Source organism: Diabrotica undecimpunctata, chromosome 3, assembly GCF_040954645.1.
Source record: "Diabrotica undecimpunctata isolate CICGRU chromosome 3, icDiaUnde3, whole genome shotgun sequence".
Lineage (NCBI taxonomy): Eukaryota > Metazoa > Arthropoda > Insecta > Coleoptera > Chrysomelidae > Diabrotica > Diabrotica undecimpunctata.
In genome coordinates, this window is record NC_092805.1 from 65,626,548 (window position 1) to 65,770,726 (window position 144,179).

Here is a 144,179-nt window from a genome sequence, read left to right on the forward strand (position 1 = left end):
ATATTTAACAGCGGCAGTGTTTTGATATTTCGTTTGACTATTATGCAGATCGGCTATATATAAGCTCTCTGCCATGCCCGATAGACCACTTATTTTTCTAAACTAAACTCAGGGCTCTTGTATCAAAGCTGCATCGAACCTTCTCATAGCAACAGTGAGTTCTGCCGAAACTGATTTATTATGCTTGAAGTACGCCTGCAGAATGTTGGTTAAAACCACCGATGCGTCTGATTGTTTCGAAGGATACCTTTCCAAATCTGTAATGCGTCTTAAAATAAGTATCTATCACTTAATGCTTTATATGAGCTCTCGTCGATCGTGAAGACTAGGATTTACGCGTCCTCCCCGATCTTCTGACTTTTTAACAATCAAAGGTCCTGATTTTGTTTCATTAGACGAGTCCTGATAATTGCTTCATCTCGTTTGTTGCGGGTGAGGACCATGGGGTACTTTGGCATATAATCATTTATGTTTAAATTTGCTCCCTTCAACAGGCCCTCAATAGTCTTCACCACATCAGTAGTCCACTTTTTGTACTTGTTAGCACAGTCCACTCATAGGGTCCCTGCGACAACTCCTTGTTGTGGGAGAGAATAATGGTATTCTCCCGAGGAATCTTTTACCGTAGAGTTTTGGCGGTACTCCCGCTTTGATTTGCTGTGTTCTATGTTCTAGCAGCCATTGTTGCCTCTCTCTTCATACTTCTTTATTGAGCTCCAGTTTTTTTATACTTTGCGTAGTCTGTTCCTCTTGAAATATCTTCTTACTTGGTTTTTGTCACAGATAGAGTTTACGACTTGAGTCGTCTCTCTGATCATTCCCGTTGTGCATATAGTTATGAGTCAGAATAGTGATTCATTTTTGAGTCCTCTTCTGAGCTTTGACCTCTGTTTTGTTTTTTTTTTCTTCCTCGTTGTTAATATTGTTTCCACATTACCGCTCTAAGGCTATAATCGCCCAGAATTCGCCATCTCTCTGGAGCATCGCTTAAGGCAATACTTTCTCTCCTGTGATTTGCCTATTGACCATGATGCGTGTTAGTCTGTATATTATGTGTATGTGTGTCTGTTTGTGTGTGTGTATGTATTTGTATCATCTTCAATTGGCAAATCTTTAGTGACGAAATAGATACAGCACCCATGCCATATTCTCAGTTGATCCACGTGTTTTTATTTGGTTATACCTTATTCACACCTATCCTATTTTTATATAGGCTTTCCCTTATCAGCTATTGGGATGTGCCTTATCGCAGTTGGGGACGTTCCCGTGTATCGGCACATATACACATTGCGATGTGATGAGAGTAATTATTGAGATTTTTATATGTATTAGAAATATTAATTAATATTAAATACAGCAAATTTTTAATATTTAACTGGGCCAAGATTGTATATGTTGTGTAAATATCGAATAATTGTTTAATTATTTTGTAACTTAAACTCGAAATGTGAGGTGTCCTAATTCTTGAAGCCCGAGCTGCTGAGCTTGCAAATTGTGTGATTGCAAGAAAACATTTTTACATTTATTTAAAGAACTACAATAAAATGGGTCTCTGTTTAGTAAAGATGTGTTCTTTTGTTCTTCCCTAGCTACTTAACATTGAAGCAGCTTTATGCCACGTATGTACCATGTAAGCAACATTACATGGCAATTCTGCGGTCTTTTGGTAAGTAGTTATTGTAGATAGTTAGGTGTGTAGTTAAGTAGTTAACTAGCTAGTTAGTTAAACAATTAATGATGGAATAGGTAAATTAGAAAAAGTTAAATAAATTTGAAGAAAATTAAAGTCTAATAGAAAATGGGAGCGGCAAAATCGATAACAAAAATTAATAGATGCCAAAGAAGAAATAGTTGACATTGTAGAATATTTTCAATTGAAAAAATTAGAAAAACTAATAAAGAATTTGAAACAGAACGTAACAATCACGTAACGTTGTGATTTAATGAAACATTTTAATAAAAAATTTAGTTATATTTATAACGACGGACATCAGTAACTTTAAAAATGAAATACGTAAAGGGACAGTGTAAGTGAGATAAATTTGTAATTTTTTGTAAAAACTTAAGTACTTTACTGTTATACATGTAGTTTTGTTTTAATGATAAGATAGTATAAGGTCATTTTATAAATTTGTATAAATTTTTGTGACAGAATTTTTCATCATTCATAAATTGCATACTTCTAATTGAATCAAATCTCGTTTGAACGAATTAATATATTAATTTCGCATATTTTAACTCATAACTTAATTTTTTTTTGCATAAGATATTAATATCAGAATTTCGCAGCAAAATCACGAAAAAGCCTAAATAATTTTACAAATGAAAGATATTACATTGACAAATAAATGCAATTTTCACTAAAACTTTACTATACTTACTAGGTCGTGAAGTATTCACGCTGTCCTGTTGTAGAGCTGTGTATAAAAGTTTAAGTTAGGATGTGTTCTCTTCATTAAGATACGAGATGCAGAGAATCTGGAAGCAATTATAATTTATTCTTACAGCCTACAAAAATGATTGTCAAAGCGATTGAAAATTGGAAAGCGAAGTCTTGAGATTTATTAAGGAAAGAGCTACAATTTTAGATCATACTAATTCGAGATAATATCACGGTTATGAGTGTATAAATAATGTATGTACACTCTTGTATTTCCAAGGTCATTGCAAATTGTCGGGTTATCAACTAGTGGCAATGTAAACAAAATAAACAGAAAAATCTGTTTGTGATAAATTAGTTGAATTAGACAGTACGTTATAATAAATGTAAGTTTTAGACACCACCAGCAATATCGAGAGGTCTCCATTAGTAAGAAAAACTCTTTTTATAAAAAACACTGTTGATGTGAAATATCTAATGCGGCGGGTTAAATCTGTTGCTACAGTAGCGACGGTTCTAATGTCGCACGAGCAGGTAACTCCTTGATTCTCTGGTTCAGCTCCCTCTCACTGTACTAAGCGTGTACAGGTACCTAACTTACATCATATGCAATGTTAAAGTACAACAAATGTTTATTGAACGTACTTTCTTACCTGGGGAAAGATGAAAAACGACCGACCAATTAATTTTTAGGGGAGCCGTCTAATGGGACCATTTATAAATAAGGGAAGAAATTTTGCGACGGAGAATTGCTTTACATTCGTAAAGTTGGCAAAAGAATTACGAAAGAAGGCTACCAGCATTGTTGAAACAATAAACCGAGCAAGAAAGGATATTCCGCCGTCAATAAAAAACGAAAAGGTATAATTGTACAAAACAAAAACAAACACAAAGACTTGACGCTTACGGTATACCAGGAAAAACGAACAAAATTAAATGTTCCAGTGCTGAGTTGTCTATATTAAAGTAAGCACAGATGAAAAGAAGAAACCAGAAACCATTACCTACTCCAACCACACAAAATACGAAATAGACGTTGTAGATCAGATGTCCAGACAGTATTCAACTAAATCAGCTTCAGGAAGATGGTCGTTACAAGTTTTTTTTTTATTATTTTAGATACGCCAGGAATAAATGTTTGGATTTTATATAAAGAATTTACTTTATATTTATATGGCAGTCAAATATCTAGACAAAATTCCCTACTTCAGTTAGCAGAAGAATTGCGACAAGATCATATGACTAAGGGCAGAACAACATCAATGGATACAAATCCAAGCGGTACAACAAAAATTTATGTGTAGGTCTTGTACAAGCAATATTGAAAGAATTTGCGATTGCATAAATTAAGTTATTAATTAAGACACACCGTCGGTGCGTTGATGATGCGTTCCGCTGCTTTCTTTGGCATGATAGGTAGTCCAGGTCTCTCTGGTATTCCTAGTATAGTAAGGTACTTCCTACAGACTCTAACATAGTCTGCAATTTGTTAATACTCTAAAAGTTCTTTCCCTTTATACCCTGGTACGCATAATTTCCATGGATTGTTAAATTCTGGGTCTGCTAAATTTCGGCTACTTCAAACATGTTTATACAGTCTGCCGTCTAATATTTGTAAATCTGGAAATCTGTCTGGGTTTCGGATGACCTCTCTGTATAAATTATCGTACCATTTGCACGATTCTAGTACTGATGCTAATAATTACAGCTCTCGTTCTTGCCGTTTGGTGGTCTGAGATGACCTTAAAATTGTATCCTTCTATGTATGGCCTCATTTGCTTTATTCCGTATATGATGGATAGGCATTATTTTTCGGTTGTGGAGTATTTTGTCTCAGACGATGTGAGAGTTCGACTGGCATATGCGATCACTTTATCTTGTCCGTCATACTTCTGCGTTAATGCAACACCAAGTCCACAGTTTGGCGCATCTATTTGCAGGTAAAATGTTTTTGAAATATCTGCGCATGCTAACACTGGAGCTGATATGTTTCGATTTAAGCTCTTTAAAAGCTTGTTCCTGTTTATCGGTCCATTTGCCATTTAGTCTCGTTTTCAGAAGCATGTTTAGTGGTCTTGCTATTGTCGAATAGTTATCTATGAATCGGCGGTACCATGAAGATATTCCCAGAAAACGGCGGAGTTGACACACATTTTTCGGTGGCGTAAGTTTGGTTATAGTGTTGGTTTTCTCCGGATCGGTTTTTATTCCTTATGTCCCAACAACGTGTCCCAAGTATTTGATTTAGCCTCTGTCAGTCTTCGGAAGATTTCTTGTAGGTGATTTAAATGTTCTTGGAGCATTTTAATTTAAATCTTCCATATTACTTCGGTATCATCTAAGTAGTCGAATGCAAACTCTATATCGGGAGATATTACTTTATGTAGTAGACGTTGGAAAGTTGCTTCAGCGGAGTGCAGGCCAAATGGAGTAGTCCTAAATTGAAAGTGGTTGTTTTCGAGTACGCTAAATGCTGTTACTGGGCTGCTTGTCTCTTCCAGAGGTATTTGAAATTATACTTGTTTTCGATCAAGGGTAGAAATAAAATTTGCCTCTTTAAGTTAATTAAGAATATCCGATATTCTGGATAACGATATATCTGATAGCTCGTTGACCTTTTGAAAGTCGATACATAATATACTGTACGAGTACATACTGTACGAGTTGCCTTTTTTTCTAACTAGTAACAGTGAACATCAACCGCTTGTGGAGGGTTCGATAGTTCCTTCCTTTTACATCTTGTCCACTTCTTAGTTGATGATTTCTAACATTGCGGGGTTGTGCCGTTTATACAGCTGCTTGACGGGGTCGCATCTCTTTGTCAACTTTACCCCGTAGTTTATTAAGTTGGTGGGTCCTGTTACTTTCTCAAATTAACTTAATTCTTTTCTTAGGGATCCTTCTAGCTCCGTATTTTCAGTAGTGTCCTTCAAAGCGCTACAGGTTTCTTCTCGTAGTTGCGTATTTTGTCTGCTCATATCTATTCTGTATCTGCTCATATAAATTTTGCCAGAGATAATAACAATTTTACTTATCCTGATGAACATAGGGTTGAATGGAAATATTTAAGTATAGTCTGAAACAGACGGTAAAAGAGAAAAATCAAAGAAGTGGCTGTAATTGTGTTTAATGAAACCAATTGCATCTGAAATGTTTGTATGACAGCTAGTGTAGAACGAGAAGCATTCGATTCAGATTCTTCGCTAAATACGTTTATCGATGAATTTGGACTTTGCTGAATACGTTTAAAAACTTGCGTTTCTGAGACACTTGCCACGGAAGATTTTCGTCTGCCTATCTTATTTCGATGTGACCATTTTATAGTGTGTAAGATAATAGACTTGCTCTGCGAAAAATATTAAAAACTTTAAACTTTAAAAAAAATTTTAAACTTTAGGGTCTATTTTAAAAGAATGTGTGTGCAAGAGACAAAAATGGAAATCGTTAGAAGTAGAAACGCTCTTGTTGCCAGTCGATTGAATTTGGGATGAATGTGTGTAAATAGTGATATACGATAGAAATTTAAAAGATACCGAAGTGGCCGGGTGATTAAGACTACCTCTAAGATTTAAGTGACATTTTCTTTGATTTTAATTTTCGGTGACTCTCTGTATCTTTTTGAGAATTTGTTTTAAATTTCTTAAGGTCGGAGATTGTCGAGTCAATAAACACTTATGAGTTTTAAAAATTCCTTAATCACCGCGATGCATTTATTTCATCTCTCAAGCTGAAAAATGTTATGAAATAATACAATTTTACGACTAATACCTGTCTTCGCTTAGTCATTATTTTTGGTTGTGGGAAGTATAATAATGTTAATATTAGTATTAGTTTGTTAGTATTGTGTGTAGTAGTTGTAGTTTAGTTTGTGTACCACCAAACGACAAGTCACTTGTGCATTTTTATAGAAAGTCACTTGTGTATTTTTGTAGAAAGTAATTTTTATTTAATTGAAATTTATTTTCTATTATTTTTGTACCAGGGATTTCCTCGGAAGGTAACGGCGAAACTTCCCAAAACGTAACACCGTGGGAAACTTTCGGTAAACTTTTAAACATAGCGTATTGGAATTCTTGATCGAGCTAATACTACTCAACGTCCAAAGTATTAGTATTGAAAAAGCTTGTGAAATTACTTTAGATAATAAAAACATTAAGAATATAAATATTTTATTTGACAGAATTGTGGGAGACAATTAACTCGGTAAATTATGTTTACCTCAAAGGTTATATTATATCACGATACACAGACTACACAGTATCACGATATCACGATACACAGATTTAGTCTGTGTATCGTGATATTATATTGAGGCGTAGGGATATGGATTAGAGATGGAATCAAAGCAAACGAAATCAATGTTCAGGAGTTTTGTGTTAGTAAACATTCAGAATTTTGTTGCATTTCTTCTACACACAAATTAAATAACGGAGTTATAATTAATCAAACTGTTACAGATCCCTATCCGGAATATTATTCCTTTTTTAGAAAATCTTGAATCCGTTTAAATTTCGTTTTTAAATCTAACACCTATATTATTATTATATGCGGCGATTTTAATATTGATACAAGATGTCCAAATTCTGATGTTATCAAACTAAAAAATGTCATTTGTTCTTTTAATGTAAACTTTAATCTCGTAAAATAACCCAGTATGGTCACGGATACTAGCATTACGACTACTGATGATATTTTTGTAAATTTTTCAAACTCTACGGTTACTTGTGTAAATGACAATAGTGTTTCCAAACATCGAACAGTACTGATTGAGTTGGATTTTGGGACAGATCAGTCAAAATTTTAACCACATTACTATTAATAAATTTATACATTTTAGACATGGATATTGCTTTTAATACTTTTTAAAATATTTTTATGTATCATTTTGACATTAACTTTCCTATTATAAATAAAAAGTCTAAACCAAATAGTAAAGGGGTTAATAATAAGGTGAGACAATTAAGTTATGAACTGAAACATTTTTATGCATTATCTAGAGCATTTCCTGAGTTGAGGTGATTATTATAAACATAAAAAAAGAGATCATCAAAAGCTTCTTAATTCATCCAAAAAAATTCAACTACCAAAATATAATAAACACATCTGATAATCCTTCTAAAAATGCTTGGAAAATTATATCTGAATTTTCAAAATGTAATAAAATGAAAGTAACATAACGCTATCAAACGGGGGTAACATAATTACAGATTATACATTTGAAATAGCCAAACTTTTAACCTGTTTGTTAAAAATGCTCCATTAGAAGCAATTCCTCATCATCATCTTTGGCTCGAAAATACTCTGTGGATCCTGGCCTGCTCTAAGATAAGTCGCCATTCTGTTTGGTTTCTGGCATCTTATTGCCATCTTCTGATCTCTAGTACATGCCTAAGTCGGTCTCAACTTCATCTAACCACCTAATTCGCGGTCGGCTTCCGCTTCTGCTTCCTATAGGTCTTCCTGTCGTTACCTTTTTAGCAATCATGTTGTCAGGCATTCGTATTATATATCCGGCCCATCTAACTCGCTGTGTTTTAATAAACGTTACGACATCTGGTTCATTAAAGAGTTGGTATAATTCGAATTTAAATCTTTTGCGCCACTGCCCTTGCTCGTTAATAGCTCCAAATATTTTACGGAGTATCTTACGCTCGAATATTCCCAGAAGTCTTTCATCCTTTTATGCTAGAGTCCATGTTTCCGCCCCGTATGTGGGAACCGGCCTCAATAGTGTTTTGTATATAATAGTTTTGAATATTTCTTGAGTGGAATTGTTTTTGGGGTCCATAGTATGCTCTGTTACCGATTAAAAAAGGGAACAGCTGATTGTTGCAAATTAAAAGGGAAAAGCCTGAGATGGTGAAGCCAATATTAGAAATTATGTAAGATTTATGGTTAAATAAAATGTAAAATTAATTAATTATTATTTAATAAGGTTAAATAACAGGGAATGTGACCAATACAAAAGAAAATATAAAATTTACTTGAAGTACTACAATAGAATAGGCTTAGCTCAAGAGAAGGAGAGTAGTGCTCAGAGAGGAGGTTGGCACGTTTGCTTGCCTGTAGTAACCTAAGGTTAGATAAATCCTAAGATGATCTTGAGATGGGCGCCAGGGTGAATTTGGAATATCACTCCAATTTGGGATATATGTAATTATATACTAACTGAAAAATAAATGATAGGAAACAAATAAAAATCAGAAATGCTTTATACACTATATTCCAATCTTATGTACTATCCCAACCCTATACTTATATACATATATATATTGTTGTGAATTTATTAAAAGGTTCAATATTTATAACACTTACGGATTTAATTTATTTCTTTATTTATTTTAACTTATCTGACAAATTTATATATATCCGTACGTTACAAATTCGCGAGCGCGAGTTCAGAATTAACTGTTCCTTCCAAATCAAATGTCCTTTATATATGCCATTGCCTTTACGCTAGAATCATCGAACAGCCTTCTCGATTTGCGGCGAAATTATAACGGTAAGGCAAACGGGTATTTTTTTACATCGGCTCGACCGTTTCTGGAAGGTCCATTCAGGTAAATTTCTGCCGGCTAATAGAATACTCTCGTAAAATCTAAAAACAGAACACATTAGTCATAATATTTACGGTTATTTTAGGCCAGGATAATTATCGTAACATTGCCCCCCTCTTAAAAGATGGTTCCTCCTGGAACCTTGTCGAGACTGAAACCGGAACTGTATGCTGGTATCGGCAACTGGACCCTCTTTTACAACTTCCAGTTGTATAAAAATGACAAGGGACGGTTTTCTCTCCGCACCAGTAACTATGCGGATTGCAACAGACTAACACCTGGACTTCGGTGTCTTTAAAGATCTCCTCCACCATATTTCGGATAACCCTCCAATCTAATTGGCGGCACTCCAACTTTGGCATGGCTAACTTTTGCACGTCGGACTCTAGTACGTGCTCTCTCAATTGAAGTAAGGCTTCCCACACATCTCGGTAGGTAGGTTGGTCACGGGCAGTGTCTTTTGTTACCAGGTAGAAAAGGTAACGTGATGCATCTTGGAGTTTCAAGGTTTTACCGGGAGCTGGCACCTGGCATTGAAGTTCTGCAACTCGACCAAACTTCCTTCGAAAGACGGATGCCAACCCTGGTGCGTCTTTGATACTGGCCGGGATGGTAAGGGCCAGCGAGTAGTCATCGGGGAGCGCGAGTAGATCTTGCTTTTCTTCAGTGGTAACACCATGTCTTGCTTTACCGGTACCTCCATAGGCACCCATGAATTCCTCAAACGTGAGGTCAGACACGTCTTGGACTTGGTTTACTTCCACTTCTTCATCTACGTCGTGGTCACCTTCGAAAGACGCCAGCCGGTTATGGTGTACTATCATCGGCTTTCCCCTCGGAATCTTGCTTATTCGGTAGATGACATCGTTGATCTTCTCCATGATGAGGTATGGACCTTCCCAAAACTGCTGCAATTTGGGAGAACAACCTTTTCGCTTCTTGGGATTATACAGCCATACTTTGTCGTTCTTCTTAAAGCAACCCTTTTCGGCTTGTGTATCGTACCGTTTCTTCATTCGGTCGCTAGCGATCTGAAGGTGGGAACGGACCAACTCATGTACATCGTCCATTCTTCTTCGTAATTCGATCACATAATCTTCACCTGCTACATCTTCTCCAGGTCGACACCCAAATTCTAGATCACAAGGTAGTCGCATTTCGCGTCCGAATAGGACTCTGGCTGGTGTCTGGCCCGTTGATTCGTTAACAGCAGATCTGTAGGCCATTGTGAAGAACGGAAGGTATTGGTCCCAGTCTCGCTGATGATCGGACACCATCTTTGTCAAATACTTGCCAACTGTCCTATTCATTCGTTCTACCATACCATCCGATTGCGGATGATACGCGGTAGTTCTTGTTTTCTTCATGCCTAGTCTATCACATATTCCTTGGAATAGATCACTTTCAAAGTTCCTGCCTTGGTCACTATGGATCTCCAAAGGCACTCCAAATCGGCTGATATATTCTTGGATCAACTTATCTGCAACGGTGGCGGCCTTCTGGTCTGGAAGTGCATAAATCTCGACCCACTTAGTGAAGTAATCCATTACTACCAACATGTACTTGCCCCCATTTTCACTTTCTGGAAATGGCCCTGCAATGTCCAAAGCTATTCTTTCAAACGGGCTTCCAACATTATATTGTCTCATAGGAGCTCTCCTTTTCCGGTGAGGCCCGTTACTCGTAGCACAAATAGTACATTTCTTACACCAGTCTTTTACGTCGTCGGAACTGTTCATCCAATAAAACCGTTCCCGAATTCGCTGAAGGGTTTTCCTTACACCAAAATGCCCTCCCGATGGACTGTCGTGTAACTGACGAAGTACTTCCGCTATTCTGCTCTTTGGGATCACCAACTGTCTTCTTTTCTCTGAACCGTCATCATTTTCCAGGACTCGTTTGAGCAAGCCATCTTCGATGATAAATGAGTCCCACTGGGCCCAATACGTCTTAACTACTGAGCATAGGTTTGATATTTCCTGCCAAGGTGGTCGACGGTTTTCCTCTTTCCATTTTCGGATTTTCTGTATAACTGGATCTCTCTCTTGTTCTTCCCTTATCTTAGTAGGCGTCCAGTCGTCGTTGACAATCGTCGTTCTTAGCACTGCTGCTTCCTTGGATTCCGTTTTGTTGCAGTGAGGACACTCTGCTGGGCATGGCCTTCTGGAAAGAGAATCAGCGTTTCTGTGGCTAACTCCGGCTCGGTGCTCAATCTTAAAATCGTATTCTTGGAGTCGTTCGATCCACCTGGCTATCTGACCCTCTGGATTCTTAAACTGCATCAACCACTTAAGGGCGGCATGGTCGGTTCGGATTAAAAACTTCCTTCCATAGAGGTATTGATAGAAGTGCTCTACTGATTTCACTACTGCCAGAAGTTCTCTTCTCGTGACGCAATAATTCCGCTCAGGTTTTGAAAGGACTTTACTAAAATATCCGAGGACTCGTTCCTGTCCTCCTTGAATCTGAGACAGCACTCCTCCAATTCCCACGTTACTTGCATCCGTATCTAAGATGAACTCTCCTTCTGGCAGTGGATACCCCAAAATTGGTGCTGTTATTAAATGCTTTTTCAACGTTTCAAAGGCATTTTGGCAGTCTATATCCCAGCGGTATTCTCTTGCTTCCTCTGTAAGTCGCGTTAATGGCTTAGCGATATCTGCAAACTTCTTAATAAACCTCCGGTAGTAAGTACATAGTCCAAGAAAACTTCTCACTTGATGTTTGTCAGTTGGTTTTGGCCATTCCTTAATGGAATCGATTTTTCCCTTATCCACGGCCACTCCTTCTTTACTGACTATATGACCCAGATAATTGACTTTACCTTGAAATAGCTGGCACTTTTTGGGGTTTAGCATCAATTGGGCAGCTTTAAGTCGATTAAAAACGTTTTCTAAATTCCTCAAATGATCTTCGAATGTCTCCCCCAAGACGATTATGTCATCTAAATAAACCAGGCATGTTTTCCAAGATAACCCTCTCAACACATTTTCCATAAGCCTCTCAAATGTCGCAGGAGCATTACAAAGTCCAAATGGCATAACGTTGAATTGCCACAATCCAGATCCTGTGGTGAAGGCTGTCTTTTCTTTATCGACTGGGTCCATTTCTACCTGCCAGTATCCAGACTTCAAATCTAAAGTAGAAAACAATTTACTTCCAGCCAATGTGTCCAATGTGTCATCGATCCGAGGCAGAGGATAACTATCTTTCTTGGTAACGTTGTTCAGCAAACGGTAATCCACACAGAACCTCGTCGTTCCGTCTTTCTTCTTAACCAGGACCACCGGAGAGACCCATGGACTCGTAGAAGGTTCTATCACCCCGTCTTTCTTCATTTCCTGAACAATCGTTTCAGCTTCCTCTCTCTTCGCCTGTGGTAATCGTCGAGCTGTTTGACGAATTGGCTTAGCATTACCAGTATCAATTTTATGCTTAACAACGGTAGTTCTTCCCGTCTTTCCTCCTTTCGGTACGAAAATATCACGATACTGCCGAAGAAATTCCCTTAATTTCCTTTTCTCCATCTGATTTAGAGACTGTCCTGCAACTGCAACCATTTGGTCGAATTTGTCGTTGGAATTATCAGATGTTGTCGCCTGACGAATTATGGATGTCACAGGTACACAAGTTCCTACTTTTGTCTCTTTCTTTATGGTCACTGGGTAGTCGTTGACATTGATAAGTCTCACAGGAATTTCTTTAGCCGAAGTCACCAATTCCTTTCCAATTATGATTCCACGGCCAACCTCATCGTCGTGGTTCCAAGGCTCCATCATAACAGGTCTCCCTTCGTCTACAATTCCCTGTAGTCGCGCTACTATGATCGTTTCGCTTCTCGCAGGCACGACTGTATCTTCTGTAATGGCTGCTTGCACAGTGTTGTCATTATGTGGATGGAGAAATACCTCCTCGTTGCCAACTTTGATTACCTTATTCTTAAAATCCAATTGGAATCCATGCATATTCATTACGTCCATTCCTAATATAACATCCTCTTCGATGTCAGCAACTATAACAGTATGGACAAACTTTTCTGCCCCAATTCCCAATTGTACCTGGATTTCTCCATGAATGTTGGCATTTTCACCTGTAGCGGTCCGAAGTCGTAACCTCGTTGGTAACAGTTTCTTTCGGCTGTTTATAACTGTCGGGCGTATAATGGTTCTGGTCGCTCCGGTATCCACCAACAACGTATGTCTTTTACCATTTATTTCTCCATCTACATATACACTATCTTCACGACATTTCAAAGAAGCTATTAGTATAAGAGGGTCTTTGGAAAAGTTCCGGGTCGAAGCTGCTCCCCTAAAGCCGACTCGTTCTGGTTTTTCCGATGGTGAGTTTCTTGATTTTATGGTCTTCGTTTTCTTGCATGTCATGCTTTTTATCAAATTAAAGAGCTGGTCAAGTTTATCTTCATCTCCTTCCTCTTTTACAGTCCTAACTTTACTGTACCCGCCAGAGGCCTGCGTAGCTGACTCGTATTCGAGGGCGGCGGATAAGACATCAACCAGCGTCTTGTGACGAGCTAATCGTAGTGTTCTCTGCATTTCATGATCACGAAGACCATCAATAAACGTTTGAACGGCCAATTTTTCCATCATGTCTTCGGGAGCTGTTGGATAAGCATATCGTACTAATCTGGCAATATCTACCTCATATTCTTGAAGAGCCTCATCTTTCTTCTGTCTACGATTTTTAAGCTGTGACTGATATACATGCTCCAAATGTTCGTGGCCATATCGCATATTTAACCTCTTCTTCAGTTGTTCGAAATCATCGGTCTCCTCTACGGCTATGGTCTGAAGCACATCTAAGGCATCTCCTCGAAGAGCGATAGTCAGGTTTACAGCCTTTTCTTTTTCAGACCATCCATTTGCTCTTGCGGCTGATTCGAACTGTTTCATGTAGTTGTTCCATGATGATTTTCCGTCGAAAGTTGGGACTTTAACATGAATAGAACCTCCACTTCCTTCAAATTTCGGCCGTGTCTCCAACTTAAATTTCGTCTCGTCTTCTTTTATCTCCACTGTAATCGGATTGTTACCTCTCTCTGCTGTCCCTGTTTCTTCCATCTTCCTTTCCATCTCTTTAATCTTTTCTTCGAAGGCCAACTTATCGGCAGCAACTTGGTTTTTTAGCGAAGACACTCTATCGTCAAGAGCAGATATTTCAGAAGTGACTTTAGAGATGTTAGCAGAAACTTTGCTTTCCAGAGAAGAAATCTCGTTAGAAACTTTGCTTTCTAAAGAAGCGATGTCGCCGGATACTTTGTTCTCCAATGATGCGATGTCGCCGGAAACTTTGGCTACATCAGAAGACACTTTCGAAATATCGTCGGAAACTTTGTTCTCTAATGATGCGATGTCGCCGGAAACTTTCGAAATCGACGAGAGGACAGCATCTTCAAATATATAAGTCTCTGGATCTAGTCCTTCTTCTAGCAAAGCGTTCTTTAGTCGTTGGACTAACTCAGCCTTTTTTCCGGTAGAAGCTAATTCTCTGTCTTCAAGATGTCTTCTTAAATTAGTCACTGTCAGCTCATAAATCGTAGCCATTTTCACAATTTATTTTATATTCACTTGTATTATTATTATAAGTCTAATTTATGTTCGATCTCACTCTGACACCATTTGTTGTGAATTTATTAAAAGGTTCAATATTTATAACACTTACGGATTTAATTTATTTCTTTATTTATTTTAACTTATCTGACAAATTTATATATATCCGTACGTTACAAATTCGCGAGCGCGAGTTCAGAATTAACTGTTCCTTCCAAATCAAATGTCCTTTATATATGCCATTGCCTTTACGCTAGAATCATCGAACAGCCTTCTCGATTTGCGGCGAAATTATAACGGTAAGGCAAACGGGTATTTTTTTACATCGGCTCGACCGTTTCTGGAAGGTCCATTCAGGTAAATTTCTGCCGGCTAATAGAATACTCTCGTAAAATCTAAAAACAGAACACATTAGTCATAATATTTACGGTTATTTTAGGCCAGGATAATTATCGTAACAATATATATATATATATATATATATATATATATATATATATATATATATATATATATATATATATATACTTTAGCTCTCCAGGCCTAGAAGGCCCATGGCTTGGGTTACTATTCTTTTCCATTCTTTTCTGTTTGTTGCTTTATTTTTCCAGTTTGGTATTTTAAGTTTTTCTATGTCTTTTTCAACATCCTTCTTCCACCTGGTTTTCGATCTGCCTTTCTTCCTTTTCCCTCCTATTCCTCCCATTAGCATTCTTTTTGGCAGTCTCGTGTTTTCCATCCTTTGGATGTGTCCCAACCATCTCAGTCTTTGTGACTTTATGATCCCTACGATATTCGGCTCTCCATACATCTCCTCTAATTCCATATTTGGTCTTTTTATCCATTTACCATTCCATAATTTACCTCCAAATATTTTCCTGAGGACTTTTCTTTCCCAGACTTGCAGCAAGACTTGCTCGGATTTGTTCATTGTCCATGTTTCACTGGCATATAATACAATAGGTCTTATTACTGTCTTATATATTCTTATCTTAGCCCTTCTAGATATGTTTTTGCTTCTTAATAAATTGTTTAGTGCAAAAATACAACGGTTACCGGCCATAATTCTCGCTTGGATTTCTTTCTTCATATTTGGTCTTCTCGTGAATGTCGCTCCTAAATACTGGAATATTTCTACTTCTTCGAATTTATATGTTTTTTCATCTGTTATTACTGTCAGATATTGTTCTTGTAGGTAATCTCTTTCTGTCCATTCCATATATTTGGTCTTTTCTTCATTTATGTACATCCCTTTCTTTCTCGCTTTCATTTCTAATCTTTTTATTATTTCTTTTAATTCTTGCTTACTTCTGGCTATCAGTACAATGTCGTCAGCGAATGCTAAGCATTGGTGTTTTCTTTGATATATAAGTCCTGACCTGTTGATTCCAGCTTCTCTGATGGTAACTTCGAGGACGATACTGAACAACAGCGATGACAGTGGGTCTCCTTGTCGCACCCCCTCACTAACCTCAAACTTATCTGTTTCTTCGCCATTTATTTTAACCCTATTCTCTGTTTTTCGGAGTGTCATTTTTACCCTTCTTATCAGTTTTTCACTAATTCCCATTTCACGTAGTGCTTTGTATATTTCTTTGCGCTTTATCCTATCGAACGCTTGTTTAAAGTCGATGAATAGGGCCATTGTATCTTTCCCATATTCGTAGCTTTCTGCTTGTATTTCGCGCAGTAGGAAAATTTGATCCACTGTGCTGCGCCCTCTTCTGAATCCACATTGATATTCCCCTATGTCATTATCTATATTTTGAGATAGCTTGTCTTTTATATATACTGCAAGTATTTTATATGCAACATTTAGTAGGGCTATTCCCCTGTAATTGTGGCATAGACTTTTGTCGCCTTTTTTGTGAAAAGGGCACAGTGTCGCTTCGGTCCATTCCTTCGGTAATTTTTCTTGTTCCCATATGTCTTTTAGCAACTTTTCCAAATGCTTAATTAGTACTGGTCCTCCATATTTAAACATTTCAGCTGTTACTTCATCTCTTCCTGGGCTCTTATTATTCTTTAGTTTCGCTATTATTTCTTTTATTTCTTTTTCTTTAGGTGGTCTTTCCTCTATTCGTTCTTGATTGACATTTTCATACACTTCTTCTTCCTCTTCATATTCTGTTGTGGGAATTTCATTTAAAAGTTCTTCAAAGTATTCTTTCCATCTGCTCAATATTTCTTCGTCACTTACTAAATTTCTTCTATTTTTGTTTTTGTAGTGTACAGGTTTTCCTTGGTACCCCTTTTTCTCATTTTTCACCCCTTGATATAAGTTTCTAATTTCTCTATTTTTATAGCTCTGTTCTATACATTTTAATTTATCTTCATTGTATTTTCTTTTCTTAGATCTTATTATTCTTTTGGCTCTTTTCCTTTGTTCATTGTATTTTCTCTCTATCTCTGTTGTTTTTTCTTGCATCATTTTCATTCTTAATTTATTTCGTTCATCTAGTTCCATTTTACATTCATCGTCGAACCATTCTTTGTATTCGTGTTTTATATTTCTATTACTGGCCTGAGCTGCTTTGGTCATACATACTTTTATTTGCATCCATGTTTGTTCAATATCCCCACTTTCTGCAATATTATCTAATCCTCTACTGATTATTCTTTCATATTTATTTTGTTCCTCTTCTGTCAGTAGTCTCACAGGTTTAGTTGCTTTATACTTTTTCTTCCGCTGGTTTCTAAGCACTGGAATAAGTTGTTTCATTTGTATTCCAACTATAAAGTGATCTGAATCTGCATCTGGACCTCTGTATGTTCTTATGTTCTTTATACATTTTTGCATATCTTTTTCGACAAGCACATGATCAATTTGGTTTATGGTTTTCCCATCCGGTGATCTCCACGTTCCTTGGTGTATTCTTTTGTGTTGGAAGTATGTGCTCATAATGATCATATTTCTTTCTTTCGCGAAATCAATTAAGAAGTGACCATTTTCGTTCGTTGTTTCATGCAAGCTGTATTTTCCTATGGTGGGTACATATATTTCTTCTTTTCCTATTTTTGCATTACTATCACCTAGCACTATTTTTACATCGTATTTGGGGATATTTTCGAATACTGTATCTATTTGATTATAAAAGTCTTCTTTTATTTCTATACTTTTGTCTTCAGTCGGTGCATGTATATTTATAAATGTTATTTTTTGGTATTTTCCTCTTATTCTTAATACACATATTCACTCTGAAATTGGTTTGAAGTCAACGATTAGATCTTTCAGCTTTTTATTTACCACAAAGCCTGTGCCTAACATTCTATTTTCTCCCCCGCTGTTGAAAAATAAATAGTCGTTTATTTCCATTGAGTTTTGCCCTAATTGTTTTGTTTCTTGTAGTGCTACTATTTCGAACTTGTATTTTTTGCGTTCGTCGATTATGTGTTTTAGTTTTCCTTCCTCGTACGTTCCTCTTACATTCCATGTCCCTACTAATATGCATTCGTTTATTACTTTGTTTCCAGTAATGATCTCTACATTTTGTTCATCTCTTGTACCTTTATCTTGCCAAGTCGTCTTCGTTATTTTAGCCTGTTTAAATTTTGCTGTTAGTTTTTTGGTTTTACATTTTTATCTTTTACTAATTGTCGTTGGCTGTTATTCCATGTCCATATTTCTCCATCTATGATTAGCTTCTGGAATCCTATTTTTACATTTTTTCCATTATATCTCTCTGCCATAGCCTTACTTCTAATTTCTTTCTGGATAATTCTTTCCTCCTTTGACATATCATCATTTATGTAGATTCGCTCGTCTGTTTTGTTTTTTAGTTTATTTTTATTTTTCATTACTTCAATTTTGTTCTTCACGCTGTTAAGTTCTACTAAGGTAGTATTTTCTCCTATTTTTCTCGCTCCATTTACATCTACTGACACTTGTAGTTCTTTTTCTAGAAAGTTCTCTACGGCCTCTCGCAATAGTTTTTGATCATTTGTGTCAATGTTTAGTCCTTGTATTACTACATTTTTCCTCTTTTTTTCTCTCTCCAGTTTCTCTATTTTTTCGTTTGCTGCAGTAATTTCTTTCTCTAATTGGCCCATTTGTTTAATAGCTTTTTCGTTTGTTTCTCGCATCTTTCTTATTTCATCTTTGTAGTCGCTTTGTTGATCTTTTAGTTCTGTAATTTCCCTCTTTAGTTGCGTAATTTCGTCTCGTGATCTATATTGTTCTTTTTTTATGTCTTTTACATCCATTGCTAATTCTTTCATCATTTTCATCATTTGGTCGATTCCACTTGTGTTTTCTTCTTCTCTTTTTTGTGGGGTTCTAGGTGTTTTTTTTGATCTCCTGGAGTAATATTCATCATCTTCTCTCCTCCTTTTTCCTTCATCAGTTAACTCCTCATCTGAATTCATTGTTCTTTATTTATAGTAATTTTCTGTGCTAGGGTTATTAGTCACTGCGTCACGGGTGCAGTTGTGCGAAAACTCTACTCAATTCAAATTTCCGCCCACACCCGCGCTGGCTGCGTCCAATACTCCAACACTTTTATTCCTAAAACTCAGAAGCCGGCCCTGACTATATGTTTATATTGTTTGTATCAAAGCTACTATTATTACTATTAAAACTAAAATTCTGCTTACTTACGATATCCTGTTGTATTATTTACTTAATTATCTGGCTAATGATCTTAAAAACCAACCGATAAATATTTCTTATCTTTTTGTCACTTTGCCGAAACCTAATTTATTTATCAATGCTACTTTCACTATTTTAATTAAATTACGTTTTTTTTTTCAATGTAGACGAATCGAAAGTTCTTTTTTATAAACACTTATTATCTATATTTTACTTTAATCACTTGTATTTATTATTTGACTTCCGACACCGTGAAAAGGTCCGATATGCGAATTTATTTTCGTCGATGTCGTTGTCTGCACGTGTGTTCGCTTTGGCTGCTAAACCCATACTCCCATACTTATATACACTAAGCAATTATTAAAATATATCCCCAAAATATATATTTACAAAAAAAAACAGTTACCTAAAAATATGACCCAAAATATAATTATATACAAAAATTGGTCTACCCAGTTCTCTAACAATGAGATAAAATGATCTGGGATTACTGTTTAGGATAACTCACTTGGAGTAAATAGTAATTAAAATATTAGAAAATAATTAAATACTTATATAAGTTACAAAAAGGGCAGTTTTAAAAATCTGAGACTAGTCAGTTAAGACACTAGAACAATACATACATCAATTTGATATATGAGGGTATATACAAATTACCATAAAATTGGATAATATATCCTGACAACCTATTAAGGGCAATATAAAATATTAATAAATAGATAAATTTAAAGTAAATAAGGAATAACAAAATTAAAGCAATTGAAAGGATTCAAAGAGTTGAGGGTACTAACCAGGGATTGTGCACAAATCTGTTTCGTAACCCACTTAGGCTGAAGGCCTAAGTATCCGAGGATATAATATGTAATATAAAAAAATTTAAATTTGAATTATTAACAGCTTTAACTAGAAAGTAAATGTCCTTAGCAACCCTTTTCCTGGAAAGGCAGTTCCCTAATCCGCTGTCCAGGGTCCAGGTAGTGGATGGACTCTAGGATGGATCAGCCTATGTTCTTTCTATCTGCCAAGGACGGTAGACCAACCAGAAAATCAAACTAAAATTCTTCCCAAGATAAAGTCTTCTTCCCCAAATCCAAAATTAAAAATATTCTTCTTCCAAAAAAATTACAAAGATAGGTCCAATGAATGGAGCCGGCAGGCTATAAAAGAACAGAAAAAAAAATCTTTTTATTCTGTCTTCATATACTTATAGTTTTTGTTCACATGACAAAAACTGGAATATATTGGTCATGACCTTGACTGAAATATTTAATATTTACATACTGGAATTTACTTATATATGTATATAAAAAAATAAGAATGATTTTTGGATAGGTCTAATAAGGTGAGAAGATTTAAATGATTGTGAACTGACAAGTTTAAATGGAAGATGTACGTGTATTGAAAGTACTTACCAGAACCTCGGAGTGATTTTCCCATAAAACAACGTAATTTTCTAAATAAAACGATACATAAACTAAATACTTATTCAAACTCAAATTTCACATTTCCAAAAACCCATAAATAACTAAAAAATTATTCCAATCTCTCGTAAGTTCTGCCTGCCGTGATAACTTAACTCATTACTTCTTAAAGTTCTGTTCTAAAATGAACATGGCCCCTGGCCAGTATTCGTTGTCCCTTTAATGACAAGGAAATCGATACTATTGTAAATCGATAAATTGTATTACAAATTTCCTACTTTTACGGCGGCGAATTAGTAGCTATGTAGGGATTCGGTTTCATTATTTGAGAGATTTTGCTAACGTTCGAAGTGTTAGACTATTAACGATCGTATCGTTACAGCTCTATTTGTAAGGTTTATTTGTCTTTTAATTTCTTCGTTTGTTTTATTGGTAGTTTTGTCCCTAGCGAGTCAAGGTATGTGAAGCTGTCAACCCGTTCAAAGATATGACTTCCAAATGCTATTTCCCGTTCCTCATCTACTATAGCATCCTTAGTGTTCACGCCACTATCTATTTTAAGTTTATTTCATTATTTTAAGTTTTAAATGCAAACTTACAATATTCTCGAAATTTATATTAGAGTTAAATGATAAAATTACTAGGGGCGAAACGGTTTCAGATTTAAAAGTTTTACAGGCTATAGAAATGGTAAATAATATTGAACATTTACAGGGCGAATTCGATTAGGTTCAAGGTCAAATAGAAAATACGGTTCAATTTGAATTATTAGAGGATGAATATACGGAGCGCGAAGAATTCTACAACAAATATTATTCACAATTAGCGGTAGCGCGAAAAATCATTCGCGATAATCAACAAGTAGCGTATATAAAGTACATTCATTTAGCAAATTCCCATCCGTAAATATTAGCACGTGTTGATATTCGCCGTCTCATTCGTCAAGAGGCTATTAAATATAATTTATTACCTTAAGCCAGACAGACTATATTCATCACAGGGAACTTTAAACAAAGCGGATAATACACAGTGTTGCCCTATTTGTAAAAGGGAACACACCATTTATCAATACGGCGAATTTTTAAAACTTTGATCTAGGGACAGGTTTGATAAAGTAAGACAGGTCAATCTTTGCACGAATTGTCTTAAACCTGGACATTTCTATAAGCGGTGTAGACAATCAACATGCAAGAAATGCGCGTCAAACCACCATACGTTATTGCATCCAGATAGATCAAGCGAACAGAACGCAGCTTTAGTTCATCAACCGGTAGAAAACGCGAGCGATATACGATCTGCAGATAATATACAAGGTATTTTAAACACTACCAATTTGTTAGTTTCGGCAGTTAGCGCTACAGACCAAACTATACTGTCCACAGTATTAGTTAATATTTTTGACGGCCAAGGCAAGGCATACATAGTGCGAGCTTTGTTAGATTGCGGTTCACAAAGCTCATTCATAACCGAAAATTTATGCGATAAACTTAGAGTAAAAACGACAATCGCGAATATATCAGTCATGGGCATAAATGATATTGTATCTCCCGTTCAATACAAATGCGAAATAAATATACAATCGCGTACCGATATAAGTTTTCATACTAATTTAAATTACTTCGTAATACCAGAAATTACGTGGTGCGTACCTGCATCTGAAATAAACATTAGCGATTTGCAGATACCTAAACATCTAAAATTAGCGGATAATCATTTTTATAAACCACAAAAAATTGAATTGCTGATAGGAAGTGATCTACTTTGGCAAATACTTGGGGCAAAGAGAATTAGTTTAGGTAAAAATAAACCATTCATGTAAGAAACAATATTTGGCTGGATCATAGCAGGGCCGTATACCAGCCAAAACATCGCATCAAAAGGGCGAATAACTAAGTGTAATTTTACAAACACTATTGAAGTTACAGAACAGCTAAGTAAGTTCTGGGAACTTGAAGAGGTTTTCAATGAAAAACCTTCAGTCTCGGGCAAAGAAATTGTATGCGAAAAACATTTCGAGGATACGGTAAAACACGACGCGACAGGTAAAAATTCATAGTGTCATTGCCATTCAAGGAACCGATAATTTCACTCGGTGATTCATTTTGTCAAGCAAAAAATAGGTTTTTAAATCTCGAGCGTAAGTTGAATAAACATGCCAATCTTAAAACTCTTTCTAGCGAATTCATCCAGGAATATAAAGAGTTAGGACATATGAAAAGTTTGTGCAGAATTACAGAAGCGGCAACAGACTTTAGTGGAAATACTACATTTTATTTCATGCCATATCATCCAGTATTAAAAGAAAGCTCTTTGACGACACGCTTGCGCGTTGTGTTCGATTATAGTGCGCCAACTACAAACGGCATTTCATTATAATAAATAGTATTCAAATGGCCGGACCAACTTTACAGAATGATTTACAGAACAGAACAGTTAGAACACACTTATATGTAGTTAGTGCGGATATAGAAAATATGTATCGTCAGGTATCGGTTGCAGATGATCAAAAATCCTTACAATGTATCTTATGGTGAAATAATCCGGAAGAACCGATTGAAATATTTTAGTTGCAAACAGTTACATACCGTATGAAATGCTCTTCTTACTTAGCGATAAAATAATGTCTAATGACATTAGCGGAAGAGCAAGAAGCTAAAAATCCCAACATTGCTAGCATTATTAAATCTGATTTTTATGTGGACGACCTTTTGACAGGTTTTAATTAAAAACAGAAAGCGCGCGAAGCTTGTAAACAACTTTTTGAGGTCCTCAAAGGCGGAGGATTTACATTGCTTACATTTTATTCAAATGACCCTGAAATATTAAGAGATATACCGGATAATTCAACTACGGGTTCAGTTATTCAATTCGGTGAAAACTAGAAGGCAAAAACTTTGGGATTATTGTACTCACCGCAATTAGATAATCTGTTTTATAGCATAAATTCATCTCTAGACCATATAATTACAAAGCGAACTTTATTATCGGACATAGCTCACATTTTTGACCCCTTGGGTCTATCAAGTGCGTGTACCATCATAGCGAAAATTATGTTACAAAAACTATGGCTAGAGCGTCTTACATGGGATGATCCCATACCTGAGCACTTAGCGAATAATTATTTACTGTTTAGGAATAAATTAGAAAGCTTAGACAATTTAAAAATACCTCGGCATATTATATGTTATCGTGAGCTCAGATTAGAACTTCATGGATTTTGCGACTCTTCAGAAAAAGCGTACGGTGCTTGCATATTCATCAAATCTACCGATTCGTTAGGTAAATCGTATTCATTCTTATTATGTGCGAAAAGCAAGGTTGCGCCCCCAAAGCCAGTTACCTTGCCGCGTTTAGAGTTCTGTGGAGCAGTAATTTTATCGCGTTTGACCAATAAGGTCAAAAATTCATTAAATGTGCAATTTAATACGTGTTACCTTTGGACAGATTCCACGATAGTACTTAGTTGGTTGAAAACATCAGCCAATCTATTGAAGACGTTTGTTAGTAACCGCGTAGCAGAGATCAAGGAAACCACTTCGTTTGCGCAGTGGCGTCATGTGCCAGGCAAGGATAATCCTGCAGATCTAGTGTCCAGAGGCCGTAGGACCAGATAAAATAATGGAATGCAACTTATGGTGGCATGTACCGGAGTGGCTCATGTAAGATTCAGATAAATGGCCAAATTTACAAGTTGCTCCTTTTGAAACAAGCGAAACGAGAAAAAACATAAAGGTTTTAACTAATAAACTTGATGAAACACAGAATACGGAGGTATTTTCATTTGAGCACTTTTCTAATATTTTATGTTTAAAAAGAACCGCTGCATATGTGTTCAGATTCATTCGTATGTGTAAAAATAAGGAAAGAACTTCTGAACCCCTTTCTTTGGATGAAATACATTCTGCATTTAACCGTATTCTAAAACTGTGTCAATTCCAGTCATTTTTTAATGAAATAATGCGTTTGAATCAAAGGGGATCTCTAGATAAAAACAGCAAACTCATAAATTTATCTCCATTTCTTGATGATCACGGCATCATGAGAGTAGGCGGGCGTTTAAAGCATTCCGAGTTTGCGTATGACAAAAAACATCCCATCATTTTAGCGGCAGATCATATAGTTACATCTTTAATATTTAATCATTTTCACAAGGATCTGATGCATGCTGGTCCTCAGCTTTTACTTGCAACGATAAGAGAAACTTTCTGGCTGTTATCAGGAAGAAATTTAGCGCGACGTACCGTACACAAATGTGTAAAATGTTTTCGATTAAAATCTAAATCCATTCATTCAGCTAATCATGGGAGACCTTCTTGCTCGGCGTCTCGCAGGTGGGCCACCGTTTATTGTAACAGGTGTAGATTATGCGGGCCCTTTCTTAATTCGCGATAGAAAGGGTCGAGGTTGTAAACTAATAAAGAGTTACATGTGTCTTTTCATTTGTTTTTCTACGAAGGCCATACATTTAGAATTAGTTACGGAACTGTCTAAGGAATCATTTCTGTTGGCCTTTAAAAGATTTATTGCACGAAGAGGCAAGCCCTAAAAGATGGTTTCCGATAATGGAACCAACTTTATAGCAGCTAGTTCGGAGTTAAAAGCGTTAAGAGAATTTTTAGAGCAGCACACTCCCGCGATAGGAGAATCCTTGCTAAAGGATAATATTTCGTGGTCTTTCATACCTCCATTTTCTTCACCTTTTGGCGGACTGTGGGAAAGCGGAGTGAGAACAGTTAAGCATCATTTACATAGAGTTATGGGAAACGCGCACTTAACGTTCGAGGAATTTTATTCGTTGCTTGTGCAGATTGAAGCTATAATAAATTCCCGACCGATTCATCCTTTATTCTTTGATTCAAATGATCTCTCCCCATTAACTCCTGTACATTTTCTCATCGGAAGACCACTTATTCCAGCATATTCAGAAGCTTTCTCAGCATATATGGGAACGATGGAACAAAGAATACATCTCAGAACTACAAAAACGTACCAAGTGGACTACTACTAACGGTGAAGTTGCAGAAAACACGTTAGTGCTCATAAAAAAGGACAATTTATCTCCATTAAGGTGGAAGTTAGGTCGCGTGATCGAACTTATACGCGACTGATAGTTTCTGCCCTTCAGGGACGATTTTTAAAAAATAATTATTTAATTTACAAATGCGAGAAAACTTTATTGCGTTCTTAAAAGTTACAATATTAAAATCAGACTTCACTGTACAAGGTTTCAAATCAGACTGAATAATAATTAATTAAAATAAAATACATTACACATTGGAAAATAGAACAATAATTCGCAAGTTGCACTTTTATATTCAGGTCGATCATAGTTCAGGTGCTGACGCATCGGATTTAGGGTATTGGCTTATGGGGTCAACGACTATAACTCGCGGCAGTGATGGTGTAGCCAGAGTTTTTAAGATAAAGACAGGCAATGGTATCATAACTCGTTCTTTTTCCAAGGTGTGTCCGCTGCCCGTTTCGGACTAAGTGTATTTGAAACATTTGAACATTTAGCGTTAGCAGACGATTTTGTTGGCAGTGTTTGCCAAGGCGGGGGCCATGTTCACGCCACTATTTATTTTAAGTTTATTTCATGAATTTTCCGATCCGACAACATATCAGTCTATGCGTATGCAGATATTAGGCCATATGTGAAGATAAGGAGAGTCTCTAAAAGCACCCCAAGACGACACTCAAATTCGGGTCAAGATCGGTGATACAGAATTCAGAGCGAGCGGACATAATACTTATAAGCGTTCATATATTCCTGTATTGTGTAATTCAAAATAAAGTCAGTTTTTCGCACGGAGTTTGATTATTTACCAGCGGCACACGCGAAGTGCAAATCAAGTCATTTACACTTAGTAACCAACATGTACTTGGTTTTGTCTTCGTTGATGACTAGACCGACCTGTTTCGCCGCCGTTTCCAATTCTAGGAAATATTGCTCAACATCTCGCTTGCAACACCCTATTATGTCAATGTTATCAGCGTATGCTAAGATTTGTATCGATCTATTGTAAATGGTACCGCCATCTCTAATTCGTGTCTCGGACTATCTTTTCCAAAGCAATATTAAATAGGATGCAAGCCAGGGCATCCCCTTGTCTGAGTCCCTCCTTTATCTCAAAGGATCGGGAATTTTCTCCCTGTATTCTAACGCTGGCTTTTAAGTTAGACATTGTCATTCTCGTTAATCGGATAAGTTTTTTGGTATACTAAACTCACGATTGGATGAAAAGTGCTCAAGATAGAGCACAATGAACACAAATGAGGGAGGCTTATGTCCAGCAGTAGACGCAAAGGGCTGGGTAATGATGATAATGAAACTCATGCATTTATTGGTATAGTACTGTTCTCTTGACACTGTCGTATGCAGCCTTGAAGTCGACAAATAGGTGATGGGTTTCAATGTTAAATTCTAATGTTTTTTTCGAGAATATATCTTATTGAATGAATCTGGTCAATTGTTGATTTCTCTGGAGTAAATTCGGCCTGGTATTTTCCAACTATGCCAACTGTGTAAACTTTTAGTCTTTCGTAGAGAATATTTGCTAGTATTTTGTAAGCAGTTGTTAACAGGGTTATAGCTCTGTAGTTGTTACACTGGAGCTGATCGCCTTTTTTATGTAACAGGCATATCATACCTTGAGACCATTCACAGGGTACATTTTGCCAGACAAGAAGTAAAAGTTTCTGCAGTGCTTGTAGCAGGACGTCTCCACCATTCTTGTAGAGCTCACTACAAATTTCATCAGTTCCTGGTGCTTTATTATTTTTAAGCTTTTTAATGGCTTAGGCAACCTCTTCAGTGATAGGTCGTCTTTCGTTTGGGTTGAATATATTCCAATTATTTCGATCTGCTACGGTGTTATCTGCTTCTTCGATATAATGGCCGCTAAATTTTGCATCGAAAAATTCAACCCGTCGGTTTAAAATTAAGGCCGTATCACTTAGGATATTTCCTTCTCCATCCTTACAGCTCTTGATTCTTGGCTTAAACTCTTTACTAATTTTGTTTATATTTCTGTAGAACTTTCGACTTTCGTTTTGATTTTTTAACCATTCTATGTTTTCTTACTACTTTTCTTCAAATTGCCTGTTTTTCTTCTATATAATCTTTTTTCTTCCCTTCTTTTAGAAGCAATTACTACCACCTCAAAAAAGCTGATTGTAGGTATATACATTTGCAATAACACTGTTTTGGATGGCCAACTTCTTCTTCATCCGTACACTACATTAGAATTAAACGTATTATTAATCCACAAATCTCAAGGCTTTGATGAAATCCCTGGGGTTTTACTAAAAAAGGTTTTTTCTTTTATAATATCACCATTAACATATTTGGTTAATTTATCAATTTCAACTGGCGACTTTCCAGATTATATAAAAACTGGAAAGGAGTGAGAGAGAAAGAAGTGAAAACCGTCCAATAACAATGTCTACAGGTATTTACAAAGACTTAATTCATTTTTACAGATAAATAAATTTAGTGACCAACATATTTAAAAATTCAAAATACTGCATCTGGCCTGTCTTTATATATCGGAGACTTGTATATTTAAATACTAGATATAAAGATATCTTACGTGTCCCAATATGCAGGGGAAATATATATTTCAGGTCTCCTAGTATAATGGGACAAAGAATTTTTAAAAGATTACCGATGCGTTATAACAAACTTTAAAATAAATTTAAAGAAATTTTTGGCTGCGCACATTTTCTAACCAATTGAAGAATTTCTTCAATTTTAAATGTTACTCTTTTTGTTGTTAGTTTGTTTAGTGTGTTTGTTTACTTGCTTGTTTTTATTTAAATAACTAACCAATTCGACACAAACTAGGTTTGTCTAAAAGGAAATAAAATATTTATTTAATTATTAGTACAAAAAAATCGACCTTTTTCGTCAAAAAACCCGTCTATTAGGATTTCCACCATTTTTGTCACTTTTAGAGTAATTCATCATAATGTAGATATTGCAGTCCATAGGTAAGAGTTTATATTTTTTTATTTTATCGTAACAACAATTGTATATACATTTAAATTCTTAACTTAAGGAAAATTTAAGAACTTTTAAAACAAAGCCTCTTCTGACGGCATTATCTAATCTGTAACAAAAAAGGTTCATAAATTACATATGTAAATTAATTTTGAGGGTCGAGAGCTACTCTGCATCTAGGTGTGTTCTGTATCATTAAGTGTACACGAATATACAGGACCTACAGTTTAACGTCAACTTCGAACGAACGACTAATCTTTTCAGGGCCTTATCAGGTATTAAAACAAATTATTATTGGATATTTCGAAAATGATCTTCGGTTTGACTACTGTGGATGTACGCACAGTACTGGACACTTGATACTAGTATAGTTTCAATAAATTTAGTCTTGAATTGATAGAAAAGTTTACACATGAATTGGATATTCTCTCGATTTACGTCAATTCAGTTATACTTATCAAAACAATTAGACAATTTGGAAAATATCCAGTACTATCTCAAATATATCTTCTGAGATCAGAAGTACCAAATTTAGCACTACATAACTTTTGAATTTGAATTGAATAAAATTAGCAAATATTCGGTTAATTAAATTTTGATCAATGCTCGTCATATGTTAAAATAGTATGGATTGGCACTACTGTGGCCAATAGTCTACAAGCTATTAGTGAAGGTATCTAGCAAAGTTTCCGAGGATCGAATTGTAAAGGGCAACATCTTTGTTGTTACCTATATATTTGAAGTGGTAGCGGCTTTAAGAAAGAGAATAGCCTATTTTCGTATAAAAAAGTAGCCATTTTCCGGCGGACATCAATGCGGATAACTTCAAAGAGTGGTTTGAATATGAGCTGCAATATATTAAAGACAATTGTAGTACTGCTTCAGATAATGCAACTTATCATAGCCGCCAAATTCTCAATTCAAACAGCCTAAATGCCGCGTATGAAATGTCACTCAATATACCTCCTAATTTTATTAATCAAAGAAAGCTTTTTTCTTTTACTCTTTCACTCTTACAAAAACCGATTCGAGGTGTACACACATACACACACACACACACACACACAGACACTCGCGCACACACACACACACACCCGCACCCGCACAAACCCGCACACACACACCCCCGCACCCGCACACACCCGCATACACACCCGCATACACACGCACACACACATACACACACACACACACACACACACACACACACACAAAACTTTTAACGAAGACTTGTGTCGTGCATTAGTATCTTCTAATATACCGCTTTCAAATATCTAATGAAAACTTTAGTTCTTTTTTAAAAAAATATTGCAAACAAAACATTCCCAGTGAACGAACTCTAAAGAGAAATAATGTCAATTTGTTATACTGCTCAGTTATTCACAACATAAAAGCCAAAATAGGTAATAATTACTTTTACATATGTGTGAACGAGACCACTGACTTGTCAGGAAGATACATTGTGCACTTATTGATTGGTGTACTTAGCGACGAAACCTTTCCAAAATCGTATTTAATTTCCAGTAAGCAAGTGGAAAAAACCAATGCTCTAACAATATGTGGTTTCTACAAGAAGCATTAGCAAACTATTTTCTTCCTGCTGCTGTGCCTAATGATAAATTATTGCTTATTTTATCTGATGCCGCACCATATATGGTGAAAGCAGGACAAAATTTAAAAATATTTTATCCAAACTTAATACATGTCACTTGTTTAGCGCATGGAATTAACAGAGTTGCGGAGAAAGTAGGAGAAATTTCTATGCTAATCATTTTGTTGAAAAAAAAAACAATAATTAACCTTTTAACGGATGATAGTTGCCAATCTTTGTTGGAAGTTAAGCAAGCCTTCCAAAATAACATCCTCCAACAGCAACTGTCATTCATAAAATCAAATTATAGTTTTGTCCAGAACACTATAACTCAATTAGAATCCTCCCAATTTTCATTGTTATAGAGTACATTTTTAATAAAAGAATTTCAGTTGTAACGCTATGCTGAACGTCCTACAGCAACAGCGTTCAACAGTTCGAACCGTGGGAGTGTCGATAATCACGCATCTATTTCCACGACAAGACGACGAGGTGAGGTCCGGAGCGGCTATTTAAAGCGAGCGGCTGGCGGAGTTAAAGGAGTCTTGTGGCTAACGCTCTAGGCTCCCTGGCTTGCTAGTGCATTGAATCTGCGAGCCAATCCGGACAGAAAGACTTTCGCAGTGAGGATTATGCTCTGTCCTTAATCAAGCAGAAGTCGTGGGTATATTGGATTGAACGTTACCATCAACTCTGACTCAGATTATAACCTAGATCTGCACAATCGAATATTTTAATTGCGAGAGCGTTTGGCGCTTCCCCTGGACTGAGGTCGAAGCGAGTATAAGTCTGCGTGCGATCGAATTCGCGTATTTCATTTTCTGTTAGTAATAATAATTTTTCTTTTACAGACGTCCGCCGGGGAATTCACTCTCGCGGGATCCAGGCGGGGATATAGAATATATTTTATTTTTATTTTTGTACATACGTTAGAATTAATAGATTTATTTTTATTTCAACCTGTGTTTTACTGAGTCTGTCGCCTCGAAAGAGCTACCTGTCACAAACTGGCGCCCGAGTAAAATTTAGGAAGTGCTAAGAGAGACCGAAAATTAATAACATGTCGACATATAAAGACACCGACTCAGTAACAGGTACGTCGTGGATAAACCGCCTTTGCAAAGAGGAATTGCAGCGCGAAGCCGAAAAATGCTGCTTAAATCCCAAGGGAACCGTCGACGAATTGAGAATACGACTCAGAACCTATTTTAAAGATCGCAAGGAAGCGATAGGAACAATTCTAAAAGATAAAACTTCCAAGGGAGCAGAATCCGACACACTGACCCAGGAAATTTCGGTCATCCGAAGACAATTACAGGAATTAACAATACCGAAACAATTAGGGCAATCAGAATTGCTAAATTAAGTACGAAAGTGGAACACACAATTCGACAAGAAACATTCGGATGCAATAGAATTCTTAGAGAGGATATATGAAGTAAGCTTGGCTTACGAGATCGATAAACAAGATCTACTAAGGGCACTACCAGAATTGTTAGGAGACCACGCATTGTTATGGTACCGAAATAATAACAAAAATTGGAAGTCGTGGACAGATTTCAGCGAAGATTTAAAAAAAGCTTTCTATCCCAGAGGATATTTACTATAACTAGAGGAGCAAATCCGAAACAGAAAACAGAGACAAAACGAACCAGTGGATAGATATATCACGGAGATTAAAACATTAATCAGACGAGAAGGATCTTTTTCCAGAAACCAAGAACTCGAAAGGATATACAAAAATTTGTTACGAGAATATAAGGTTTATGCTCGCCGCCGGGATTTCGAAAACTTAACCTAATTACAAGATTTAGCCCAAGAATACGAAGCTTTAGAAAAAGACCCGAGCAAATCAGATTTGTCGTGGAAACTAAAGACGTACGGACCAAGCAGAGTGCGATGCCAAAACGACATGCTTTAGATGCAAGATGCCAGGTCACAGCCGTAAAAACTGCAAAAACCCATGGAAAAAGTTTTGTTCGCGTTGCGGCAGAGAAGGGGTTTACAGCAGCGACTGCTGTTTCAGGCGTTAGGGAAACGAATTACAGACTGGAGAAACAAGGAGTCGTCCCAGTCTGTAAGGAAAGATTTGACTCCATTCGTTTTCGCCGTTACACGGCCAGAAAGCAATGACGTTCGACTGTTCGCACCGCTGAAAATAGGGCAAAGAACATACAGAGCGCTCATTGACACAGAAACCACTAAAAATTACGTCGGGGATAGAATAGCTCAGATATACAAGGACAAGGACTATACAAGACTAGCAAATGGATCGTCAATGGAGCTTAACCAGAAGTTGACAATTGACTGCGAGATCGATAAGTTACAAACCCGACAAACATTCATAGTAATGCCAGGGTTAACGGAAGACGCCTTACTAGAAGTGGAATTCCTCAGGAACTGTTCTATCGAACTTAAATTCGATAAACATATGACCAAACAATACATACAACATCAAGAAGAGACATGTAACACTTTAAAAGACTCCACTCAAAATACGGAGTTAGAAAGATTGATAAGAAAAGAACTAAGGGAGTTTGAGAACCTAACAGGACCCACCAACTTAATAAAACACGATATAAAATTGAAGAAAATGTGCGATTCAGTCAAACAGCCTTATAGGCGGCACAATCCCGCAATGCTACAGATCATCAACCAAGAAGTGGACAAGATGTTAAAAGAATGAACTATCGAACCCTCCACAAGTGACTGGAGTTCACCGATTGTACTAGTTAGGAAAAAGGATAACTCGTACAGATTTTGCATTGACTTTAGAAGAGTCAACGAACTATCAGATAAGGACGCATATCCGTTACCCAGAATATCGGAAATTCTGGATAGACTTAAGGAAGCAAATTTTATCTCAACCCTCGATTTGAAACAGGGATATTTTCAAATACCCCTAGAAGAAGCAAGCCGCCCTGACAGCATTCAGCTTACCCGGAAAAGGCAATTTTCGGTTCAAAACCACCCAATTTGGACTGCATTCCGCAGGAGCAACTTTTCAACGCCTACTGGATAAGGTAATACCTCCCGATATGGAATTCGCGTTTGCCTACTTGGATGATATCGTAGTAATATCTAAGACGCTCCAAGAGCATTTAAATCACCTACATGAAGTCTTCCGAAGACTGAAAGAGGCCAGATTACAGCTGAACTTCGAGAAATGCACATTTTGCCAGTCAGAACTCAGATACTTAGGACACGTGGTTGGAGCAGAAGGAATAAAAACTGACCCGGAGAAAACCAACGCTATAACTGAACTTGCAGCACCGAGAAATGTGCGTTAACTCCGCCGGTTCCTAGGAATAACATCATGGTATCGCTGATTCATAGAGAACTATTCGACAATAGCACGACCGCTAAACATGCTTCTGAAGAAGAAGATGAGATGGAAATAGACCAATAAGCAGGAAAACGCGTTTGAAGAGCTTAAATCAAAACTTACATCGGCCCCAGTATTAGCATGCCCCGATTTTTCGAAAACATTTTACGTGCAAACAGATGCGTCCAACTGCGGACTTGGGGTTGCACTAACACAGAAATACGACGGCCAGGATAAAGTAATCGCATATGCTAGTCGAACCCTCACACCGGCCGAGACAAAATATTCCAAAACGGAAAAAGAATGTCTATCCATTGTGTACGGGATAAAGCAAATGAGACCATATATAAGGATACAATTTTAAGGTCATATCAGACCACCAGTCCCTCAAATGACTGAAGAACCTTAAAAATCCGTCAGGTCGATTAGCCAGGTGGTGTTTAGAACTGCAACAGTACGATTTCGAGGTAATGTATAGAAAGGGAGTCCTCAACAAGGTAGCATATGCTTTAGCTTTGTCACAACAACCACAAGAAAACCAGAACGAAGAACCAGAGTTGTAATTATTAGCATCAGAGCTGGAATCATGCAGTTGGTACGATAATTTATATAGGAATGTACTCCAGAACCCAGACGATTGCCCGGATTTACAAATATCAAACAAGAAATTATATAAACACGTTTGGAGCAGCCGTAATTTAGCCGACCCAGAGTTTAATAATCCATGGAAATCATGCGTACCAAGATATAAAAGGAAAGATATTTTGGAGGGAAATCATGACTCGACACAGCAGGCCATTTAGGAATTGCAAAAACAATTTGCCGAATAGCGCAGAAGTACTATTGGCCTAAAATGTTCAAACAAATTGCAGACTACGTTAAAGCCTGTACGAAGTGGCTTCAATATAAACCGTCTCAAATGTAACCAGCCGGGAAAATGCAACCACCCACTGTAGAAAAGCCTTGGCATACTGTCTCAGTTGATTTAATAGGACCATTCCCAAGATCTGCAAAAGGGAACATTTTCTTGATAATCATGCAAGACCGGTTTACCAAATGGGTCGTCGCCCAGCCAATAAGAGCAGCATCTACGAACTCCATCATCGACACTCTACGATAAAAGGTAGCTATGCAGTTCGGTATCCCGAAGAAAATCATCTCGGACAACGGCGCGCAGTTCACAAGCGGCAATTTTAAGGCGTTCCTAAAGTCCTATAACATAAATCACATTCTAACACCGCCGTACTCACCTCAATGTAATCCAGTAGAACGAATGAACAAAGTACTGAAAACGATGATAGCTACTTACGTGGAGGATAACCATAAAGACTGGGACAAATTCATACCAGAATTCTGCTACGCCATAAATTCGTCAAGACACGATTCAACAGGATTTTCACCAGCGCTTCTTAATTTCGGAAGAGAATTAGACACAACAGAGGCGACAAACGGCCAAGGTATACAGGGGTATGCAGAGAACTTAAACAAGTTAGAAGCGTAAAGAGAATTAGCGAAAGTGCACATGGAACACGCTTTCGAGGACCAAAAGAAGCATTACGATCTAAGACGAAGAGACTGGCGACCACATCCAGGAGATCGAGTCATGAAAAAGGAACACCATCTATCATCGGCTAGTGCAGCTTTCACCAGCAAACTAGCGCCAAAGTACTCAGGACCATACATAGTAACATCAGTGATATCACCAGTAATAGTAAAACTGAAATTGGCCGATAGTAGTAGCCGCAAGCAGATTACGGCACATGTAAAAGATTTAAAACCATGGGAGGGGGAAAATGTTACTACAGAGTCATTGTGTCAAAACGTTAAAGGTACTATTGGAAAGGAAATTTTTAAAAGATTTAAAGTAATCATGGGAAAAAGTAGTGGTTACCAGGTTTTTTCTGAAGTGGTGCAAGTACTAGCTGGGACATTTCCCGAACCACTTAATTTAAAACCATCTATTACAGTAAATTTGAAAAAAAGCCCCAGTTACATTAGTTGATGTCGAAAGAAGTTTTTATATTTACAAATATATGTATTCAGATAGAAACCATAAGTTTTTATTAGAAAATTTTGAACATCATTTGATAATCTATTGTTACCACAATTCAAAATAATATTTCTATGTTAAAATAATTGTATATGTTATATATTTATAATATTGTAAGTATTTTTGTAAATAAAAAAATATTGTAAATATTTTTTATTACATGCACATTTTCTAGATAAATATATAGTAGTCGCTAGAATAGTGGATTTTAAGACAAAAATGTTCCCTAGAGTTTTTTCGAAAAGTTAATATTTTTGGAGTTATTCGTGACTGAATTTTCACAAACTACACGTCAAAAAAACTTGATTTTAAAGGTTTTTTCACGAATAACTCCAAAAGTTCAGATTTTGCCAGAAAAACTGTTTGGATATACAATAAAGCTCATAAAACAAAGAGATTATTTTTTTATTATTACCATTAACTTAATATTAACAAAGTTATGGCTGTTCGAAAATTGACTTTCTGAAGGTTGAATAAGTGATTAACAGTAAGGTTTTTATGGAAAACTTATAGAAACTTTTTTAAAGATCTTAAAAATACCTTTAAAATGACTAGCAACGTGATGTGCATGAAAATTAAGGTAAGTTATAATTGAAATAAAGTCCACTTATATTTTTTGTGTTGTAACAAACTCACCCCTGCCAAAACCACTCTAGTTGAAACTATTCGTTTTTTATTTACAATTTAATTCATTTTTATACAAACATTGTAGAAGTTAAAATGGTTTAGAAGGTTTTGTTTTGAAAAAATATGAGTTTAAAATGAAGACACTATTTTAGGAATTTCTTAAAAAATCCCCATTTTTTCAAAATAACTCAACAACTAAAAAAGATAAAAGAACACAAAAGAACTTTTTTTACTGAATATTTCGATTTTTTCTTGTATTTTTATAAACTAAAAATTAAACGAGATATGATTATTTAAAGGTTACGTTTTGCTCCATCTAAAAGCATTTTCAGCGCAACTCTTTTTAAAACAAAGGACTTAAAAATTAATATGCACTGCTTTGTAGTTTATAAAGCGGTTATAATAATTTTTTTCAAGCTTTTTGTTATAAAAAGGTTTGCGCTGAAAAGGCCTGAAGATAGTGCTAGTAAAGGCAGGCTAATACAACGTTTAAAAATAATCATATCTCGTTTAATTTTTGGTCTGTAGAAATAAAAGAAAAATTTAAGTCGTCAGTAAAAAAAAGTCGGTTTTGTGTTCTCAAATTTTTTCTATTGTTTCTAGTTCTTGAGTTATTTTGAAAAAAACTATGATTCTTTAAGATATTCAAAAAATGGTGAACTCGGATTCTTTCGTTTTGATGGTTTCAACTAAAGTGGCTTTGAAAGGGTTTAAAGTTTATCGAAGGAAACTTATTTAAGGGTTAAATCGATGCATAAAAAAAGAATGTTCAGCACAAAACCGTCAGATACTGGACTTTAAATTTAATTTCACTGTATAATTAAATAATTTTAAATTGTTTGAATTTATAATTATATAATTTTTTTCTAGTAGGGTTAGTTTTTACCCCTAAAAAATAAAAAGCAACCAACAGCACAAGTCCAATTTTGAAGTGGGGTGAAGTATAACCTAAACCCAAATTTCCATGCAAATCAGTGGAGACAAGGTATTATGACATTTTTTCATTTTAACTAATCGAAGAGGTGATATTTAAGGGTTAAACTGTGATCAAATCCTAAATTACGTTGTTTAATGTTAATTGACATTAATTCATTTCATTAAAAGATAATTTGAATCAATTACTTGCTCTTATTATTAATAATTATACGATTTTTTTCTAATTGGGGTAGTTTTCACCCGTAAAAAATAAAAAGCAACCCACGGCACAAATCCAAAAGTGATAGTGGGTGTAAGTAGAACCTAAATTCAAATTTTTATGCAATTCAGTCTACTGAATCGAATTCAGTCGACTTCGTCGACTAATCACTGCACACGACTCGTGTTACATTTCATTTCATTATTCCTTTGATAGACATAAGTAGGTACAACTCTACTTTAGATTTATTTTAGTTGTTGGAAGTTAATGTTAAACTGTAGTATATGTATCTGTGTATATAAACTTACACGCAGAGTAGCTGCTTACACCCAACATTGGGCATCTATCGCACATATTTATTACTAAATCGACTAATGAGAGTAATAATAATGTAATAATTGTTTTCAGAAAGTTTTATTAGATGATTGCAGAAAATTATGACAATAATGTTCGCGAACAAAACTTAATTAATAATATATCACTTTTCACTCGAAATAATAAACACCCATTCTTACTTACCGTGTTTTTCTTAGGCTACAGGCTTTTTTAAGTAGGCTCTTCTATAGAAGTCCGAAAATAATACCAACATGAAGAAGTTTTGAGGTACAAAGAACATGCTTAAAAGTTTTGGATATCCACATTGGACGAACAGCTGCCTTCCAAAGATGAATATAAAAAATGAAAATTGTACCTGGATAATAAAAAGTAGATTATTAAATATTTAAAGAAAACCATTAGTCTATTAGAATATAGTGTAATATTAACATTAAGAGTTGATTACAAATAATTTAACAATAAAAGTCTAATTTTGTATAATTTTTGTCCATTGCTTAGGCGTACATTTTATTCTACAGAGTAAGTCATGAGGGGCTGTTCATACTCCTACCTCGTATTAAGGTCACTATGAGAATACCAAATGACCATTAAAAAGTGTATGCTTCCATTGTTTAATAATGTACAGGGTTAGATGTAAGTTTTGACGGAAATTTCTATTCGTCATAACTTTTGAACGGTAAGTTTGATGTGTCTCATATTTTGATTAAATATTACACTACTAACACTTAGTCAACTAATTTATTCAAACTAGCAAAAATTTCACCCTGTCAGTTTTTCTAAATGTAAGTAAAAAACTGCAAAGAACTGAAGTATAAAAACTGTGTATAAAAATCATAGTACTTTTCCAACATGGAGCATAAACAGAATTCCAAAAACACTGATACTGTTAATTGATTTAAGATAAATAGGTTTAATATTTAACTTAAGGTAACATTATTTGACCACGTTGGCAGCAGCCAAGCGAACACTTCAATAGTTCTAACGATAAAGTGGCCTGAAAACAGTTATTAATTTCAACATGCGTACATAGCAACATCCGATTAGACCCGAATCAATAATGACAGCGATAATTTCAAAAAAGTTAACATACGAGGGTGTTACTACTGTCACTGTGAGTTAAAATCATCAATGAAGTAAGCAACGCTTCAAACATCTTTATCATTAATATTGATCACAGCAAAACAATAATCAGTGAGGACACAATTTGTGCTATCATGATGCAGGAAAGATTCAATAACATAAACCCTAGCAATTAATCTGAGGTTCACTTCTTATTTTTCTAGTGCCGATTCTATTAATGAAGGTTGGCTATAACCATTTCAAATTCATCTCTATCTTCTGCGTTTCTTAAAAGCATTTGTGTTTAACCCTATCTAGTCGCAAATGTTTTTCGGTCAGGATATTTGTCATCTACCAGGAACCCTTTTTTCTTCGATTTCATAATGAGCTGCAAGAACTTGTACTTATTATTTCTAATGTCCCAAATATGCTTTTATTCCCCTTTTAACGGTGGTCAAAAATTCTCTGTCTCTTCCCATTCTGTGCCACAATGGAAAATGGAAACTTTGGAAAATGATTAGAGTTCCGAGATTCCTTTCAGTCAATAATCTTTGATAATTTAAATATAAATCCTATTTAGAACGTCCACTACCTGAAATCCTCTCTGAGCCGGGTTGTCGAAAAGGTCATTAGTAGTTTGCTAGTGTCCTCGGATAATTTTTCAGTCAATGATATGTGAAAAATTTGCAAACAAAGACTTATTAATATATACAATGACACCAAGCGTCTTTTTTCTCTCCCAAAAATAATAGAGCCATCTGTATCAAATAACAGACAACGCAGGAGTTGCACACAAATATCGTGCTCTCCTGGATGGTGCTTCATAATCAAATTATATTGTACCTAACTTTTTTGATAAATTGGGAATAGAAAAAAATTACTTTAATGTATCAGTGTTTGGTTTTAGTCAAATTTCTTTAAATTTAAAATACAATTGTAATTTAATAATTGAATCGTGCTACTCATCTTTTAAAACACCAATTAGTTGTCTAATTACTAACTCTGCATGTGATTAGTTTCCTAGTTGTAATGTTGATGTATTTTCCTTGCTCATTTCTTCTAATCTTCAGTTATCTAACTCCAAAACTTTCATATTAACTCACCAGTAGATCTCTTAATTGAAGCAGGCCTATTTTATAACTTGCTGTATGTAGTACAAATAAAATTAAATGGCGTTGGGGTCTAATTATTTAAAATAACTGGACAATATGTAATGTTTCTAGTTTGTCTGAAGTAAAGGATCTATCTCACTTTTGGGATATAGAGAAAGTGTCTACTTCTGTCCCGCGGTCGTAGAAGGGACAAAAATGGCAGGTTCATCGTAACAATTCCCTTTAAGGAGGAGGAATGTAAAGCTAGTTTGCGTCCGTAGTAGAACACTACACGTGCACCCTGGATAATGCTAAATGAACTAGCGCAATAGGCAGCCAGACAATCTAGAATCTCTGGATCTCCTGGCAGGAAGACATTACGAATATAAGATGTGCCTCCAACCAACAATTTAAATGGAACTTCTCAGGACCAAGTGACAAAAGGACTCGGACCAAGCATCCGATTAGGCCATTTAAATATAGAAGGTATTAGTAGAAGTAAATGCGAGTATATTCAAAGGTACTCATTGAAATTAATATCGACGTGGTCGCAATTCAGGAAACCGATGTAAAAAACGAAGAACAAATTCTCGGTAGAGGAAGAATTCATGCCTATGATTTATTAGGTGCAACTTTCTATCCCTTTACAGCGAAGAAAACTATACCTAGAGGATATCGTAAAAAGTATGTCCCAGGATGGGATTAAAAAAGGTGAGAAATTGTATCAAGAATACAACGAAAGCCAAGACAGAGAAATTGCGGACGAACTACAGCACAGTTTGGATGCAGCCAGACGACAAAAATATATGGAAATTGTGGAAAAAATAGACTTTAGTAAATCAAGCAGAAAAGCATGGTCTTTACTTAGAAAACTTGGTAGTAGTAGACTTCCAACTAGAGACAAAGTACCAATAGCTCCCAACAGAGTAGCCTCTCCACATTGTAGCGACCACAAGAGCACCTAGAGATCGTGACTACACCACCAAAGTAAAACAAGAACTAAAAATACCAAAGTCTGCATGCCCGCCTACATCTGAATACTCTGACGAGTTTACTCCAGAAGAAATTATTTCAGCAATATCAGAACTTAAGTCTAGAAAGGCACCCCGCTCCGATAAAATTCATTCAGAATTTTTATTCCACTGTGGCAAATATGCTAGGAAATGGCTGGCTGATTTCTATACAGATATGTTAAAATCAGGAGAAATCCCCCATTGACTAAAAAAGGCCTCCATTATAGCCATATTAAAGCCAGGAAAGGCAAATGATCAGCCCCAAAACTACCGACCGATTGCACTGCTGAGCTGTGTCTATAAACTGCTGGAACGCTTAATCTACAACAGAATTAGTGGAAACTTATTTGAATTGATACCTATTGAGCAAGCAGGGTTCAGACCTAACCGCAACTGCACAGACTAAATCCTATCCGTAACAACACATATTGAACCAGGTTTTCAAAGAAAGCAAAAAACATCAGTTGCTTTCATTGACCTATCAGCTGCATACGATACTGTCTGGAGACAAGGACTAAGCTTCAAACTAATACGTTCAATATGTAATACGTGCCTTCCCGTGTCAAAAGGTAACTAAACTCATTGATAGCATGCTCACCGACAGACCTTTTCAAGTCACAATGGGCAATTTTAAAAGTGTCCAAATGAAAATCAGCAATGGACTGCCACAGGGATATGTTTTGGCACCGTTACTGTTTAATCGAGGACCTACCTAGGACAACTTCTAAGAAATTTGGCTACACTGATGATTGGGCCATTGCAGCAAGATATAATAACACGGATATTACAGAAACAATACTAACGGATGACCCTGCCGTTATGGGAGAATACTTTCGCAAATGGAGGTTACGGCTCAATGCAATGAAAACCGAAGTATGCTGTTTCCATCTGAATAATGCCCAAGCCAACAAAAAACTCTCCGTTAACTTTGAAAACAGAGTGCTCACTCATAACTCAACACCAAAATATCTTGGAGTGACTCTGGACAGAACATTAAGTTTTAAAGAACACCTACAAAAAACGGCAGCAAAATTAAAAACGAGAAGTAATATCGTCCAAAAGCTATGTGGCACTACATGGGGGTCCTCAGAATCCTTACTTAGATCATCCCCTCTCGGACTTGTATAGTCGGTGGCTGAATATGCTTCCCCGATATGGCTCAATAGCAAACACACGAAGATTATTGAGACCCAATTAAACCAGACAATGCGAATGATTTCAGGTACAATTAGACACACACCGAAGTATTGGCTTCCCATTCTGAGTCTCATTGCACCGCCGAAACTGCGAAGAAGTCATTCTCTTCTCAAAGAATATTAAAAAATCGAGGCTAACCATCAGCTACCCATCCACCCTGATAGGCTTGATACAGAAATAAACAGACTGCGCTCCAGATATCCTCCATTGCTAAGAGCCAACTCCTTATATCGGGAACAGTTCAACCTCACCAACGCTTGGAGAATACAATGGGAGATCGACTCACCACAGGAAGCACACCAAATGGTCTGTATCGATCAGAAACCGCCAGGCTTTGAACTGACCCGCAATACATGGACAACGCTAAACAGAATAAGAACAAGCAGCGGTAGATGTGCTGACAGCTTATATATATGGGGAAAAACCCTTACTCCTGAATATGACTGTGGTGCGCAACGACAGACTGGCCGTCACATTGTTGAAGAATGCCCCCGAAGGCGATTCCCTGGAGTTTTCGATGAGTTTCTGAATGCAACCGAAAATGTTTTACATTATATTAATAATACATTAGATGTTAGTTTGTAATCCTCAATGTAACGTTTTATATTGATTTTTAATTTTGTGTTCTTATTGTATGTCATACGATAAATAAATAAATAAATTCCTTTAAGGACTTTCTTGATTGACTAAGTGAGGCAAAACGTATCTACGGGTCACATGTCTCCATGTAATGAGCAGTCTGCATTTTTTTTCATAGCCTATTTAATAAACTTCGAGTTGTATTAATAGTTCGTCCCCCAGTACATCTGGAGTTACTTTGAATAACTTACACATGGTAGGTCTAATAGCTCAAAATGATTTAATTACTATAATTCTCAGATTTGAACAACATTTTTATGTGGTATCCGCTGATATTGCAAAAATGTACCATTAAGTTTTTATAGATCTATCTCAAAGAATCCTTTAGCAAATACTTTGACGATTGATTTTTAATGTCTATGTAGATGACTTGATAATTGGTTTTAATTCCATTTCCGAACTTATTTTGCATTGTAACCAAATTGTAACCATTTTAGACAAATATTGTTTTTCTCTAACAGCTAATATTACACTGAAACATACAAAACACCTGTTTTCGGTGACATATGGTAGACGGAAATGCGCACTGGTATATATATACTTACGGGTTAAATTATTTGTCTAAAACTAAAACTTTAGTATTTTCAAAGACACCAATAAACGTACAGGTGTATGCCAAGGGTCAAATAATAGAACAGATAAATTCCATAAAATATTTGGGAGCAAATATCAATAGTCAGTGTAATCCAAAAAAAGAAATCCTATCAAAAATCGAGCAAGCAAGGAAAACATTCATGAGCATGAAAACATTTTTTACAAGATCAGACCTTAGTCTACAGCTTAGAATCCGAATGATCAGATGGTACGTTTTTTCTGTCTTACTGTATGACTGTGAAAGTTAGACAATGGACTCTGAAATAAAAAAAAAGAATAGATGCCTTTGAGATGTATATATATAGACGAATGTTGAGAATTCCATGGGTATAAAGAATTACTAATGTTGAGGTACTTCGTCGCATGTGTAAGCAAAAAGAATTACTAAGAATAATCAAAGAGAGGAAAATGCAATACTTGGGTCATGTGTTGAGAGGCGAAAGATATGAGTTACTTCAAGTTATATTGAAAGGAAAAATACAGGACAAAAGATTAGTAGGAAGACGCCAGAACTCGTGGCTGAAAGATCTGCGGAGATGGTTCGACCGCTCATCCGCAGAAATCTTTCGCGCAGCAGTTTCCAGAACTACAATTTCCATTTGGATCGCCAACTTTCAAAAGGAAACGGCGTCATGAGAAGAAGGTTAAATTATCATATCTGATTTTTGCGCGTATTATTTGTTGACGTGGTATGCAGTCTTAACAGAGATACACAAAAGATCAAGTGAAGTGCGTAACGCTCAATTTCGCATGACTGTCGTTCCAAAATAAACTTAAACTTGTATGGTAGCTGTTGCTACCACTACTACTTAAAGGGTTAAATAAAGGCAATATTACTTTTCTAGCCTCTTTAAATAGTTACAGATTTCAGATTCTCACTTAAGTACCCGATTTCAATTTTCCGCAATGAGCAATTATTCACGATAAAATTTTAAACCATCGGGGTCTTTACGTTTGATTTTTCGTTCTAAATTTTTCCTAAATTTTTCAAAACTTATTTAGTTAGAACATATTTAAATTCTAGTTATAAACGCCTTTTCGAGACTTTTTACAAAAATCTAAGGACCGAATCACTATAACTAGCTATGCTATATTAGTGAACGTATCTGCGGGACTTTATCTTTATCTTGAACATGAATGAATGAAACAATAATTTTAGGTTTTCCTACTTCGCAATGTTACAAGATCTTAATTCATTATTAAAATTATTAGAACATATTTTTCATATTTTGACAATACTCTAATTTCTTTTTAAACTTTTACGCTTCTGGTAATATTGTACAAATTTATGGTGGTTATAAATCACTGTTATATTTTGTATATTATTTATGCTTATCAACCATCGGGTCTAAGTTCTTTAAGCTCTTGTTCATGATTCCAAATCAAACATATGCGTTCACTATAAATAAGACTATATAATTAAATGTTACTTACCAACTGTATTTGGGTTATAAATTTTTTAAATGTTACATTTTGCTTCCATTTTTCATCCAAAGAGGATAAGAAATAGTACGTATACATTATGGTATGTACTGCTGAATTAATCAATCCTACCCAAGTGTTGTAGCCTCCAGCAACGAATCTTACTGTTATCCAGATTATCAAGAACATGCCAAAATGATGGTAGACGTGTAAGAATGTAATTTGTCTCTGGCGTTTTCTTAGTACAAAGAATACCTGAGAAAGAATAAAATTATAAACAAAATATTATAACCAAAAAATAATTGTGAGAAACCCAAATCAAACCAAAATCATGCTAAAGTTTTAGACACAATTCTTATACAGACATTATAGTAGAAAACATTACATAAGTTTTCCATAACGCTATGGCCACAATTCAACTCTATGAAAAAGCAAGATTAAGAATAAAAGCAGAAAAGAAGCTATCTGCTAATAAACCATATAATATTGCATATTTTCTGTAATGGCCAAAAGGTATGTTAATAAAGTATTATATAATCTAAATATTTAATATATGACTATAAATGGAAGTTCTAAAACTAACTATTTTTTATTTTTATTATTTGTTAAATATTTATACAATTATTATTGCATGCCATAAAATATAGCTGGTTGATCTGCACCCCCCAAAAGACAATCTCCAAATTCAAAAAATTTGACAAGGTATATGTGATGTATTTTGACAACTTTTAAGCAAACTTCATGTTTTCGTTTTTGAAAAAACTCAAAACAATTACTTTTTTCCAAGTATAAAGCGGGAAAACCAAACATAGGATTTTGTTAATTTTTTTACAGCATCAAGATATAATTATAAGAAATACTTATGAATTTTTTGAAAATTTTTGTATTTACAGTTTTGTCCCAATAGGAAAAAATAATATGTTTCGGCTTATAATAAAGTTACCGCGGTAAGAAACCTAAAATTTTTTTAATAACAACATATATAAAACTGTAAAAGTGGAAAATATTTGCAATAAAACGTTAAATATTTTTTCCTAAACATATGAAAAATCTCGTTAAACAAGAATTATGCCTTGAACTGCCGCCTTCAAATTGTAATGTAGGGAGATGGCTCCATCTGAAACAATGGTAGTATTTATCATCGATATTACGTTCGGCTTCGAAACGCTTCAAACGAAACGTCATACTAACAGGGTTGCCATATCAATTACTTTGTACAACACTTTGGCAGATTATAATAAAATTTAATATAAATGTTATCGGTTTGAATTTTGAACCGATCATGCTAAAACTTACAGAGTTACACAATAGTAGTAAAAAAGAAAACAAAACTATGTTAGAAAATTATAGACCAATTACCGTACCAACTGTCTTGTGTAAGGTTATTGAAAAATGCATTCATAAAAGGATGTTGTCATTTCGTAGTAAATATAACATAATAAGTTCATATCATTTTTCCAGGTAAATCAACCGAGAGTGCATCAACAACATTTTTTAAATTCATTTATAGTTCATTAGATCAAAAGAAATTTGTTGGAGCCCTCTTTTTTGATTTAACTAAAGCTTTTGACTCTATAAATTTAAATGTAGCAATTTGTAAACTAAACGGACTTGGATTTCGAGGTAATTTTTTAAAATGGTTACAATCCTATCTAGAATATCGACAGATGTATGTCAAATTCGGTCATTATCAATCAGATTTGTATGACGTTGATCTTGGCGTTCCACAAGGACCAATACTGGGTCCTTTGTTATATCAATGATATGCCTAAATATATGAGTACGCAAAATATTTTTTTGTATGTTGATGACACGACTTTGGTGGCATCTGCAGAAAATGCTGAGGAATTGAGGTTAAAACTCAATACCTTAGCCCACGAGTTTACGTCTTGGTGCGAAAAAAACTCCTTAATAGTAAATTCGAGTAAAACAGTATGTATGCAATTTTATATAAAAACTCCAATAAAGGAAAATTTCTCTGTCAAAGTCGACAATGATTTTATCACTTTATCTGACACTACAAAGTTTTTAGGACTCCATCTAAACAGTAATATGAGCTGGGAGGTACATATTAACCATGTATGTTCGAAAATTAATTCTGGATACTATGCTCTTTGGCAACTCAAATACTTATTTACAACGGAACAGATACTTAATGTTTATTACGCTATCATCTATTCACATTTGTCATATAATATTGTTCTATGGGGCAGTGCAACAAATGTCTCGAAAGTTTTTACAGCCCAAAAGCGCATAATTCGCTTGATTTTTAATTTACCATATAGACATACGTGTAGAGAGCATTTTAGAAAATATCAAATACTCACTGTTCCCTCAATTTTTATATACAGCAGTATTCTGTATACAAAAGCTAATATCAATAGATTGAAATCAAATTCAGATGTACACAATTATAGTACCAGAAAAAAATATTTCTTTAGGACTCCTAAACATTACACTTCTATGTTTGAAAAAAACCCTGATTATAGCGGCGTAAGGTTTTTTAATCAGCTTCCATCCAAATTAAAAAGTGAAGCAGATGATGATAGGGCATTTAAGAATAAATTGAAGACTTATCTCATCGAGTCATGTTTTTATAGTGTCTCGGAATTTATGTCTTAGATATGTTGTATGTTGTTTCTATATTTATGTGTATGTTTATATTGTATAGGTAGTCTTTAACGTTTCCTTTTACTTTGACATGTCCTATATTATGTAAATGATCTACAAGGATGAATAAAGTTTTATTTTATTTTTATTATTTTATATTCGCGTTTAGAACGAGATCTAAATAATGGCTCTCGATTCTCGGAATGGAGTTCATATGATCCCTGACGTCGCCTGTGACAGTACAGTTGTTGTTCGTTTTCACAACAGTTCTGATGGTTTTCTCGGAAAAATCTAGGGTATTCATGAAGAATATTTTGCATACTCTCTTACGTTCAGTTAGTTCAGTACCTAAAGACAAATGTATGCTTTGTTAAAATTTTTGCGTTTACTGTCAACGCGTATAATATAGATAACGATACTTTGACTTTTTATTAGATATCAGAGCTGGGAACAAATTAATTACAATTAAAAATTGAGTATGCACTTTACTTAAAAGTAAATGTGATTAATTTCCGTCTGTAGCTATAATGTGATCGTTATATTTTCTTTTTCGAGATAAAAATGTGATTACTTTTCACTATGGTATTGACAGAATTTATGACATAATAGTATCTTCCAACGAGGGAAGAGAATATTGAGTGCAGGGAAATTAATATTGATAACGAAGAATGTTTTCTACAAATTAGGATCGAACAGGTATTAAGAGGCCTAAACAAAATTAAAATAAAAATACAGTCAGTCCCATTAAAAATAACTGATACGAAAAGCGAATCAAAAAGGATTTTTTGTTTACGGACTGTAAATTTAAGTAAAGATTCTTTGTAAAATTCAAGTAAAATTGCTTGCTATTTCTATTATGAAATAATTTGATGAAGTGGAAGACATAGTAAAATGTATTAATCAATAAAGACTGAGATACTATAAATATTACATAATATTTTTTTTTATACCAGATCATTTAATTTTTAACTATCAACAAAAATGTAATATAATATGATGCACCAATTTAATGGTAATATGATATTCACAGATATGCCGCAATAATTTCGTTGTCGATAAAATTGTTTAGATAATTATTATATTTCGACTGACACAGCAGAGCAGTAAAGTATTATACATAAAGATGGTGTTAAAGATATCTTTGCTTACTTGGTCTACTAGTATTATAAGTTATAGCGTAGGTATTTGATAAAATTACTGTTTACACAACTTGGCAACTCAGCCAATTGATATAATGATAGAAAACTGCAATTTATGTTAGGGTTTGAAAATATTACAGAGTCATCATGTAGAAATCTACGATTAAGTTAAAAAAATTACCACAGTAGTATGACGCAGTAGAGCCATCTCTAGGATCAGAAACAAATTAATCGAGGGTGAAGACAGGTCTGGTTTTCAACATTAGACTAGGGATGTAGGTAAGATGCTGTAGAAAACACCGTTCAAAATATACACGAAAGACATATTCTATTACAGGCATTTACCGATAAATATTCTGTCAGTGTAGAATAAACGGTAATATCGACAAGTGTAAATGCATCACGTATTAAAGTACGTGTCTTCTAGTTGCATTATATGGAAACCTATACATTGGTTTATAGTTCAGCTCTTACAGTAGAGATCCTGGCCTGTACAAAAAAATATGCAGGTTTGGGATAATGCTGCACTTTGGTGGCACTAATGGTATGTTGGCAGGACATGAGGGTGATAGAAAAGGCTGGCGATCATGTCAATTGCAGAGGAGGCTTCAGACAGAAAGAATTCCAGATAACGACCAATAAATTTTGAAAAGTATGTAACATCATAAAATCGTCGAAAATCTTCACTCCTTGAAGAACATCTTTTATCATACTAATGCTATATGTTTTATTGTATATATTTGCAGTTTAGTGTATTTTGAGTGCCTTAAAAAATTCATATAGAACAAAAAATTAAATGGTGTTAAGTTTCGTGTGATGATTTCTTTATGATTTACGACAATCTGATTCCGTCGCTGGTTTAAATTAACTTAAAATATATATTTTATCCGTGAATATTTATTTTGTGTTGTCCTAATTATACTTTAATATCCTACTTTAATATTAGTCGAAGATTTTCTTGGGTTTCTGTTTTAAATTTCCAGGATAATGAGATCTTCCTTTTAATATCCGGTAAATAATAATAGTTCGGTTTATTAAAGATGTTTGTTTGTTTCTGACAGATTAAAGGATTTGTTACAATGTCCCTTCCTTTTCATCTTAAAAAATAATAATGAGTGTCTATTATTGTTGCTAGTTCAAATTTGTCCAAGTATATTGTACTTAATGTCAAGAGTTATGTTCTTGATTTATTGAAACTAGATAATTTACTGCCTTCGTTTACTTAATTTTAGGTTGCATACTGGAAAACAAATTTGGCTAGGGTCCAATTAAAGAATAATTAAAATAAATATTAACTAATTATTTAAATAAATTACGACAGAAACGTAAAAAAGTTATCCAATAACTGACAATAAAATATATTAATACAATTCCAATTATTGTTAGTACTGCTCAAGCTGAGCTGGAAAGGAATTAATCCCAGGGGACGAGTTTTGCACGCAGAGTGTTAGGACTTTGCACCTCCCTAAACCATCACAAGACTACTGGATGCTCTCAACAATGATTGGATGCATGTAATCTTTGATTGTACTCTTCTCGAGATGACCCTATTAAAACTGAATCCAGTGTATCTTGACTAAAGGTAGTCGATAAACAATCCACAAGTCAAGCCGTAAGATACAGTGGTTTATCACTGTGTGGCTATACGGGAACTAGGGTAAAAGTGTCACATGGAGCATCAGGTCGCACCCAATAGTATTTAGACCTTACCCTCGTAATCATGGCTCTGTGAGAGGTAGACTATCTTTCCCTAGGTACTCGTAGAACCAATATGGCGAACAAGGAAGGAAAAAACCTATATGGACAAACGGAAAAAAGAAAAAGGAAACACTCAGAGCAAAAGGATTTCAGAGGCAAAACGGCCAGGGAATTTTAAAGGCAAAACCGTAGTTCCTTAAGCCGGAAGGCAGGGAACTTCTAAAGAAAACCTGAACGCCAAAAGACCAGGAAGTTCTAAACAAATCTCCTAAGCTAAAAGGCAAGGAATCACAAAGTCTATCGGAGTAACAGCGTGGGAAGACGTTGATCTCATGATAGACAAAGATAATAATATTTCTGGCATCTCTAAAGCCAAAATCAATAAGCTGGTTAAACAAGGTCAGGATTACATACAAACCAAATGGACTTTAATCAAGGCTAATTTTATCAAGGCTGCTAATAGGGCAAAATAGATATTGTCATAGTCATTTGATGTCATGACAAAACAAAGACAAACTCAGAAGATCAAACGTCCAAAAATGCTAAGGTCGGACGTAAGCATTCCACCGAAAGCCAACATAAAAATAAAAGCTCAAGAACCGAGGATATAACTTTCAGCGAACCTGACGCTTCTGTTAATGTTGCGGCAATATTAACAGGAGTTCCAGAAGCCAAGATGGATGTGGATAAGTTTAGGTAGTCCAAAAGGCCATGTTGGTGTCTTGCTAGCTTAAAAAAAGCCAGTAGAATTCGCTTCAGCAAAACAGGGGAAACTTCCCTACATATGAAGGTTCAGGAAGAGGATAACCAAAGGATAAGTGAGAAGATTGCTGGCTTATCAACTAAACAAGGTAAGGATGTATATACACCTAAAGCTATAATGCCAAAATCATGTATAATACACAGTAATATAGTAGATTGTACACTAACCTCGGTGCTCTGCACCGATGATATTGTTACAGATATTCTAATTATAACGTAGTAGAGGAGATGAAGCTGGTGGTGTGTTCAGCCTATTTTTCAGGTGTTAAAGTTCCAGGATCACCAAGCATTATAAGCGATATAGTTGCATATTGCTTGCGAAAAGGATTACAGCTCATTATAGGATGTGATGTTAATCCACGCCACACCATATGAATCGGCACAAACAATAACGAAAGAGGAGAAATCATTCTAAATTTCATCTTATCTGAAGGTTTTATTATATCCAGCATAGGAAATATAGAAGGGCAAAGAAGTGTTCGATTTAAAACTCTGAACAAGCAAGATAAGTGAGGTATTAACAAAGTGGAATGTATCTGATGAACCCTCATGTTTGGATCGCAAACATGAGGGTTCCAACAAAATAGAAAGCTACTATATCCTTGGGCAGATGTTGAAGAATGTGCGATAATAATTGGGGGCTCAACTTTAAAATGACCCTATGGTTATGCACAAGAGTTATTAGACCAATGATACAGCAAATGGGAACAATAAGGCTGTTAAGTATTACACAAAGGCTAATATGCTGGTGTATTACGGGGACCATAAAAATAACTCCTGCAGTGGCGTTGGAATTCCTGTTGAATCTACGAACACTTCACATATTTTTACATGGTGAAGTCAAATCTGTGATGCACATATCAATACATAGTCAGCAACACAAAAACCAGGCACATAGTGCTAACAATAAATAGCTAATCGAGGAGCTAAAAGCATATATTGTAATGAGGCAACCCGTTGATGCAACAGCTACGAGATATATCTTTGAGAACACATTCAAAATTAATATGCATGGTACGGGAGACCCAGGTAAGAAAGGGGTCCAAACGGAAGCTACTTGGTATACTGATTGCTCAAACCGGAGGGTGTAGGAGCCGGTATAGTAGGGACAAAGCAAACGAGACATTTTCCGGTAAGTCTAAGGATGTCACAATTTTTCAGGCGGAAATAACGGCAATCCATTACTGCGTGGAAGAAATAGAAAGGCAGAAAAGAATGTACTGTTCAATTGCCATCTTCACAAACAGCCACGCAGCGCTTAAGGCACTCAATTCTGTAGAGGTCAATTATAAGCTAGCATGGGATTATGGGTAACCTAAATAAATCAACTAGAAGACCGTAGCAAGACCGAGTGTAATCTAGGGTTGGAGAAGCACAATAGATCTAAAAAGGTCGCAGTAGAATAGGTCTATAGAATAAGTGGAATAGGAATAGGCCGCAATATCATTTGTTTGAGAAATTTGAAGATACAATAAATATATTTTTAATGGTAAATAGTTTGTGTATATTTCTTAAAGATTAAATAGTAGCGTAGTATAATCGGATTAAGAAGAATGATAAACAAAAAATTACTTACCGTTTCCAACAAATCAGCAAGTTTAGTCATAAGGAACAGATGATACATTTTTAAAATGTATATCGAATGGGGATCACGGCCATAGCCTATTTTTTCGCAATGCCAATTTATGTTAAACCATACTTCTTTAAATGCCTAAAAGCACACATTTATTTAATAAATACATTACTGTAATAAAGAATTATCCACATAACAACAATTACTAAATATATTATATTCTTAACAGTGCTATTTTACGTTTGTTATATAAATGCAAAATAAAATAAATATATAAATAAAAAAATATAAATATATATAAATAGATATATATATATATATATATATATATATATATATATATATATATAAATATATATAAATAGATGTATATATAATATATATATATATATATATATATATATATATATATATCTATTTATATATATTCATATATATATATATATATATATATATATATCTATTTATATATATTTATATTTTTATATATATATATATATATATATATATATATATATACAGTATAGGTAAAAGTTTATGGTCGGTATGGGCCTTACTTGAGATGGAGTGAGAAACACCTGTTTAAAAAGAGAGAGGTATATTAGGTCCGCCCTTTAAATTGCCGAACTTGCATGAGTGGAAATAATAAAAAAGGGGAAATTCAACGTTGCCAAACTTATTGGTTTTATTTGACGTGTTGTCTGTTTAGCATTTGAACAATGTTCTACGATAATCAAGTTTGGGCGAAATAGATTTAAATGGCAGCTTACTGTTTTTTATTGGGAATATGCCACAATTTTACTTTACAATAAGTGTAATATAACATTTTGATTTCCACTTCGGAAATCGTTTTATATAAATAAAATTAATAATGATTCGTATTTTAAGTACGATTTCCGAATTTAAAATCTAAACATCAAAATAAGCTTATTTTAAAGTCACATTGTGCCTTATTTCCAATAAAAATAATAAAATGCATGTAACTCCACAATAAATAAACCTTTATACCAAATTATTTGGCAACGTCTCATGTCGCGTAGTCAAAGCACCGAATCAAAGTAGGGACACATGTAACGAACGAGTAGAGGTGGGTCTTCTTTTTTTTTCGAATCCTGAGAAAACTAATAAATATTTTAGAAAAATTTAAACGCAGAATGAAAGAATACATTATTACCGAGGGCCAAAAGTCTCTGAAAACTTCTATAATGTTTATTTTAATAAGTTACAGGGGTGAAAAAAGAGAAAATTTAGTGTGATTTTGAATTTTAAGTATCTCATTCAAAGAAACTTTTTGTTTATTCTAAGGGTTAATTCTAAGTTTAAATTTTTCAAAACTATTTGTTAGTTTTCTTAGGATTCGAAAAAAAATGAATACATTTAAAAAGCATTGGCCCGAAATTGTGCGCCTACGCTCTTAACGCAACTAAACCGATTTTCGTAAACAATAACTATGATTGTTTAACAGTAGTTTCAAGTAAGAGAGTACCTACATAAACAAACATAATGGCTATTATCGTTTATGTGTATATTTATTGAAGTGAAAGAAACTAATGGAGGATATATTTATTATAACTTGAAAAATAAACTAAACAATACAAATAGTAAATCGTACTTACATTTACATTACATGTTATTATTAAATTGCGAATTGTCTAAATTGACATTTAAAAAGTTTTTCTACTTACTTCTTGTTAACTGTGTTCTTCTTTTATTTAAAATTAAACCAGATTTTGAACATGTGTTCACATTTACAATACTTTATGAATATAGTGGTTAAGTTAGGATATACATGGCAATGGTTTTTCCACCATTGTAATGGACTCTCGATACAGGTGTACGTTTAGATGAGTCATGTCCAATTAATTGTTCAAAAATACACCATGGACTTAAATCATCTTTATCGGTTTCCTTTTCTTGTACTGGTTGATTTTCAATAGTACAATCTTCTTTTTCTTTTTTTGATAGAAGTAACCAGCTTCTTAACTCTTTCTTTTGTTTTTTTACCTGCATTTTTATCAGAAAATCCCTGCACTTTAAATCGTGAATGCATAAATGTACATAATGACAATGTTCCACTCTGTTCTATCCCTCTAAATCTTTTTGCTAAACCCGATATTAGTAATTGCTCCACGTCGGATACTATGGATGTAAGGTTACCGTTTGCTAAAATTTTATTGCAAGATTCTTGCAGGCAGCGTACCATAACAATCACTGAACTACCCTTCAAGTATTTTTGGCCACTCATTGTACTTGTTATTTCTTTAAAAGGCCGTAAAATTTGGGAAAGTTGAGAACAAATAATCCAGTCTTCACTATTTAGATTTGGTCCAAGTCTAAGTCTGTATTAACTAATACAAATGTGGAACGGATTGCCTCTTCTTCTAGCTCGGTCATTCTTTTTAACATGTAATAGGTAAAGTTCTACCTAGTTTCCACGTCTTGGATTGGCCTTTTGGAAACTTTGTTATGTTGTAATTGATACTTTAAAAGCCTTTCTAAAGATAAGGTACTTTTTTTGAAATGTGTTTTTTTAGAAACTGAAATTTGAAATTAGTGAAATAATTTCACTAATTTCAAAAGCGATCTTTTCTGAATTATGGTAAATTACTCTTTAAATGGGAATAAGCCACAATTAAAGGTTAAAATACTTTTATTGACGTTTCAATTTCCACTTCGGAAATCGTTCTCAAAATACAAACATTAGTAAATTAAACAAATTTTGTTTTTTGTACTTAGTGAAAAATTTTTCTAATAATTTAATTTTATCTGACTCATCTATATTGACAATTCAGACATACATTATACATTTTAAAGTAGACGACTTTAAAATGATATTGCCAATATTGTTGAGTTGCGTTCCTGGGACGACTTTACTTATAAGATAGTTCATTTGATTACATGAAATCAACTTTACCTTGAGAATATCCGTCAGAAAAGATCATAACATGTATTTCTTCTTTAAAAAGACAAATACATGCCATGATGACAGTAAAATTCTCCTGTTAGTGATTCCATAGCAAATTATGAGGGAAAAACCAGGAAAAAATCTCATAATACTATCCCGACATGGTAAGTATTTGATCGTGCATTTATTTTACCTTCAATAAACACCAAATTCCGATTTTATATGTTTGTTATTTAAAAAACATAAATGATGTATTCTCTATATGTTACTGACTTACCAATACTGGTATTTTCCTTTTAATAACTTCCTCTTTCAATATGGTAATAATATAATATAATGAATAATAAAAATATAGGGTTATATGAACATAGGGTTCAATGGACTGATTCAAATATAGTCCTAAAAGAAACGGATGGTAAAAAGAGAAAAATCAAAGAAGCGGCTCTAATTATGCTAAATAAGACCAATTGTGTCGCGAATTCCTCGGCAGAATTTAGTAGGATCTGGTTGGATATGTGGAAAGAGGAAGTTATTAAAAGGAAAATACCAGTATTGGTAAGTCAATAACATATAGACAATACATCATTTATGTTTTTTAAATAACAAACATATAAAATCGGAATTTGCTGTTTATTGAAGGTAAAATAAATGCACGATCAAATACTTACCATGTCGGGATAGTATTATGAGGTTTTTTTCCTGGTTTTTCCCTCATAATTTACTATGGAATCACTAGCAGAAGAATTTTACTGTCATCATGGCATGTATTTGTCTTTTTAAAGACGAATTACATGTTATGATCTTTTCTGACGGATATTCTCAAGTTTAAGTTGATTTCATGTAATCGCATGAACTATCTTATAAGTAAAGTCGTCCCAGGAACGCAACTCAACAATATTGGCAATATCATTTTAAAGTCGTCTACTTTAAAATGTATAATGTATGTCTGAATTGTCAATATAGATGAGTCAGAAAAAATTAAATTATTAGAAGAATTTTTCACTAAGTAATAAAAAACAAAATTTGTTTAATTTACTAATGTTTGTATTTTGAGAACGATTTCCGAAGTGGAAATTGAAACGTCAATAAAAGTATTTTAACCTTTAATTGTGGCTTATTCCCATTTAAATATTTAAATAGTAATTAATTTAAAATGCCACAAGAAAATAGCTTCAGAACGATATGAATTATGGTTTCCAGAAAAATGGCAGCAGCCTAATAAAACCGTTTTAAATTCTAAATTTTCGGTTAAATATTGTCCTGTTAATGCGATGCAACTTTCAGTTACTCCATATGTCCAGAGGTCAGTAGTAATACAGATATTTTCTACTTAGTTAACAACTTGTGATCTAATAATTTGCTTAGTTTTGATATAACATTCCTGAAGTAATGAACCTGACGTAATGAACAAGTTTTTATTGTTGGTGGTTTATATCCAGGAATCCACCCTGCAAACTTTCAAAAAGCTCGGCCTTCAACGATGGAAAACGGATGAAATGAGTCTTTGCATAGGTTTAGTAAATCCATATCTATTATTTGTTTCTTTTGTTTTAAACTAATATTTTTATTAATGGAAGTATCCATCACCTTTTGACGCTTGGGTGGCGGTGGCAGTATGTCAGTACTTGTAGTAGAAGTAGTCGAAACGGACAGAAATGCGCCAGGAGAAGTTTCAATCATTGCAATATTCAAAAAGTGGACCATAAAAGCTGTATCTTCTACAAATGCGCATTTTTTGAAAATAAAATTATTATTCTTGTACTAGGTCAATAAATTCACTCCCTGCCTCTCGACGCGTTAGTGTTCTGAGCTGTTGGACGTGAATCCCTGTCCTGGCATTTGGTTTTCACCTCTGGCTGCGTTGAGTAGTTGAGTTACTGTGACCAAATGCCCATCTTGGTAGTTTGTATTCGCCTCTGGTTGCGTTGAGTATTGCGTATTGCGTTTTGTTCTCCTGAAGAAGCTACATACAATTGTAGCGAAACGTCGAGATGAACCCACTTTTGGGTCACTCACAAATGACACGGTCCAAACCCGGAAGACGAATAAACTATAATTCTGACTCTGGCCGTGGAAGCCTACGATTTCAATAAATAAATCCTTTGACGAACTATCAATAAAGATTTGAAATCGAAAATGCAGATCAATCGTAAATCGAAACTCATTTATTAATCAGAATACCTAGTTATAAAAAACAAAAGAAAGAGTTAAGAAGCTGGTTACTTCTATAAAAAGAAAAAAGAAGATTGTACTATTGAAAATCAACCAGTACAAGAAAAAGAAAATGAAAAAGATGACTTAAGTCCATGGTGTATTTTGATGAATTAATTGGACATGACTCAACTAAACATACACCTGTATCGAGAGATATAAAAGAAGTCGACATGTATTTGTCTGATGATATATTACCCACAAAAAATTTCGAACGAAGATTGAAACTGTCCATTGGTGGAAAAACCATCGCCAGGTATATCCTAACTTAACCACTATATTCATAAAATATTGTAGTATTGTAACAAAATCTGTTCCTTGTGAACACATGTTCAAAATCTGGTTTAATTTTAAATAAAAGAAGAACACGGTTAACAAGAAAAGTGTAATAATGTGTAATGTAATTGTAAGTACTTTTTGTATTGTTTAATTTATTTGTCAAGTTATAATAAATATATCCTTCGTTAGCTTCTTTCACTTCAATACTTATACACATAAACGATAATAGCCAATATGTTTGTGTACTGGCTTATTTAAAACTACTGATAAGCGATTAACTAGTTACAGTTTACGAAAAACGGTTCCGATAAAAATGTCAACGACCCACCTCTAATTTCTTAGCTATATTAGGATCGGAACCAGAAATGTAAAATATCTCTGATCGGAACTAATCATCTCACTAATGGGCAATGGGTGTCAATGAGAAATAGGGAGGGGAGAACAAGGGAAAATATGATTGTTATCTTTGTTTTTTCGCTGAAAATATGATTTTATATCTGTGTTAGATATACTGTTAAACTTTACCATAACTACCATAAACTTTTACCTACACTTTATATATATATATATATATATATATATATATATATATATATATATATATATATATATTGAAAAAGTTGTATTTTATTAATTTTATTTTTATTTATAATAAATGTTGTAATTTTTAAAATCTGTGGTTCGTTGTTTAATTTAATATATACCTCAGCTAGCTCAATTATGTGTTCTAAGCAATCTGTCACTGTGTGACGTCGACTCTGCAGTCTCCTTTGATAAATTAACCCAAATGAAGCACGTTATTTATTAATATTGAACAAATTTAATATAAACAATAAAATTCGTCTGCAACTTGGGTTGCCTTTAAAAATTTACAAAAATAGGAATCGTATAAATCTTAATGTGGTTTAGAGTCGTGACAATAAAAATTTATTACAAAATGTGGAGACTCTATACAAGTACCTAAAAACTAAATAAATATTGCAACTTTATAAAGTGTTTAAATGAACTATAAAGAAAAGAAAATGAACACTTTATTCCGCTGACTTTTAACTTGCATTCAAATATAATCAAAATTTCAAATGATCCCCAAAATTATTATCCAACCTTACTTTAAAACAGTTCTGATTTATTTAAAGAAAACTAACTACTCGCAAAATAATTGGTGAAACTGGAATATCAATCCTCTCTTCGGAAGTTAAGGTACGTACTATTCTATTTTTAATTTAATGATCATTAATATTTCAATTTTTTTAAGGCCTATCGCAATTATGTTAATTCATGAATTTTAATTTTCTCAATTTAAATGATATTTCTGTACTCCAATAATAATTTATAAGTTAAATTGTTTCTCTTACTCTCTGGAACAAATTCTGGATATCTCTGCTGTGGAAACTGTGGAAAAACTAAAATTCTAATTAGACGAGTTAAAAAACACTCCCGACCTATTCCACAATTTCAGGACTCTCCTTTCAAAATTTCTTGTCGGCCTCTCCAAAATCTATTATTCGTTGCTAACAGCAACCAACGTTCTTTTTTCTTTCCGTCTTCTATTTTTTTTTAAACCATAAAACTGTCCTGTTCTGACACATTTGTCAATCCACATTCATTTCTCATAATCACTTTAATCACATCTAATTTGGGAATTTATAAAAAAAAATGTTCAGATATAAAACTTATTCTATTACAATGCTAATACAATTTATTCTTTTCATCTCCACATCATTGTAATTTCTTATTTAACAAAACCCCTATTAATTTAGCTCCCATAGACTTGCTTGACAGTTTATTTTCTGACGTTTTCAAAATTTCTATGTTTAAATATTTTTTAAGAATTCTTCTTTTTTTGTTCTTTTTAAGGTTTAGACGATTCACCTATACACTAGGCAACTATACTATTCAGAAATTATTAACACTATACCAGGTAAGTCAAAATTAATTTATTTCACAATTTACTAATCTTTTTCTCTCTTTTATTTCAGAGTCGAACCCACATTGTGATGGCTTCATGAAATTCATGAACAACAAACTCATATAAAAATCCATTTAAGTTGTATCCTTTTTAACATATTGAAATCATTTCAACTTCCCCCCAATTTGGATTTTGTTCAGTGCTAACTATCAGCACTAACTAAATCTAAATTCTTACCGGTAAACTTAAATATTTTATTAATATTAACATAACAATAAACTGACTTTTATTAATAAGCATATCTCTTGAATATTTTTTTTTTATAATTTACTCTATGACAAATACAGAATTCTCCAAACAAAATCTACAAATCTTTCACTAATTATATCAACTTCAGAATCAAATTTCCATGTACTTTTCCAATTTCTTTACTTCTTTTCCTGTACTATTTATTTCTTGTACTATTTTCGTAGGTTCCCCTATATACTATTTCATATACTATTTCAGTATCTTTATTCATTGCCGCATTATTATTTATTCTTTTTATATCCGCATATAATATTCATTTCATCATCTCTACATATAACTCTCTATATTTCATATTTCAATATTTCTTATAATTTTATTTTTCATCTTATTTCCGCATATACTATTTATCATTATAATATTCCCTATTTCCCAATTTCTACAAAATATCGATTTGTCCATAGTACTTTGCTCATTTATTTATACTTGTAACTCCTATAAATCTACTTGAAAATAAATCAACCTTTTTTGTTTATATAAATTCATCATTATTCTGTACATCTGTTCCTAATAAATTATTTAATTATCAAATTTATCTCAAGATATGCTTATTTATTAATTATCCTTCTATTTACAAAACTTATATCTTATAATACCAAATTCGTGTCATAATATTGCCTACCCTTGTATGTTTATTCATAATACTTATAAATTCCCTCTATATTAAATATCCCTCTAATTTTATTAGTTTCTGGATGTCTTAGTTCATAACTGTTTACCCCATGTTCAGTAAATTCTGAACCTGTATCTAATAATAACTTGTATACTGAATCTTGTATGTACCCTTCAATAAACTTTAAAGTATTAGTGTTATTATTTTTATTTAATTCCCCAGTATCTCTAATAAACTCCCTTGGATGTTCATACTTTGATAAGTAGACAATATTATGCACATAGGAGCGGTCTAAACAAAATTTCTCCCTTCTGCATCAACACTTGCTTCCCCCCTATTCTCCTCTGTTCTAACTACATTCACCTGTCTTCTCTCCTCATTTTCCCCCCTATTATATCTTGGATTCCCTTCTCTGTAAACTTCCCTATTTCTCGTCTCCTGTGGATAATTTCCCTGGTTCTGTCTCCAATTATTGCCTCTGTCATTTCCTTGTCTCCAGTTATTCCCTCTATCATTGTTTGGATTCCCTTGTCTACGTTCCCAGTTATATCTTCCGATATCTCTCCTGGCATTGTTCATATTCTCTCCCCTATTTGTAAAATCCCTGCTTCTATTTTGTCTCTCAAATTCTCTTTCCCTATAATTATTCCCTCGATTCACATATCCCTGTCTATTTGCTGTGTTATTCCTATATGTCCCTTGCTCTTGTCCATTTCGATTCTGTGTCCCTACACTCCTCTCAATCCTCTGAAGATATCCTGTCAGACTTTCCATCGTCTTTATATTGTGAAGAGCTATTGTTTCCGCCATGTTATGGTTATATTGCCTGGCGATGTATAGGACAATCTCCTCTTCTCGCATAGCCGGTTCTAAGTATTGTGCTGTCTGGAATAACTGCATTGCGTACAGATTGTAGTTGGTACTTTTTTCATAATTGAATTTCCCAAAATACAACCGTTCCCTGAAACTAGCCTGTTGGTTTTCTCCCCAAAAATAGTTAATAAACTTGGCCTTAAATTCCTGCACATTATTTATGGAATTTTCATTATTGCAAAACCATAATAATGGCATGCCCACTAACATGTTTCGAATATTCAATTTCATTTCTATCGGATCCCTTACATTCTTTACCTTATTTTTGATGATATCTACAAATATTCTAGGATGTAAGTGATTCAGGTTTCCGTCAAACTTAATTCCTCCATCATTATAACTCGGCATCACAGTACTCACTCCCCTTGTTTGTCCTAGATTTGATTCCAAACGCTGAATCTCCTCACTTGCATTTTTAAATTTCTCTTTCAATTCCTCAACTTGTCCCTGTAATACTCTATCTCCCTTTTCCGCCTGATTTGCATGCCTACCAATTTCCAGTTCCAAATTCTGCAATCCCATCTTTATATTGTTTTTGATAATGGTAAGTTTTTCCTCATGATCCTGAGTTTGCCTTTTAACACTTTCTATCTCCCTAACAATCTCTTTATTCTGCTTATTAACTTCTTTGTTTATTTCCCTTGGTAAATTCTCTTGAATGGATGTTCCCAACTCTACAAATCTGCTCCCAATTTCCTGTCCTATTTCCGCTCTAATTATGGCCTTTTCTCTGGATATCTCCTCCTGTACATTCCTCTTAAAATCCTCACTTTCTCCTCTAATCTGTTCTACTTTCTCTTCTAAACCTTGGGTAATGTGTAGCATCTCTTCCCTGACTATCTTCACTTCTTCTCTGATTTCTTCCCTCATTTTAATTAACTCTCCCCTAAGTTCTCCTTTAATATTATTTTCCATTTTGTTCATATCCCCCCTAATATTGTTAATATTACTATCCATTTTGTGCATATCCCCCCTAATATTATGATCCATCTGTTGTAGCATCCGCATTATTTGCCTCATATCCATCTGTGTCATCCCTGACTCTCCAACATCTCCTTCCCTGCGTCTCTCCTCCTGCACTCTACTTTCATCCTCACTTTCATCACGTCTATCTCTCACTGTCTCATCCAACTCCTCTCTCAAACTATCTGTTAGACTTCCCTCTCTATCACCTTGTCCTGCTTCTTGTATGCATTGCTCTAAATATACTACAACTTCTCCTGACCTTCCTCTGCTTTCTTCATCTACCTGTATATCCTGTTCCTGTTCTAATACCTGTTCTCCTTTACTCTCTTTCGGTACGACTTCTTTTCCATTTCTTAAAGTCATTCGGTCTGCCATTTTATCCTAATATCTATTTATTCTCAAATTTAACTTTAACTGCCCCAGAATCTCTGCAACACTAATCACACCAATTTATTTTTACTCTAATCTGTGTAATATTAATAACTCTGCTTAAAAACACCCTTATTTCTGTTTTCCGAGAGGCCCCACGTTGTTAGCGTCAATTGATAAAGTTGTATTTTATTAATTTTATTTTTATTTATAATAAATGTTGTAATTTTTAAAATCTGTGGTTCGTTGTTTAATTTAATATATACCTCAGCTAGCTCAATTATGTGTTCTAAGCAATCTGTCACTGTGTGACGTCGACTCTGTAGTCTCCTGGTAGAGTTCAAAAAGAAATTAAACCAAAATTTACTTTAGACCTTTGATAAATATATAAAAATATATAGAAAATTGGCCGGGATGTTAATGAAACACTCTTTTGACTTTTTGTCTAGCTTTCGGAATGGTTTTATTCCTTTTTCAAGACATACTTAGTCGTTGAGATTAGTTATAAAAGCATTGACACTCAACATTAATGACACACATATAAAATATAAAATAATGGACAAAATACATTCTAAAATGTTAAAAATTTAGGTAAAGATAGTAAAACTTAGTTTATGGCATTTATATGTGTCACCGCGGTGACAATTGAAAACTCGACGTTTCGGCACCCATTTTGGAGTCGTTATCAAGAGTGATACGGTCCCGTTCGAGTTCGGGTTCTTAATCTGCCTACTCCCCTCACTCGTGACGTACCAATATCTTGTTCTGTATAAATACAAGAACCGTCAAACGGCACTGAGGTCTCAATCTGCCTATCAGTGTCGAGTGACGATCGGTCTTACCCTGTGTGGCTGCTTTTACACCTTCAGTATGCGCGGGAACGGTATGCACTGACAGGGTGACGTGACGGGGACTAAGCTGACGTGGTCTGAGCGGTGTGGGCAGGAGGTCGCTGAAGAATATATATATATATATATATATATATATATATATATATATATATATATATATATATATATATATATATATATATATATACACAACGCAAAAGTCTAAGGATATTTTAATAATTTGACAATACCAATGACAGAAATTTCATGACCATATAAATTTGCTTGTACTGTAATTTTTGATAAAGACACTCACTTTTTATTAAAAATAAATTGTAAAACTGATAGCAATACGTGTTTTAGAATGTTTTTTATAAGGGACAAAAAAATCGACATTTTTATGTTTTGTTTATTTTTAATTTTAGTCACTTTATTCCATTCTTGCTTAATAGGTGAGTTAAAGATATTGTCTTTTTACCATGCAACGACAACATTTAACGTTGGACGAGATGAATAGAGCCGCGGGCTTCCTTCAAGCTGGTATGCAACAACTTGGACTGACCAGCTGGGTGTCTCCCAAAGCGTCGTAAGTCGTTTGTGGCGTCAGTTTAGAGACACTGGGAGTCCAGCCAAGCAACATCCAGGACGTAGTCGCTCGCCAGAAGGCGGCCAACAATCACAGCACCCATTACAGCTTGCACATAATGTAACAATTAGCAGCAGTACTGTGAGGAATCGTCTCCATGAAGCCAATCTTCGTAGTCGGCTACCACTGAGATGTCCACCTCTATCTAGAGGCAATCGCGCTGCAAGATTAACCTGGTGTCAAGAGTTTTAGAATTGGACTGACAATGACTGGATCACAGTTTTGTTTAGTGACGAGTCTAGATATGGATTTCATCCAGATACTCGTCGGACTAGAGTTTGGAGACGACCCGGAAATGGAGAACGATTACGACATCTTCAAGAAGTGTATGCATACAGAGGTGGTATATTAATGCTATGGGGCGGAATCATAATTAACGGAAGAACTGACCTTATTTTCCCAGGTGGCTTTCTCACAAGTCAGCAATATTTGGACACTATTCTTGAACCTGTTGGACGTTTGCTGCTGCTGTTGGAGAAAATTTTTACATGTTGCGCATATTGTAACAAACTGGTTGGATAACGAGGGTATTGATATATTGCCGTGGCCAGCACAATCACCGGACTTGAATCCCATTGAGCATGTATGGGACATGCTCAAACGAAGAATTAATCCATATATGGGCAATATCTACAATGAGTTTTAATTAAAAGAGCTTCTAAGAGAACAATGGACACAACTACCTCAGACATTAACAATGTGATTCGGAGCAGGAACAGTAGATGTGGAGCTGTGATAAACCAACGTGGTGGCCATACTTTATTTTAAGTTTATATTTCGTATTTTTTGACATTTAATGGTGGTGTGTAAAACATGGGTGATTTGCAATATATTTTTTTTGCTCCAATTTTCTGTTTTTTGCAATTTATGGTTTTTGACATATTAAACAACAATTTAAACTACAAATTTTGTATTACTTTTTTTAAGTTGATTACAGATAAACAAAATACGTCTATTTATGAAAATATCCCTAGACTTTTGCGTTGTATATATATATATATATATATATATATATATATATATATATATATATATATATATATATATATATATATATATATATATATATATATATATATATATATATATTATAGGTTATATATAACCTAACCTAAGGTCTTAAAGGTCGTGACATATTATCATGCACGTTGCGTTTCCAGGGACGTAGCGTTTAGTTTCCGAAAAATTTAGTTTAAATGGTTTTAAATATGATCAACTCACATTGTCCGGAACGTATCGTATCAGATACCTTACGTTTCCGTTCACTATATTTGAAAAAAATAATTTACTAATGCCGACGGCTACGGAACGAGTCGAAACCTGTTGGTACGGATAATATGAATTAGTGGTCCGTCGTTTTCTCCTCGTTGTTTATTTAGGTATTTGTTTGATTTTGATATTTAAAAAAATAATTTTCGAGGCTATTTTGTCATTTATACATTTTTATATTTATATGTTTTTATTGCTTTGTGACAATTAATCACGAAAGTGATAAATAATTAGCAGTTTTGCATGGAAGTGATACCTCTTCTTTTTTAAAAATATTCTTTGGTTTGATATGTATGGCTTCGTTAAATATAGTATTTTGTTTTTTAACTAAAGGTGTAATTAAATTTAAAATTATATTCAAACTGAATGAATTCCCATTCATTCTAAAATATCCATAATATATTTCATCGTCATCAATTAATTCTTTGTATAAAGTTCAGTATTCACTTTCCTTTTTCCTTTCGCTTAGCATTGGATGTACGTCAAACCTTCTCGTTACTACAGTTTTTCTTTCTTCATCGTTAAGTAGAAGAGCAATCGCACATAATTTTTGTCGAGAAAAGCGAGATCATATCTTTACCGAACCAAACTGAAGCGTTCTATGTATGAAAATGTGAACGTGCAGTCCGATTGCCGGAAACTATACGTGCATGGTAATGTGCCGCGACCTTAACCGGGACTTCCCCATGTAAGTGTTTTTATTAACACATATCGACGAATTAGTGAAATTGGTGTTGTTAACAATCCTGTTTCCGATATTAATCCTGGACGTTACGGTCCTGGTGTAGACGCCCAAATTTTGCAAACTGTTACGAATGATCCTACCACAAGCGTCAGAAAGGTTGCTCGATAGTTAAATGTCTCGCAATGGAAGGTCTGGTCGGTAGTGCACAACGATGGATGCTATCCTTATCATTACACGCCAGTACAAGGTCTTTTTCACGGTCACTTTTTGTTAGATGAAGACATCAACAATGGTAATTTTCTTAAAAGTATTTTATGGACTGATAAATCCAGTTTTAATAGAGAAGGAATAACAAATTTTCACAACCTGCATTACTGGGTACATGACAATCCCCATCTACCGAAAGCAACATCTTTTTAGCCAAAATTTCGTGTCAACTTTTGGGTAAGAGTTATTGGACGAGCGTTAATAGGACCTTACTTTTTGCCAGGCAGGTTAAATAGTCAAGTGTACTTAGACTTTCTAGAAAATTAATTACTACCACTCTTAGAAGATTTACCCCTCGCTCTCAGACGAAGAATGGTGTGCCAGCATGATGGATGCCCTGCACATTGTGCACGTGCTGTTACGGCTTGGTTCAACAATCACTATCCCAATAGGTGGATCGGACGAACTGGACCGATTTTGTGGCCTGCTAAATCGCCCGATTTAACACCGTGTGACTACCACATCTGGGGCAGATTCCAAGAATTTATTTATCAAGTTCCAATCCGAACTAGAGCTCATTTAATGGAAAGGATTATCAAAGCAGCTGACATTATAAGGGCAGAACTGAGGTTAAAAGTAACTACATCAGAAATACGACGCAGGGCAAGAGCATGCATTAGGAATGGTGGTTCTCATTTTGAACAACAATGGCTGTTTTCTGAAGTTTATGTACATACTTAATAAGGCATAATAAATGTTGCAAAAAGCATGATGTATCGTTGTTGTGTTTTACCTTTCTTACCCGTTTCATTAATGAAGGTTATTTTAACAATGCATTAAGATTCAACGAAGGGTTTTTGTAATCTGAGCAAGTAATACGTAAGGCATTTTGTATGTCAGGGAAGTATCTCGCTTAGATAATTATTTTTAAAAATAAAATAGACTAGCGTATTTTCGAATATTGACAAATTTAACTTTATTTCGGAAACCTTAACAGTTTGGGCGATACATTATTAGCAACAAATTTTACAAATGGCTTCCCCTATTATCCCTTAAAAAGTTTCCATCGACCTATCAAACACCTTGTATATATACATATATAAATATATATATATATATATATATATATATATATATATATATATATATATATATACAGGGTGGTCCTTAAGTAAGTGTACCAGCAAAAACCGTAGACCTGCACTTTAAAATATTATGATTTAAGCCAAATTGCTTTAATAAAATGTTGATATTAAGAAAGATAAAGGGTGTTAGAGTGGAAATTTAAAATTTTATTTTTCGCTATATCATTTAGGTTTGTAAACATTTTTGAACAAAATTTTATAATTGGATGCTTTTAAGACGGATAATTTTATACATACTTTAATGTAACTGATAGAGGGCGCCACATATGCCACATGTGTGGCATATATTTGCGCTTAACTTTTTGCTCTTTAAGTTAGCTCTATTTGTGTTAAAAAATATTAAAGATACATTATTTTTACAAAGAAAAGATATACTTGTTAGTAACCTCAAAATTTAACTGTTTTCGAGATAATCGCATTTTATAAGTCAGCTGCATAATAATTCTTAGTTGTGATATTTGGGCGGTCATCATATTTACAATTTGCATTTTCTATCGCTTCTTAAGTTTCTGTACCTACTGGCGTTGTATTACTTTTTTCCTATTGTAAAATGCTGAAAACCCAAAATATGTGGTTTATGTAAGATGGTACACCACCACATTCTAGAGAGAAGGCAGTGAGAATATACTTATATATAACTTTTCTGAACGTTGGATTGGTCGTGGCAGTCATATCCCTTGGCAATGTGGTGAGATATTGATAGAATTATTTCATTTATAAAAAATCCAAAAAGAATACTTATTATTCATTACGTAAATTGTTTATCCATTTTTATTAGAACAATTAGAAACTAAAGCACAGGTATTGAATAACACATATGTGTCTTGTTTCATAATACTTTTGCTACAAATCTAACCTTAAAGACTCAGCATTTTTAGAAAAAACATCATCGTTGGCCTAATAACCAATATTTTTATAAATATAGTAAATACACAGGCAATTTAGTTGAGCATATCATTAGTTCGTTAGTTAATCATAATAGTCCATTTGTGTAAGATGTAATTATAGTATCTCGTAAGCTGTAACGTAATCATATAAATAAGTATTGTCATCGATAGATTATTCCGTGTGTATATAAGTAACCAATGAATGAGATACATCATAGTTTAATACATTATTTAACCTCTGCAACAAATAAGATATAGTTTCATAATATACCATAAGATTTGGATAAGTATCCAAACGAACATATTCATCCATTATACATTAAAGCCACCACGTAGCCCAGAATTTAATCCGCTTGATTTTGGTGTATGAGAGGTATTAAAACAACGTGTATATAAGAATCCCATAAGCCTTCGCAACCAACTAGGGGAAGAAATAAATACTGCAGCAGTTTATTTAGAACCAATGATGCTATTTAATATGAGACGATCTTTTATGGAATATATTGACAAATAAATTAAAGAAAATGGTGGATATATCGAACACTTACTTTGACAAAAAGTTATGATATTTAGTATAACTGTTTCTTAATTTGGTTTGTAAACAAAATGTTTTGATTATGACTTTAATTTAACATAAAACGTAAAATGTTTGATGTAAAATCCTATTATTCTGTTTTTTCTCAAATTCTATTATTAATTATCCTGCTGATATATTGATATTATTTAATATTTCGTTAACAATTAACTTTAGTTATTGGTATTTAATACCAATATTTAAATTTATTAATGTTTTTTCCTTCGTTGCCTGGAGTAATTGCCTTAAATCAGAACTATGCAGCTGATTTGTAAAATGCGATTATCTCGAAAACCGTTGAGTTTTGAAGTTATTAACAGGTACACATTTTTTTTGTTAAAATAATGTATCTAATGTATCTATTTTTTATCACAAATACAGGTAACTTAAAGAGCAAAAAAGTTAACTGCAAATTTATGCCACATTTGTGGCATATGTGGCGCCCTATATCAGCTACATCAAAGTGTGCATCAAATTATAATTTCTCATATTTAAAAGTACCCAGTTGTAAATTTTTATAACACCCTGTATCTTTCTTAGAATGTTGATATATTCTATTAAAGCAATTTGGCTTAAATCGTAATATTTTAAAGTATATAATCTACTGTTTCTTTTTGTATAATTACTTAAGGACCACCCTGTATATATATATATTGTAATTTTAAAACTGTCTATTTTTATTATTTTTTTTTATTTATTTTGCTTCAACCACTTAGGGTTATTAGCATAAGAAAAATACAAAAGTGATAAAGATATAAATAGGCATATACAAAATATCAATTACATAATAATGTATACGATATATATTTTAATTATTAATGTATTGTATTAAATTTTATTGAAAAGGTTTATAGTTTTCAAGAATTCTATCAAGTCAGCTACGTATTTAGATTCTCCTAAAAGTTCTTTTAATGTTTTTGGAAAGTGATGATATAGTCTTTCCACTAAGTTTATTGGACACTCAATCAAAATGTGCTTCACTGTCACTTTACATTCACAAACAAAACACACTGGTTCCTCTTCTTTCTTCAACAAGTATTCATGTGTTGTAGAAGTGTGTCCTAATCTAAGACGAGTTATTAGGACTTGATGTTGTCGCTTTGAAGGCCAGAAGTTATATGGAAGGATGGAAAATTTTATTTCTATCAATTTAGTGGTGCTTCTATTGCATTGGTTTTGCCAAACATCGTGCAATTTTGATTTTAAGTAAGGTTTTAAATCCAAATGCACCGTTAGATTTTCCACTGATGCGGCTGTATTGGTTACTGCGGACCTAGCTAGACTATCTGCTTTTTCATTACCATCTATTCCAACGTGTGACGGTACCCAGAGGAACTCTACTGTCAAATTGTTTTGGTATATACGGTATAAAATTAACTTAATCTGCTGCAATGTTGGATGAGAGGGATAAATCTGAGAAATTGATGTCAGACAACTAAGTGAATCAGATATTATAAGAGATTTGGGAAGTTTTTTTCTAGAATATAGTTAGGGCCTTATTGATGGCAAATAGTTCTGCTGTGAAAATACTTGTCTTAGGAGACAATTTATAGATGGAATATTCATGGGATGTCACAAAGCATGCTCCTACTCCATTTATGGTCTTAGATGCGTCCGTGTATATAAAATGGAAATTTTTGTACTGTGTGAGAACATGGAGAAAGTGAGTTTTAAAAAAATTTGGTATCACGTTATTTTTGTTATATGCTGTAAGTTTAAGGTTACAAAGCGGAGAGGGAACAACCCAAGGAAAACATAAATTTATTTTACAGATAGGATAAATGGGAGGTAGTTCAATATTAAAATCGAATAAGTATCTATTAGCTCGTTCATAGAAAGGTACAGGACCCCTATTTCTTTTTCGATAGACCTCCTGGAACCTGTTAGCAACAGCATGATGAAGAGCTGGATTTTTTGGGTTAGATTTTATACTCGAGACATACGATAGAGTTAAGTATTTTCTTCTTAGGTTTAAGGGTGGCTCTCCAGCTTCACAGAGTAGACTGTCCACAGGACTGGTGCAATATGCTCCTAGAGCAAGTCTAACGGCTGAACTCTGAAGAGTATCCAAAGTTTTAAGTTATATACAACACATCCGTAGTCCAGTTTTGATCTAATTAAAGCTCTATATAAATTTATTAGAGGTGGAAAAGCTGCTCCCCAATTTTTATGTGATACAGATTTCATAATGTTTAGTCCAGCTTGACACGATACTCTTAGCGAGTGTATATGACTTGTCCAACTTAATTTTGAGTCCAGTTGCATCCCTAGGAATTTAATTTCTTTTGTATATTCTATAGGAGAATTGTTTAAAAATAGATTTGGGAGCTTTTGTGTATTTGATTTTCGTGAAAAATGTATAGCTTTTGTTTTAGTGTTGAAAAACTGGAGCCCAATATTGTTAGACCACGATTCTATCGACTTAAGAGCTGCAGAAATACGATTATGAGCCGATAATATGTTTTTATTTCTTGCTAGAATTATCAGATCATCAGCATATAAAAAAGTTTTAATTGTGCGATTGCAGTCCGACACAACATTGTTAATAGCAATTAAAAATAATGCTGCGCTTAGATTCGAGCCCTGTGGAATTCCATTTTTCTGTAATTTAGATTCAGACAAATGGTTATTGATTCGAACTTGGAAATATCGTTCCTGTAGAAATTTTGAAATAAAAGCAAACATGTTACCGTGAATCTTCCAATTGTGGAGTGTGGTTAAAATATCGTAGCGCCATACTGTATCAAAAGCCTTTTTTACATCAAAGAATATGGCTAAACATTCTTGATTACATATAAATGCTTCATGAATTTCTTATTCCAATGATATTAAGTTATCTAATGTTGATCTATTTTTCCTAAATCCACTTTGTTCGGGTATAATAAGATGTTTATGTTCAATATACCACATGAGTCGATTGGCAATGATCTTTTCTAGCAACTTACACATTGCATTCGTGAGAGAGTTTGGTCTATAGGATTCTGCTTCAAATTTAGGTTTACCTGGTTTGTGTATTGGAACTATAATTGACGAGCGCCATATGTGTGGGAATACCTTATTCATCCATATAAAATTGAATAGTTGCAATAATAGTTCTTGGCCTACTAGTGGTAGGTTCTGTAGAAAAAGCACAGGTATATTATCTGGTCCTGGACTAGTATTTCTAACGGAGTTAAGAGTTTCAATAAGTTCAGTCAAGCTTATAGGATTGTTTATTGGTGAAGTGTCATTGATTATTGGTATTCCTTTATTTTCTTCAAATCGTTGTCTATTTAAGAATTCTACTGAATAGTTTTCATCACTAGAAGCGGTACAATATTGATTTGCCATTATTTCAGATATATTGCATTCGGATGTAAATGTTGATTGTCTTTATTAAGTACTTTATAGAGTGTTGTGAATTTTTTCCAGATATACTTCTAATCATGTTCCAGATTTGACCAATTGGAGTAGATCTATTGATTTCTGAAACAAACTTTTTCCATGACTCTTGCTTGCTTTTTTTAATAATAAATCTACATTTAGCTCTTATTCTTTTAAATTCTAAATGATTTTCAGTAGTTTTATATCGTTTATATCTATTAAAAGCCGATTTAGATTCTCTTATTGCCTGTTTGCACGCATCGTTCCACCACGGTACAGGTGAATGTTTTGGATGAAAAGCTGTTTTTCCAATGGATTTATTCGCTGCATCAATGATGACTTTATTGAAAAATAATGTTTTCTCGTTAATATCTTGTTCTGAGTCTAACATTTCTCTAAGATTCATAGCTGATGAAGAAATCAATGTTGAGAACAGTGTCCAGTTGGCTTTATTTAAGAACCATTGGGTGATGTGTGTATTGTGCTTATGGTACAACAGATTGTTAACTAAGATGGAAAAGTGATCACTTCCATATAGATCAGGTAAAGTGTCCCACGATAAACTAGGTTGCAAGTTTGGTTCACAAATTGACAAATCAATTGCTGAAAACTCTCCTGTTGCAGCATTATATCGAGTATTCCTGCCGTCATTAAGTAGATTTAAATTAAGATTATTTAGGATATTTTCTATTTTTTTTCCCATTTTTGTCAATTTTTTTGAGTCCTATAATGAATTATGTACATTAAAATCTCCCAGTATAATTTGAGGTGTAGGAATCTGACATAAAAGATTAGAAATATCTGCTATACTTGGATCAGAATTAGGTGCGATATAAAGACTGCAGATGTTAACTTTTAGTGGACCTACTAAGCACACCGCTACAGCCTCTAGATTTGTTATTAGAGGAATACTGCAATATTCAGAGGAATTCTCGATAAAAATTGAAAATTCACCACTGGCATGTTCTTGATTTTGCCTAATTTTAGATACGCTTGTATAATTTCTCAAATTATGAATTTTGTTATTTTTAAAATGAGTTTCTTGTAGACAAATTATAGAAGGTGAATTTTGAGCAATTATTAATTGTAACATTTCTAAACGGGTATAATAACCGTTCAAATTCCACTGTAAAATAGATTTTAACGTGAGCTTATGTAGAAGGTTCTATGGAGGAGTCGCTATCGAGCTGAGGTTTTAGTTGTCGAGTTATTGAATGAATTATTTTAGTACATAGCGATTTCATTTTTTTTTTATATAATGTGAGGATAGATCGATCTCTTTTAACAGATTAAGTAAGCTTAATGTGTCTTCTGTATAAGTTTTAGATAGACTCAATTTATCTGGAGATCCTAAAGCATTTTCAAAAAAATCAGTTAGTTGTTCAAAATTTAATATCGGTGTTATAAGTTTATTAGTAATAAAATCTTTTACGGGTTCCATACTGTTAGCAATAGTCTCAGAATTATCAATAGTTTTGGATTTTTTAAGTTTTTGTATTGGTTTTGTGAAATTTTCTTTAGGTTCTTGTAAAGGTGGGGATAAAATTTCATCAAGGCTGCGCTTAGCTGTGTTTACTTCTTTACTAGGTGTATTAGTTATTTCAAGTGTATCAGTGGTATCTATTGATATGCTATTGATAGGGCATGCTAGTGTTGAGGAAGAGTTTGGGATTGATGTATGAGGTTGTGAAACATTAGGTGTTGTTGATAACTGGGTAGTTGTTATATTTGTATCTGTGCATGTAGTTTGAGAACTTGGGAATGATGTTGAGGGTGATATTTGGGATGCAGTTAATATTGGTGTAGTTAATGAAGAAGGTATAGTCGAGAATTGTAAGGAAAAGGAATTCGCTGAAGATGCTGATGTGGTCGGGACGTCATGTGGAAGAGTATTAACTACTGTATTTATAGTAGTAGTTGGCACTGTTGTTGTTAAATTTTGATTTGTACAGGATGGACAATTTGCTACAAAATGGTCAGATTGTTTACAATAGTAACACATCTGTTTTTCTAAAGATAAGAAAATACGATAAGATGTTTGTTCGTGGTTTATGACAATTGAGGGAGGAATTAATGTAGCTTCTATAGGAGAGATAAATGTATGTCTTCGAAAGCTCAGTATATGTCTATATTCTGGGTTTGTTGTACCTCTTCGTAAAACATTAATTGGAGTTAATAAATTGGGACCTAACTTTTTAAGTTCAGATTCTATGAAAGTGTGAGGAATACTAGGGCAAACATTAGAGATCAGTAATCTTTAATTTGGTGTAATTAAGCGTCGAGCATAAATTATTTGTTGATTGATGGTTATTCTTCCGTTGTCAGCATTCATGACAGTTTCTACTAATTCTTCACTAGCTATGTAAATACAAATACGGTGATTTGAAATTCGTGATGAAAAATAATATATCTTGGTTCTATAATTTTTCCCAGTGCAAGTAGATATTCCTCAAGTTTTTCGTTTTCCAGAGCATTATATAAAATAGCTTGTTTCTTGGATGGGAATTTTGGAGTTGAATTGATTAACTCTGCAGAATATGAAGAAGTTTTATGTGATGTCAATAACATTTGGGGCCTCGACGCCCCTGGACTATTAACATCACCCATTTTCGTTTTTTAATGACATCATGTAATATAAACAATATGAACTTGTTGTGAAGTAAGTATCTAATTAGATTAAAATTACTTACAGATTTTCTCCAATAAGTTCACTAATTTTTATTTATAATAACACAACACTTTAATTATTAAGTGGATATAAATAAAAGCACAAAAACTAGGTGCGATTAGACTGGTAATTAAATACTTCCAACCTCGCCAAAGGTTCAAATCGTTGTCCGTCTATTTTTATTGATGAAAAGTCTACTGAAACTATCCTCAAAGAATGTCACATAAAATTTGTAAAATTAAAAAACTTAAAAAAATAAAAAAATTAAAACAAATTTACCTAAAAATTCCCTGTGCAAACCAGTTTTTTAATTTTAATATCGATCTTTTATTACAAGCGAGAGTAGGGTTCCATCATTCGCTAGTTTTTGTTGTTCAGAGGCTATTTTCTTGTGACATTTTTATATTATTAGAAATCTTTATTGGAATTTACCACGATTTCAGTTAAAGATACGTTTATTTTGACGTTTCGTTTTCCACTTTTAAAATTGCCCGAAAGAAAAACATCAAAATAAATTATTGTATTTTACGTTGTATAAATGTATTTTACGTTGTAATTGTGCAAAATTGTCAATAATGGGGTAGGTTTTTCGTTTACGTTTTCGTTCGTTTAATATAATGTTACCTTCTAATGGACGAAAAGTAATCCCAAAATATATCGAAATAGATTAGATCACAAATGGCAACAGACAAATATTTTTCATATGAAACCATGTCGTCACCCAACGTCATCCTTATTACGATCCAATGAAATGTAAATTGTTATGTGAGTGACCTATCAAAACCTGATTAATGCCGATTTACAATATTGCATCAAGTGAAATAATATGGTATGTAATATTTGTTTTGTGTTAACTGTATTGTCTTTAATGAATATTTTCCAATGTTTACTTACCGCGTATACTATAAACGCGTTTACTACTATTTGCGTTAAGTTGTATGCAATCAATATGCCTTTGAGTTCAAAAGGTTCCCGATTTTGCATAAGTCGAGGACCTAAACGATAAATAAAATACAAGTATATCAGAAGCACGGCCAAGGGTAGTAGTGGCGATGACATCAGAAACAAATTCTGCTCTAGAGATCTCGAATCTGTAAAAATAATTTTTATTTAATTTTGGATTAGATATTTGCATTATAGTCTAGTCGTCAGAGATTTGAACTCGAAAAATCATACGAATAAGCTGAATTTTGCTGAAAATGTCAATTTTGGGACCCCAAAAATATGCAAAAAAGTTTAGCACTCCTACCCTCGGCTTCTTCCTAAAAAACTTCTTCACAGGGGGAAAAATCGATTTACCAAGAATCTAAACACCGTAGAAAAATATTTTAAATAAAAAATGTAGCTGAGATAACTTAAACAAAAATGTGTATTAGCACTTTTTCCTACTTTGCACTTCACACAACGGTTGAAGCGATCAGCGATGTTAAAATTCAGTTACGTGCGCAAAATCAATTTTAAATAAAGTTTGTATCAACTCGATGGTAAGAATCCGATTTTTTTTTGATCAGAGAGATCTATCAACAAAAATCAAGATGCATTTTAAAGGTAAAAAGTGCAGGTTTCGTATGCATTTTGTGTATTTTGCAGCACATGAACTGTTTTTATAAAGGTGTTAAACAAATAAACGTGGCGCGATTTTTGCCATTTTTTACGATTCCGATACGATTACGATATACTGAAAAATCGCAAATTTGAAACTTTCACATTACCAACAATCGCACGTCACGGGGAATGCCTCCACGAAGAGGGTATTGGATGGAATTTGTAGCTAAAATTCTTTTGTTTTGGAAAACGTACTTGCCTAATTAAAAAGAAGCAGTCTTAAATATTTTAGATCGTTTGTAAGTTTTTTCGGCATATTTCAAATGCCTTACACTTGTTGCCAAAACTGAAAATTGAAGTTTCATGGTATAGTTTTCGAAGATTAGGCTCTAAAAATGAAAATTTCCTACCGACCGGTTAATGAAAGTAATACATTTTATTGATCTTACTTAGGAGAACCGTAAAAAATAGCAAATATTGCGCAAAGTTTATTTATTTAATATCTTTATAAAAAGCAAATTTATTTGTGACAAAATACAAGAACAACATATGAAAACTGTATTTTTTACCGTTAAAACGCAATTTGATTTTTGTCGATATAACACACTAATCAAAAGATATCGAATTTTTACCGTCAAGTTGATACAAATTTTATTTAAAATTGATTTCGCGCGCGTGACATTCAAATCCGTCGGTTGCTTCAAGCGTTGTTTATGAGACAACGGTTCAAAAGTGGAGTGTTCAAAATTATGTCAGTTATACTTGAAACATTTTTTCTACGGTATACACATTCTTGAAAAATTGATTTTTTCCATTTGTCCGCGCCTACGAGAGGAGGTTTTACGGAAAAGCTTGGAGGTAGGAGTGGTAAACTTTATATTTTTTGGGTCCCAAAATTTATATTCTCAGAAAATTTAGCTTGTTCGTATAATTTTTCAAGGTTTAGTGGCTCTCCGAGGACTGTAATATTATCAATACATACACACACATACATATAATATATACATATACAAGTCAGACAGGCAGTTTTACAATCTGATTTAGGATTAGTAATTTGGAGAAAAAAGGACTGCACGGTTTAAAAGTTTATAGAAAGATTAATAATCGTATTTTCTGTTTACGCTTTAGTAGTTACATAAGACAATAGAAGTTTGCCAACAGATCAGGAATTCTAAAACCTTTTGTAACATAAACAGCATTAATGGTATTTTCCTCCATTATTTCTTAGAAGGTATATTTATTGAGTTTATATAACGTTCTAATTTACACGTAAACTTTGGGGAAGGCAGGGGAAGGTATGGCTACGTAGAGAAGGAACGAGGAAACCGTTACTAATAGTTTATTGTGGACGTTTTGAAAAGTTATTATTATTATTATCCAGATTTAGCCAAAAAACGAACACTGCTCAAAAAAAACAATGTATAGCCTTGGAAAGGTGATTGATACTGAAACTTGGCCACCACAAGAAATTAGCACAAACCAAAAATACCCAAAACTCAGATTAGAATTACTACATGGAATATCAGAGGTCAACTTAAGGGGCCAAAAAAATAACCCATGTGCTGAAAGAGAATCAAATCGAAAATGATAATTAAAATTTGGTGAATACATACTAATTTACAGTGGAGTAGCAAAAGAAACTAGGGCCAAAGAAGGTGTAAGCTTACTAATATACCAAAGGTACCAAAATCACATCAAATGGTGTCAATACATATCGGAAAATATTGTAACAGTAAAGCTAGGAATGGAAAAAATTTGAAAATCATAGGAGTATGCGGTCCAGAAAACAAGTAGTAAATCAAGTCAGAGGAAAGATAATATTATTGGATGTGTGTTGGAATATAAGAATGTTAAAATCAAAATGGAGAACTGATAATAAACTTCTGCTCGAATAACGAACTAAAAGTAAACAGCACATTTTTTGACCACAAAGAACAACATAAATATGAATTCAATAACACTTGTGGATAAAAATCCATGACAGATTATGTTAACCAACAAAGATAGACGCCCATAAAAAATAATAGACGTAAGATACCTTTACATAGATAAAATAAGAATTATCGTAAAATACTTTACGCCCAAGAGCGCAAGCAGCAGCTTGTAGCATCAATAGAAAAATCAAAGAAGAAAATCACATGGTTTCAAGAGAAAATGAAGACAAAATTTGAAAAAAGAAGAAAACCTGTTTACAATACAAGACACAACAAACACACCAGGCATATAACCACTATAAACGAATCAGAAATAATTTAATTAGACAAATAAAAAGGGAACCAGTGTCAGAGCTTCTCAAAACACATGGAACACGACTTCTATGGAACTCAAAAAAATATAGAGAATGATCAAATGAGAAAGAAAATATAAGAACGAACTAATAAAATATAAAGGGCAGCAAATAAAGGAAACAGGTACACTACTTTCGGTCCCTATTTGCTAAAGGTGACGATAATGAACCACCAACACCAAACTTGACTACAAACGAAGAAATAAATATTGAGTTCCTTAAGTGCGGAGGACCAGATGTAATCAAACAATTATTAAAACTCATCCAAAAAATAATAGAACAAAACAGAATACCACAAGAATAGTAATCAAGCATCCTAATACCTCTCTTTAAAAAGGAAGACAAAAATGGTGACCGGAAAATTACAGAGGATTTAATTTAATAAACACAACACTAAAATTAACAGCGAAAGTGATAATATATAAACTGAATTAAATTATACTATTTGCAGAGAAACAACAAGATTTTAGGTCGGGAAGATCATGCACATACGCTATATTTATAAAGAGACAAGTGCAAGAGAAATCATTAGAATACAAAAAACCGGCATATCTATGTTTCGAGGACTTTAAAAAGGGATTTGACCGGCTCAAATTAAAGGACGTTAACCACTTATTATACACAAGAGAGATACCTCTAGAAATAATTGAAACGATTGGAAATATCTACCAAAACAACATATTAAAAGTAAAAGTAGAAAAAGAACTAACTGACCCAACTAAAGCCTGCAATGGGATAAGACACGGAGATTTCTATGGTTTAACCTAATCATGGATAAAATAATAAAAAAAGAACTAAAAAGGATACCAATTGGTAGAAAAACAACTTAAAATAATCTGCTACGCAGGCGACGCAGATATGCTATACTACTCTTTCAAAGTGAAGTAAAATGAAAAAATTTAACTTGGTAATTCCCCAAAAAAGTCGAAATGCATAGTTATAATAGCAAATTTACTAAGATGTAAATTGGAGCTCGAAGGTCAGATACTAGAACAGCTGATAGAGTTTAGAAATCTATCTAGTTACAAAAAAGTTCGAAACCAGAAGTGAAAGATGAAGTAAATTGAGTAAACAGAGTAGTAGGTAGCCTGAATAAGACAATATGGAGAAATAAAAATATCGAAAAGGAAATGAAAGGCAGAATTTACAAAACACTTTTCAGGCCAATAATGACATACGCAGTAGAAACACGACCTGACACAGAGAGGACGAAAAGGATGTTAGAAACAGCGTATATTAAAAAACCGTTGGAAAAAATGTATGGTAAAATACCATGAGACAGAGCTAGAAGTACAGACATACGAGATAGGTGCAAGGTGGAGAATATCAAGGGCTGGGTAAGAGATAGAAGAGTAGAATAGAAGCATCATATAAGCCGAATTACAACAAATAGAGTAGTAAAGACGGTAAAAGTAGGTTCCCCAATAGGAAGACGATCAGTAGAAAGAAAACGAAAACGATGTAATGTCAAATTACTGGAGGTACATTGAAAAACAGACAGAGTCATGCTTACATGAAAAGAAGAAAAGAATAAAAATATTTAGCCATATGGCTCACACTCTTTCTAAGGAGAAAATTCACTCATCCCAAATACCTAGGGTTTTAAAAGGATTGAGCTCTGGTGGGAGCCTTTCTGGGTTATCGAGCCCTAGGTGACTCGATATGTCGGAGTATGTCCTAATTTTCGTGAGTATCTGGATGTGGATAAGATTCAAAAACTCAATAACATCAGTGAAAACCTACCCTGGTGCAGATATTAAGTCAGACCATAACCCACTTGTCGCTAAGTTTCGTCTGAAATTTAAAAAAATCCACAAACCTAATCCTATAAAGTACGATCTCAAACAACTAAGAGATGATGACATAAAGCAAGAAGTACGGAAATATCCGAAGAACAACATATTTAAGTCAGAAGTAGTTAATGATGTTGACACAGAAATAAACCACTTAGAAAACATTGGGAAGGAAATATTAAACCAATACCTGCGACCGAAAAAAAAAGAAAAGAAAAAACCATGGATGACCGACGGTATATTACAGATGATGGACAGAAGAAGAGAATCAAATCGGAAAGACTACGTTGCATATCAATTTCTAGACAAAGAGATCAGATCAAAAAAGCTGTCAGAGAAGCTAAAAATAAATATCTGGAAGAACAGTGTGAAGAAATCGAGGTATTGGAACGTAAACACGATTCGTTCAACCTCCACAAAAAGATCAAAGAAGCAGCAGGCATCTATAAATCAAAAGGACCGGGACACTTAATAGACGCTCAAGGAAATCCAATAGTTGATATTGAAGAAACAAAAACAACATCGATGAACTATGTGACAACAACATTTGAAGACGATAGGAATGTCACCATCATATAAAATAAAAATGACGATACCGGACCACCTATTCTCGAAGCGGAAGTAGAAGCTGCTATAAACAACATTAAGGAGGGAAAATCCGCAGGACTAGACGAGTTCTACTGAGAATTTTTGAAAATTATGGATAAAGACGAAGTAAAAAGACTTACAACAATCTCTAAAAAACCCAATGCAAAAAATGTGAAGATTATCGAATAATAAGCCTTATGAGCCATCTCCTGAAAACTTTTTTAAAAATTATACATAAAAGAATATATAAAAAGTATGAAGAACACATGACAAACACACAATTCGGCTTCAGGGATGCATTGGGCACTCGAGAGGCACTTTTCGCAATACAAGTTCTCTTTTAAAGATGCAGAGACGTGAATTGTGATATATATGTCTGTTTTGTTAATTACAGAAAGCGTTCGATAGAATAAAATATGACGAACTGATGAAAATATTAAATTAAATTGGTCTAGACAGCAGAGATCGCCGTATAATAAACAACATCTATTACGAACAAACTGCCGCTGTTAGAGTTGGGCATCAGTTAACAGACGACATAAAGATAAAAAGAGGTGTGCGACAGGGATGTATACTGTCCCCATTATTGTTCAATACATATTCAGAGCACATTATGAACCTAGCGCTAACGGACATAGACGAGGGAATACTTATCAACGGAGAACGATTGAACAACATAAGATACGCTGATGATACTGTCATTTTTGCAGACAGTCTTAAAGGTCTGCAAACACTTGTCTCCAGGGTGGCAGAAGTAGCAGGTTTGGGCTTGATTTTAACATCCAAAAAACCATATACATGGTTAAAAGCAAAAATAGGATACCACCTGGTCAATTACTAGTTAACCCACAACCTATAAAACAAATCACCAACTTTTGTTATCTGGGTGCAAACTTAAATGAACAGTGGGACCAATCGACGAAAATTAAGATAAGAATAGAGAAGGCAAGATCAGCTTTTGTCAAAATGAAAAAAATCTTTAACAGCCACGATATAAAATTGGAAATAAAAGTTCGTTTACTAAAATGCTACGTATTCTCCGTTCTTTTATATGGCGTGGAGTCATGGACCTTAACTGAAGCATCACTGAAGAGACCCGAAGCATTTGAGATGTGGTGCTATAGACGCATGTTGAGGATTTCTTGGATAGACAGAGTTATCAACGAAGAAGTACTACATAGAATGGGTAAAGAGCGCGAACTAGTCATAACAGAAAAGAGGTGCAGGACGAAGAAGAATATCCTGGCTGCATAACCTGCGAAAATGGTTTAACTTAACCACTACCGGACTTTTCAGGGCAGCAGTCAACAAAGTCAGAATAGCCATGTTAGTGTCCAACATCCGTAATGGATAGGCACCATAAGAAGAAGATCTGGATGTCGAAAGTAGTACAGATTTGTGCATGATTTTATACAGGTGTTCAATTAGGCCGAGCTGTTTTATGTTTTCTAGGACGTTTTTCGGGATAAAATCAGTAGTAGATAGAATAATAGATCCTCTCTGGGTACTTTCCATTCTCCATTGACTCATTGTTTGTATTTGTAGCTATTTGTTCTTGGCGATCTATTTGTTGAATTTAATGCGCAGATTTTATTTGTTATGTATCGCCACATCAATTAGTGTTATTTGCATAGTCAGTTTATAAACTAGCATGAGATCCGGTCTATTACGTGCCACTGCTTTATCTGTGAGCACAGTGTGATCTCAGTATAGAATATAGTAGTTGTTTTTAAACATTTTGTCAGGGACATTTTGATAATAAGAGAGATGGTCGGTTTGGAGCAGTCCAAGTTTGTTAGCTAGTTCTTGGTGGATAATCTTTTCTGTTGAGTTATGCCGCTCTTTATAAACAGTACCGACAAACGCCTGGTAGCCCCCGGTAAGATGTTGGATAGTTTCTTGTGCTTGATATCTATATCGGCATTTGTCATTTTGGACTTAAGGGTCTTTGACAATATATTTCAGATAATTTTTAGTTGGAATAACCTGATCCTGCATAGCTAGTAGGAAACCTTATGTCTCGGGAAACATCTTTCCTGATGCCAAAGAATAGTTCTACGCTGTATTGTCATCATGTTCTTGGTTGATCTCATTGGGATGTGGCCCATGCAGGGGTTTATTCCTCCATGTGAGCAGTTTTTTTGCTTAGACGGGTGATTTATGCGCATGTTTTGTTCCCTAAGTTTAAGCAACGTTCTGTCATCTACTGCGCAAATTGCGCTTGAAAATAGGTTTTTAAATTAGCAACCTGTTTACCCAGTTGCTCTTCTATGTCCATAATTCCCCTTCCTTCTAGATACTGTTTTAATGTTTTTCTCTTTACTTCACTACATGGATGATATTTGAAAATATCGGCAGTAAAAACAAAGTCCCTCGTTATTGCTAGGTGAGCTAGTGAGATGCAAAATCGTAATAAAAGAATAAATAATAGAACAAGTATCGAAATGTAACTATCTGGGAACGAACATATCGTATTGTGGAAACGTCTCCGAAAGAAAGAATAAGAACGAAAGGATTAAAGGAAAACATGCATATATACAGGAGCGGAAACAACAATTAAAAAGAAAAACAACGGAGATGAAAACACTGAGGTCGGTAGCAGGTAAAACTTTAAGAGGCAGAATCCATAATACACAAATGAGAGAAAGAAAACGAAAATGGAATCAACACATTAACAGAATGGAAAGAGAGAGAGACTTACCCGAATAGTAAAAGATAGAAAACCAGAAGGTAGAAGACTCCTAAAATATGGAAAACTGGCAGTCAACATCGCAATTACTACTACATCAGACTGAAAACAACAGGCCTTAAGGCCAATCATACGAAGAAAAAGAAGAAGTTTACAAATAAAAAAATGAGATTTTTGAAAAACTGACTATTTTTAAACAGCTGTAAATCTTGCTTAAAAGGTATTTAAAATTCTGTAATCTGATTGATTCTACAAATTTTTTCGCCATTTGGTTAAATTTTGGCAATTAAGTTTTCTATTCGTTCTTGGCCTATAAACTTATCGTTTGCGGTTTTGTGAATTGTTTCATCAAAAAATTGACATTGTAACAAAAAATTATGAGTTAAAATCATTCCACTGGGATTAGAGATATAGCTCTTCAAATATAGGGTAAAAAGGGTTCAAGCTCAATTTTTAGGTGGTAAAAAAATAGCTCTTCAAATATAGGGTAAAAATGCCTTAAGCTTAATTTTTAGGTGGTAAAAAAAAACAGTTAAAGGCTTGGCCAATAAAATCGATAAGTAGACATTATTGTATACATATCTACTTTCACCTAAATTTTTATGCAATTTGAGATTGTCAGGAAAAAGGTTTATCAGTTTACAAATGATAAAAAATTCAATTGTAATTTACTACAATAAATCGACTGTAATTTACTAATGTTTTTTTGAAAGGTATTTAAAAATCTTTTAATTTACCTGTTTCTACTGCTTTGTGAATTAAATTGAATTTGAACTACGTGAATTAACATTTTTATAAATTTTTCTTTGATTCGTTCCACTACAAAGATCAAACAAGAACAAGAGGAAGATCCAGCTTTACAGAAAATTCTTCTTCTTCTTCTTAGCCTTCTGTCGTCCATATTTGGACATAGGCCTCTCCCAACTCCTTCCATCGGTCTCTATCCTGAGCAACATATTTCCAATTTGTTCCGGCTATTCTTTTAATATCATCAACCGATCTCATCTGTAGTCTTCCTCTTGGTCGTTTACTTTCGTAAGGTCTCCAATGTTGTATTGTAGTATTTCCGCGAAGCTCCATTTAAGTTTGGCAATTTTTGTTGCTATGTGCTCGACTTTTGTTTTGGATCTTACCCAGTCGTTCCTCTTTTTATCTGACAGTATACCTAACATTGCTCTTTCCATTGTTCTTTCTCTTGTGGCTAGTTTATTCATGTTTGCCTTGGTTAGGGTCCAGGTTTGACATCCATATGTCACGATAGGAAGGATGCATTGGTTGAACACTTTGCTGGGGTATTGGGGTATTTTGCGGTTCTTAAGTAGCCAACACATTCTATCTCACTGCCATTTATAGTTATACGTCTGGGGTCATCTGTGTTTGTCATTATTTTTGTTTTTTTCATATTCATTTTTAGACCGACGTATTGGGAGTTGGCTGCTAGTTCTCCCATCATAATTTGCAGTTCCTCGAATGTGCTCGCTATAATCACTACGTCGTCAGCGAATCTGAGGTGGTTTAACTTGTTGCCATTAACGTTAATGCCATAGGTTGACCAATTTGTAGTTTTCTTCTAGGGCTAGGTTGAAAAGCTTTGTCGATATTACGTCTCCTTGTCTCACTCCTCTCTTAATAAGGAATGGGATTTGTATTTTTGTCTAGTTGTACGATCATAGTTGCATTTTCATATATATTATGTATTAGTTGCCTATATATCGAATCTATTCCACAATTATTAATAGCTTGTTCTATGGCTCACATCTCGATACTATCAAACGCCTTTTCATAGTCGACGAAGGCAAGAAATACGGGTAGTTGGTATTCATTTGCCTTCTCTATCAATGTTCTCATTGTCAGCAGATGGTCTGATGTACTATATCCTTTGCGGAAGCCAGCCTGTTCAACCGGTTGGTAATTGTTCATTTTGTAGGTTAACCGGTTGTTAATAATTCTTATAAATAGTTTGTATACGTGACTGAAAAACGATATAGGTCTATAATTCTGTAGATCACATTTGTCCCCTATTTTGTGTAAGAGTATTACTAGACTCTCGTTAAAGTCTTTAGGGATCTTACTATTATGGAGACATCTATTAAATAGCTCTGTTAGTACAGGGATTGTTAATGTCTTGCTTGTTTTCAAGAGCTCGGCAATTATACCGTCGTGTCCTGGAGCTTAATTATTTTTTAGCTCTTTTAAAGCTCTTCTATTTCGAATCCTTTTATATTTGGTAGTACTTCTGATCCCACGTTTTTTATTTTTCTTTTGACGTTCTCCTTTGTTGTTTCATTAGGCTGGCCTTTCTAGCTGTACAAGGATGTGTAGAAGTCTTCGACAATATTTGATATTTTATATGTGTCCTTCTCTACCTTATTGTTGGCGTCTTTAATTTTGATTATTTTTTGAACTCCCAGTGTGGGTCTTAGACATTTTAAGTCTCTGTTGTTTTCAATGACTCGCACTATTAGGTTCTCGTTCCATTTTTGTATGTCGCAATTTAGTTCTTTTCTAATTGTTTTATTAAGTTCCCTGTATTCTTGAGTATGGCGTTTGTTTTGCGCTAGTAGTTGTCTTCTTTCCATCATTAGCTGTTTACTTTCATTGCTTATTTTGTCTTCTTTAGTCCTTGTTTTCTTTGCGACCTGTAGTCCTGCTGCGAGAAGGTTTTTATTTAGGTTTTGATTAATCTCGTCAATTTGATCTTGATTATGTGAAGGATTATGAAGGTGATATGTGAAGAAATTCAAATCCGTCGAGGAGTCCGGCAGGGATGCATCTTGTCGCCACTTTTATTTAATCTGTATAGTGAACCTATTTGTGAACAAGCACTCGAGGAAGAAGATCTTGGTCTGATAATAAATGGTGAGACGATCAACAATATAAGGTATGCTGACGATACGGTTCTCCTAACGGGAACGCTAGTAGAACTACAACATCTCGTTCAAAGTCTCAATATATACTGTAACAGTTAGGGCTTGAAAATTAATTTGAAAAAAACTAAATTTATGGTAATCACGAAATCACAGAACATCAGAGCTAATCTTGTAATAGACAATACAACGATTGAGCGTGTGTCCTGTTATAAATATCTAGGTGCTTGGATCACAGACGATACTGATCAAACAAAAGAGATTAGATGTAGAATAGAAATCGCTAGATCAGTCTTTAATAGAATGCGCAAACTCTTTTGCAATCGTGGTATCAATATAAAGTTACGAATACGAATTCTGCGGTGTTATGTCTTTTCTACCCTGTTGTATGGAGTAGAGGCTTGGACACTAAAACAGTTGACCACAAAAAACATCGAAGCTTTCGAGATGTGGTGCTATAGGCGCATTCTCAGAATATCATGGATGGACCGCGTCACTAACACGCAAGTACTCCAAACTTTAGACAAAAGATGCGAAATTCTAAATGAGATAAAAACTAGAAAGATGGAATACTTGGGGCACATTGTGAGAGGTGAAAAGTACGAACTTTTAAGAAATATCATGCAGGGCAAAATTAAGGGCAAAAGAAGTGTGAGAAGAAGAAAAATATCGTGGCTTCGTAATCTACGTGAATGGTTCGGGTGTAGTTCGATTGAACTTTTTAGGCGCGCTGCTAACAAAGTCGCAGTGGCCATGATGATTTCCAATCTCCGCTAGGAGTGGCACGAGAAGAAGAAGAAGATGTGAAGGATCAGATTCGAACTTATTCGCTAAGACCTCTCGGAATTGTTCTTTATTTGTTCTTAGTTTAAAAGCATCTATCCTCGTTGTTTTTTTAAAAATCCTTTTTCTCTCTTCTTTCATGTTAATAGTTATTTTTGCTCTCACTATACGATGGTCACTATCCGTTGTTACGTTGTTTATTGTTGTGATGTCTTCAAATATTCCTTTGTTGTTTGAGAGAAAATAGTCTATTTCATTTTTGGTAGTTCCGTTAGGTGCGACCCATGTCCACTTTCTGTTAGGTTTCTTTTTGTAGAAGGTATTCATAATATACATGTTTTTTTGTTCCAGGAATTCCATGAGTTTTTCTCTTCTTGTGTTTCTTGTGCCGAATCCAAAATTTACAATCTTGCTTTCAGAGTCTTCAATCTTACTTCCAATTTTGGCGTTAAAGTCTCCCATTATTATTATTTTTGATTCTTTGTTGTTGTCTATAGCTTTTTTAACGTCTTCGTAAAAAGAATTTATTTCCTCATCGGTTGCTTTTTCCGTTGAAGCATAAACTTGCACGATCTTTATTTTAGTTTTTGGACTTAGTTTTAAGACCATGTATGTAACCCTGTCTGATGCTGTCAATTATTTGAATTTGAGATTTTTTCTTCTTATTGATTAAGAAACCTACTCCACCGTATGTGCCCGTCTGTTGCCTGAATGTAAGTCCACATATCCTTCACCTCTTCTTTTAACTTTTGACAGTCCCATTATGTCCCAATGCAAGCCAATTCCTCTTCTAGTTCGTAGAGTTTTTCATCTTTTGCCATGGAGCGGATGTTTTATGTTGCTATATGGAGTTGTTTGTTCTTCTATTTCAATGTCGACTTGCCCCCCCCCAGAATCCTCGGGACAGACCATTGTTACGGTGTGGGACTGTGGAATAGAATTCCTACCAACCTGGGGTACCTTCCATGTTTCTCTTGCAATCGACATGTTTGGTTTTGGAGGTTTTGGCCATAACCCACCACGCTGGCCAGACGGGTTGGTGGGGTATAAGAATGTATCGTGTAACCGAGGTTAGCGGCCTACTCAGTTCAGCCAACACCCCTCGGAAAAGATGGGTCGGCACCACTCATTTTTAATGGAATTACATTTCCGGGTGTTACAGTTATACCGCTGATACTCGGTCGTCAGAGCCTCGAGCCTTACAGAAAATTATAAAATGGAAAGAAGAAAACCATCCATCACCTTGGCAAGAACTATCAAGCCTATGCTCAGTATTTTAGAAGTACTGGGCTCTTTTCTCATGGAAGACAGCTTGCTTAAACAAGTCCTTAAAAATTGTGATGTTTAGAGAAGAGAAGACAGTTGATGATTCCAAAGAGCAGAATAGTCAAAGTACTTCTTCAGTGACACGACAGTCCATCAGAAAGGCATTTTTGTGTAAAGAAAACCCTTCAGAGAATTCGGGAACGGTTTAATTGGATGAATAATTCCGACAATGTAAAGGACTGGTGTAAGAAATGTACCACCTGTGCTAAGTAATGGACCTTACCGGAAAATAAGGGCTTCTATGAGACAATGCAACGTTGGAAGTCCATTTAAAAGAAAAGCTTTGGATTACTTCACGAAGTTTGTCGAGATCTTCGGCATTCCAAATCACAATCATTCATTCCTTTCTCCCTGCATAATTTCTCTGTTTGCTCTCTGCGCCGATTGGAAAAAATTCAAAAGTCATTTCTAGCCTTTACAAATAATATGGATGAAGATTGCATAAAACTTGACATGCTAGTTGTACTTGTATTGGTTCTAGTTACACTTGTCATCTGCAGTCGATAAACTACTTTTAGTAAAATACGACCCGTATCACGCCCTGTTGTAGGGTCACATTTACTCTTCAATGGCCGCTTAGTGTGTCGAATGATCTTGAACTTGTTCGTGTACTTAACTAACCTTTAAGGTATAGCCGCATATGGGATTCACTCCTACAACATAAAAATTCCTACCACACCTCATTAATAGCTAAAATATATTATTATTGTAGATTTCTTTAATTTAGAACAGAAGAATAATTATGAAAAATGATTTTTTGTCCAAGGTAGTAAAAAATTAATTACTAAATTTACTAGACAATTGGGACTGGGTTAAGTGAACAGAAATTAATATTCTATATGTATAGAAAAATTATACGAGCTTATTGTGTTACAACATATTAAATATTTATACAAGTAGTTATATTCAAAGCATATTGCAAAAATTAGAATTGTTTTTGTATCAAAAATTCTAAATAAAGCCTTATGAAGGAAATACAAAAAAAAATGAATTAATACACCAGAGAAATTAGCAAATAAAAAGCCTTTATGATGACATTCTTTAATACAGACACCTAAGAACTGCTTTTGATAAATTTGGTGATACCAATATATGTAATATATAAAATATACAAAAGATTAAACAATTACAAAAAATTAATGTAAGATCGCTGTTGATGCCACCTAAGGCCTATTAATTTTGTAATAAATAACTACACTGGAGATTACACTTTACTAAATTTATTTTAGTAATACAACAAAAAAAACTGAACAAAGGGATTTTTAGTATTCGTGGTGATGGTAATGTCTATTATGGTTAGAATCGAGTCTGTCTTCTCTTTTTCTTTCTCCGAACATGCATGCTTCGTCGGCTGTCATACATAGCGGCTGCTGTGGGCAGAAGAAGAACCAATGTTGCCAGTGTTGCCGGTTACAAAAATAAGAATGTTCAAATACTTAACATAGCCGCCTCCCTTGAAGGCTGATATGCCTTTAAGCACAAGGCAACACACACAAGTTAACTACTGGACGATGAATCACTTCAGTTGCAGTTTTCACCATTGCACTACGGATGACACCATCACTTCCGGGAAAGGTCGTTTGCACACGACCTAAATACCATTTGAGAGGAGGAAGCCCATCCTCCTTGATTAGTACAAGTGTACCCGAAGTCAATACTTGGGGCTCTGATTTCTTCCATTTGTTTCGAGATTGTAATTGTGAAATGTATTCGGATGACCATCTTTTCCAAAATAATTGAAGTCTTTGTTGGATCAGCTGATCCTGGTTGAGACGATTTTCATTAGCATCGAGCCAATTGTGATCTGGTATAGAGAAAAGTGGCTCTCCTATCAAAAAGTGCGCAGGTGTCAAAGGACTAGGATCATTAGGGTCATCAGATAGGGGAGAAATTGGTCGGCAATTTAAACAAGACTCTATTTGAGTTAAAAGGGTTGAAAACTCTTCGAATGTTTAAATATTTTCGCCGATACTACGGCGCAAATGATGCTTAACCGATTTAACACCGGCTTCCCAAAGTCCGCCAAAGTGCGGAGAATTAGGCGGAATAAACCGCCAATCAATGCTTTCCTGACTGAGTCTAGTCTGAATCTCGCCTGAATTGATTTCAAAGAATTTCCTTAATTCATTTTTTGCACCCATAAAATTAGTACCGTGATCCGAAAATAATTTTCGACAAATACCACGCCACGCTGTAAAGCGACGAAGTGAGGCTATGAAACATTCTGTGGTAAGCTCACTGACCAATTCTAAGTGTACAGCTTTGGTACTAAAACAAACAAATAGGCATATGTAGCATTTTTGGACCTATCGCCTACCAGACCTACCAGTGCCGCATATCGAAAAGGGTCGAGAAGGTCGCGTTCGATCAATTGGTAGGTCTGACATCAGGTACTTAACAGTTTTAGCGTTAAAACGAAAGCATCGAATACAATTATGAACGATTTGTTTGACTAAATTTCGACCATTTATAGGCCAGAATTCTTCAGGAATTGCTGATAATGTGAGTTAAGGTCCAGCATGAAGAAGAGCAATATGTTTAGATTCGGCCTAGAGTTTAGTGAGATGATGGTTTTTAGGAAGAATAGCTGGATGTTTTTTATCATAGTTAAAATGGGATTTACCCAAGCGTCCTCCAACTCTTAGGATACCTGAATCATCTATAAAGGGGTTTAAAGAAAACAAGCTATTAAAAGGATTCAATTTGTTCACCTTTAATGATTTAATTTCTAGGAGGAATGATTCCTGTTGACAAATGCGAGTTAATTGTTTTAAGGAATTTCCCAATTCTTCGCATGTCAAGGGACCTAAGTCTCTATCGGAAGAACTGGTACGACAAAAACGAATAAAACGTAGTACATAAGCAAACACTCTTTGAAGTTTTCTAAGTGTGGAGTAACCATTGAGTTTAGCAATTTCTAGAAATTCTGTCACAGGAGATAAGGTAGTCATTAAAACCTTGGGCTTTGTTTCTGGGAGATTCTCATACGATGAAGGTACAAATGTTTTATTAGATTCATAATCGAAGCTGCTCAGATATTTGGGGCCATTCCACCAAATATCGGAATTTATCAGCTCAAGTGTGGAAATTCCACGGGTTAGTAAATCAGCAGGATTTTCTTTTGTATTTATATATCTCCAATTGGTAGTTTTAGTTAAAGATTGAATCTGTGCCACTCTGTTTGCTACAAACACCTTAAATAATCTCCTAGGTGAGGAGAAGTATTAATCCAAGATAGTGTTATAGTAGAATCAGAACAATAAAAGATTTTATCTACATGTAAGTGTAGAGAAGATTTTACCTTATCCATTAATTCAGCCAAAAGTAAGGCTGAACAAAGTTCTAATCTTGGAATGGTAACCATTTTTAAAGGAGCTACACGAGTTTTTGCACACAGCAAGTGACACTGAGAATTACCAGCGGAATCTGTGGAGCGAAGATAAACACAGCAGCCATAGGCCGATTCGGAAGCATCTGCAAATCCTATCAATTCTACGGCCTTTCTATCATTGATCAAAACAAGTCTAGGTATTTTAAGTTCAGTTATTAGCCTTTAGTCTCTTTGAAATGTGGACCATTTTGTGTGAATTGATGCTGGCACAGATTCGTCCCATGATACATGTAATTGCCAAAGTTGTTGGATAAGGATCGTTGCGTTTATAGTTAATGGAGATAATAAACCTAGTGGGTCAAAAAGCTGACAGATAGAACTGAGAATAGATCTCTTACTAACGGTGACTAACGAGGGTTGAATAACTGAATATGATAAGATATCTGACTTAGGATTCCAATTAAGTCCAAGAGTTTTACTAGTTTCTGAGTTTCCTATTTCAATAGTTTCTAATTGATCAGTATCACCAATAAGCATCAAATTATTAGAGTTCAATTTTCGAATATCCATACCATAAGATTTGAATATTTGTATCAAAGAATTTTTGATATCTAAGACTTCTTCTAGGCTGTCTGCACCGGAAAGAAGGTCGTCAACATAGAAATCGTGTTCTAGTATGAAGCTAAGTTTGGAATTAGATTGCTTAATATCATCAGCTATTTTTCGTAGACATCTTGTCGCTAAGAATGCACTAGATGCTAAGCCATAAGTTACAGTGTTTAGTTCAAAGATTGACAACGGTTCAGTTGGATCAAATCGCCGGAGTATTTTTTGGAATTGGCGTTGTTCCTTGGTTACAAGTATTTGCCGATACATTTTGGCTATATCTGCTGAAATGACAATATTGTGTTTTCGAAAACGAATTGCTATAGAGAATAAATCATCTTGGATATTGGGGCCAACCATCATGAGATCATTCACAGATAAGCCAGAGGTAGATTTAGCTGAACCATCGAAGACTACATGAAGTTTTGTACTAGTGCTAGAGGGTTTGAAAACAGCGTGATGGGGTAAGAAAAACCCGCTATAGTCGTCCATAGATTCTTGTTTAGTCATATGACCTAGTTCTAAGTATTCTGAAATGAATTCAGTGTATTGAGTTTTAAGAGCATCGCTTTTTAGCATTTTTCTTTCCATAGAGTAGAATCTGTTTCTTGCAATTTGAAAAGAATCCCCGAGCTTTGAAGTATCTAATTTAAGAGGAATTGTTACCTCAAACCTACCAGTATTGTCCCGACAAGTATTTGTTTGAAAATGCTGTTCACAAAATATTTCCTCCTTTGAAAGGTGAGGAGTTTTCTTTACACTTTCTAATTGCCAGAATTTTTCCAGCTGTTGATTTAAGTCAATAGTATTAAAATAACAAAGAGATTTTTCATTGGACTTGAGTCTTTTGTAAGACTGGTGCATTTGGACCTAAGTTATGTTGCCCTATACATAATAAGTCCCAAAAAGTATCTACTCCAACCAATATATCTATTGGAGCACTAACATCAAAGCTGGGATCAGCCAAAATTAGATTGGGTGGAACATTTAATTGATTTTTATTAAAAGTTTTACAAGGTACTAAGCCAGTAATAGTTTCGACCACAATGCAATTTAAGTTAATTGAGTAAAGGTTTAATCTGTACTGAATTATGACCTTCGTCCTTGAGGTCACCTTAGAAGAAGAATCACCAATACCAGAAATTATGGCTTGTATTTTGGTTTTCGGAAGGTTTAGTTTATCACAAAGTTTGTTGGTTATGAAATTACATTGAGAGCCATTATCTAAAAGAATTATACAGGTTTGCGTTTGACCATTGCTATCGAGAATATTTACTAAGGCAGTTGACAGCAAGGTACAAGTGTTAGGGAATATCGAGCAATGAGATTTAGAGGTAGAAGTTCCAACAGCATTTTCCTCAACTGTGGTTGTGGATGAATTTTCCAATTGACCTACAGAGTTTGCTGTAGATTGCGATTCGATGTGTAAAAGAGTGTTGTAGGGCTTGTAATATTTTCTACATTTACTGGCATGACATTGTTGCACACCATGTCCCTTTCTCAGGCAATTCAGACAAAGCTTTAAGCGTTTCGCTTCATTGTATCTACTATTAGTATTTAGTTTAAGGAATTTGTTGCAATTATATAAACTGTGTTCTTCATCACAGACTGTACATTTGAGTTTATAAGATTGTGTAGGATTATTGTCAGACGTCACAAGTGATTTAGAGCTTGAAGACTTATTTTTATAGTTAATTTGTTGATGGTTCGTGGAGGAAGGCTTATCCTCCTCAATAGATTCGATCCTCAATAGATGTCACACCTGTCTTCCAGAAAACTCAATAATTTTTTAAGATTAGGCCTCTCACGTTTGGTCTTTTTTGATTCCCAAGCATGTTTAGCACTAGATTTTAATTTTGTGGTTATTAAATATACTAAGATGGAGTCCCAATGTTGGACAGGTTCGTTTAGGGCTTTGAGAGCTTTTAAAATTTTACTTGTGTTATCAAAGAGTTGACTTAAGGATGAGTGAGTTTCTTTATTAATAACAGGAAGGTTGAAAAGTTCCTTAATCTGATTGTTTATAAGTTTTTCGATATTCTCATATTTGTCATTTAATATGGTCCAAGCGATTTCATAATTTGCATCAGATATTTCAAGAGTATCAATTAAATGAAGAGGTTCGCCTTTTAATGACATTCTGAGGTAGTTTAGCTTTTGTGATTGTGGCATATGAGGATGTTGATCAATTACAGAAAAAAGGTTTCTTTGAAGAAAATCCAATCTTTATAGGGCCCGGAGAATGATGGAAGACAGATATCCGGAAGCTTTATGTAGCTAAAAGGTTGAGCTGATTGAGGAGCCTGCGGATTTGAGATCCTAGAAGTGTATGAAAGAAGTTTTTTAGCTTTACTTGTAATAGTATAAAATGAGTCCTGGGAGTTCGGTCCTGACAGGTATACTAATTAGTGCGAATTTGTCAGCTCCAAACAAAAACTGTTATTTATATAGTAGTTATTGATTAAAAATTTTTTATTTTATCAATATAAGTGCATAAGAGTGTGTTCTCTTCCATCCTGTAAGTACTCTTTAAAATTATATAAAACAGAGTCATTTCACAGGAATTTATTGTATTTATCATAAACTTCGTCGATATAAAAACTCCAAACAAGTTTATTCGTTATCTATAACGACATGATAAAATTGCCTGTTGTAAAACAGGTCCGTATTTCAGGTCTAAATTAAATTTTAAATTTAAAGAAAAGATGTTAAATCCAACTGACGGGACTTCTGACTACAGAAGCTCCCAAAAGGAAAACCATACTAAAACTTATTCATCTGCTGTGATTGAACAACAATTCCCTACCAAAGATCAAGCTATCATATTCCCAGCTATTGAAAACCTAAAACTTCAAGATTACTTGATTCCACTAGGAATATTGATCGAGCCCAAAAATATTCTATTTTCCTCACGGCTTTCTAACAACAGAGTGTGTATGTACCTTGCAAACAAAAACATTGTTGAACATTTTATAAATAATTATGGAGGGTTTATCGAAATTAATAATCAACGAGTCCAAGCACGCAAACTTGTCACTCCAGCAGAAAGACTAATTCTTTCAAACGTTTGTCCCACCATTCCGCATGCTTTACTAACTCAAGAAATTGAAAAATTGGGCCTTAAAACCATGTCTCCCATGTCATTTCTCAAGATAAGTGTCGGTTTGCCGGAATTCAGCCACGTTTATAGTTTTAGACGACAAATTTTTATCACACCACCACCTTCCTCAATACCTGAATCCATATTAATAAATTATGATAACACCAACTATAGGATTTTTTTGTCACAAGATTCCTTGGTATGTTTTTCATGTAAAAGGCAAGGCCATACTGCAGCAAATTGCAAAACAACCCAAGAATCAGTTTCTGAAAATTATAACCAAACTCCTCACTCCCAAACATCTTCGCAATCTACACCTACCCAAATACTTCCAACTAACCCCTCAAAAACTCCAACCGTACAACCAATCATCAATATAGATACAACCCAGTCTACACAAAATAGCTCAAAACGCAGTTTGGAAGAAATAATCACACCTCCTCCAGCGCAAGATGCTGATTCAGAAAACCCAAGTCTAGACCCGTTTGTTAAACCAAATGATGCTCCATCCAAAAAACCAAAAAAAAGCAAGGAAAAGACACCAACTCACATACTCATGGAACCGGCCAAGGCATTCATCTCAGAGCAAAACCCTCCATTTATTCTTGATTTTAATCAAATTTCCGATCTATTTGAAAATGTTTATGGTGCACAGGATCCAGTCAGCGTCATAAAAAACTACACTAACGATTTAGAAGCTTTAGTGAAAATGCTAACAGCAATATACCCTTACTTCAAACAAAGATCCATTAAATCTAGATGTACAAAAATAAGAAAAAAACTACTGATACATTTACAGATGACCTACTCGGATAGTGAGACATCAGAGACTGAAAGTGAGTTATCTCAGGGATCGAGTCATAAACTTCTGTAACAATCCCAAGTATCAGTTTTTATTTATTATACACTAGCTTCTCTTCAATTTTGCAATGGAACATTAACGGTTTTTACAATAATCTTCCGATGCTCCAAATAATTCTGGGTAGATACAATCCAGACATAATTTGTCTTCAGGAAACTAACTTCAAAAATGAAAAAATACAAGCTTTAAAACAATTTAAAAGTTACTGCAAAAATCGAACTAGCCAAGAAAAAGCCAGCGGCGGAGTAACTATCTTTGTAAAAAAGTCAATTGAAACCACTGAAATTTCTCTCCAAACTAATCTAGAAGCAATTTGCATTAAACTTAACTCAAGTCCAAATATTCACGTTTGTAACTTATACCTACCTTCATCAACGCAAGTCGACTCAGAAGCATTAACTGAACTGTTACAACAAATTCCCCAACCCAGACTTATTTTGGGCGATTTTAATGCCCACAACTTTTTATGGGGCTCTTCTACTATAAATACTAGGGGAAGACTGCTAGAAGAGATATTTGAACAGTCCAACCTTTCAGTCTTAAACGACGGCAGGCCCACTAGATTCAATATACAGAACGGTGAATCTTCATGTATAGACCTTACGATATGCGAACCAGGTCTGACCCCACAGCTCACCTGGGATAGGCTCGACTTTTTATACAATAGTGATCACTATCCACTTTTTATTCATAATAACAAAAACCAAGGTGGACAGACATTTACTCCAAAATGGAATTTAAAAAATCCTAACTGGAATCTTTTTTCCAATTTAATCGAAAGCAGTATGACCACATTTAAAAGTACCCCAAATATAGAAGAAACACTAGAGAACCTCGTTACCATTATCACAAAAGCAGCAGAAAAAGCAATAGGAAAGACCACATGCATAAAACAACGCAACCCTGTCCCATGGTGGAATCGCGAATGCAAAACAGCGGTTGAATCTAGCAAAAGAGCTTTTAACCAATACAAGCGCTACAAAACTGTTGAGAATAAAATTGAATACAGAAAACAACGTGCTATAGCCAAAAAGACAATTAGAAATGCTAAACGCCAGTCATGGACTCAATATGTATCAACGTTAAATGCAAACACTCCCATGACTGAAGTATGGAACAAAGTCCGAAGAATATCCGGATTAAATAGCAATCAGAATATTAAAAGCCTCGAAATAAATGGAAAGGCAGTTACTAGTAATACTGAGATTGTCAAAATCCTTGCTAACACATGCAAAAACCGATCCAGTAATACTAATTATAAAAAATCTTTTATTAATTACAAACAGCAAGAAGAAAATAAGGAAATGAGCATTATACCTAACACAGGTGAACCGTTAAATTTACCCATTTCTCAATTAGAGTATACAGAAGCATTATCAAATCTCAAAGAAACTAGCGCTGGTCCCGACGATATTCCTAGTATTTTTATCAAACACCTTCCAGATAGCGCTCACCAACAACTTCTAAATATGTTTAATATTATTTGGCTACAGCACAAATTTCCAGAAAAATGGCATGAATCCACTGTTATACCTATACAAAAACCTAATAGTATTAAAACAAGTTCCGAGTCATACCGACCGATATCTTTAACATGCGCCATGTGTAAGTTACTAGAAAAAATTATTAATAATAGACTAAGATGGCACCTGGAGAGACAAGATTTAATTATTCCAGAACAAAGTGGTTTTAGAGAACAAAGGTCAACCATAGATAATATCATAGATTTAGAAAGTGACATTTCTGAAGCATTCGCACTAAGAAATAAATGTCTAGCGGTTTTCTTTGACATATCAAGAGCTTTCGATACAGCCTGGCACGATTATATAATAAAAAAATTACATAGTTGGAACATCCAAGGTCACTGTTTTTTCTTTATTAAAAACTTTCTTCAAAATAGAGCTTTCAGAGTTAGGACAAACAACACAACATCAGATATAATGTATCCAGAAAATGGCATTCCTCAAGGCTCGGTTATAAGTCCTACGCTCTTTATAGTGGCAATCAATGATATTCTCAAAAATCTAAAATCGCCTATAAAAGCACGCGTCTACGCGGATGATCTTGTAGTTTTTTGCACAGGTAAAAATATACAAAATATATTTTGTCACACACAGAACTTTATACAACACTTAGAACTCTGGTCACAAAAAACAGGTTTCTGTTTTTCCACTGAAAAAACTCGTTTCATCCTGTTTTCTAAGAAAAATATCACGAACACCCCCAACCTAAGACTATGTGATGAGAACCTAAAACGTGTAACGTCAATAAAATTCTTGGGCATGACATTCGAAGAAACTCTAAGCTGGAAACTTCATATAACAAATTTGATCTTATCTTGTCACAAGCGATTAAATCTTCTAAAAACTCTGGCCAATAAAGAATGGGGTGCGGATCGCCAAACACTTTTAATATTATACAGAACATTAATCAGATCAAAATTAGATTATGGATCTACTGTGTATTCTACAGCCACTAAGACACTGCTAAAAAAACTTGACAGTCTTCACAACCTATCTTTACGTATAATAACTGGAGCTTTTCGCACAACACCAATCGAAAGTATTTATTGTGAAGTTGGTGAACCGTCCTTAGAAGACAGAAGACTTTATCTAAGTGTAGCATACGCCGCAAAAATCAGGTCTAACCCAAAAAACCCTACTATTCACAATTGTTTTACAGAAAAATTCCCAAATCTCTTCATAAATAAGCCAAGAACTGCCAAACCTTTCTACGCAAGGATTAGAAGCTATTTAAATCAATTAAACTACACGTTTCCAGAATGCTTTTCCTCCCAATCGTCCTCAATTCCTCCATGGCAAATAAAGAACCCTCAGTGCCTAACCCGCCTCATTTCTTTCGACAAACATTCAACAAACCCACAGGTAATCAAATCTGCGTTCAACGATATGCTTCACAACTACAAGGATTATACACATATATACACAGACGCATCTAAATCAAATGAAGGTACTGGTGCTGCAGTCATAACCCCAACATCGACAAATAAATATAAACTCCCTTCAGAGTACTCCATTTACTCTGCTGAACTATATGCTCTATACCAGGCCACCATTGCTGTCAACACATCCAATAATACCAATTATATTATACTCACAGACTCTCTAAGTTCCGTACAGTCAATCCAATATATCTATCCAAGTAATCCTTTAGTCATCAAGATAAAAGAAGAAATCCACACCGCCCAACTGAATGGAAAAAACATTATATTATTCTGGATACCATCCCATATTGGAATCCCAGGAAATGAACAGGCAGACAATGCTGCAAAAGAAGCTGCAAGTAGTGATAGTGCGGAGTGTATTAAAACTTTTACGAGTGCGGACGTGAAAGCGGCGGTTAAATATAAAGTGCGATATATGTGGGAAGAAAAGTGGAAAGTGTCATCAGCCAAGCTACGCGATGTTAAAAAATCGATAAAACCCTGGCCCACATTACCAACAAGTCGGAGAGACCAGGTAATATTAACGCGACTCCGACTGGGTCATACGCGATTAACTAATAGCTACGTGTTCTCCAACAAACAAGAACCAAGATGTGACAACTGTGATGAAAAATTAACAACCAAACATATATTAGAGAAATGCCCAGCACTAACGCCAAAGCGCATGTTGTACAATATACCAAACAAACTTAGTGATATTTTAGGTCTACAGTTCAATATTTCAAACATAAAAAGTTTCTTAAGCTCAATTAACGTTTTAAATGCTATCTAAACTAACATTATAAATGTAATACAAATTATTGTTCACTATCATTGTTTCGCTAATAGCCAATTTGGCTGATGCGATTTTGTTAATAAAAAAAAAAATGAGTCCTCAAATGCAGCTCTTTCATCATTGTCTACAATAAATTCATCCTTGCTAGTCAAGGCTTCAATCATTGATTGCGTATCATTAAATCTTTCAAGTAGCGTTGATATATTTTCGAAGCGAGATTCTAAATCAGCCAATGTAATTTTCGAACCTAGTTAATGAACTTTTTAAACCTTTTCTAGTATTTTTCAAAGATTCTAACGATATGTTTTCTGCCATTATAAAACAACTAAATTTTGGTAAAACAAATAAACGAATATTCAATTGTTACCAAAAGAGATTAATAAAACTTCCAAATAAGTAAGTATTCTAAGTATTTAATATAAGATTCCAAATTTTCCTGTACTATGAAATGTGTAGTATTGAAAATGTATAGTACTTAAATGTGAAGTATTTAGAAATGTAATTTTTTTAAGAAAAAGGATTTTAAGATTTAGTGATAAGAAAAAGAAAAGTATTTTAAGACTTTAAAAATAAGTTTTTATTTTAAATATATCCCATATCCCGTAAAGCATGTATTTAGTTAAATGGTATTATCGTGTATAAACATCAAAAGTATTAAATTTCAACAAAACGACAAGCGATAACCCATTCAACCACAAAAGAGTCTGTTTTCAAGTTTTTAGGATAGATAGAGATAGGATTACGCACTTACTTCACCATTATTAGCGGTGCCATTAGATTTGACCTCGTATGGGGGAGAAAAAAGTATTTTGTTTTTGGTTTTCTTATTTATTGTCCAATTTTCACACCCATAAGTGAGGATACTTCTTGTCATGGTATTATATATTTTTTTCTTTGTTTTCATGCTGATGTTCTTATCCCATAGTACCAGGTTCAATTTTCGTATGCAGTCTCTTGTTTGTCCTAGTCTATTTTTTATATCTTCCTCCGTTATTCCTTCGTTTGATATTATGAAACCTAAATACTTATACTTGTCTGTTCCTTTGATTTGTTTACCTTCGTCTATTTCCAGCTGTTTTATTTCTGTATACTCTGTTGTTAGGTATTCAGTTTTCTTTAGGTTTATTTCCATCCCATTCTTTGTATATTCCTGCTCCAGTTTTCTCATCATAAAACTGAGGTCATCCTCGTCTTGTGCGATCACTATTTGGTCGTCGGCAAAACTTAGCGTATATAGATATTCGTTCCTTACTGGTATACCCATTCCTTCGCACTTTCTTTTCCATGGTTTCAGCGTTTTTTCCAGGAATATTTTGAACAGGGTGGGGGATATGGAGCAACCCTGTAGTAGTCCCTTTGTCGTCTTATATGGTACTTTGCTTTTACCGCGTTTATTAATCTTCGTGGAACTTCGATGTCTTCCATTGCTTCCCATATATATATACAGCTTGACCTTTTTCAATTACAACTTTATTAGAGACATTGTGGAAGAAGAATTTGTTTTCACATTTGTGACTTTTTCAACAAGAAATTTTAATTTCTTCGTTCTCCTTTATTTTTACAACTTGATCTATATAATATGCTTCTTTGCCTCCACCTTCCGTAAGAAATTTTACCAATGCAAAGTTTACTTCTTCAGGATCTTTAAGAAGATTTTCTAGGTTTGAAGGGCGATGTCTCGATTGTAGAAGGTCGGAAAGTTCTGCATCGTCCAATGAATCTTATTGTGTGTCCATAAATTCATCATCCTCTTCAGATGACGGTGATGAAGTCTCTTCTAATAGCTTCTTTCTTTTCTTCATATTTTTTCTCTATCCGTTAGTTGTATTGCTGCAATTCTTTATTGTAACTCTTCTTTTTCGGTTTTATTTTCAAGCCTTTCTTTTTCTTTTGTTCTTTTTTATCTTTTCTTCATCTTTTTTCTTTCAGTATTCAACCCAAGCTCCAGCACCTACTGCATGTGGAAGTTTGATACTTCTTCTACTTCCTCCTCTCTGTTTAACTGGTGATTGTGTTGGCCTAGTAACATAGTTGGCAAAATCAGGACTTACCCCTGCTTGAATAGATCTATCAGATTTTGGTGTAGTGAACGACTCTGACTTAAATGTTGACTATGGATTATTTTCTTTACTTTGCTGTTTATCTTTGTCTTTAAGTAATGTCTGGATACTAGTATTCCGTTCAATTTTATTAAAATATGATTCGGAATTAACCTTGGTAATACTAAATTCATTATGTTTATGTGGGGGTGATTTCCAAATTTAAGTCACTTATAAGATTATCTGACTCCTTATTATTATATTCGGAATTCACCTGGGCAATAATTAATTTATTATGTTTATTATGAGTTGGTGTAATTTCTCAATTTAAGTCTGTTGTATGAGCACCTGACTCCTTATAATCACTAAAAGAGGGCTCTGCAGTAAGTTTAGCTTGATTTAAAATAATTATGTTGTTTGAGTTTATACCAACCTTAAACAGCTCTTTGGCCAACTCATCACCATCCCATTTTTCGCCACTTCTTCGGAACTGACTGACTTCACGTGAAGAAGGGAGCATTGACTTTAGAAATAGTAAATGTTCAGTATTAAATTGGCATGGCTTGTCAACTGTTCTACTTTCGTGACTCAAACATTTACTGTAATCAATATTTTTTTTCTACATCTTTCAATAGTAAAAATGTGTTTATTGCATTAAATAAGTATGCATTTTTCGCACTTATCTACTCCTGTGATATTGTTAAGTGATTTATAATGGATTATGAATCTATTCAACGAAAAATGAAAATTGAATGCACATGTGACTGAAAATCATATGCATGGACAGTATCCCAATGAAGTTAGTCAGGACTTCGTAGACAATACAGCATTGAACTACTGGTTGACATCAGGTAAGACGTTTTTCTACTTGCCATTCTGGAGAGGTAAAACCAACCTGAAGTTTAACATCTAAAGACGTTCAGGTCTAAAAATACAAATGCCTATATGCATATTAAAGCCAAAAAGGCATCCTACATAGTACAACAAGTACAACATCTTACTGGGGGTTGACAGTCATTTGTGTTAAATATGATGAAAAAATCGCCAAGTGCAGAGAATATAAAATACAAATACGAAGACAAAAGATAATGGAAAGTACCCAAAAGATATCTAATATTCTCTTTACTACTGGTGTTATTTCTAAGAACCTCTTAAAGAACATAAGATAGCTGCGATTTAGTGAAAATCTGTATACGACCATGCAGATCACTTAGGGCTCGATAACACCTCCCAGAGTCCTCCCAGAGTTCATTCTTTTTTTTATTTATTTAAATTTAAGGCGATTTAACTTTAACCTCCCGGTCTTACAAAGATTTTTTTTATCTTTTTAGATACATATAAAAATTGGTTTTGACATACATAGATTTTCACATACATAGATTTGTACAGACATAGATTTCTACGTACCTACATATGAATGGCGGGACTTGACTACGTAATTTTTAAACGTAGTTACCAAGTCGAGTTTACTTGTCCTAATAAGATAATTTCCGGTAATTTTGCTACGCATTAAGTGGGCTCGCCGATTGTAGAATATTCGAAATCATTCCTAGTTTTGGCAACCTGTACAGTGTACAGTTATTGTGGTTTAATAAACAAATATATACAAATAAAAAATAATATAACACATGAGTAATCTTGGATAAAAAACTGAAACAACTATAAAATTGACAATAACAAAAGTAATTCAAAATTATTGTTCGGAAAAACAAATGAATTGACAAATGAAAAACGGAGAAATTCTTGATAAAAATACTCTAGGCTAAAAACTGATATATAGGGATAAATCATACAACACATAAGGGAAATAGTCAATAGTCAATATATTATAATGCTAGAACCAATAATTATTAAAAAAATCTACGCACCCCAATTACTTCTAAAAAACCTACCAATATGCTATAAAAATTCACCGCCGGGTCCTATATTTCAAATATATATATACGGATATTGCTTCTTATCGCTTTCATAAATAGTATCACAAGAAGATGCTATAAACTATTGTAAACAAAAAAGGGTATAACTGAAAAAAGAATTTGAAGGGAAACTATAGCTCTTAGTCGAAATATAAAAGTATTTGTATGTATTTGAAGATGAAGAAATAAGACAAAGACGATGGTCACAGTAAGAGAATAGAAATAAGTAATACTAAGTAAATGCCTAAATGAGTTATAGTAGTAACAAATATATCAAAGTTTGATGTTATAAAGCACCTATTTGCGAGTACAATGCCTCTTTTTATTTCTTCTAACCTGTTGAGACCGATTCACCCAAATGTATCAACTTTCTGAAAACTTCGAAGTACCGAGATCTGCGTCAAAATTTACCGTTCTTCTGCTTATATTTGTTTGCATTAATTTTGTGTTACGTTAGTTTATTATGTAAATCCGTTTATTCTATTGCCGTTGTTATAATTATAATAGGTATGTTAGGACCTGTGACCTGGACTGATCTATTAAATATAGTTCCTGCTGTCTAAATCGACGTTTCGAATACTCTTGTCCTGTGTATGTTTTAAACTGGTTTAAATATCGTTTTAAATTTTTATTGCAGATACCATGGGTCATCGTCATTATTATCATAAATGTGAGTTTTTGTTATTTCCAGTACAGAATTTATTTAGGCATTATATAGGCTTGATCTTACGACGCTGTTTTATGCTGCTTTAAATTGAAAGTCAAATATATGTAAATATTCAAAATATATTCACCTCATTAAATAGAGTAATTATCTACAAAATGTTTTCAATAGATAGTGGAAATGTAATGAAGAGGTGATTTTGTGACTTGTAAAATATGATACTAATAGTAATAATGTTATAGATATTTAGTTAAACCAATTAATACCTATAAGCTGTTCGTAATATACGAGCCAAAGAAGTTAATATAGAAACCTAAATACTTTGTATGATATCTCTGAGAAATACAAATCGTATACTTACATTTTTGAATAATTCAATATGCTTACTCCAATAAATAATCTTTAGCTCTTCAATCAAAATAATAATGACAAAGATATGTATTGGTTAATATATGTTTATTAGGTTACATATTTTATTTTTAAAATAACTTTTTTATTTTGCCTGCTATGAAAAATTTATTTTTGGTTAAGTAAGATGACTTTATATATCACATTTAATAAAATAAGTCAAGGTTAATGACTAAAATAATTTTAAAAAACATCTATTTCTCAGTTTATGGGATTAGCCGTTAATACAATATGTAAAATAAAAGAATAACGATTAGATGCTTACCCCCGATTTCGTCGAAAAGCCATCGATATCCTAATAATATCCGCTTTAAAACCAGGGCCATTTTCTTTGATCAGTTAATACAAGAGACTATTGGAATTACCTTGTTTCCAAAATCAAACTGCTTGCTCACCATTTACATGCGACTAATAAGAGAACAATAGCCTGTTGGAATTAACGTATTAACATAGTACATGATTTATTCATCAAATTGGTCGTGAACTTACAGCTGTTTTAGGACATTCTTGGATAAAATGTACATGGTTACCTTTAAAACACAATTAAATTCACTGTGTAAATAGTTTTAATACAAGGGGAAACAAGGCTTGTTAACATATATATTTTTTTTATTTACATTTACCAGCATCAATCATTAACGGATAATAGCGGAATTTTTATTAAGTATTGTATGTATGTGTGTATGTATAGCATTTTTCATATAAAAATGCTTGCACGTCAAAATTTATATAAAGGGACGTCACTTATATTTAAAATTTCCAGAACGTCAACCTTAGAGTTTAAAGTTTCCTAACACAGCTAATAATACGAAACTCATACGGAACTGCTCGATTTTTCATAGGCGTCAACATGGTGTAATAATCAGAAAAATGTAATCATCATTATATTGGAAATTTTAGAATTATATTGATTAAATAACCAAAAACATTTGTTATTATTAATAATATAAATTTTATGAAATAACTCTGAAGTCTAATATTCCACAAAATAATAATTTTAATTAAATAGATTAGATAATTGTACGTAACTGATATGTGAATACTTCAAATTTTATTGACGGTTCAGCGTGTGGCAAAAGTGTATAAAGTGTTGCCGATTTTTTAGAGTAAGAATTTTGTTTATGTTTTGATTTCTTACACAATGTGATCATAATATAATATATATTCAGGGCCGGTACCATGTGTGCCAAGTGTGCATCGCACACGGGCGGCCAATAATAGGGGCGACCAAAAGCAGTCCACTAATACTCCAAACAATAATAATTATTCAGAACGTGATAATACTTAAATGCGTTTCATTTATCATGTATATTTCTTTTTTTCATCCTAATCTAAAAAAACTATCAGAAAATATTATTTATTGTATGAACTGCCGCCCTTTTGCAGGTACAGTTATAAAACAGTTTCGGGAATACTTTTTAATTCAAAGCGGCTGGCGGCTTTCGGACTTCAGTTATTTGGGATTTCACACGTAAATACTTTACAAGAATTAATGCAAGTGGTTGTAAAGTTTCTGTTATAATATTGTTTCTATGATTATATTTATAGATGGGTTATTATGTCTTATGTTCAGTCTTAGTTGAGAATTCGATGACTTTAGACACGCTTTTGATAAACGATTTTGTTTGTAAAATATAGTAGTGTACCCGTTTATTTTGCACAGTAGGTACTATATTTCAAAGTAACGTCGAGATTAGAGCAATTTTATTCGTATACGCGTTACGGCTACATATTATTTGGAGAAACATTATTTGGACAACCTATTTAAAGTGTTTTTGGATTTATTTTGTTAAATTCGCCCGGCTTCGTTCTTTAGTGATCATTTTAAAATGTCCGAAAGAAAAAGAAAACGACTTTCAGGCTTTCAATATAGAAAAATAAAAGAGGCAAAAACTGAGGAGAAAAAAAAAACTTAGCGGTGCACTAGAATCATTTTTGATGAAGAACATACATGAAAATATAGAAGACTCGGATATAAATTTAGGACCTTCAACTCCAAGCGAAGCCCAAACCATAGAAAAAAGTACCAAACAATTGAATATTCCTTCAAATAGAGACGAAGAATTTGATGACAATAATAGCGATAGTGCGAGTGCTGATGCTGAAACGCCTGAACCTGAAACCACCATCCAAGACAGAACAATTAATGTTCCAGTTAATCTGGATTGCAGTGTAGGAAGCTACAGCATTTACTTGGTTTCAGATGATCCCGGAAAATGGCCTGCAAATATGAATCCAAGTGAAGTTCAATTTGTTGATAAAAATTTTCTTCAGCAAATTACAAAAATTAACTTCCCCAGAGATACAAATAATAGGAAATTTTCAGAAACTTATTATTATCGCACATTACCTAATCAAGACCAAATTCATCGCCCGTGGTTACTTTACTCATTATCACTAAATAGTATTTTTAGTGCACCTTGTAAACTGTTTTGTTGTGATGAAAGCAGCCGACAATTACTTAGTGGAATTAATGGGGTAAGTGACTGGCAACATTTAGCTATTATTTTAAAAAATTTGGGCTTTTCTCCTGTAACTGACGTAACTGGACAAGGTCTGTTTGAATTTATAGAAAATAAACTGAATGAATTAAATATAAATATTAATAATTTACTTAGACTTGGTTACGATAATGGAGCCAATATGCGTGGTAAACACATGATTGCAGAAGAAAATCTTAGACAAATATCCTCGAGCATTTTTTATTCCCTGTTCTGCGCATAGTTTAAATCTGGTGGTGAATGATGCAGTAAAAATAAGTTTTGAGTCAGTGGAATTTTTTAATACTGTACAGGAACTATATGTATTTTTTTCTTCTTCCAATATTAGATGGAACATTTTATTAAAGCACAAAGTTGACATTAAAAGCATTATCGGACACCCGATGGGAGAGTCGGATCGATGCAATCGCACCATTAAAAACCCAGATTAGTGAAATATATGATGCTTTAGAAGAATTGCAAAATGATAACACAAGGGATATGAATACTAGGACTTTAGCAAAATCCCTTAAAAATAAAATTTGGAAATTCAAATTCATGTGTTCTGTTGTAATGTGGCAAGATATTTTAAGTAAAATAAACGTGGTTAGCAAAATCCTTCAAAGTCCAAAATTTGACATAAAATCTTCACTTGATGCACTTGATAATTTAAAAAAATATTTCATAACCAAACGTTCTGATGAACATTTTCAAAATTTTGTAACCGAATCCAGAGAGATATCTACAACAGCTAACATAGAAGAAGATTTTCCTAGCTCCTCTACCAAACAAATTAGAAGAAGAAAAGTGCATTTTGACTATGAAGAAGCTGATGAACCTATATTATCTCCGGAATTGTCATTTAAAATAAATTTATATTTTAAGATTTTGGATGCTGCCATAACAGCAATTGAAGAACGGTTCCAATTACTTCAACAACACACAGACATTTTTAGTGTAATATATGGCATAACCAAAGTTAAAAACGATGATGAACTTAAAACCAATTGTGAGAAAGTGAATCAAGCCCTTACAGACATAAACAGCTCAGAGACTGACATTAGTGCAATCGATTTATATGAAGAAATTAAAGCTATTCAACCATTTTTTTTGTAGAAAAAAGTCCTAGTGATATTCTTGAATATATTTACGAAAATAATCTTGTATTAACATTTCCCAACTGAACTATGATAGTACGTATATTCCTAACTCTACCTGTTACTGTAGCTACGGGTGAGCGATCGTTTTTAAAACTTAAGATTATTAAAAACTATTTGCGATCCTCAATGAAGCAAGATAGACTTTCTGTTTTAGCAATGTTAACTATAGAACATGAAGTGTGTGCGACATTGGACATTAAAGATATTGTCAAAAAGTTTTCCGAGACGAAAGCCCGAAAAGTGCGTTTTTAGTTTTTTTTATGTGTTTATGTTTTTATTCACTGTTTATTTTAATTAAATGGACGTTTAAATTAGGATATTAGGATATACATATTCTGGACGTTGGATCATGGTTATTAAATTAGGATAAAGGACGTTTAAATTAGGATGTTAGGATGGGATATTAAGATATTAGGATATACATTATAATATACATTAGGATAATATATGGACGTTGGATCATGGAGATTAGTCTAAATGTTCAAGTAAGTATTTATCTATTTACAAATTATTAGTGTTATATTATGCATATTCTGCACATTTCTTTAAATAATAGTATGTATGTCTAAAGTGTTGGAAGTGAGGCGGCAAATATTAAGTTGCACACGGGCGGCCAATACCTTAGCGGCGGACCTTTATATATTAATAAATTGTATTTATAAATACATATTAAATTTAGATTAATAGCTTTAAAAATTCATTATTGTTGTGTATTGTGATTGTGCTATGCCAAAACAAATAAATAAGCTTTCACATAAGATAGATTATTTTGAACAAGAAATAATGGCGGGACGTTTTTACTATTAAAGCCCTAAAATAGGTAAGTTTAAAATTTAGAATATATAATTTTGTATTAAAATGTTTTCATATGTATTTTAGTGTGTTGCAGTTGTCTTAAAACTAAGTGTAATTACTGTTAGTATAAAAGTTTGACAAATAGTTGACATTTTAAAAATTCCTCACTTACTAACTGTCATATCAGTAGGTTATGATTACGGTCACGGGGCTGTAGGCACAATGTATGGAGACTCTTTGTCAGTTGTCGCTACTTGTCGACGTTTGTTAGAACATGGATTCTTGGAGACTTTGTTAAAAAGTATGTTTAAATAAATATATTAAACACAATAAAATATTATTACTTGGCGCAGTCTAGTGAAAATTAAACGAAAATCATGGAAGCAAGGTTACCAAATCTATTATCATTTGAAGGCAATGTGGCCGAAAATTTTAAACGATTTAAGCAAAGTTTTGAAATATATCTGATGGCATCAGGAAAAAGTGGTAAAAGTGATGAAGTTAAGGTAGCAATTTTACTCAATTTAATTGGAGAAGAAGGCATTTATAACAGTTTGGAATTAACAGAGGTCCAACAAGGAAAGCTAGCAGATGTATTGGAAGCATTTGAGTCTTATGTCACCCCTAGAAAAAACGTAGTTTATGAAAGATATTTGTTTTATAAGCGCATTCAAGAAAAAGGAGAGCCTTTTGACCACTTTTTAACAGATTTAAAAAATAAAGTAAGAAATTGTGAGTTTGGTGTTGAAGCATTTTCAATGGTAAGAGATAGAATAGTATTAGGCACCAATAGTAAGGATGCACAACAAAGCATGTTAAAAACAATTAATTTAGATTTGACTAAAGCTATTGAAATATGTAAAATGCATGAAGTATCCCAAGCTCAAATAAAAGAAGTTCAGAATAGCTTAGAGAAGGTGAAAATTGAATATATTGGAAGTAAATTCAAGCAGGGGCATAATTCAGTCCAAACAGTCAGGGTTGCAAGTTCTTCTAGAGGTGAATTTAACTGCAGAAACTGTGGGAGTGTCCATGGGCCAAGGAGGTGTCCAGCATATGGAAAAAGTGTAGAAAGTGTGGTAAATATGGGCATTTTGATAAAGTGTGTTATCATGGTAGGTTAGTAAGAGAGGTACAAGTGGAAGAAAGTGAAAATAATGAAGTAGACGATCTCATGATTTCATCAATCACTGTTATTGAAATTAAGAATAAAAATAATAAAGACTGGATGGAAAATTTAAAAATTAATAACATTGATATACCTTTTAAAATAGATACAGGGTCACAGGTTAACATTTTACCCAAGGTTTTTGTTGAAAAAGTTTGCAAAATTAATGAATTAAAAGAAACTAAGGTCATACTTGAGACATATGGTGGTTTTAAGATCATTCCTTTGGGTATAATAAAACTTTGTTTCTGTAATATAAAAATATTGATCATTTTTATTAGAGTTTGTTGTTGTAAAGGAAAGATCAACACCTATCTTGGGTTTATGTTCTACCATAAAGCTTGATTTAATTAATAAAATTGATAACATAACACTGCATTCTAAAGAAAAATTTGTAGAAATGAATAAGGATGTTTTTTCAGGTTTAGGTAAATTTCAGAAAAAATGTAGTTTAAAGCTTAAAGAAAATGCAGTGCCAGTGGCTAGGCCACGTCGTAGAGTCCCACTTACAATCAAGCCTAAACTTAATAATCAACTAATTGATCTTGAAAAGCGAGGAATCATAGCAAAGGTTGATGGTCCTACGCAGTGGCTTAGTAACCTGGTAATTGTTGAGAAAACTGATAAATCATTACGTATCTGCTTAGATCCTCGTGACCTGAACAAGGCATTGGAACGGGAATTTTTTATAATACCTACTGTTGATGAGATTCGTTCAATGTTACAGGGTAAGTCATTTTTTACAATTCTAGATTTTAAGGAGGGTTTTTACCAAGTAGAACTGGATGAGCAATTCAGTAATTTATGTGCTTTTGACACTATATTTGGCACATATAAATTTTGCCGCCTGCCATTTGGCCTTAACATAGCACCTGAATACTTCCAGAAATTAAATTCTGAAAATTTTGCAGATATTCCAGGTTGTGTAGTCTACTTCGATGATCTATTAATTTGTAGTTAGTCAATAGAAGAGCATAATAATACACTAAATAAGGTGTTAGATAGGGCTAGAGAACTAAATGTGAAATTTAACCCAATATTGCGTTGAAAGTGTTAGATACTTGGGTCATATCTTTGATAAAGATGGGATGAGAGCTGACAACAAAAAAGTAGAAGCGATAAGAAGATTGAAGGATCCGGAAAATAAAAAGGAATTACAATCGGAAATACAAAAGGAATTACATTCATTCCAAACTTGTCAGAGATTTCCACGCCCTTAAGAGAACTCTTAAAAAAAAGGAATGCATGGGTATGGACATATATTCTGATGCACTAAATAAAATAAAAGAAGTAATTATGTCAAGTAGTGTGCTTGCCAATCTCAATGAGAAGTTACCAACCGTGATACAGACTGACAGTAGTAGTAATGGCTTGGGGTGCTGTCTCTTACAGAATAACAGACCGGTAGCATTTGCATCTAGGGCGCTAACGACAGCAGAGTCAAATATGAGTCAAATTGAAAAGGAGTTCTTGGCAATCCTATATGCATGTAATAAATTTCACAATTTTATCTATGGAAGGAAAGTGCAAATTGATTCTGACCATAAGCCTTTGGAGGCATTAATGCATAAAGGCATTGCGGACATAATGTCGCCGAGATTACAAAGGATTAGGGTAAGATTATCTAAATATGACATAGAAGTAAAATTTAAGCCAGGCAAGTTCATGCATGTGGCAAATTTATTATCGAGGAATTTTATAAAAGATGAAGTGGATGATGATAAATTTATTACAGAAATAGTTCATACTATTGACATGACTGATGAGAAGAGAGAACAATTAATGACTGAAGTGGATGCTGATGAGGATCTGAAACTGGTAAAGAAATATTGTATACAAGGGTGACCAAAAACCTTGTCAAGAGTAAGCGATTCAATTAGGTATTATTATTATATAAGAAATGAACTATATTTACTTGACGGACTAATATTTTACAAAGACAGAGTTATAGTCCCAAAAATATTGAGAGAAAGCATGCTAAGATTATTGCATTCGAGTCATTTTGGCATTCAGAAAACCCAACAGAGAGCAAGACAGATATTACATTGGCTAAAAATGAACAAAAGTATAGAAGACTGGGTAAGAAATTGTAGCAAGTGTGAGATATTTAAAAGTCATAATGCTAAAGAACCACTATTACTTAAAGAGTTGCCTCAAGCACCTTTTGAAAAGGTAGCAAGTGATATATTAGATTATGGTGGACAGTCATATCTAGTTCTGATCGATTATTTTTCTAAATGGCTCGATATAGTGAAAATTAATTCAAAAACTTCTCAGGTGGTCATCAAGGAGTTAAAGAAAATTTTTTCAACACACGGAATACCCTACGAAGTCATATCAGATAACATGCCTTATAATTCGTGGCATTGTCAGCAATTTGCTAAAGACTGGGATTTTCGGTTTGTAACGTCCAGTCCCCGCTATCCACGGTCTAATGGGCAGGCAGAACGAGCCGTTCAAATTGCAAAAAACATGCTTAGAAAGTGTGACGACTTAGATATGGCGCTCCTGGAGTATCGCAATACTCCAATAAATGGAACAGATAAAACACCGGCCCAATTAGTCACTAACAGGGTTCTTAGATCGAAGCTACCATCAAATAAAAAGCACAAAGACATAAATCTAAAGGAAGAGTGGGAGAAACTAGAGGCAAAAAGAAACGAATATAAAAATTATTATGATAGAAACACCAAGGTAAGAAGAGAAATAGTGCCAGGAGAGAATGTAGGTGTCAGAGAGGGTAGAGAATGGAGACCAGGTAAAATTCTGGAAAAAGTAGATGAGGCACCCAGATCTTATTTAGTGCAGAAAGAAAATGGGGAAGTGGTCAGGCGAAACAGTTATCACTTGAGGCCTTCCCTAGTTAAAGCAGAAATTAAGAAGAATACTGATTTTGCACATAATGATACATCATTAAACACCTCATCTGGGAATCAGAGTTGTGGAGTAGAGGAACCTTCAACCTCCCAGATGAATGCTGAAAATAGAACTAGCGCTAGACTCAAAAGGGCTCCAGTGCGTTTTAAGGACTATCAAATGTAAGGGGAAAGATGTTATATCAGTAGGTTATGATTACGGTCACGGGGCTCTAGGCACAATGTATGGAGACTCTTTGTCAGTTGTCGCTACTTGTCGACGTTTGTTAGAACATGGATTCTTGGAGAGTATGTTTAAATAAAAATATTAAACATAATGAAATATTATTACTCTAACCATTCTGATGTTTTGGCAACGCTGTGGGGTTCTGACGTCGTAAATCTTGAATGACGTGCAAGCATTTTTATATGAAAAATGCTATATGTATGTATGCATGTATGTATGTATATGTATGTATGTATGTATGTATGTATGTATGTATGTATGTATGTATGTATGTATGTATGTATGTATGTATGTATGTATGTATGTATGTATGTATGTATGTATGCATGGATGTATGTATGTATGTAGGTATATATGTATGTATGTATGTATGTATGTATGTATATATGTATGTATTTATATGTATCTATGTATATATGTATGTATGTATGTATGTATGTATGTATGTATGTATGTATGTATGTATGCATGCATGTATGTATGTATGTAGGTATATATGTATGTATGTATGTATGTATGTATGTATATATGTATGTATTTATATGTATCTATGTATATATGTATGTATGTATGTATGCATGTATGTATGTATGTATGTATGTATGTATGTATGTATATATCAATGTCTGTATGCATGTATGTATGTATGTATGTATATGTATGTATGCATGTATGTATGTACGTACGTATGTATGTACGTATGTACGTTGGTATGTATGTATGTAGCTGTTGTTTGTTTGTTATTGTTTGTTGTATGTCTGCGGACACTAAATCCATTTGCCAATCTCACAATTTTTACTTATTTTTTTGTCAATCAGCCAGTTACAACATGACTAATACCTCAAACATAATAAAAATTTTATGATCGTAAAGTCCATAAAATATCAATAACGAAGAGTTAAATAATATGATTTAAGTACTAAAATTAAAAGATACAAGTTAAGTATAGCTTCTTTCCAACATCATCAAAAAACGGTATACATTATATAATTTAAAATATTTTTTGTTGTATTATCTCTTTTTAATCTATATTTATATACAAACAAGATGATTAGGTTCTCAGAGTTCCGCAGCAAACTCTTGAGCAGCTATACACTACAACACAATTTTGGTACTTAACGGATATTAAACGGGGTCTGTGTATTAAGATCATGTAATTGTTGTATAAAGTGATCCGTTTCATCCTTATATTTTTGGCATTCGAAAAAATATGATCTAAATCATCCTTTTGCCACAATTTTGACAATGATTATTTTCGAGAACATAAATTTTATGTAGACGTGTGGGAGAACAGGCGTGGCCAAATTTACAGGTAGTTTATTGGCCAAACTATTTTTACACTTTCTTTGCCAGCATATCCACATACTTGTTATGTTCGAGACAGACATGTGCTTTAACCCACACAAAATTATTGTTTTTGTTAAGTGTTTGCAGTTCTAAAATCCGTTTTTTAATTGCATATACGATATAATTGGAGGAGTAGCCAAAACTAAAAACTGACAGGGAGTCCGATATACTTATTGCAGAATTAATTGTAGACTGTGTTAAAAATGCCAAAGCTTCGTAGATTGCAATAACCTTAGCATTATATTATATAGAAAATATGTTATTCAGATTGTAGGAATAATTAATATTTTTGGAGGGAATATAAAAAGCACATCCCACACCATCCTTGCATTTGGAAGCATCGGTACATATTGCCACAGATTATTTGAAGCTTGCAAGTATTAAGTATAATAAGTTAATATTTATGTGCAATTTATCACTATTTGAAGGTTTTACAATCTTTATATTCAGAAACAATGAATTGTAATCATAAAGATCTGACAAAGTTAAGCTGGGATAATATCAATCACTGAGTATATCCTGATTATATTAAAGTGCGATGCACAGTAGTGGAGAATTTTGCTTCGACCAATATTTATTTGTAAGATTAATACTATTATATTTGAATATAGATTACTGTTGATTCTGAAAATTTTGAAAAGAAATTTGTCTGCAAAGAACTTTCTTCTATGATTCAAATGAGGCTCAATAGCTTCTACATAAAGAGGTTCAACTGGAGTTGCTTTCATGACATCAAGACATACACGTAAGATTGAGTTCTGAGTTCATAATCCAATATGGACCTGATATAGGAACGATAGAATAGTATAAAGCGGTTTCAACCCAGCTCCCCACCAAGTTTTAGTCCCCATTTTTTTTTTAATTTAACTCTTTTATACATTGATCTAACATGTAATTAATATGCATTTTCCATGTCAATTTCCTATCAAGTACACTGCCAAGATATTTGACCGAGTCTTTAAGGAAAGAATTATAAGAACTTAGAACAAAGTGACTTAATTTAGGTATGTTGTGTTTATTGAAAACACAAACTTCAGAATTGGATTAGGAAATCTAAACACCATTTAATGTTAAACATTCATGAAAAACACCAAAGATATCTTTGAGAGAAGCCATAGTGGTATTAAATTTCTTATTTTCAGCATATATGTAGAGGTGATCTGCATACTAAACTATTTAAACGAAATATGATTAAAGCTTAATTGATGTAAATCAACAGTATACAAATTAAAGAGAACAGGGCTTAAAACTGAGCCTTGTGGAAGTCGTTGTTATTTCCTGGACCTACAATGGTGTTATCAAAATTTCTTAAAAATATTTTTCTATTAGTATAGAATTTAATAATCATGTTGACTACCTGGTTTGGAATATGAAATAATTTTAACATCTTATCTCTTGAAATGGGAAGGCATATAAAAGTGCAGAAAGTTAATTGTTTCTGCCAAAACTATTGTTTATGTCTACCACAAGAGTACTAAGAGCATCTAAAGAACCAACCCATTTTTTGAAAGAGAATTGATTTTGACAATAATCATTAAAAATATCAAGTAATACATTTTTCGCTATATTTGGAAGTTTTTTAAGCACAGGATATTTAATATCATCGTAACTCGAAGCCTATTAGCGCAAAGACAAGTTTTCCCGTGTAAATGGAATTAGAAGAAAGTGACTTGAATTTATAGGATTATTTTGAATTTCTATAGCCATATTAACTGATGGAGATGTTATTTTGACAAAAAATTCTTCAATCAATTTTTCATTAAGATGATTATTACTTGGAGTATACTTCCTTGGCATTTTCCTGGCTTCATTCGAAATATTTTTATTAGGCATATTTTTATTTAAGCATGAAAATCAGTTTTTCCAACTTTCTTTGGCTTTTAGTTTTAGAACTTTTTTTGTTTTAGTCATTACTTCCTGAAATCGTACATAATTAAGAGTTAGTTTTATATGTTTTTAAAAGGGTATATATGTCGGAATGGACTGAGAAGATGCATTATTAATACTTTCCATTAGGAAGTCGTATTTCTCTGAGGTAGACAAGCTGTCCGAATAGTTACGAAACTTTTGTTCAATCAGATCAGAGTATTGGGTCCATTAGCTTTATTAACATTCCATTTGGACTTTGAAAGAATGTATTCATTGCGAAAATTAACAGAAAAAAAAATCATTTAAACTACATAATGATTAAATCCCAATTTGTCATCTAAGACGTCCCAAGTAATTTCTTTTGCTAAATCAGGAGAGCACAACGTAATATCAACACTAGATTGTGTCACGCCCGTGCGGGTCAGACAGGTTTGTTTGCCATTATTCATCATCATCATCACCCAGCCTTTATTTATCACGTCCACTGCTGGACATAGGCCTCCCTTAAACTCTTCTATTCTTTACGATTTTGTGCTCTTTGTTTCCAATTTTTGGTGATACACCTGATGTCGTCAGCCCAACGTGTAGGTGGTCTTCCTCTACTACTACTATCGTGAGTAATGCATTCTCGCTACATGGCCTGCCTAGTTCCATTTCAGTTCCGCTTATGCCATTATTTAGACCAACTGAATCGAGAGTATCAATGGCATTAAGAAGTTGGTGCCCAATGCCATCATTTTTAAGTGAACTCCATAAGCTATTATACGCATTCATATCACCACCTATAATGCAAGTAAAATTAAATTGTTCCAATATTTTACACCAATCTGTGGAAGTCGATCGAATATCTGGAGGTCTATAAATTGAAGCAAAATTAATATCAGAGTTATTATATTTTAAAGTGATTCCACAAACAAGAATATCGTCATTAAAATTTTGTGTAATACAAATTTCTTCAAAACGATGAATAGATTTTATAGTATAGCCACTCCCGCATAACCGCCATATCGGTCGCGACGAACAGTCTTCTAACCCTTAAAAATACATTTTTTTATCGGGTTTAAACCATGTCTCACTCAACAAGGCAAGATAAATATAATTTTCATTTAAAAAGTTTGTTAAACAGTTTTTGTTGGCGACAGCAGATCTACAATTCCATTGCATGATTTTAAATTTATTTGAGACAGAAAATTAACTAACCTTTTTTGTACCCTGCAATATACGAGTAGAAGTAATTTTATGATTTATTATTCCCTTATTTAAGGTTTCAAATCATCCAATGTACGTATACTTTTTAAAAAACTAATTACAAAGTTAGTCATATCTCGAGCAATATCTTGGTTCTCACTTTCTCCACTGTGACAAGCGGAACGGGGAGGATTAGCAGATAGAGTTTGAGATGATCAAAATTTGAATTCAAACATGGCAGGTGGCTGAGAAGAATTCGCTTTCCTCTTTTTGTTAGGAACTGAGTAATTGTTCGAGTTTTGGCAAAAAGTTGAATTAAAATTAGTACTCGTAGCTGCATCAGAAGTAGATTGTGCAAATGTTAGGGCCATTTTAGTTTGTGTAATATTAGGAAAATTTTTATCAGAGTTGGATAAAATTAAAAACTTATTTTGGCCTAGAGCCTCTGAGTACGAGTTTTCATTAATTTTCTTGGCCTCTATACAAGAAATTTTATTTTTGTCTTTTTTTAAATAAAAAACAAATAAAAAATCTTTTTATTTGTTTGTTGTTTTTGATAAGAAGGATAATTTTTTGAAACCGAAACATGTCCATTACTCTTACAATGAATGTAACTAATGTCTAAATTTTCGCAAGAGTGATTTTCACCTTTATTGGTTCCACATCGAATACATATATTTTGAGAACTCCTACACTGTTTTGAAATGTGGCCGTATCTCAAACATCTATAACACTGAGTAACCATACCTACAAATTGTTCTACTGGACAAAAAACTCGATTTATAATATACTGAGGCAGTATATTACCTTCAAAGGCTACAATAACAGTTCGTTTTGTAACATACTCAATTGTAGCATTTTTTCAACTTTTCTATGCATTCGTTTAATTTTTAAGATACGTGAAGGAGATTCAATGTTTTCCTTTAAATATAAAGTTTCAAATTGAGTATTAATATCCCGAATTAAACCCTTGCTCTCTAATAAGTGACACGGAATAAAGGCTTTTAAATTTACTTTCTTTAGTTTACTATTATTTATATGACCATTTGCATCTTGTATAAAACCTACTGCCACCTTAATTTTATTCCTACCAATTCCCCTTACTTGAAGGATATTAGAAATTCCTAGTTTCTTGTACAAAATATGGCCTATTGTAATTGGCTGTAAGCGACCAAGATCGGTGTTATCTATCCCTTCAATATAAACGAAAATGTTTTCAAGATTATACTTATCTGAATTTATGTTAAATCTTCTATTGGGTACTACCTTTTCTTCAGGCACCATTATTTCAAATGTCCTAACAAAATTGTTAGAGGCACTTAAAAGTGTTTTCGATTCAATGCCATCCCCCATAACAAAGTAACAAATTTTTAAGCACTATCCGAGCATGTTTTTACACTGCAATTTAAAAAAAAAAACTAGCCGAATAAAATTAGTTTTAAATTACGCAGTATTGCTTTAAATCCAGCGAATTAAATTTTAAAATGCGTATTCACACTTTAACAGTTATTTGACAGTTGTGTTTTACTTATTTATTGATTAGTCATTATTTCGTATACAATCTTATCCTAAATTTAATACTAGTATTGGTCTCTACTCTACTATTGATATCTCTATTGATTTCTCTAAAACCAATAAATATGTATTTGAGTCCGCTAGATGCAAAACTTTGTATTTACTGTATAAGTCAAACTAAGTTATTTGTAAAAAACTGATAAATTTTGCAAAAAACCTTAGACATAATAAATGGCACTTTTTTGTGATAGATAAATGCTTTATTAGGTAAATACAGATTTATGCAACTAACATTTGCAAATACATGATAATAGTCAACCATTAACGATATTAGTGGTTGTTATATTAGTCTGTTTTCTAAACCTAGTGTGTTAAGAATAAGGAAGAAAGCATGTGAAAGTAAACTTTTAGTGAAGTTTATTTTTATCCAAAGTACAAAAGGTATTACAAATTATAATATGTATATATTTATATTAATTCCTAAACTCTAAGTTTCTCTGGGTAGTCATCATCAATATGATCATTTTCTGCAGCACTCTCGTTATTATTTGCTTCTACGCCAGTATCTATAATTTTATAAAATTTGAGATCTGGCTGGTGTCTCCAATTTTCACCAAAATAGTTTCTAAGGAGAGTGCCTATGGACGATTTATCTCCTTTCAATGAACATCCAATCTGTTGTAACTTTGGTTTCAATAAAGAAATCTTTTTCCCTTTTCGTATTATAGACTTGCTGAACCCTATGTCAGAACGATAAAATATTTCCCCCCTTACCGTAGCCATATAATCTTTGTCCTTAGAATATATAAATCGTTTCGTTGCATTACATTTAAAATGCCACTGGGAAGGTTTTTTAACAACAACGTCACTCGTCTTTCTCCAGTCTGATATCTGCCAGTCTTTACCAAGTCTCAGCACCTTTGAGTGTTTTCCAATTATGTCTTCATATTCTTTTCTGTTTATTACAACGTTCTTCTTTTTTATCTCCCTTTCTATCATACCGAAAATCCTATCTGGTGGCAAAAAGGAATGACCAACAACAGGAAACGTAAACTCCACTTCCTTGATATGACCAGGTGCTTCATAAACCAACCAGTAGATTATCATAGACATCATCGTGCTATTTTTGTTCTGTTTACCACATCCATTTGCAAATAGGTGAACTTTTTCGATTTGATTTTTAAAGTTGAATTTTATGAGAGTATCATGTACAGCAGAGGCAACAGCATTTGAATCTTTTGGATGTTCAAACTCCAGCCACACATATGACGTCACATTTGCAGAAGAAAGATGGGATTTCGAATTTCCAGCCACGATGGTGAAATTATAAAAATTTATTTGCTGTGAGAAATAAGCCGCCTGGTCGGGAAGCTTTGGCAAAGAAAGATTTTTTTGACAATCAAAAGAAAATATTTGTATGTTATGATTTGATTCATTTTTTAACAAAGAATAAAAGGCTTTAGCTCTTAACGTATGAAATCTCTGCTCTGTTATAACCTTTAACTTTTCTTCTTCTGAATTTTCTTTTCTCAAAATTTCCTTCGCTCTGAGACACGCAGAACAAGCATCTACTAAGGGAGTGCCGAATGATATGTTGTAGTGTTCATTAACGTATGTTCGGAAATGTGATAACTTTATGGAATGATGTGGATGACGTTGACAATACATTCTGTAAAGCTTTGTAAAATTCAGATCACATGGTAAATACAATCTAGTCGATCGTCCTCTATTATAATGACTCTCTGCACCGTTCAAACGCCCCATAAATGTTTGGATAGATAATTTTATTGGATCTAATCTACCTTTTGTTGTATCTCCCCCTCTTCTCTCTTTTGGTATTTCACCCCGGATAACAAACGTTCTTACAACACGCTCTATTCTTTCAGAACTTAAATGAGTTATTCCAAGAAATGCTGTCTTGCATACTCTTAAAAGTTCACCCTCTACTGTAGGAACAAAATATTTAATTGAAATTCCATGTAGGTTTGTACCTGATCTCTTGGGCTTTTGACCTTCATAAAATTTCAGCAAAAAAATATCTTGTTTTATTTTGTCAGTTGTTGAATACAGATTATTATGGATACGCTGAATGTCTCGCATCTTTAAATCTATACAACAATACACTTTCTTTGTATGGTTACAGGTGGGAAAACCAGCTAAATCCTTAGGTTTATGCCTAAAAATATTGACAATAAGTCCCAAACCTATCTAGTTAATTGTAGACACCTCTTACCTCTTAAGTTTCATTACATTTCATTTCCATTTTTCTGTTTGTACAACTCGTTTTCTCCCTTTTCCTTTTTCACAAGGTCTAATATGCACATGAAGATCCATAATGTTAATTATTTGCAATAAACTTGGTGTTTTTAGTATTCAAATAACAAACAGTGAAACCGGTAATGGCGAATGATGGAATAATTGACATGTGCACATGAGACGTGTCATGTGACTCAAACAATGTAAGCGATTGGCCAATTGCAATTACACAGTTATGCAACTGGCATGGGCTGACAAATACAGAGTTTTGCGTCTGATTTAAGATTTCTAATGCCTTTTTCTTAGTAAATACCTTACTTTGCTGCTGAATTTCTACATCAGCAGATAGCTATAACATGTGACAAATAACTGTCAGCTAAAAATCAATTTTTACAATTTTTGCAAATACAGAGTTTTGCATCTAGCGGACTCATTTATGACATTCTAGGATCATCAATGAGATGATATTCTTCACTTTCTAGAGTAGTTCAAATTTATATGACGTCAGCACTTGCCGTATCGCCGGCATCTTGACTTTTTTTTAATGAAAACCTAGGTCGAGTGATATATCATAGAAAAGCTTATTTTTTTCTCTGTTTAGCAATATCAAAAAATGTAATATTGTTTATGTTTATGTTCAAAAGAAATAATACGACACGTAATTGTTGTACAATTTATATTAATTTTAAAAAGTAACAACTAAAATGAAAAAAATGTATTTTTTTACAAATGTTGCTCAAAGTGTTGCCGTCTGTTTTTTGGCAATAATACAATCTATCTTAAAAGTTTCGAGTAGAATTATTAATCTTTTTTGAAGAAACTGCCTGAATTTTAAGACGTATGCGATCCTTTAAATCACTTAAATTAGTTGCTCTTTTTACATAGACCGGTTTTTAAGATAGCCACAGAAAAAAATCAAGTGGAGTCAAGTCGGGAGATCTTGCCAGCCATTCAATTACACCTCTTCGACCAATACATCTCTGGGAAAAACGGTATTCAAATATTGCCTAACAATTATGTGCAAGTGCGCCATCCTATTGAAACCACACTGTCATATGGAATATGTCAATGGAATTAAATTAATTATTTCAGGAATAATTTGATGCTGGAGAAAATCAAGGTACTTTACACCGGTAAGTGCATGATCAATAAAAAACGGACCTATTAAATGGTTGTTTACTAAATTACATATTTACTTTTTGAGGATATTGTGTATGTCTCATCGATCCAATGTGGATTGGAAAATGCCCATTATCGGCAATTGTGTCTGTTAGCAGTACCGTTCAAGCAGAATGTCGCTTCATGACTAAATTCAAATACTCTGATCTCCGATCAAAAATCGTCTGCTGTTAAAATTTGGTAGTTTTTAATTTTATAAGAGTGGAATTTATTTTTATGTAAAATGTTTTGTACGATATTCCTGCTAACATTATGATTTCTAGATAGTTTATAAGTAGATATTTTGTGATTATCTTGAATATCCACAGTCTTATCTTCATTAGTTGTAGTTTTGTGGTCTGCCAGATTTTGGGCGATTTCGAACTTGTCCAGTTTAATTAAATTTATATATATATATATATATATATATATATATATATATATATATATATATGAAAGTAAAAGATTGCATTTCATTTCAATCGGAACTCCACCATTGCTCTACACGTGTTTCGAGTTATTCAACTCATCATCAGGAGCACTTGTGGAAGTTCAACTGAAATGAAATGCAGTCTAGTATTTGGTTATTATAACCAAAATAACAAGCCAGGTACGCTAGCAGCGACATCTATACGAAGTAACAAGAAGTCCAGAGACCTCTCTCTGATAGTAAATTAGGTGAACCGCAAATTCAAAGCCTCTTGCTAGAGACTTTTAACGACGCTAGAAGTACATTTTTACTTCAACATGCATCTACGATTCACCTTTGAAAATTACTATCTTTTTCGCTCTTTACGTAGAGAAAGACGTTTAAATGAAAGTAAAAGATTGCATTTCATTTCAATCGGAACTCCACCATTGCTCTACACGTGTTTCGAGTTATTCAACTCATCATCAGGAGCACTTGTGGAAGTTCAACTGAAATGAAATGCAGTCTAGTATTTGGTTATTATAACCAAAATAACAAGCCAGGTACGCTAGCAGCGACATCTATACGAAGTAACAAGAAGTCCAGAGACCTCTCTCTGATAGTAAATTAGGTGAACCGCAAATTCAAAGCCTCTTGCTAGAGACTTTTAACGACGCTAGAAGTACATTTTTACTTCAACATGCATCTACGATTCACCTTTGAAAATTACTATCTTTTTCGCTCTTTACGTAGAGAAAGACGTTTAAATGAAAGTAAAAGATTGCATTTCATTTCAATCGGAACTCCACCATTGCTCTACACGTGTTTCGAGTTATTCAACTCATCATCAGGAGCACTTGTGGAAGTTCAACTGAAATGAAATGCAGTCTAGTATTTGGTTATTATAACCAAAATAACAAGCCAGGTACGCTAGCAGCGACATCTATACGAAGTAACAAGAAGTCCAGAGACCTCTCTCTGATAGTAAATTAGGTGAACCGCAAATTCAAAGCCTCTTGCTAGAGACTTTTAACGACGCTAGAAGTACATTTTTACTTCAACATGCATCTACGATTCACCTTTGAAAATTACTATCTTTTTCGCTCTTTACGTAGAGAAAGACGTTTAAATGAAAGTAAAAGATTGCATTTCATTTCAATCGGAACTCCACCATTGCTCTACACGTGTTTCGAGTTATTCAACTCATCATCAGGAGCACTTGTGGAAGTTCAACTGAAATGAAATGCAGTCTAGTATTTGGTTATTATAACCAAAATAACAAGCCAGGTACGCTAGCAGCGACATCTATACGAAGTAACAAGAAGTCCAGAGACCTCTCTCTGATAGTAAATTAGGTGAACCGCAAATTCAAAGCCTCTTGCTAGAGACTTTTAACGACGCTAGAAGTACATTTTTACTTCAACATGCATCTACGATTCACCTTTGAAAATTACTATCTTTTTCGCTCTTTACGTAGAGAAAGACGTTTAAATGAAAGTAAAAGATTGCATTTCATTTCAATCGGAACTCCACCATTGCTCTACACGTGTTTCGAGTTATTCAACTCATCATCAGGAGCACTTGTGGAAGTTCAACTGAAATGAAATGCAGTCTAGTATTTGGTTATTATAACCAAAATAACAAGCCAGGTACGCTAGCAGCGACATCTATACGAAGTAACAAGAAGTCCAGAGACCTCTCTCTGATAGTAAATTAGGTGAACCGCAAATTCAAAGCCTCTTGCTAGAGACTTTTAACGACGCTAGAAGTACATTTTTACTTCAACATGCATCTACGATTCACCTTTGAAAATTACTATCTTTTTCGCTCTTTACGTAGAGAAAGACGTTTAAATGAAAGTAAAAGATTGCATTTCATTTCAATCATTTCAATCATAATAACCAAATACTAGACTGCATTTCATTTCAGTTGAACTTCCACAAGTGCTCCTGATGATGAGTTGAATAACTCGAAACACGTGTAGAGCAATGGTGGAGTTCCGATTGAAATGAAATGCAATCTTTTACTTTCATTTAAACGTCTTTCTCTACGTAAAGAGCGAAAAAGATAGTAATTTTCAAAGGTGAATCGTAGATGCATGTTGAAGTAAAAATGTACTTCTAGCGTCGTTAAAAGTCTCTAGCAAGAGGCTTTGAATTTGCGGTTCACCTAATTTACTATCAGAGAGAGGTCTCTGGACTTCTTGTTACTTCGTATAGATGTCGCTGCTAGCGTACCTGGCTTGTTATTTTGGTTATAATAACCAAATACTAGACTGCATTTCATAGAGAAGAGAGAGGTTGGGCTGTGAGACTTGCTACCGTACGGACGCATATCACAAACTAGCCACCACGCTGAAGTCTAAGCGACTAACAGAGTACCCCAATTCAATTTGGTCGGATGACGAACTGAATTGTTCCAATCTGACCGTTGATACCGTTGAATTTTCTAACGATTTTGTAAATCAGGATATCTCTGATTTAGTCTTTTTCAAGACTAAAGAAGTAGATAAAACTGAGGTTTTTTCGAAAATAACTAATTTAATTTCAGATTCCAATCCTTTCCGAAGGGATTTTCCAATCCACAGACGTCTTTTCAAGACAAAGAAAACCAGGCCCACCTCCCGAAGAGGTGGTGGACCCGCCCAGGACCAGTTACAAAATAACGACTCGACCCAGACAACTCCAGGACAAGAGATATTGGAAATAATGTCTCAAAATAACATCGAAATCATGGAGGAAGAACCATTCCAGACGGTGAAGTGTAATAGAAGAAACTCGAGAGAGGACATTCAAGGGGCCAGACAAAGAACTTCCACCTCAACAAGCGCGGGAACCTCCGGATCCGGACTCGTGACCAGGAACCGTTACCAAATACTTGAGTCGGTGAGTATAGAAGAGAACTCAGGTGTCAAGAAGAAGGAAAGAATCCCTCCAATAGTAATTGCAGGCCAAATAGGAAGTTATTCCACGTTCATAAAGGAAATCAGGGAACTACTTGGACACAATAACTTCCAAATCGCCCCAGCGGGAAAAGCAGGTACAAGAGTTTTCACCAGAAACAATCAAGACTACGAGAAGTTGAAACAAGACTTCATCACCACCAGCACAGCATTTCACACATATACGAAAAAATCTGAAGTTACCAAGAAAATCGTAATGAAGGCAGCACCAGGAATGGACTTGGACGAAGTAGAGGCAGAGCTCAGAGAACAGGGAATAGTCGCCAAAGTAACCGAAATGAGGACCAGGCAGCAAGGAAAAACCAGCAGATCATACCTTCTCCAAGTAGATAAACAGCAAGACCTAAAAGAAGTCAAGAGGATAAACGGTCTCCAAAACATACGAGTAAGATGGGATATATATGCCAAACCAACCAGAGCCACGCAGTGCTTCAATTGCCAAGAGTTCGGACATTCAGCCAGGAATTGCTATAAGACACCCAGATGCATGAAGTGCGCCATGAACCACCCAACCAGGACCTGCCCTCTACCCAAGGGAAAGGTCAATAAAGTCAAGTGCTGCAACTGCGGAGAAGATCATACATCCAACAACCCAATGTGCAGGAAGCACATAGAATATTTGGACCAGCAAGCGCAGAGAAGAGCGAGAAGCCAACCACAACCCAAAGTTGCACCTCCACCGCACCCATCAGCATTCAGGACCACCACCAGCGGACTCTCCTACGCTCAATCAACAAGAGGGAACCAACAACAATCCACAAGTCACTCAGAAGGCATCAAGAACACATGGGCCGAAATTAACAAAATAGTAAACGTAGAAAAAATGATGGCACTCCTCCAGGATATGAAGAGAGAACTTTTAGCAGCAAAATCATTCACCGAACACGCAATGATTTTCATGAAATACGAAGACATCTATAATGCCGCTTAAGCACCTCAAGATACTCCAACTCAACATAGCTTCACTAAGGTTACGAATTAACGAACTGCGGGAAACGGTAATAAGACACACTCCAGATGTCATATGCCTTTCAGAAACACTCTACATGACGACCACACAGCTGCCAAGAATTACAAACTACGATGGATATGGAAGGAGAGACATACCCAACAAAAGAGGAGTGGCAATCTATGTTAAAAATAACATAGAATGGAATCAGGTTGTATTAGAAACTAATCAATTTGAAAATGTAGGTATTAAAGTAGGTACTACTAATATTTTTTCTATTTACAGGAAGAAGGGAGAAAATCCAGCTCTTGAAGAATTAGATGCCATGCTTAACTCAGCAACAACCGTAGTGCTAGCCGGAGATTTCAACGCTCAACATACATCATGGGGATGCAACTCGGATACAAGAGATGGAACAATAATACTAAGGTACTGTGAAGACAGAAACAAGATGTTATTCGCACCAGACGAACCGACAAGAATCAACCCTATTAGAGGACAAAACAACTCAACGTTGGACTTTTTCATCACTAAAGAAGTTATTATGGAAGATGTCAGGACCAACTTCGAATGCAGTTCGGATCACAAACCAGTTACAGGACGGATGACATCCAGAGTAGATCTTCCCACTATAGAACCAGTCGAAAGATGGCGTTGGAAGGATGCAAATTGGCCAAACTACAGAAGACAACTCAACCAAATCGAGATGAAGAGGGAATTCCAATCTACAGAAGAAGTCGAAAGAAAAATTGAAGAGATAACAAGAAAAATTCAACAAGCCATGGAAGACAACATACCAAAATCTATGACGAACAACAAAGGACTCATCATCCCAACCGAACTACAGGACCTAATAAAGGACAGAAATAAGGCCAGAAAAGCATTCCAGAGAACAAGAAGACAGGAATTCAAGGAATACGGAGATACACTATCTGAAGAAATAAGGGTAAGACTGAGAAGTCTTACAGAAAACCAATGGCACAACAACATTAGAAAAGCTGAAGAAAATCAAGGAAATATATGGAAGATGCTGAAAGCCAAGAGAAGAGGAAAACAAAAGATGCCACAAATTATAGACAATGACGGAATACACTTTGAAACCCAAGAAAAAGTGGATGCAATAGCAAGAAAAATGGCAGCTACACATAGGCAGAATCAGGACATGTCAGACGCAAGAACAAGAGAAGAAGTCAACAATGAATACAACAGGATCAAAAGAAGAAATGAATTCCTAATAGAAGAAGAAGACTACACCAGCCCTAACGAAGTTTCCAAAATCATCAGGAAACTTAAAGGAAGCAGAGCACCAGGTCCTGAAGGAATTCACAACATCACCCTCAAGGAACTACCAAAGAAGATTATAGTACAACTGTACTATATCTTCAAATTCTGCCTAGAAAAAGGACATTTCCCTAACAACTGGAAACACGCCAAGATTATCCCACTACTAAAACCTAGGAAGGATGGAAGAAGACCAGAAAGTTACAGGCCAATATCTCTCCTCGAAACAATAGGAAAAATACTGGAAAAAATCATTTACAAAAGACTGACGAAACATGCAGAAAGAAGAAGAATTATACAAGAAGAACAATTCGGATTCAGAAAAGGAAGGAATTGCGAACTCCAGCTAGCAAGAATTATTAGCGATACGAAGATAAGATTCAACAGAAAACAAAGGACAGGATTAGCTATATTGGATATAGAAAAAGCATACGATACGGTTTGGAAAAAGGCACTAATCTTCAAGATGGACAAAGCTGGTCTTCCTCATTACTTAATCAATATTTGTGATATGTATTTATCTAATAGAACTTTTCAAGTTTCAGCTGACCAAAAGATGTCAACGATACAAGAAATCCAGGAAGGGATGCCTCAGGGCAGTATTCTCTCACCCATCTTATACAATATTTTTGTTTCAGATCTACCAAATGATCCAAAAACCTCAACAGCACTTTACGCAGACGATACAGCAGTGTATGCAACCGGAAAAGATGACAGAAGAATAATCAGAAATATGGAAAACCACCTTGGAAAAATCACGGAGTTCACAGACAAATGGAAGATAAAAATCAACGCAGAGAAGACTCAATTCATCATTTTCACTCAGGAACATAACCCACCAGTACACGAAATCACAGTAGGAGGAAACAGGATCCAAGCAGGAGACGCAGTCAAATACCTAGGAGTTCACCTCGACAGAAAACTCAACTTCCGGTTGCATACACAAAAAACAAAGGTAAAAGCTAATGCTGCTAAAAAACTAATACTCCCCTATATTTTCAGGACCAGTCCACTAACGAAGGCCAAGAAGATCCAGTTGTACCAGGCCTACGTTAGATCGGTGATACTATATGCAGTCCCAGTTTGGAGTTCAATAGCGGAGACCAACTGGAGGAGACTTGAAGCCACAGAGACATCATGCTACCGAATCATAGACGGATCAACATGGGAAGAAAGAATATCCAATGCAACTATCAAAGAAAGGCTCCAGTACACACCACTGAGGGAGGTGGCTGAGAAAAGGACAAGATACTTCTTCCACCAGGCCACAAGAAGACTCCGAAAGACCAGGGACATCCTCGAGAAAAACAGGAACCAGAGGATATACAGAAGCACCCATAAGCTGATCGACCACCTGATCAGGGTCTAGCCGGATGGTTGCCGAAGAACAGCCAACCAGGGAAGTAGGTACGATGCCACAAAAAGTACCTACAGAAGAAGACGCCAGGATGCAACCAGCAGAAGTCCAGGAATCCGAGAGAAAAAATTACCAATATCAGGCGGTGCAAGAGCGGGACGTCGTGAAGAAGAAAATGAAATATAAACAATTTGAAATGTAGACTAATAATGGCAATAAACGTTTTTATTTTTTTTATTTTTTATTTTTATTTTTATTTTATATAGAGAAGAGGAAAACAAAAGATGCCACAAATTATAGACAACGACGGAATACACTTTGAAACCCAAGAAAAAGTGGATGCAATAGCAAGAAAAATGGCAGCTACACATAGGCAGAATCAGGACATGTCAGACGCAAGAACAAGAGAAGAAGTCAACAATGAATACAACAGGATCAAAAGAAGAAATGAATTCCTAATAGAAGAAGAAGACTACACCAGCCCTAACGAAGTTTCCAAAATCATCAGGAAACTTAAAGGAAGCAGAGCACCAGGTCCTGAAGGAATTCACAACATCACCCTAAAGGAACTACCAAAGAAGATTATAGTACAACTGTACTATATCTTCAAATTCTGCCTAGAAAAAGGACATTTCCCTAACAACTGGAAACACGCCAAGATTATCCCACTACTAAAACCTAGGAAGGATGGAAGAAGACCAGAAAGTTACAGGCCAATATCTCTCCTCGAAACAATAGGAAAAATACTGGAAAAAATCATTTACAAAAGACTGACGAAACATGCAGAAAGAAGAAGAATTATACAAGAAGAACAATTCGGATTCAGAAAAGGAAGGAATTGCGAACTTCAGCTAGCAAGAATTATCAGCGATACGAAGATAAGATTCAACAGAAAACAAAGGACAGGATTAGCTATACTGGATATAGAAAAAGCATACGATACGGTTTGGAAAAAGGCACTAATCTTCAAGATGGACAAAGCTGGTCTTCCTCATTACTTAATCAATATTTGTGATATGTATTTATCTAATAGAACTTTTCAAGTTTCAGCTGACCAAAAGATGTCAACGATACAAGAAATCCAGGAAGGGATGCCTCAGGGCAGTATTCTCTCACCCATCTTATACAATATTTTTGTTTCAGATCTACCAACTGATCCAAAAACCTCAACAGCACTTTACGCAGACGATACAGCAGTGTATGCAACCGGAAAAGATGACAGAAGAATCATCAGAAATATGGAAAACCACCTTGGAAAAATCACGGAGTTCACGAACAAATGGAAGATAAAAATCAACGCAGAGAAGACTCAATTCATCATTTTCACTCAGGAACATAACCCACCAGTACACGAAATCACAGTAGGAGGAAACAGGATCCAAGCAGGAGACGCAGTCAAATACCTAGGAGTTCACCTCGACAGAAAACTCAACTTCCGGTTGCATACACAAAAAACAAAGGTAAAAACTAATGCTGCTAAAAAACTAATACTCCCCTATATTTTCAGGACCAGTCCACTAACGAAGGCCAAGAAGATCCAGTTGTACCAGGCCTACGTTAGATCGGTGATACTATATGCAGTCCCAGTTTGGAGTTCAATAGCGGAGACCAACTGGAGGAGACTTGAAGCCACAGAGACATCATGCTACCGAATCATAGACGGATCAACATGGGAAGAAAGAATATCCAATGCAACTATCAAAGAAAGGCTCCAGTACACACCACTGAGGGAGGTGGCTGAGAAAAGGACAAGATACTTCTTCCACCAGGCCACAAGAAGACTCCGAAAGACCAGGGACATCCTCGAGAAAAACAGGAACCAGAGGATATACAGAAGCACCCATAAGCTGATCGACCACCTGATCAGGGTCTAGCCGGATGGTTGCCGAAGAACAACCAACCAGGGAAGTAGGTACGATGCCACAAAAAGTACCTACAGAAGAAGACGCCAGGATGCAACCAGCAGAAGTCCAGGAATCCGAGAGAAAAAATGACCAATATCAGGCGGTGCAAGAGCGGGACGTCGTGAAGAAGAAAATGAAATATAAACAATTTGAAATGTAGACTAATAATGGCAATAAACGTTTTTATTTTTATTTTTATTTTTTATTTTATATTATTTCAGTTGAACTTCCACAAGTGCTCCTGATGATGAGTTGAATAACTCGAAACACGTGTAGAGCAATGGTGGAGTTCCGATTGAAATGAAATGCAATCTTTTACTTTCATTTAAACGTCTTTCTCTACGTAAAGAGCGAAAAAGATAGTAATTTTCAAAGGTGAATCGTAGATGCATGTTGAAGTAAAAATGTACTTCTAGCGTCGTTAAAAGTCTCTAGCAAGAGGCTTTGAATTTGCGGTTCACCTAATTTACTATCAGAGAGAGGTCTCTGGACTTCTTGTTACTTCGTATAGATGTCGCTGCTAGCGTACCTGGCTTGTTATTTTGGTTATAATAACCAAATACTAGACTGCATTTCATTTCAGTTGAACTTCCACAAGTGCTCCTGATGATGAGTTGAATAACTCGAAACACGTGTAGAGCAATGGTGGAGTTCCGATTGAAATGAAATGCAATCTTTTACTTTCATTTAAACGTCTTTCTCTACGTAAAGAGCGAAAAAGATAGTAATTTTCAAAGGTGAATCGTAGATGCATGTTGAAGTAAAAATGTACTTCTAGCGTCGTTAAAAGTCTCTAGCAAGAGGCTTTGAATTTGCGGTTCACCTAATTTACTATCAGAGAGAGGTCTCTGGACTTCTTGTTACTTCGTATAGATGTCGCTGCTAGCGTACCTGGCTTGTTATTTTGGTTATAATAACCAAATACTAGACTGCATTTCATTTCAGTTGAACTTCCACAAGTGCTCCTGATGATGAGTTGAATAACTCGAAACACGTGTAGAGCAATGGTGGAGTTCCGATTGAAATGAAATGCAATCTTTTACTTTCATTTAAACGTCTTTCTCTACGTAAAGAGCGAAAAAGATAGTAATTTTCAAAGGTGAATCGTAGATGCATGTTGAAGTAAAAATGTACTTCTAGCGTCGTTAAAAGTCTCTAGCAAGAGGCTTTGAATTTGCGGTTCACCTAATTTACTATCAGAGAGAGGTCTCTGGACTTCTTGTTACTTCGTATATATATATATATATATATATATATATATACAGTGTGTAAAAGCCAAATGGAATAAATTCATTATTTAGGTTACGGTACATATTTATAAAAAATCCCCGAAACACGTCAAATTTAAATTATAACTTGACATTCTTTAACGTGAAAATGCAACCCCTACCTTCAACCCCCTTAGAATGATAGGTACAACCACCAATTTTTAAAATAGGAAGTATAGGCTTGTGATATATCGTTTGAAAGGTCTTTTCATTCTCCATTCAAAAATGTTGTCACTGTCAAGTTTATTAAGATTAATTAAGACAAAATAAATTAAAATCATGTGGTTACCGAAATTTGCTAAAATATACTCAAAACTTATTTCCCGTTTAGGTCTTGATAATGAGAAAGTGAACAAAAACCATAGCAATGTGGTTTTTAGATGGTAACCATTAAAAAACTTAAAAGAATTTCCGTGGCAACGTTATTTTAACACGCATTAGTAAATCGTTTTATTTAAGTTGTCGGTATTTTAATTTAAGTAAAAAGTTCGTTCAATTCAATTCTGAAATATGGTTAGATTAACGGAAATGCATAAAATAACAGTTTTACAAATGACTATTTACGGAGATAACACCCGAACACAACAAGAAGTAACTCGCCTATTTCATGAGAAATTTCCTAATTTACCGCCTATATCCCAAGAAACAATAAGTAAAATAGAGAAGCAGTTTCGCGAGTTTGGTCATGTAAGGCAGATAAAAAAAGGAGCTGCCAATGCACTGAGTAATGAACTCAAATTAGATGTGTTGCTTGAGTTTCAGGAAAATCCACATACATCGAGTAGACAGGCATCCACTACATTCAATGCTAGCCATACATCGATAGTAAACATATTAAAAGAAAATAAATTGCATCCCTATAAGATGATACCTACTCAGGAGCTCATGGAAGACGATTTTGATAGGAGAATTTTTTTTTGTGAGCATATGATGGACATGTTGGATAACAATATTATCCAATTAGAAGACGTTATGTTTTCTGATGAGTGTACTTTTTCACTTAACGGTCATGCCAATCGGCAAAATTGCCGCTACTGGGCCACGATAAATTCTCACTGGATGAGAGAAGAACACACTCAATACCCTCAAAAGGTTAATGTTTGGACAGGGATTGTAGGAAACAATATCATTGGTCCCTTTTTTCATTGAGGGCAACTTGAATGGCAACAATTATTTGGCACTACTTCAAAATGATGTCATTCTAACGTTGGCAAATTTATATCCTGATCCAGGAAACCCTCAAGTTCCAGCGAATACGATATGGTTTCAACAGGATGGAGCACCACCACATTACCAACTTAATGTCCGGCAGTACCTCGATACAATATTTCCCAATCGGTGGATAGGGAGGCGAGGATCGATTGAATGGCCAGCGCGATCACCTGATCTTACATTATTAGATTTCTTTTTATGGGGATATGTGAAGAGCCATGTGTATAAAACTAAACCTTCTGATTTAAATGACTTAAAAGAACGAATAACGCTTGCGGTTAGGTCGATCACGCCTGTTATGTTAAATAATGTTAGAAGACAGTTTTATTTGAGATTAGGATGTTGCCAAGACGTTCGCGGTGAACATTTTGAACATCTACTTCATTAATATTCATAGTTCTTTTTCGTGTTCTACATTTTATTACGTTTTGCATTACATTTTAGTTTTTGATTGTATTGTAGCGAATTTCGGTAACCACATGATTTTAATTTATTTTATCTTAATTAATCTTAATAAACTTAAAAGCGACAACATTTTTGAATGAAGAATGAAAAGACCTTTCAAACGATATATCACAAGCCTATACTTCCTATTTTAAAAATTGGGGTCTAAGGGGGTTGAAGGTAGGGGTTGCATTTTCACGTTAAAGAATGTCAAGTTATAATTTAAATTTGACGTGTTTCGGGATTTTTTATAAATATGTACAGTAACCTAAATAATGAATTTATTCCATTTGGCTTTTACACACTGTATATAACCAATTAACAATAGTAAATGGATTTGTTCTCTTTCTGATAATTTTGGCATTATTCTAAAATTAGTTTTAAATGCTGCAGATATCAAATACACGTAAGACTAATTTCTACGTTTGCAAAATTTAACAACCTAAATAAAATATTACAATATTATTTCTGTCAACAAGATTACTCCACTCTCACAGAATATGCAAAACTCATTGTACAGATTGTGCCCCAATTTCTCTCATATTAGCCTTTTTAACCTGACAAGTGTTGTTTTGCGGTACGTCATCTTGATAATCGTTTTTGGTATATGATGGAAAGTGAAACAAGTTATATGGCAATTGATTTTGTGTAGATCACCCTCGTTTTGAATATCAGCCTGAACTTATGTTATAGCATTGGGGCATATTGGAGTGTTGCTATAGGCATATTTTGTGTGGTTTCCAAGTTCACGCCGTATTTTACAGGACATATTTCCACGCCACCATTCCACAGACAGGCTGTAATGATTGAAAAAGCCACCGTAAAAGAATTTTAACATCAGGTATGTGTATATGTCTTTTGCACTACAATTGTAGCATTTCTATTGCCTCTCGTATGTAATAAAACACCGAAAAATATTCTTAATATTTTTGCGTCGCTGAGATTGATAGTATAAATATTTTTAGTCTATGTTTATAATAACACAAATTGCATTGATATTTCTTTTGATCGTGATGCCGCTTTAGGATATTTTTCACGTCAAATAAACAGGAATCTTTTCGTTTATGCTTTGTTTATACCGAGGGCGAATGAAGTCACTATACGATGGATCGCCAAAGCGTTTGGTTCATTGTTTAGTCCAAATTTTCTTCAAATTCGTTATTGTTTTTTCGTTATTCGTTTTTTTTTGTCATCGAAAAATAGTGAAGTGCAGTTAGTGAGGAAGAAATTGCGATTAGGAAGAGATAGCTTTCGGCATGTATTCTTCAAAAACCGGCAATTTTTTTTAAGTTGAAAGATTAATTTGGGCTCAAGATGCAATTCAGCAGTTTTTGTTGAGTTAATCACCGATTGGCTGTGCTGTACTCTATCTGGCAGATTTGTAAGACGGCGTTTCCAACCATTTGAGAGGTCCACATGGTTTAAAGAAGAAATTGAGTGGCCGAGTTTTGAAGATTGCAGTTTGTTTTCATCCAGGATAATTCCCCTAAGGAAGACGATTTGCGGAAGTTTTTCACAGAGACTCCGGACATTACGTATTTATTCTTGAAGGTGGTGGCCATTTGCAGTATCTTTGGCTCTTGCAGACGATGTGAATTGTGCGATTTACGCTATATTGTTTATTACTATTGTTTGATACGTTATATTGTACGATATTGTTTATTACTATTCGACCATCTAAGACTGTGATGGCTTGACGTTTTACAGTTCATAATATCTATGATATTAATTATGTGCGTTTGGCGAAGAAGTATTTATTATTGCGCCTCAAAAATGTAAGTACAGATCAAGTTTTCTTACGGTATGATAAAGGGAAGTGCACTAATCAAGTAGTTGGTATTAATACATTTTGATCATGTCGCTTGCAAATTGCACGTTATCTAAAATTGGACGTTCCTGAGAAATACACGGAACATGCGTTTCGACATACGTCCGCTATAATTATGGCGAACAGTGGTAAGACAATAGATTCAATCCAACGACAAGTAGGATGAAAATCGGCAGCTATGGCGACTGGTTACATTGAAGAGAGTACTACCAATAAGAAAAATGTTTCAAATATTATTGGAAGTGCCATTAATGGAAGTACAAACCCATTGGCTTCCAAAAATGTCGGCAGTGTTAATTTGAACAGCATTTCCTCTGATTTAAAAAACAGAAGTATAAATATTTTAAACAATACCAACTGTACTTTTCAAATTCATTTAAAATATTAGGAGTTTCAAATATTTAAATAAAGCTTTTGAAACATGTGTTAGTAATATTTTATTTGTAATTTATTTATTTGACGTTACAAGATATGTACTCGTTCCAGATTAATATTTAAAACTGTTGATATTGCCCTGGTAACTTTAAAACACGCCCATTTTTGAAAGTTGAATTTAAACACTCTTAGGAGTACTTTAAACAATCCAAATGGCCAATAAAAAAATATATTAAACCAGGGATTATAACCGTCGAATGTGGCGGTAGATACAATCAATATGGCGAAGAAACGAAGAAATAAAGAGTCATCCCACTCTGTCACTGTAACAACGACTTTAGACTTTTGCATCATTAAAAATCGAGCATAAAACTTACAAAGCGCTAATTGATACAGGGACTATTAAAAATAATGCCGGAGACACAAAAGCAAAGGCATACAAGGACTCTCTAGAAAACTATAGCGAAAGAACAAAACTAGGGAACGGTTCATCGTTGGAACTAAATAAGAAATTAGCTATCGAATTCGAGAACGATAATTTACAGACGCGAGAAACATTCATAATATTGCCTGGGTTAACAGAAGACGCTATTCTCGGAGTTGAATTTCATGGGAAAAATTCTATCGAACTTGAATTAGATCGAGATAGGAGTACACAACATACGCAGCTTCGAGAAGAAACTTGTAACACTTCGAAGGACAATACTAAAAATACGAAGCTAGAAAGATTACTAAGAAAAGAATTAAGGGAATTCGAGAAAGTAACATTACCCACCAACGTAATAAAATACGAAATAAAGTTGAAGAAGAAATGCGACCCCGTCAAGACGGCACAACCCCGCAATGTTACAAATCCAACCAAGAAGTATACAAGATGTTAAAGGACGAAACTATCATACCCTACACAAGTGGTTGGAGTTTACCGATTGTACTAGTCAGAAAAAAAAAACAACTCGTACAGATTTTTTAACGACTTTCGAAAGGTCAATGAGCTATCAGATAAAGACGCATATCCGTTACCTAGAATATCGGAAATTCTGGATAGACTTGAAGAGGCAAATTATATATCAACCCTTGATCTAAAACAAAGTTATTTCCAAATACCTCTGGAAGAAACAAGCCACCCAGTAACAGCATTTAGCGTACCCGGAAAAGGCCACTTTTAATTTAGGTCTTTCAGTTTATCCACTTCATTTTGCCTGTACTTCACTGGAGCAACTTTCCAACGCCTACTGGATAAATTAATATCTCCCGATATAGAGTTCGCATTCACCTACCTAGATGATATTGTGGAAATATCGAAGACACTTTAAGGGTATTTAAAATAACTACAAAAAGAAGTCTTTTGAAGACTAGAGAGGCTAGATTACAGCTAAACTTTGAAAAATACTCATATTTCCAACCGGAACGCAGATATTTGGGACACGTTGTTGGGACAGAAGGAATAAAAACTGATCCGGAGAAAATCAGCGCTGTAACCAAACTTACGACACCGAAAAATATACGTCAACTCAGCCGTTTTTTAGGAATAACTTCATGATACCGCCGATTCATAGAAAACTATTCGGCAATAGCAGGACCACTAATTGTGCTTCTAAAAAGAGAACAAAATGGAAATGTACCGATAAACAGGAACAAGCTTAAAGATGCGTCAAACTGTGGACTTGGTGGTGCATTAATGCAGAAGTATGACGGACAAGATAAAGTGATAATGGCATATGCCAGTCGAAGTTTTACACTGTCTGAGACAAAATACTCCACAAACAACTAAGGCCAAATATACTAGGAAACAATTTTAAGGTTATCTCAAACCACCAGTCCTTGAAAGAGCCTCAAAAATCCCTCGGGTCGATTGGCAAGGTGGAGTTTAGAACTGCAACAGTACGACTTTAAGGTAATATACAGAAAAGGAGTCCTCAACAAGGTAGCAGATGCTCTATCCCGGCAACCACGAGAAACTCGTAGCGAAGAACTGGAGCTGGAATTATTAGCATTAGCACTAGAATCAGCACTAGTACAGACTATGTTAGAGCCTGTAGGAAGTGCCTTCAGTATAAACTATCACATGCAACCAGCAGGAAAAATGCAACTATCCATTGTAGAAAAGTGTTGGCATATAGTCTTAATCGATTTAATGGGACCATTCCCAATGTCTACAAAACGGAACATTTTCTTGATAGTCATCCAAGACCGGTTTTTAAACTGGGTTATCGCCCAACTGATAAAGAAAGAATCCGCAAGCCTCATCATCGACACTTTGTGCTCAAAAGTATTTATCCAGTTCGGAATCCCAAAGAAAGTCATCTCGGATAACGGTTACTCGGCACAATGCGATCTAGAAAGAACTAACAAGGTACTGAAATCAATGGTAGCTACATGAATGGAGGGTAACCATAAAGAGTGGTATATATTTATACCGGAATTTTGCTACGCAATAAATTCGTCAGAACATGATTCTGCAGGATTTTCAACATTGCTTCGAAATTTCGAAACATAATTAGACGCATTAGTAGTAGCCAAGCGCAAAAAATGTACAAGAGTACGCGAAAACTTAAATTAATCAAAAGGATTAAGGAACCTGGAAAAGTACACATGTAACATGCTTTTGAGGGCCAAAATAAGCATTACGATTTAAGGCGAAGGTACTGGCGTCCACAGCCAGGAAATGAGGTAATGAAAAAGGATCATCATCTATGCTCAGGCAAGTGAAGCTTTCACCAGCAAGCTGACGCCAAAATATTTAGGTTCATATACAGTAGCATCAGTTATATCACCGGTAATGATAAAACCAAAATTGTCGAATAGTAACAACCGCAAACAAATGACAGCACATGTCAAAGATTTAAAACCGTGGGAGGGGGAAGGCACCTCCAAAGAAATCCTGTCCATACCTGAGACAAACAGTAATTAAGGAGCAAATTCTTAAAACAGAACTTAGTTTAACCAACAATCAGCTAAGGAAGACATACTAGATATTCGCGAAGAGATGAGCGCACTAGTAACACTAGAGAAATCTCGGCTGTCTGTCACGTCAGAAAAGCAAGTGGGACGCATCCTCAACAGATTGCATCAGTTATTTGGCACGCCACCATCATCACCAAGGAAGCGCCGCGCTGACGAAACTCCGACGGCACCTGAAGCCGCAGCAATGACGACTCCGGGGAAGCCACAACTAGAAAACAATTCCGACTTCACGGAAATCGTCCCAAAAGAACTGGTGGAAAAGGGGACTAAGAAATTCCGGGTGACTTGCAACAACGACAGAAGGATAAAAATCAAGTTGCCATGAAGGGTGAATGGGATAACGCCGCTGTAGGCGCCGCGCCACGATAAAAGATATATATATATATATATATATATATATATATATATATAATGTCGGTTTACAACGTTCTTCGACGTCTTTTGATTTCCAATCTCCATCTTATTCTATCGTTCCATAGATCGTCCTCCAGTTCTCGTTCTCTGATTTCTTTATCAGCTCCTTCTCTCCAACTTCTTCTAGGCCTTCTTGGTCTTCGCCTACCTCTTGGTTGCCATTCAAGAATTTGTCTTGGTATTCTATTCTCCGGCATTCTCCGTGTCCGTACCGTCTGAGTTGTGTCGTTTTGATGTCATCAGCAATATTATGTGTAACCCCCATGATTTCTCGGACTCTCTCCCAAGAGGCGCCAGAAGTCCATTTCTGTTGCTCTAAGCATTTTCTCTGTTCTGTCTTTTAGGTTCCACACTTCGCATCCATATGTTGTGATACTTTTTATTATGGTGTTGTATATTTTTTTTTATTTTCTTTAGAGATGTTTTTATCCCACAGTACGCTGTTCAGTAAGGCTATGCCTTTCCTTCCCTGTGTATTTCGTTCCTTAATGGCTGCATCCAATTTTCCTCTCCTGCCCGTTAAAAGGGCATTTCAACAGATAGGTGTGCATTGAAAGGGACTGATTTCCTCAAACGTTTATAGGTTGACACAGAAGGTCAGACAGTAGTTTTTCCGCATAAACGTGTGGTATTCGGTGTTAACAGTAGTCCATTTTTGTTAGAGATGACATTAGAGTACCACTTATCAAGATACCTGGAAAAGGTTTCTACATCAAAATCATTGTATACTTTAGATGTTGTGAAGAGGTTAAGTCAAAGCTTCTATGTGGACAACTGTGTCACAAACTTACCTGATGAAGAGACGTTGTTAAGGTTTATTACAGAACCTGTTACTGTGTCTGTAGCAATTATGGCAGAGGGACAGTTTGAACTAAGAGGGTGGGAGCGTACAAGAAATGCTGAAGTTAGCGGAACTGAAGGGATATATCTTGTTCTTGGTATGAACTGGTATCCTGTATGAGATGTTTTGATAGTTAATTTGAAATTCTTAAGAGAGGACACTGACTTAGAAAATATGGTAGTGACTAAACGTAGAATCCTTTCTATAGCACAGAAAATGTTGGATCCTATTGGACATTTATGTTTAGCTCTATTAGTACCCAAACTCATGTTACAAAAGTTTTGGGAGAACAGCTTGGCATAGGATGAACCACTGGATGAAGTCATCTCTGAAGAGTTTAAAATTTGTATAAAAGATTTACCTTATCTTGGAAAGATTGAATTGCCTCGATGAGTACAAATGAATGATGAGACATAACAAAATTTAATTATCCATGTTATGGATAATATCCATGTTTATTATTCAGATTAAAAAGACGAAACAACAAATCAACAATATCGAAATGAAAGTGGGCATATAGATCAATAGCGGGCATATTATTAAGAGACAGACAAACCAACAGCAGTATACGCGAACAATGCAAAATTCAAAATATTAACAGGTGGATAAAAACAAAAAAAAACTGGAACGAACATGTAAACCGAATGGGACCAGATAGATTAGCGAACATCTGAAAAAACAACAAGCCGTATAGCAGAAGACCCGTTGGAAGGCTGCCAAAAAGGTGGAAAGATAATGTACAGTCAACAACGACTGAAACAGAATAAGAGGCAGACAAACAGGAGTAATCCTAGTCGCACGAAGAAGAAGAAGAAGAAGACAATGAAAAGCTGGCGTTACCTACTAGAATTAGTCAATTCTGCAGACTTGACATCACGAGGGTGCACTTCTAGACATTTGTTTCAGTCAAGATGGTGGGAAGGGCCGTAGTGGTTATATGAAAGCTGTGATAAGTGGCCATCTAGTGCGGCTATTTGTGATGAATAAGAAGTTAATGCAAAGCACAAGAAGACTTTGGTGTCTCTTTGTCTCTTTTAGATTTTGTGAGCAATATTTTACTTTATCAGAATATTCCTTAGGTGGAAGTATGTCAGCGATTGCCTTTACCTAGAACAATTTGTTGGATGAAAGACGTAGTGTTGTTGGGCCGCGAAAAAGAAGAAATAAGGGACAGTATGAAGTAGAGAATTAATGTCATGTTGTTGTTGTGTTGATATTGCAAGTTTGTTAATATTACACATATATATATATATATATATATATATATATATATATATATATATATATATATATATATACAGTGCAACCTCGATTATCCGTCAGGGCACCGGACCAAGGGTATGACGGATAATCGAAAAGACGGTTAACAGAACATTAAAAAAAATAAAAATTCATAGTATAACTCTCAAATTTTATTTGTATGTTTTATTTGACAATATAAGAGGTATTTATGTTAGTACAGTCTAAGCAATTTGATTTAAAATATTCCGAAATCTTTGTTTGTTTTATTGTTACTTCACATTTTGCAACGGCAAATCTTTGTCAGTTGCAATAGCATCATCAACATCGCCACCGTCAAAGTATGTGTCAGCGTCTGAATCAGTTTCGTCCACCTTTGTTGCCATTTCAACGATTTCATTATCTGTCAGCAATCGATAGCCGTTTGCGTCCTCATCACAAAAAAAACTATTCGTTTATGTCATCTTTAGGCAACGAAAACAAAACAGTTGATTCAGCCATAACTTCATTTGTTACCGCATCACGCTCAGCTGTCATATAATTTATTCTACGCTCTTTTCAGCGTTACTTCCGAAACATCAGCCCAAGCATCCACAGCATTGTCGATTGCGTGTTTTCAATTGTATGCTTTCCAGTATTCTGGCAAAGAATATACCTCTTCCATAACTTGGTTTTGAATACATTTTTTTCTGTATCTTCTTTTGAATGTTTCAATGACCGATTGATCCATTGGCTGTATTAATGATGTTGTATTCGCAGGCAGAAAAGAGCACGTGATATTCCCTTCCTCACTTCGCAGCATACCGGCTTCAGGATGGGCAGGTGCATTGTCCAAAATGAGAATCGCCTTTGGTGGCAAATTTTTTGCTTGCAAGTATTGTCGAACGTCCGTTAAAAAAACCTAAAAAACAAGACGTTAGAAAAATAGATAAACAAATTTTGGTTTGCAGTACATACCTTTTTAAACCAGTTAGCAAGTATTTCCTGGGACATCCATGCATTATGTTGTGCCTAATAGTTAACGGAAAGTGCGTTCATATTTATGCCCTTGAAACAACGTGTTCTTTTT

The 144,179-nt window shown here is 34.5% G+C and overlaps 3 protein-coding genes across 4 annotated transcripts; 2 read left to right on the forward strand and 1 right to left on the reverse strand.

The window, feature by feature from the left end:
- Nucleotides 1-23,563: 23,563 nt before the first annotated feature.
- Nucleotides 23,564-24,127, forward strand: LOC140435830 (uncharacterized). The gene has a single exon (XM_072524546.1). The coding sequence runs from the start codon at nucleotides 23,564-23,566 to the stop codon at nucleotides 24,125-24,127; it is 564 nt and encodes a 187-aa protein (XP_072380647.1).
- Nucleotides 24,128-25,062: 935 nt separating this feature from the next.
- Nucleotides 25,063-25,521, forward strand: LOC140435831 (uncharacterized). The gene is made up of 2 exons (XM_072524547.1): nucleotides 25,063-25,236; nucleotides 25,321-25,521. Exons 1-2 carry the CDS (start codon nucleotides 25,063-25,065, stop codon nucleotides 25,519-25,521), a joined length of 375 nt encoding a protein of 124 aa, XP_072380648.1.
- Nucleotides 25,522-28,500: 2,979 nt separating this feature from the next.
- Nucleotides 28,501-106,139, reverse strand: LOC140436872 (very long chain fatty acid elongase AAEL008004-like). Of its 2 annotated transcripts, XM_072526028.1 has the most exons (7): nucleotides 105,891-106,139; nucleotides 104,045-104,200; nucleotides 75,976-76,172; nucleotides 52,380-52,514; nucleotides 44,607-44,849; nucleotides 37,763-37,934; nucleotides 28,501-28,624 (listed from the first exon to the last, which is right to left on the reverse strand). In XM_072526028.1, the coding sequence occupies exons 2-6, from the start codon at nucleotides 104,145-104,147 to the stop codon at nucleotides 37,773-37,775; spliced, it is 840 nt and encodes a 279-aa protein (XP_072382129.1). In that variant the 5' UTR covers nucleotides 104,148-104,200; nucleotides 105,891-106,139; the 3' UTR covers nucleotides 28,501-28,624; nucleotides 37,763-37,772. The 2 variants fall into 2 exon arrangements, with proteins under 2 accessions (XP_072382129.1, XP_072382131.1); XM_072526030.1 differs by lacking the exon at nucleotides 104,045-104,200 and having other exon boundaries at nucleotides 105,891-106,131.
- Between the last annotated feature and the right edge of the window lie 38,040 nt (nucleotides 106,140-144,179).

Bases quoted from the DNA above. Each gene is read 5' to 3' on its own strand.
- LOC140435830 (XM_072524546.1), top strand. From the start codon at position 23,564: ATGTTACAAAAACTATGGCTAGAGCGTCTTACATGGGATGATCCCATA.
- LOC140435831 (XM_072524547.1), top strand. From the start codon at position 25,063: ATGGTTTCCGATAATGGAACCAACTTTATAGCAGCTAGTTCGGAGTTA. The intron at 25,237-25,320 runs GTGAGAACAGTT...TTGCTTGTGCAG, and splicing joins GCGGACTGTGGGAAAGCGGA to ATTGAAGCTATAATAAATTC.
- LOC140436872 (XM_072526028.1), bottom strand. From the start codon at position 104,147: ATGCGTAGCAAAATTACCGGAAATTATCTTATTAGGACAAGTAAACTC. The intron at 52,515-75,975 runs GTAAGTAAACAT...GTGTGCTTTTAG, and splicing joins ACGCGTTTATAGTATACGCG to GCATTTAAAGAAGTATGGTT. The intron at 44,850-52,379 runs GTAAGTAATTTT...ATTCTTTCTCAG, and splicing joins TTGCTGATTTGTTGGAAACG to GTATTCTTTGTACTAAGAAA.